The sequence below is a fragment of the Poeciliopsis prolifica genome, unplaced genomic scaffold (assembly GCF_027474105.1).
Source record: "Poeciliopsis prolifica strain line A6 unplaced genomic scaffold, Auburn_PproV2 SCAFFOLD111, whole genome shotgun sequence".
NCBI lineage: Eukaryota > Metazoa > Chordata > Actinopteri > Cyprinodontiformes > Poeciliidae > Poeciliopsis > Poeciliopsis prolifica.
Window position 1 is genome coordinate 541,028 of NW_026562486.1, and position 144,179 is coordinate 685,206.

At 39.9% G+C, this 144,179-nt stretch overlaps 4 protein-coding genes across 10 annotated transcripts in view; 1 reads left to right on the forward strand and 3 right to left on the reverse strand.

The window, feature by feature from the left end:
* Positions 1-10,413: 10,413 nt before the first annotated feature.
* Positions 10,414-74,120, reverse strand: adgrg6 (adhesion G protein-coupled receptor G6). Of its 4 annotated transcripts, XM_055023948.1 has the most exons (34): positions 73,983-74,120; positions 65,579-65,667; positions 54,246-54,599; positions 53,774-53,913; positions 52,852-53,131; positions 51,928-52,107; positions 49,171-49,218; positions 43,433-43,480; positions 41,557-41,628; positions 41,223-41,339; positions 40,263-40,340; positions 39,997-40,074; positions 38,125-38,232; positions 32,681-32,760; positions 32,549-32,595; positions 31,968-31,994; positions 31,760-31,893; positions 31,360-31,471; positions 30,540-30,610; positions 30,028-30,092; positions 29,826-29,950; positions 29,567-29,732; positions 29,313-29,456; positions 29,119-29,235; positions 28,417-28,462; positions 28,128-28,234; positions 27,465-27,592; positions 27,120-27,391; positions 25,830-25,920; positions 25,487-25,637; positions 25,250-25,382; positions 22,626-22,727; positions 20,704-20,859; positions 10,414-13,540 (listed from the first exon to the last, which is right to left on the reverse strand). In XM_055023948.1, coding segments are annotated over exons 1-34 (4,083 nt in total). In that variant the 5' UTR covers positions 73,985-74,120; the 3' UTR covers positions 10,414-13,325. The 4 variants fall into 4 exon arrangements, with proteins under 4 accessions (XP_054879923.1, XP_054879919.1, XP_054879920.1 ...); XM_055023944.1 differs by lacking the exons at positions 39,997-40,074; positions 49,171-49,218; XM_055023945.1 differs by lacking the exons at positions 38,125-38,232; positions 39,997-40,074; positions 40,263-40,340; positions 41,223-41,339; positions 41,557-41,628.
* Positions 74,121-78,486: 4,366 nt separating this feature from the next.
* On the reverse strand, positions 78,487-112,174 carry vta1 (vesicle (multivesicular body) trafficking 1). The gene is made up of 8 exons (XM_055023971.1): positions 111,976-112,174; positions 106,392-106,486; positions 103,206-103,333; positions 98,981-99,056; positions 95,681-95,795; positions 91,247-91,471; positions 88,547-88,624; positions 78,487-79,864 (listed from the first exon to the last, which is right to left on the reverse strand). Exons 1-8 carry the CDS (start codon positions 112,064-112,066, stop codon positions 79,719-79,721), a joined length of 954 nt encoding a protein of 317 aa, XP_054879946.1. The 5' UTR covers positions 112,067-112,174; the 3' UTR covers positions 78,487-79,718.
* A 2,185-nt stretch (positions 112,175-114,359) lies between these two features.
* On the reverse strand, positions 114,360-119,683 carry gje1a (gap junction protein epsilon 1a). Of its 3 annotated transcripts, none has more exons than XM_055023974.1 (4): positions 119,600-119,683; positions 117,051-117,233; positions 116,707-116,904; positions 114,360-116,514 (listed from the first exon to the last, which is right to left on the reverse strand). In XM_055023974.1, the coding sequence occupies exons 1-4, from the start codon at positions 119,627-119,629 to the stop codon at positions 116,317-116,319; spliced, it is 609 nt and encodes a 202-aa protein (XP_054879949.1). In that variant the 5' UTR covers positions 119,630-119,683; the 3' UTR covers positions 114,360-116,316. The 3 variants fall into 3 exon arrangements, with proteins under 3 accessions (XP_054879949.1, XP_054879950.1, XP_054879947.1); XM_055023975.1 differs by lacking the exon at positions 119,600-119,683 and adding an exon at positions 119,504-119,585; XM_055023972.1 differs by lacking the exon at positions 119,600-119,683 and adding an exon at positions 118,976-119,291.
* A 2,175-nt stretch (positions 119,684-121,858) lies between these two features.
* Positions 121,859-144,179, forward strand: part of nmbr (neuromedin B receptor) — a 41,256-nt gene continuing 18,935 nt past the window's right edge. The window contains exons 1-4 of one of the 2 annotated variants that reach the window (XM_055024013.1): positions 121,859-121,926; positions 122,079-122,571; positions 141,571-141,712; positions 142,739-142,954. In XM_055024013.1, coding sequence (XP_054879988.1) covers positions 122,144-122,571; positions 141,571-141,712; positions 142,739-142,954 — 786 coding nt within the window. In that variant the 5' untranslated portion in view covers positions 121,859-121,926; positions 122,079-122,143. Of the gene's footprint in view, positions 121,927-121,989; positions 122,572-141,570; positions 141,713-142,738; positions 142,955-144,179 lie in introns of those variants that run through there. The other variant, XM_055024012.1, reaches the window with a different exon arrangement.

Here is a 144,179-nt window from a genome sequence, read left to right on the forward strand (position 1 = left end):
ATATGTGGGCAGCTTGTGGAGTGAAACATGTGAATAAACTCCACATGTTGATAAGGAAGCACCAGCAGGTTCAACATGGACTCAAACAGGAAGACGCCGTCGGCCCAAAAGGGCAGTTTGACGTGTCCTGCTGTCAGTGAGGAACCTCCTTTACTGCAGAGGCAGCTGAAACAGACCGGACCAGAAGAAAATTAAATTTATTTCTCCTTCATGCTGAACAAACTGAAGCCACCAGAAATCAAGATGAAAAAAGCAAACTGAAACCTGCAACAGAACCAGAACCTACCTTCACTAAAATCCCATAAATGTTAACATCTGGCTGCCGGTGCGTGCAGGTCACTCAGCACCTGTGGAAAAGCTGTGGAAACTCCCTACTGGGACAACTGGGACTGCTGGGGAGGTTGATAAATTCTCTGGCAGCTGGAAAAGGAGAGAAAAATGGAGGTTAGAAAGACGAAGCCTACAAAGACAACACAAACTGATCTTTGAGGTAAAGATGGGCTGTGGTCTGCGTAGGCACCAGATTTCAAGTCCGAACTCTGAATGATCCATTTAGGTTCTTCATCCAGCTGAGCTTCACACTGTCAGGTTTGTCTGTTGGTATTTAATCACCCAGATTGTTAGAAAAGTCTTTAAAGATTCCAGACATTCCTGCAAATAATGAATTTGCTTCATAATCAACTGTGACCAGAAGCTGTGTGACCTGAATGTGAGCCATTAATCCCAACCTGCTTGGAAGAAATAACTGAACCACATGGATCTCATTTCTAAGGTTATTTACAGATTTCTGGAACATCTTAATGTGCTTAAAAATTAATAGAAGAAAGCAAAAAAAGCCCTCTGGGTGTTGCTAAATTGAATTATGCTTCCTAAAACTCAGAGAGAACAAAGTCCTTGATTTCTGCCAAACAGAAATGAAGCAGAACGGATGAAATGCTGCGGCGACTTTACCTCCCGAATGAAAGATCCGGATTCATGGCTAAACCAAATCCTGCAGGATTCAACCACCAGGAGTCATTCAGCTCCAACCCGGCCTTTGACTCACTTCACCAGATTCTGGGAACGCTGTCGAAGGAATACTTCCCATCGACGCTCTTCTCCTTTACTGCTGGGTGCTTTGGTACCTGCCTGATCACTTTCCGATAGCTGATCGATTCGTTTCTGTTCCATTATCCATGTGCTTGGTCTTCCTGGGACCTGATCTGCTTTTGTATGTTCAGTTTTAATCTTAAAAGAAGAATTGGAGAAGGCTTCAACCAAGCATGAAATAATGAAAAAACAAAAGTCGTCAAAAGAGAGATTTTTTATTTTTTCACAGGTTAAGACCTTAATAGATTTGTTTTTCTATGGCGGCTTTAATCAGCCTGGTTCTGTTGATGCTTCATATTCCAGCTGTTCGGATCCTGCATGGTGTAATCTCCAACCTAATAATTTTTTATATTCAAATTGTTGAGTTTAAACCTTTTAAAGTTAATTTTTAAAATACAAAAGCCAGTTTGTTAAAAGTCCTGTGAGAGTCTTTGAAAATAAACCATAAGCAACGATGAGAATCAATATTTGCATTAACTATTGGCTGAAGTAATTATTCATAATTAGGGTTCATTAATTCCAGTGTTTCTGAAATCATAAGTGAATCATGTCAGGTTTATTTGTTCACTTTAGAGTCATTTCAAGCCAAAAGAACCACAACAGGAATGCTTAAATTCAGCTTAAATTGAAAACTGGACTGAATAACAGAACCTGAGGCAGAAGATTAAACAAGGCTTGTTGGAATTCATAAGTTACTGCAATCATAAAGTTTGATGGTCTAAAGCAAAGGAAAGGGCAGCTGGATGAACAGCAGAGCAGGTTGGGTAGAAAAACAGACATTTGTACTCCTTTAAAAACACTTTGGGTTTATTTAGGACATGGATACATACATTGGCATCGCGACAGTTCACTGAAACAATACTTCCCTGACCCTGAAACGTAAATCCATCGAAGCAGAAATGTATCTGCATGGCTGCAGAACCAGAGGCTTTTCCCTCTGCAGACTTTACAGTTCAGAGGCTCAATAATGAAACATCAAGAACAGATAAGAAACAAACATCACAAATCCATAAGAAACAAGATGGTGATCGTCATCACCGCAAAAATAAAACATGCATAGAATAGCCCATAAAATGAACAGAAATATGTGCAACACTACAGGTTAATGTGCACAAGGTTTGTTGGAAAACACAAACCAGTAAAGTTACCAACAGAGACAGATTTTATTTATCTGATTTCAAACCATAAGCAACCATTATCTGATTTCAGTCTTTAAACCCATAAACTAATAAATTATCACTTGTAGAAACTTAACTAGACATTTTTTAGTGGTTCTTGTTTTCACATAAATCAGACAAATACATGCAGTTATATTCACAAAAGTGCATCATTTAAATATTCCTCACCAATAATTAAAGGTTTATGAGTCATATTAAAACCTCAGTGAAATGTTGACCTGTGCTACCATCAGCTGCAAATGCCAGCAAAACCAGTTAGCATTAGCAACAAACAATAGCATGCTAAAACACACACACATTATATTCACAGTTCACTGCAGGACAAACTTCACTGGCAGTTCAGATCCAACGCAGATCTGAGCCTCAAAGGCAAACAGGAGCAGAAAGGAAGGAAAGGAGAAGTTTGGCAGCACAAACCTGCAGCAGCTTCAGCTCTCACAGCTGACTGGGTGAAGCTCAATCAATCAATGCATCAATACTTCAATCCATCAACCAATCAGGACAATTTACCAAAATAAAGTGATTGATTGATTGAGTTCAGTTAAATTGACTTCTGCTGCAGGAGATCAGAATAAAATCTGAATGTAGAAAAATCAAAAACAAGAGAGAAAATGTTTTTTTTTATCTCCATAAACTAAATCCGATCGTAGCTGAGGCCGTTCATCGGATGACATCACATTTTACAGGCGTTAGGTAAAGTCTGGAATAACATGCAGGGAGGCTTTGGCTATATTATGACACCTGAAGCTCTGTTTGTTCAGTTTGCTGAACTGAAGAACTGTTTGATTTAGCTTTGGGCTTTTATTGTGCAGCGATCAAAATTCCCTACTGCAGCTCTTGTCCATTTATCACTTCATTTATCAGAGTCCAGATAAACTCTCCATGTTGTTTTCACCTCACGCTCCCATCTGTCCACAGCATGAAACTGCAGAGCACTGACTGATTGACTGGTTGTTCTTTTCTTCTGAAGCACGTTTTCAAACCTCAACATCATCTATTTATGCTGCAGCTTACAGTAAATTTTCTCCCATTTCTAAAATATTGCATAAATAAAGGCCGTTCCTTAACAATGTGCAGTTTGTGGTTTTAACTTTGACCATTGAAAAGCAACAGGGGTTAACAGGAATGGAAGCTGCAGAGAAAACCTCCCATTCCAGCATCCATGTTGGTTTGGGCAAAGATATTTTTATGATAGATATGACTTATCGATGTGTCTGAGAACAAAATATAATTGCACAGTTCAGAAATGTTCTGTCAGTCAGTAAAAAGTGGGATCAACAATAAAGCAGGATCAACTCAGTAGAACATTTACTGATCAATCATCAAAAACATAAATTTTATTGAAACTGTTCTTTTCATGATTCGTTTGAACAGTTCTCTCCATAGTGGGAGCAGGACTAAAAGAAAACACTGAAAAACTAAATAATTCCTGAGATATGAAATGAAAAATGAACAGAAACCAGAGACTCAACCTTGAGGAACCCCTCAGGTTACCTCAGCTGTGACCCGACAGAGTTCCCTCTGTTTAAAACTTGTGTTTTAAAAGCAGAGGAAACAGAAATATGAAACGTTTTCTATGATCAGATCCTGGATGAGGTGAGGTAGCATACGCAGCGTTAGCATTTAAACCTGCAATGCTTTGTGGATGAACCTTTCTGTTTTTCTCCCCTCAGAGTTTGTTGTCTGTTTTCTCTCTTTTTCTTATTTTCTTTCATCATAAAAAACACAAGCATATGGTCCAGATCAGGGGGAAGTACTGGAGGGATAAATTACTGCTAATTTTTCTTCTCTGATGAATGTCCTGTCTCCATGATGGACTACAGGGAGTTCTCCTTGGAGGCTCGAACAGATGGCTTACTTTGGAATAAAAATAAGTTGTTCTCAGCCACTGAACAGTTTGTGGCGCTCATAAATTCATTTGAATAATTGGAAACACATATTCCTGTGAAGAAACATGTGCCACTGAACGGATCTGTGGTCGTCTGGCCAGGTTGGCTGCTCCTTTTTGACTCATAATTATCCCTCGGTGTTTTTCGCTTTGCTTCACTTCAGGAAGTGTTTTTGCATCTCAAACATGCAGCGGCAGCATTCTGCAGACACCACATCATACGCCCTGAGGCCTGGATGCAGACACTTCTGCTCCAAGTGTCACATGTCCTGACTGGGATGCCAAACAGCCACCAACTCTGCAACCACAAGTTCCCCAGAACCCCATCTGAGTAATTCCCAGGGCAAACCCAGGATTAGCTCCAAAAAATCCCACCAGACTACAAGATCACAGAAAATGTTTTTAAATCTAGTAAATCAGTTACACTGAAGCTCAACACTTCAAAAGGATGACTGTAAATCTAGTCTAAATAATAATTTAATTAACATCATGGCTGTTCCCAGAGAAGGAAGGAAAACTTCCAGTCGGCTCAACAGCTGGGAAATCCTGGGAAAAGCAAGAACAAAGATGAAAAATACATTAGAATAAATTCGGTGTAAACTCCATCAACCAAGAATCAAACCTTTTCCCCTGAAGACTTCCAACAAATGCATTAAACATGCTGCAGTCACCTAATAATGACTCTATTCCTCCTTTATTTCAGATTCCTTGAAGCCTCGTCGTGCAGAAAGAGTTTTTTTTCTTCCTGAGAGCAAAACATTTTGCAGCTTGCAAATAAATGAGCATCCCAGTAAATTCATCCAAAGATCAGAGCGTGCAAAGCTCAGATAAATGACAACAAATCTAAAACTTAAAGATGATTCAGTAGAATCCGCCATGCAGACGATCATCAAACATTTCTAAAGTTTAGGGTCTGAATATCAGTTCACTTCATGCTATTTCTGAGATGAAAAACTTTGACCTGACTTTGTCCTAATTATATGCAGAGAACAGAGATTTGTTAATGTTTTTTATTTGCAAATTGAGGCCTGGTCCACATGCAGATATCGTGAAGATATTTGTTTCCATAAAATAATCTCATTCACGCCTGATTGGCTTCAGAAAAGTTTTCATCCACACTAATCAGCTGCATTACATCACTGAGTGTTGTTGTTTTAAACATGCCAGACCCACAGGGGGCAGTGTAGCGCTGAGCTAACACCTGTCAGCCTATCACAATCCTTCAAAACAACAAACTTCCTGTTAGGGATTAAACACGGCGCCAGATTCAGACAGACGAGTCCAATCACTTTAAATGTCGTTTAATAATCCAATGTTTTGGGAATCATGTTGAAGTGGTGTGGAGGTTAAAGGGCATCGAGCCTCCATAGCTTCAGGCGCTCTCTCCTTTAGTTTCATCATGAATCATTTTTAGTGATATGAAACTGATGGGAGTTTCTGCTGAGTGAAATGAAGGAACCTTCATCCAGGAAGAAAACATCTCCTTCACCGAGTGGCGACAGTCTTCATGGTTTTCTCTTTTCTGTAAATATTCTCATACGTTTTCTTCCACCCATACATGCAGCTCTGGTTTCACAGCATCACTGCACTAACAGTAAAGACAGTTTTATTTTCAGCGGGATTCCTGCCGACTCCAACTGTTCCAGGAAATTAACTGCATGGATGTGCTGATGAAAAAAATCCTCATCCCGTTCTCATACCCATTCTGATGTTTTTGTGATGAAACAGTGAGTAGCCAAACAAAAACAAGGCAAAGTCGTCCATTGGCCATGAAGCTCAGTAAAGAAAAGGAATCAAAGCTCTGCAGAGCAAACCGAGCAGCTTCCTGTAAAACCGGGATGAAGGCAGAGAGGGAGGATGAGGAGGAGGATGAGGTTGACCGAGCGTCAGGCCTCGTAAACTTGTCTATGCCCTTTATATAAATGTGGTCGGAAGAAAGGGGCGACGGCGGATTTTAACCTTTTTCTTAAATGCAACAAATAATCTCAGTTGGAGAAGAAGCAGGAAGCGTTTAATGCTGAGATATTTTATTTTGAAATCCGCTTGTATGAAAATCCTTCAAAAAAGGGACAAACAGAAAAGTCGAGTTTATCTTTGGATGAACTTCATTTTTATGGGTTCAGTTTAAAAGGCGAGAGGTTGATGTCTTTCCTCCTGACCGTTTCTCTCAGCAGCATCAACTGAATCAATAAACCAAAACCTTTTTCTCCTGTGGCTCAACCAGAAAGTTTACATTAATTACGTTCTGCCACCTGCCCCAGAAAAACCAGCAGCTCGTTCCCACAAAACCCAGCTGGAAGCAGCGTTACATCAGAGACACATTAATAAGACAAATTATGTTTTTAAGGCTTTTTCTTCTCTGGCGAAACAGTTCATCCTCTTATCCCGTAGCTTATAAAATAGTCAACAGATCATTCATGTTTGAGAACTGCTGCACTTTGAGTGCATAAAGTTGATCCAAAAGTCCAGTTTGCGTTGATATTTCTGTTCTAGTGTCAGAGGAAACCGGGTCAGAGCCACCGATGCCACCTGCCAGCGACTGTCACATTTCATTGAACGTGTCATTTCCTTTCTGCTCAGTGATGCTGCATGGTTGGTTGTTATACATTAATGACTTAGTAACATCTGCATAGCAAGTTCCTGACTCCAAACATTGGAAAATAAAACTTGGCAGGAAAGTGATGAGCTGTAACATTGCTTCATGGAAGAAAAAGAAATAACAATCAGATTAACCCTGATCTTCTCTGTGGATCAACGCCCTGCTGTCCTGAAAGCGCAGTCTCTTTGGGGAAACATCCAAATCCACTCTTATTTTTCAACTTTATGCTTCACTGTCTTGTCTCGTCGTTCCACTGTCCTCCAGTGGATTGATCACAGTAAAACGTAGAGATGAATGTCTCAAATGCACCGAGAAGAACCAGAACAAGAACTCGCATGTGTGATCAATACCTTTGAGATGGGATTTCTGCGTATTTCTTGATGTATAAATCATAATCACTGCGGTGGGAAGGAACATTCACTTAGTTTTAGTTAAGATGTTGAAAGATTGATGAGCTTCAGGGTCATGTTGTTGCCAGATGAAGGTCATATCAGGCCTGACATGATGAACAAACTAGAAACTTTCCTTTTCCAATAAAAGAATCCTTCACCTGATTACTGGAGGAAAATCTCACCATCCTGCTGATGGAAATTGCAGTTTTCTGGTCGATTACATGCTTATATTAGTGCTTATTTGTTGAATATTTGCAAATTGTTCAATAAATTCACTTTTCAAACTGAAACTTTCTTTAAAAGTGGCTCTAAGTTCTGAGGAAATGGAGATGCCATAAAAAAACATAAATCTTCAAAATAAGAGCATGAATATTAATACTTATCTAAAACTTTAATGCAGAAAATAGTCAACTAAACATTGGCTATAAAGCAACAAAAATTTGCATTGGTGTTTATGTGGAAATTTATTGGAAGCTCAATGTTTCCAGCAGCAGCGCTAAACAAATGATCATCTCTGCTAATGCGTTAGCTAATGCGTTAGCATATTAGCATAGCTGGATCCTGTTGTCAGGCTCCACATTGTTCCTTGTTTTACTGCATTTCTTCATCCTGACGGATTAAAGTTCAGCTGCAGATCAATTTCCCATTTCTGGGTTTTATTTTTCTGGACGGTCCACAAGTTCAACTCACTTCAACACATTCCTCAGGTTTTTCCCAAAGTGTAGAACAATAAGCCTGAGTGAACCTCAGGTCACTCAGGTAGCAAAATCCCTGCTACTTAAATATAAGACAGATGGACTTATTTATAGTGTTTGAAGAATTTTGCATTACTCTGATCTGGAGAGCAGACATTCTTGCAATGACAACTTTTCCTTTTCACCTGTGAGTTATTATTGCACGATAATAAATCTAACATTATAATCGTTAGATCTCAGAGATTTCAAGAACACACTGAAAATCCTCGTCCGGCCTCAGGAACAAGTCCGCTCGTCGTTTCCAAACCACACACTTTAATCTGCATTCTGTGGCAGCAGAATCCCTGTCAGCAGTGAAGAGAGCGAAACCAATGAAACCTGAGCGTTCCTGGGTTTGTACTCGCTGAGTGGGTGTCAACCACCTCATCTCCATACACCGTATGATAAATGATCTCTGCGCTCTTGTGTTTTCCCTCCTTCGACTTCTGGCACATGGAGCAGCGACAGGGTTCACACATTTTTTGCATTTGTGACCTGACCGCATGTTTGATAAATCCCAGCGCTGAGAGTTAGCAAAGAGGTGAACACAAGGTGGAAAGAAAACAGAAAATGTTACCGAACACACGAGTCTGGGGATGTTTGTCTCGTTTGCTGCTGAGGATGGAGGCTGCAGCTGATCAGCCTGATCAATAACAGAAATTATTTCCTCTTTTAAACCTGACTGAAGTGGCTTTCTGGAATCTTTTAAGGTTTTTTTCAATTGCAGTATCAATTGGTTGATTTTTGAAGATTGTGCCACAGATTGTCCATCGTAGGGTGTGATGGCGTTTAATAAATGCTCAGTTCAAGTTAAACATCACTGTAGCAACCAGTGACTTGGCGTTAGATTATATGCACGATCATGAAGAGAGTTTTAATTTCTTTTATCTAATTACTATCATAAAAAATCTTTTAAAAGTTTTATGTTTTAAGGATCTTTTAGGATTTAAGATTTATTAGATTGCTTTAAATAAATGTCTTTAAATTCTATTACAGAATTATTTGAATTAACTATTTTGCTGATACTGAATATTAACATGAATCATTAAAAGCATTTCAGGTTCTATGCACCACAAATCTGGAACAATCTTCAGAAAACTGCAAAACAGCTGAAACGCCGAGTTCCTTTAAAAACTCACCTGCTTTTGAACTTTAATAAATGAAACATTGACAATTGATGATGTCACTGATCAAAATGTTCTGATTTTGTCATGGTGTTGCCTGTATGTTTTTTTATGTTTGTGTTTTATGATGCGAAGCACTTTGAGCTGCTGAAATGTGCATTATAAATAAACTTGACTGATTGATAAACCATAAATAAAATTCCTCATTTTGATTGGCTGAAGATGAGCTCTACAGAACACCACTTATGGTTTTATAAACCCTATTTTTAAAAGATGATCAATTAAGTTTCCTTTAACACACATTTATATTTTGAATTAGAAGGTAATATTTAAACCTCACTTATTCGTAATGAAGTGTTTTGGCCCCCAGTCTAACAGGACGGCCAGCCCAAGTCTCTCTGGCTTTTATTTTGTGAGCTGATGAATAAATTCCTTCACCATGCTGGGAAAAAGAAAGAAAGAGCGACCCGTGGTTTCTGATGGTCGGTGAAACGATTCCATGACCTCATGGTGAACTCTGCTGTTGCCAGAACCGGTGGGTCAAGATCCAAAGACGATTGTGTGGTTAACCATGAGAGACCAACTGTGTATTCAACAAAAAGTATTGAGAAAGTTCAAAAAGCATCACAGAAGAAACACCAAGGTCCAAAATCAGGTGAAATAAAGACAGAAATAAGGAGAACTGAGTGAGTCAGACGTTAAGGTTAGAGTTAAGGTTAGGTTAGGGTTAGGTTAGGGTTAGGGTTAGGCAGGCTGGGATCAGGACCATCAGATGCCACCGTTCACAATCACAGCTGCTTTCTGAAACAAACATAACAAACATCTTTCAGAGCTGTTTTCTTCAGGGTTTTACTGCAAGATTATTCTTCATTGTAGGAAAATAAATTAGGCCTCTTGATTGGCTGGCTTTCAAAGGTGAAGCATTGTGCCAAGCTAATTTTAGTTCAGAATATAAAATGATCAGTGAATAGAAGAAAACTGAACCTGAAATAGTCGGGGGTCTCCATAGCGAAATTAAATATCCATAACCATTATTTTTAATGCTGTTTTTGCGGCCAAAGCTGCAGGGCGATGTTATTCTGTTCCCAGTTATCAGACTTCAGGAAAAGGTTTCAATGTGAATATTTGGCTTATTTGGTAAAAGTCATAGAAAAGCAGAACATGACCCTGTTTAAGGTACCACTAGCTAAAACCGCTGCCAACACACAGAGGCACCTGGATGGGATTTCACTTGTGGTGCTGAAACTTTTACAATTTTCCCCAAAAACAATGTTCTTGGGTTTCCCAGCCCTTGTGTAAAACCTCTTCCAGTGGGAAATAGCAGAAAATGTGGCCCTCTGAGAAGGGCGAAATGAACCTTTAATTCTCAGGGACTGCGGTCAATGTTTAAGCCAAAGACATAAAACAGGTTCCTGATTAATTGAGTTTATTTATTCCTTCTGCCTCATAGACACTGAAAATGACAAGAAAAAGAGCTTTTATGTGCAGCTCTGTGGAAAACTCCCCATTGATAACTCATTTTTTAGACTTTAGAGCAGAGACATCACCGTTTTTCACCCTAAAATGTTTCTTTCCATGTTCAAGCTGCCAGACTTAAAACTAACCTGGCAGGAAAAACTGATTGAGCCTCCATCTGCGGTTGGTCGAGTTTCTTTTTGCATTTCTCAAATGTAAAATGAAGCAGCATTAAGGTGAAAAAAGTCTGCTTATGTAACAAGGAAGTGTGTTTATTTAATCTTCTCCCAAACAGCTGCAGAGAGAAATCAAAGATGCAAAACACAGATCAGTTTCCTAAAAACACAAAAATCTAATCTGAACCAAACGTGATGCTAAGCTTTATGATGCAGAGAAAATCTGTTTGGTCTTTCCCGTCTCATCCGCTCTCCTGTGCGCTCGGAGCTTCACAACGATCCGGCCTGCAGCGTTTCTGCATCCACAGATCTCATGGCCACAGAAAGAGGCACATCGAACAGAGAGATAACTATTTACAGAGGACATGGCTCCACAAACATCACAGTATTAAAAAAGACAACAGAACATAACAGCCCATTTTTCTCCGACCCGACTCCGACTCTTTCCCTTTTTTTACAGTCCGGCGGTTATATGATACAGTAGAATCGCATCAGCGTCTCTGACCACCGTGTAGCTCCAAACTGAAGCACCTCATCATCCTGGAGACGCGTGGATGTGAAAAACTGGGTGGTTTTATGGGTCATTTTTAACCTAAGGTTTGTTCCTGTGACTTGACATGTCTCAAACTGATTCCAGAAGGGATTTTGTGTTCTGCAGAGTCTGCAAAATATTATTTGGTTCTAATTCAGTAAGCAAGATTGATCCAAAGTATTCTGTGCAATTGGAGCTGCATGCTGCAGGCAGAAGCTAAATCAAACTGTTGCAATGTTTTGCTCTTTATAGCTTATTCTGTGTGTAGAAACAGATGATTAAAGTGATGAGTAGCATTTAATTGGAAAAGGATTTTGTCTGCTTGAGCAGCAGCAGAGCCTCAATGCTGAATGAATTCAGTTTCATGACATCCAGGAGGCATTGTGTGGTCACTGCCAGATGTTTCCATAACACTTGAAAACAGAAAATAATTTATACAATACGTAAATATGTCACCATATTAACCACTGCTTAGCTCTCAACCACTCAGGAAATACAGAAAAGTTTTTTGTATTATAGCTGCAATAGTAAAACACATGCAGTCAAAAATGACCAGCAATATTTTGGGTTATTTAGTCAATAAATAATTTCATCATGTTATGCATTCATTTATAAATGTCACAGCTTCAAATCAAATATACCGAGTTAGATATTCAGTTTACCATCAACATATTTAAAGTCACACTAAATATTTAGCTCACAGGTGGTTTAATATTTAGCCTTCTCTCTATTAGCTAGTTGTTTACATGCTATCTGGTTAGCACAGCTAAATATTCAGCTGATATATGGAATATCAAAATAAAAGCTGGGTCTTGTGAACCTCTAGAACAATCAGTGAACTTAATGTGGCTTATTTGTTTTAAGGTGAAATGTTGAATAAGAACAAGAAGAAAACATAATAAAGTGACATGAAGGCTTGTGAAATTATTAGTCCACTTCTACTCATCACTCAGTCTAACGAAGCTTTTACCTCCAAAACTAAATGCTTAGTCTGAAGTTAAATACTTAATCAGCAAGATACATATTTATTTAGAAGCTAACTACTTAGCCTGTTTAGTAAATACTTAAAGCTAAATACTTAGCTTGCTGAACATTTTGTTGGGATTTACATATTTAGTTGTTTGACTAAATATTTAGTGTTCTAATTAAATGTTTAGTTTTAAACAGTGAACATGTGAATGAAATCATTTTTTTCTCCAGTTTTATAAACCAAATTGTTGCTGTTCGTTTTTGACAGTGTTGCTTTACAAACGACACCATAACAAAATATCTTACATGTTCAGAATGTGGTTTAAATCAGTGAAGCTGCTGCAGGATTGTTGTTTCTTCTGACAATATGATTTATAATCTTTTATTGATAATGTAAGTGAAGAATGTCTAAATGGACATGACTAATTGAGGTCTAGATATATTTTCATAATTCATGTTCTCAGTCTCATCTCAGTTAGATTTATGTAAATATATATTAAGTTTGAAGTCCACCACCAATAACCACCAGGAAAGACCCTCCATGCAAAACCACTGAGCATTTTGAAAAACTTTATTTTTGTTTCTTAGGGTTTGCAGTTGTGTGCAAAGTTATAATTTTTAATAATCTATTTTGCAACAACCAGTCGTTTCTCTGCCCATGAGACATTTTGTTCTGCTCATCAGAAAATCTTCTGGGTTGCAGTGAAGCTGGAATTATTGATTATTGATCAGTACTGATTCTGTTATAATTTATAGAAATCTTGAGGACAGGACTAGATTTTAATGTCACTGATTTTGTTTTAATGAGTTGAGCTTGAACAAATTTCTCGACCTAAATGATTTCCACACTGTAAAACTCCAACTACTTATACAATACCAAAGTAACACATATAACACAAGAAAACAATAAAATAAAACATGTTCCTTAAGACTGTAGGAGCGTTACAGGACGGCGGAAAGACTGATCCATTTTCCCGGGTGGAAAAGGAAACGTTCCAGAAGACGTTCTCGGTCAGATCTGCAAAGATTCCCCAAGCTCCATGAAACTGAAAACAATCTCCTCTGGGTGGCAACAACAGAAAAACCTTAAACGCCTGAAGATGTTCCAGAATGAGACGCATCCCAGGCTGAAAGCGGGTCGTGAATATTTACAAAGAGAAAAGGTCTTCCAGAACCTGGAGATGCAGCTCTAGAGCCGGGTGCAGTTGGCAAAACTGTCGGACATGATGATGTTTTTGTAGAAGTTGTCGGTGCGAGTGGAGCAGTAATCTCTCACCTTGTCAATCATCTGACTGACAGGGAGGATGGAGGAGGAGGAGGAGGAAGAGGAGTTGGGCTCCACATCTGAGGAGGAAGAGGAAGAGGAGACGCACTTGGGGCTGGTCTGGTTGGAGAAACATTTGTCTGCAGAAAAAGATGGAAACAAGACAGTAAGAAGGCAAATGTAAAACCAGAGCAGCGAGAACCACAAACCTCAAATAAATGTTGAATTTAAAGAGTTACTACACTAAAAAAAACACATCACGCTCTAAACTACAATAAATTCAAAATCAACCCCCCGACCACCCATGAAGAGCTTCCAGCAGGAAATAACTTTCCCACTGGGATTCACTGTTATTCAAGAAAACTACAGCCAATCAAATCTCATCTAGGAGGCAGATAACCTTTGTTTTTCACATGCATCATGTTTCTGCCTGCTTTCTGCTGGTTAGCGTCCCAGACTCATGCAATTCCTCAGACCACCAGGTAAAGAGAGAAACACGTAAAAACCACCAGTTAGTCTGAATACTAACCAGAAACCAGAGAAAACTGCTAACATGCTGGTCTTTAAGTGAAACACTGTGGATCAGACTCAGACACAAGAGGCAGAGAAAAAACGTTCAGCAATATCAGATCTGCATGTTGAACGTGACATAATCTGTCGAGCATCTTTCAACCCATCGGACTAAAAACAAGCTCATGTATCTTGAAGACACACGTTAGTTACTTTTGAGTCATTTCAAGTGAGATATTTGCACTAAAAACTAAATCAAAATACTTAGTAAGACTTTGTGTTTTTGCAGCACATCCTTCCTTCATTTTCTTAATTTCTTCCATAAAAGTGTCAGTAAATAACGACAAGTTTGTGGAGCTGATTGTGTTTTTTTATGTTGATCATAACTCAAACCTCAAATCTGACATGTTGCATAAGGGGCGTTGTTGGTTTAACCCACATAAACCACATTAGAAAGCAAACCTGTACGTCTCGCTTGAAAGTTTGATTTGTTTGTCCATCAGGATAAATGGATAAATGGCGACTGGCATTTGACAACTGGCCAAGTAAAAGCTGACCAGCTTAGCGCACACCAGTTTGGTTTCTGCCGTTCTTTGGAAAACATTCCTTCTGAATGTGGCTTGTTGGTTTGAAACCTTTATTTTTCCAGAAAGGTTCAATCCTGAAAGGTTTTGGGGGCAGCAGATGAAACAACCGAGCCAAGGGAAGCAGGCCTGTGTCATGTCAAAGCTCATATTTGCTTTTCATTCTCCAGCTCCCAGAGCCTGTGCTGTACAGAGACAGAGGGATTACACCTCGGCCCCTCCAGGCAGGATGGGAAGCAGAGGACGGGTGTACATCATCAACCTGGAGTGTCAGAGGAATAAATCACTCTGCTGAACAGTTCTGATCAAACCGCCAGTAAAAACATGAGGAAACTGTTTTGAAACAGAATCTTTAATTCTTGTGAAAACCTTCAGAGCTTCTTTTTGTCTGAAGGAATGTTTTCAGCTCCACACAACACAGCTGGGATGAGAGTTCATTTCTGAAGCTAACAGACCGTTTCTACCATCAGACAGACATGGAAATATTCTGAATATTTGCAATCACTTCTACAGAGTTTGATTAGAAACACAGAAATGGAAATTATGTGGGGGGTTCGTCCGGTAACCTGCAGGTTGAGACACTTCATCTGCTGTCTGAACCTTCACTGCAGTCACAATCGTGACCAAGAGAACTGGATTTCTGATACAGCTGATAGGAATTGGCTTAAAACGAATTTGAGGATCTTATAGTTCTTGTAGTCTGAGTCCATCAAAAACATCCTGTAGGAAACTGTGAAGTCAATCAAGATATGTTGGTTGGATACATGCATAAATAGGAATCTGTGTGCCAAAGTCAATATGATTATTGGGTGAATTTCAGCAGAAAACTGTTTGCTAGACATGTCAGTGTGAATTCTGAATTCGTGCTAATAATGCTAAGTGAATGCAAACCGGATCAACACCAGCTGCCTTTAGAGGTTTACATTTCTTGGGAATGTGTTGTTCAACAGGTGCCAAAGCAGTCATGCTTATCGTACACATCTCCAGCCAAATCAAGCACATGTTGCGTTGTTGGGCCTCTTCTATTGCCAGCGTGATGCAGGCAGGAGTCCAGCAGAGTCCTGCTGTGCAGAGAAACACTCGGTTGGCATTGGAGAAGGACATCTGCTGAACTAAGTCCTCCACATTTACCTCAGAGGTCCGAATGCTGCGTCCAGTTCAACTGGGTCAGAGGCTTGAATCAGAAAATTATGACTTGTTAAAAAATAGTCTGATACTGAAAAATAAAAGTATATTTTCTCCAATTAGGAAGGCCGAATAAACACTGTGTTTATGTGAATTTTTACTGAGAAAAGGAAAGAAATAATAAAATATGAGGTACAAATACAGGTAAACCGACTCAAAGGCCCTTTGCTGCAGTTTCCACAAACTGGATTAAAAATGTGACCAACAGAATTTGACAAACATGAAAACCTGAATCCATCCTGTTCATCAGAACACTTTTAAATAAAACTGAGCTTTATTTAACATCTCCAGTTTAACAGTGTTTTTGTAGACAACCGTCTGTTCATCCGTTTCCCCTTCAAAGCATTTTGAAGCACTTTAAACCCAAAGAAACGTCTTGACTTGATCACAGTGTACCGGGTTTGTCACAACATCAACATTCACTGGACACTGAACACATCTTCAGCTTGTGGTTGAAGCTCCTCACATATAACAGGAAAAACAGGGCCTCCATGTGTGCAGATCTCTGATGATGCAACAGAACGTGTTTTTAATCAGAACCTTTTAGGACATCAGAACAGACTGTCCTTCATGCCTCAAATGTGACAAACTGCACGAAGACAGATGACCTGGTCCTGTTTTACTGTGGATCGGCCAAAAGGCTGACATGAGGCCACTGAACAGAAAGGCAGAACGCTAGAACATTTGATTAAAGTTAATTTTTAAAAATTAAAATGTTTTTCAGTCTGTGTCCCCTGACTGTTAATCTGCAAATCTTCTGCAGACATTTTTTCGTTCCCATCGCTGCCAACAAAACGACAGAGGCAGCGGTGGGAAGGTTTTCTGGCCATGGTTGGAAGTTAATCAGGTGTTACTTCCAAAATTGTTGAGTGTTTTTCCAGTGTGTTCATCTGTGGTTTATGAGGTTTAATATGAGGACCTCTGCGAAGGGGCTGAACGTTGACAGGACTCCCATCCATCTGGAAATGGTAACAGGCCTCTCTGAATGTCCGGCCATAGATCAGCCAACAGATCTATATGTCACAACTCTGGTCAAACGGGACCAGTGACTCCGTCATAAATGGGTATTAATGTGAGTATTTCCTCCCAGTTGACCCAAAATGAGACAAATAGCAGCTAATTTGGCTACAAGAGAAACAAGAAAAACCTCTTCCTCATGATTTGGATTAATCCAAGGATTCCCAACAAACTCATCCTTAGAGAGGCTCAGGATTTCAGACCAGATTTGGTATCTGCTCCATTTGGGAAATAGTTGAAAAATGTCTACAGATTACATACCTGAACTATGGTGATATTATTTATGTCAAAGTGCATTGAAATTCACAATAATACATATTTTCTGGTTTGGAAAAACCTTTGGATCCCCTAGAATGAGCTGCAGCGCATCGGTGTGGAGAGGAAAACCTGCAGGACCCAAACACCGAAACATTATCCTCCAAAGATAACAAGGTTCAAGGTGTGCTGGTTTCCTCCCAGTAACAGCCGTCAGGTCGATGGTTGTCTACCAAAGGGAGCAGCAGATGTGCTGGAAAAGAAGCTTTCTGAGACACTGACTTTGAGAAAACATCGTTTAGCTCCAGTGGATCAGCAAGGTGCTGACTCGGTCTCCATGTTCTTCTACTTCAGCCCAACTGTGTATTTGTGGAACGTGTTGGACAAACAAGCCTCTTCCAGCCCAACTGGTGATGAATATCAGATACTGGGACTCGGGTGTTAATCTGTTATTTCTGACTGTTGTGTGGCGTTACAGAGAAAAGGAAGCCCACCGTGTGAGCTGCCAAATCAGCGGCGAGCCGAGTTGGACTCGCTTCCTGTGCTGTAAAAATGCCAAACTAAAGACAAAATAGGAATTAAATCCTTTGCAGCTGTACAAACCGAAGAATTGTTCAAATCTGTCAGAAATTAAACCTTCTTACTTCACTCACGTCCGTGATTAGCCAATAAAAGTGTTAAGGCACAGAGAGCCAAATAAACTTTAGTGAAACGTATCACTGATAAATTACACTTATTGTAGGTAAAACAAGAGTTATATATTCATTTACACGAGGAAACCGTTTAGAGAAAATTAGATAATAAAAACAAAGAAATGCAGCCATCTGTGTTTACCTAAAATCCAGCTGAACTCATAAGTGGTGGCTAATTTCAGCTGTCAGAAATGAAGCTGGAAGGATTTTAGAACAGGTTAGAAAGCTCATTCACAGGTTTAATGGCCTGTAAAAACAGACGGACACATTAATTTCTGCTTGAAACATTTTGTTTCATGTCAATTGAGTGAATTTGGTGATTATTTATTAAGTTGTGCCAATAAAACCCAAAGTACTAAGAGGTGGTGCAAAGTGTACCAGAAAGGAACTCAAATAGCATCAAAATAACCTCAATTAAATCAATAAAAATCAGAATATTAGGAAATTACATGGCTTGGTTTTGGTCCTACTAATACCCCACAATAGTTACTCCAAATTAAATATCGTCAATGTCTAAATTAAAATTGACTGCAAGGTTTTAATAAACCCCCAAATCTTTGTTTCACTTCTGTAAAGGAAGGCAGTTTGCATCAGTTTGCAGACAAAAGGTTTATGTTTTGTTCTCATTGTTGGATTTTGTGCTGGTCCCTTATTCTGCCCTAAACTGGTCATGTAACATAATTGGTCCAAATGCAAAAAATTAAAAGTGATTACAGTTTTATGATGATAACTTACTGATTATATTCAATAAATCTGAATCTGTCTTTGTTTTAGGAGCATTTGTCAGATTAACAGCAACTTTTGAAAATTCTCAGTTGAAAGAAGTTTTGGGTCAAAACGTTTAAATTAAAAAGAAACATTTTAATTTAAATTGTCTGATTTTTGTTAGAAAATTAGTTGTGAGTGATTTTAGATTCTGTCTATTTTAAAGAAATGTTTACAGTTTTCTGTGTTTCTCATAAGAAAAGTTTTCTGTTGAATTAAGTGAAAAGTTTTGACCCATCTGAATGTTTGCTGTCCTACTTTCTGTAAAAAATAAAAGAATAAACCTATTGTAAAAAGATGTTTTTTAAACTTCAAAGTTAGAATTAAGTTGCCTACAATAACATTTTAGAGCTAAAGTTGAGCTTTTTGTCTGCATATTAAACTCATAAGCTGCATTTCGGTTTGGCGGCTCATGAAAGAGAAAAATGATTCAAATATTGCAGCTTTGGTGGAGTTTGGAAAACAGATGTTTCATGTGATTCCAACCAATGAAAGCCAGATTAATTCTCTCCCACTGGAGTTTATTTGATCCCAACATGTAAACAATATTTGACGTCTTTCACATTTGGTGTTAATTCTGTAAAGCAAACCCACGTGATCAGTGACTGATATGAAGCACACCATTAGGCTGTTATTAAGAATCCATAACGGCAAACTATTGAGAAAAAAACAAAAGCACACCACACATGTTAGCAGCGAGGCAGACCGGCGGTGGGCGTTTGTTTCTGCATCCCGGGACGCTCTGAGCGGGTGGAGTTTGGCTTTTCAAACCCTTCGGAGCGTCTCGGGTTGGAAACGGTGAGACATCACAGCGTGCAGCCAATCACAACACACTCAGCGGGAGGCGTTTTCCCAAAACGTCTGAATCAGGACTTTTCATCCTGTGAAAACGTGAATCTGAGGATTTGGATGATTCAATCACTCAGAGGTGTTTTGGGAAACCTGAAGCAGATCACATGACATCATCTTTACCTCTGCAGGTGGTTTCCTCCTGTTAATGCCTTGATGAGCTTTCTACACACCAGACACAGATACACACACATGAGAACTTGGAACAAAATGAACAGAACAATGACTGTTTTCACATAAAGTTTGGAAACAGGGAGTCAGACAAGCTGGTTCCGATTTGATTGCTTTTAACAATCATCTACTTACAAAAGAACAACTGCTGTGTTTTTCCACTAATTCTACAATGGTACAACAAACATATTAGAGGAAATAAAAGGCTTAATTTATCATTAACAAAGTTTACTAGTTAATCAACGTTAATTGATGTCCAAAGAGGCTGTTTGTCTCATAATTGATGGCTTACAACGATGAGATGTGTGTTGGTTTTCTGCCTCAGCAGACAAAAGACCTCTGATAGTTGGGACTTTCCAAAACAACGAGGATGGATATTTAAAGTGGAGATGCGCAAGGATGATGTACTGGATCAGACTAAACTGGACTGAGAACAAGACTGTGTGGAAATGGTTTTAATTGGTTTAATAATTCAATGTTGGTTGGCTGGAGTTAATAAATGGGACCAACGTAGGAAAGCAGACTGCTGAGGAAGATGAGTGGGATGAAACAGGTTGAGGAAACAATAATGAATACAGACCAGTAGAGAACAATAGAGGATGAGTGGGATGAAGCACTTTAAGGATAAGAAAGAGAACAAAATGTTGAGAAGAAAGAACAGAATGAATCCGAGTCCTTAAGGATGATGAAGAGGATGAAATGTGTTAGGAATGACAGGAAGAGTTTAAAAAATGACGAGGGGGATGAGCGCGGTCCAAAGGAAAGACAGAAAAAAGAGGATAAAAGGTGGAAAAACGGGCTGTATGTGGAAATCAATGATGAGAGAAAAGAGTGGATCAAGAGGTAATATAAAGAATGAGTGGGATCTCCTTCTGATGCGTCTCTGATCGACTTTGGTTGAACCGCCGATGCATTGTGTGTAATAAATTATTTATTTTCCTGTTTCTGACATTTTATTTTTGTAAAACACGATCGGTCATAAAGACTAGACAGAAAAGCATCAAACGAAGCAGAAATGTTCCCCAAAAGTAGAAAGACAGGTAAACTATTGTTCATTACAGCTTTAAAGACCAAAGTCCGACTGTGTGAACTTCGATTCCTTCCCTTGTTTACAGACCGAAAGGTTCAAGGAAAAACTCTTTATTTCTGACTCACTTTCTCACAGCAAGACGTTCATGTAGTAAACTACTGTGTTCACCGTTTTTCCAGGTTCTGTTTGATCTGTCAAGCATAAAAACACTTTCATGTGGGGTTCTCATTAGCGAGGCGTCTCACCTGTGTTCCTGTTTCGCTTGGAGAACGGTGTCAGCGTGGCTTTGGCCTTGGAGGTCCAGTTGCTGGTGCTGGAGCCGAAGGAACTGGAGGACAGCGACTTGGCCAGGTTGTCTGAGCTCACCTTCTTCGTGTTGTTGGTGGCCGTCTTACTCCAGTCTACAGGAGGGAAACAAAACCAGTGCCACACCATCACTTCCAGATTAGTCCTCATCAGATGATTACCTGGAGCAGAATATTTGGAAACACTTTGTCTGACGGCTTGTGAATAAAACACTGCTTGCTCCCTTTGTCTGCAGGTTTAATAACAATGTGGTCATATGGCACATGGAGCCAATTTATAGCATGATCAACTCTGTTTCCTTCAATTGCTATAAATATGATATGTATGTCAAATATGATTTCCTGATTTCACAAACTGAAATTGGGATCCTGTCTCTTTAAAAACTCTTGTTCTTCAGGAAGTCGTCACAACATGGCTTCTCTATTTACCCTAACAAAGGTTTAGCCAGTGTTTCACTGAGAATCAGCTCCTATAGGGAGCTGCAGTTCCACCAGGTGTTTGCTAATTGCTGCTGGCTAGTCTAAAGGAGCAGCTGCATCTCAAAGGCGGGGAAATGTCCACCCAGGCATTTTAGACAGGTTGCCATTGAGATTTAAAGATTTCTCAAACATGCACGAACAAAGTAGATTTTACGTGATACTGTCCCTTTAAGGTTGCCAAATTGAGACATTTCTGTGTAAATGTGACTGGTTCTTAGTGGTCCTCTTTGGGTCGAAGGGCGGATACTGCAACCAGATTTTCCAGTCGGTTTTAGTAGTTCAGGTTGGTTCTACGTCGCTCAGCTCCCGGATCAACACAACAAACATTGAGGCTCCGCCCACTTTAGTGGAAGCTCCAGTTTATCTTGGCTTTTTTTGTCAACCATCTAATTCTGTTAGTGTGCAGTAAAATGTTATTTGGTACCGAGAAGATCTGATTCTTCTTCCTGAGCACATTAATCATTAATTAGCCAGATCTCCATTTAAATGAGATCAGGATCCAGGTGGTTGGTGGGAGATCTGTGATGCTTCGGGTCGGTTTCTCCTCCAAAAGAAACAGACAGCAACTGCATATATTCAATAAAACCAGATGGAAAACATAAAGGAGAGCAGGACTCTCCAGAGAAGTTCTGAGAGTGTTCGTCCTGAAGTCGGTGGGTTGCTGGTTTGACCCCGGCTCCTTGGGCAAGGCGGTGAGCGGCAGCCAGGCTTCTGTCAGGCAGCTGTAGCCACTATCCAGTAGCTCACCCCCATCAGCGTGTGAATGAGACTGAATGTAGAGTGAAGTACTTTGGGGTCATGTTCAAGTACAGGCCATTTACCGGTTACCATGATCAACATCAAAGGTCCCTCGCTCTGTGTGATCCAATTTTGGGCAAATTGAGTCAATGAGTGGAAAGTTTAGGTAATGTGGAAAGTAGCTTTTGTTTTATGTCCAGCTGAGACGCCCAACAGGTCGTTGTTTACTTCGCTGTGTTCATCCCACACACAGGCAGGACAGGAAGACGACTGATCCTGGCTTAAGGAGAAATTCCTCATTTCTAAGGCGATGACACACAAACTTCATAAGGAATGTTTTGTGTTCGCATATTGGACGTTCACAGAGTGTTGTTGAGTACAGCGTCCTCAGATTGACTGCACCTGGAGGACATTCCTCTCCCTGAGAGACGGCTGCGTTTTATCTGCTTTTATTAGCTGCAGAGCCGAGGCGACTTAGGTTTTATTAAACTGTCCTTCCCTTTTCTGTCTCACAGCTCTGTGAACCTGGCAGCAGCCAGGCAGACAAATCCGAAGGGCTTCCTGTGGGGAAGGGAGGCAGGTAGACGGACGGACGGACGGACGGACGGACAGACGGACGGACAGACGGACGGTCGGATGGATACCTGAGTTCTCTGAGAGCCTGTAGGGGCCACAGCAGAGGTAACGTCTCCACTGCTTCTGCACGTTTTCCTTCAGAGCGCAATGGAAGATAAATATGAAGAGACCTGAGAGGAGAGGAGAAGCTCAGGTTGAAACTTTTATCATGTCTACTGAACATGAAGCAATTTTTAACCTGAATAAACGGAGCGAAAAATCTGAACAACCAGATTACAAAAATTAAAATAAGACATTTTTTCACATGAGACCCAAAAGATCTCGATGGATGAATGTTTAGATGGATGATCAAACTTGAACCACTGTCACCGAAATCCCCTCAGATTAAAAATGATTTTCCTTCCTCATTTGAACCCTGAATGTTTAGATGACGTCTAAAGTCAAGAGCCGTCGGTTCAGTTCAGTTCAGTTCGGTTCAGTTCGGTTCAGTTCAGTTCAGTTTGGTTCAGTTCGGTTCAGTTCAGTTCAGTTCAGTTTGGTTCAGTTCGGTTCAGTTCGGTTCAGTTCAGTTCAGTTCAGTTCGGTTCGGTTCAGTTCGTTTCAGGCCAGTTCTGTTCGGTTCAGTTCAGTTCAGTTTGGTTCGGTTCAGTTCAGTTCGGTTCGGTTCCGGTTGGTTCACTTCAGTTCAGTTTGGTTCGGTTCAGTTAGGTTCAGTTCAGTTCAGTTTGGTGCAGTTCAGTTTAGTTCAATTCAGTTCCGTTCGGTTTAGGTCGGTTTGGTTCAGTTCAGCTCGGTTCAGTTCGGTTCAGTTCAGTTTGGTTCAGTTCAGTTCGGTTTGGTTCAGTTCAGTTCGGTTCGGTTCAGTTCAGTTCGGTTCGGTTCAGTTCAGTTCAGTTCAGTTCGGTTCAGTTTGGTGCAGTTCAGTTCAGTTTGGTGCAGTTCGGTTCAGTTTGGTGCAGTTCAGTTCAGTTTGGTGCAGTTCAGTTAGGTTCAGTTCGGTTCAGTTCAGTTCGGTTTGGTTCAGTTCAGTTCGGTTCAGTTCAGTTCAGTTCGGTTCAGGTCGGTTTGGTTCAGTTCAGTTTGGTGCAGTTCAGTTAGGTTCAGTTCGGTTCAGTTTGGTGCAGTTCAGTTCAGTTCAATTCAGTTCAGTTCAGGTCGGTTTGGTTCAGTTCAGTTCGGTTCAGTTTGGTGCAGTTCAGTTCAGTTCAATTCAGTTCAGTTCAGTTCAGTTTGGTTCAGTTCAGTTCAGTTCAGTTCAGGTCGGTTTGGTTCAGTTCAGTTCAGTTCAGTTCAGTTTGGTTCAGTTCAGTTCAGTTCGGTTCGGTTCAGGTCGGTTCAGTTCAGTTTGGTTCAGTTCAGTTCAGTTCAGTTCAGTTCAGTTCAGTTCGGTTCAGTTTGGTTCAGTTCAGTTCGGTTCAGTTCAGTTCAGTTCAGTTCAGTTTGGTTCGGTTCAGTTCAGTTCAGTTCAGTTCAGTTCAGTTCGGTTTGGTTCAGTTCAGTTCGGTTCAGTTTGGTGCAGTTCAGTTCAGTTCAATTCAGTTCAGTTCAGTTCGGTTTGGTTCAGTTCAGTTTGGTGCAGTTCAGTTAGGTTCAGTTCGGTTCAGTTCAGTTCGGTTCAGTTTGGTTCAGTTCAGTTCAGTTCAGTTCAGTTCAGTTCAGGTCGGTTTGGTTCAGTTCAGTTCGGTTCAGTTTGGTTCAGTTCAGTTCAGTTCAGTTCAGTTCAGTTCAGGTCGGTTTGGTTCAGTTCAGTTCAGTTTGGTTCAGTTCAGTTCAGTTCAGTTCAGGTCGGTTCAGTTCAGTTTGGTGCAGTTCAGTTTGGTTCAGTTCAGTTCAGTTCGGTTCGGTTCAGTTCGGTTCAGTTCAGTTTGGTGCAGTTCAGTTCAGTTCAGTTCAGTTCAGTTCAGTTTGGTTCAGTTCAGTTCGGTTCAGTTCAGTTCAGTTCAGTTCAGTTTGGTTCGGTTCAGTTCAGTTCAGTTCAGTTCAGTTCAGTTCGGTTTGGTTCAGTTCAGTTCGGTTCAGTTTGGTGCAGTTCAGTTTAGTTCAATTCAATTCCGTTCGGTTTAGGTCGGTTTGGTTCAGTTCAGTTCGGTTCAGTTTGGTGCAGTTCAGTTCAGTTCAATTCAGTTCAGTTCAGTTCGGTTTGGTTCAGTTCAGTTCGGTTCAGTTTGGTTCAGTTCAGTTCAGTACAATTCAATTCAGTTCAGGTCGGTTTGGTTCAGTTCAGTTCAGTTTGGTTCAGTTCAGTTCAGTTCAGTTCAGTTCGGTTCAGTTCAGTTTGGTGCAGTTCAGTTTGGTTCAGTTCAGTTCAGTTCGGTTCGGTTCAGTTCGGTTCAGTTCAGTTTGGTGCAGTTCAGTTCAGTTCAATTCAGTTCAGTTCAGTTTGGTTCAGTTCAGTTCGGTTCAGTTCAGTTCAGTTCAGTTCAGTTCGGTTCAGTTCAGTTTGGTGCAGTTCAGTTTGGTTCAGTTCAGTTCAGTTCGGTTCGGTTCAGGTCGGTTCAGTTCAGTTTGGTGCAGTTCAGTTCAGTTCAGTTCAGTTCAGTTCAGTTTGGTTCAGTTCAGTTCGGTTCAGTTCAGTTCAGTTCAGTTCAGTTTGGTTCGGTTCAGGTCGGTTCAGGTCGGTTCAGTTCAGTTTGGTGCAGTTCGGTTAGGTTCAGGCCGGTTCTGTTCGGTTTAGCAGTAATGGCCGGCGGACCTTGCAGGGAGTTGAAGATGGTGAACAGGTAGGTGAAGGTCAGGTAGACGGGCCCCCAGGCGAACAGAGCGAAGCCCCATGTCATCCCGAGCAGGAAGGTGAGGCTCACAACGCTCCGCAGGTTCCGCAGAATCTGGATCGCAGTGGAGGATTTAACAATTTAAACATTTCAAATAAAATGTTCAAAGATTTGCCCTTAATCTCATCACCAACAGCTGTACGTCAGTGAGCGCGCACCTCTTCTCGCAGGGTGCGGTTGGTGCGTTTGCCGTTGCGGCCGCAGATCTGCATCATCACCACGATGAACATGGCCACGTTGAGTAGGAACATCAGGCAGAAATAACCAACACAGGTTGAGTAGAAAACACTCTTCTCCTTGATCCAACACCTGAGAGGAAACATGCAACGCAAGAAGCATCTGCTCAGTCTTTGGCGAAAGCCGCCGACCTCAGCTGCTGTACTTCACTTTAAATTCAACTTTAGAGGAAACAATCATTTCTACAGCAATAAAAACTTCATTTATATGTTCATTTAACACATTCTGGTTTTTACCAGACTGGTTACGATACGGTCGTCTTACATCGTTGCTGATTCGTCGGTGTGGTCCTTCAAGACGCCGTAATAGTTTTTATTCACCGTGACAACGATTCCCACCAGCACTGCAGGTAAACCTGGAAGAAACCGGAGAGGAAAACTGTTACTGTTCAGGATCTCTGGATGAGTTTCTGATACAGCGCCTCCATGCTCAAGTCTTCTGTCATCTTCTGGATGTTTTTGCAGTGGCTCAGCGTTTAATGGAATTATTGCTCACAATGCCAAGCTTTATACCTCACATTTTTAGATTTATCAATTAATTTTTAAAATGCAAAACAAAAGTTTTTCTACTTATGAACTTATAGGAGAACGTGGGAAATGAAAAACGCGGCTGGATATGATCAGTGATGTCTGAAGTTGGTCCTTAAAGGCAGGGATCCTGCATGTTTTGGGTCTTTTGCTGATTTAACACGATGAAATGGTTCAGAAACAGGCTGGGGAGGAGCCAGTGCTGGCGCTGAGCACTCATGGTTTAAATCATGGGTGTCAAACTCTCGTCCTCCAGGCCTGGAGTCCTGCGACTTTTAGATGTTTCTCTGCTGCACCACCACTGAACAGAATAATTAGGTCATTAGCAGAACTCTGGAGAAATTATCTACACAAGAAGGAGGTAATTAAGCCGTTTCATTCCAGTGATTTGTACCTGCAGAACATCTAAAAACTGTGGAACACCTGGAGGTCTGGAGTTTGTCACCTGTGGTTTAGATGAATGGATCAGTGTGAGGCTGAACTCGCCTCTTCATCCAAGATTTTTGAAACATGTTGCAGCCTGAAGCGAAGGAATGTGTGTTGGCTCAGCAATCGGCCCTTGGATTCGTTTTTTGCGGTTTAAATGGCACTAAAGCAAATGGAGTTTTGTGTTTTTCTTTGTAAAAAAAATGTCTCATTAGCCTGCGTTTTATTTGCTGTCATTTTAATGTCAGTAGGACATTATATCTTTACCGACTACTGAAAAACAGACTCAGTCATTAAAATGGAATAAATATAGTTCAATTTTTAAGGCAGTTCTGGAAAGAAACTAATAATAGCTGCATTTTCATTAATAACATAGTTGTACTAATATGAATTATAAAAATACATTTGGTTAACAAAAATACATCAATTCAGAAAACAAAGCATGTTTTTTGCGCTCGAATGAGGTGGTTATTTTTTTCTTACACGCTTTTGGACATCAACTGGCCTATGAAATAAAATATACGGTTCCAAGAATCAGCAACAATTCATATCTCGACTTTCACTGAGTTGTCAATTAATGATAATCCTACAAAGAGCTCACCCCATCCCACGATGCAGAACTTGAGGATGTATCTGCGTATGTAGGTGTTGAAGACTTTGACCAGAGCGATGTACATGTGCACCGACTCCAGGCCCATCCAGGTGAAGGACGTCAGCAGGAAGTAGTGCAACAGGACGGCTGCAGATATGCACAGTCCCTCGCTGTGGACCATACTGGCGAGCCAGCCGTCCAACAGGAACACGATGTTGAGGAACAACAGCGACGTGCTCAGGTTCATCAGGATCTTAGACGGATAATCCCGTCGCAGTTTCCTGGGAGGAGAGAAAAAGAAGGTTTAGTTGATTGTCCGATCGGTGGTTGTAATGGCAAATCAACCGGACTCACTCGAAGGCGATGTAGGTGAGCAACGTGGCGGCCGAGCAGATGGCCGAGATGCCGCAGCCAATGTAGGAAAGGAACGTCAGGACCTTCTTGTTCTCTGCATCGATTATAAAGGAAGTCTGGGAAATGTCCTGCAGGAATCAGAAACAGAAAACTCTTCAGGATTCGTTTTTTTCCAGACTCAAGTTGGAACACCAGCCTGTTTTTGCTTTTCTTTTCTGAGAAGTTGAATTTAGTTGTTTTGCTCATTATTTTTAGAAACATTTACACTTTCATGGCAGGTTTGGACTTTGAGATGTTTTTCCACCTCAGCTTGAACCAAAACTGAGTTCAAGAGTTTACACGACCTCAAGAATCCACTCGAATGTCCTCAAACATCATCACAAGCCAGAAAAATGAAAGATGTGATTTTGTTTTCAGAATGAAGCCTGAGGTGAGCCGAAGATAAGATTTATATGCTTACTGCCTTAACTAACTTCTGGCTGCAGGATTGCATACCAGCAGGACTGTTCAAAATTTATAACAATTTTAGTTTTGCTCTGAAAGATGTTATGTTTGTTTCAGAAAGCAGCTGTGATTGTGAACGGTGGCGTCTGATGGTCCTGATCCCAGCCTGCCTAACCCTAACCCTAATCCTAACCCTAATCCTAATCCTAACCCTCTCACCATCAGGATGCCGAAGTGGGTCAGGTGGTTGCAGAGGCAGACGGTTCTACTGGAGGTCGACTCTTTAGAAACGCTGCAGCCGCGTTTATTCCAGCCTCCGTCGCCCCCTGGTGGCAGTCAAACAGATTCATTTATCACTATCAATTGAAATTATGTACATTTGGGTTTACAGTTTTCTTAATATGATTTGTTCTGGAACTTTACAGCAAAAATTGAGAAGTAGAAATATTTGAATGTATCAGATCAACTTTGTGACCTGAAGGAGGAAATAAAGTGACCACAGACTCACTGTTCATGCTGAAGTCCCAGAAAACGCACTCCCTACGCGACGACGCCTGACAGGAAACAGAAAAAAAAACAGAATAACATTTTCATCTATACTCCAAGATGGAAAAATATATGAAAAACACACTGACAAAAAATACTGATAAAGAAAAACTACAAAAGGAGTTGAATTCAAATTAAGAGAGAGAAAAAAATCTTTTTAAAAATTAGATTAAAAACAAACCAAATAAATTACTGAAGAAACAAAAACAAAACAATAATCTCTTAGGAATTCAACTTGAAAATATTCATAATGATTAAATCAATCACACTTTTTAAAAATATAACCTTAAATATAAACAAAAAAATTCACACCAAAATTATACATTTTAGTGAATCAAATAAAAACAAAAACTGATCCATTAGTAATTAAAATAAACAATAAAATAGAAAATTAAGGACAAAAGGAATAAACATTTACCTCTAATAAAATAAAGAATAGAAAATAAAAACACAAACAATATTTAAGAAGAAAATAACTAGCATGAACATAATCCAAACATTGACAATGTAATAAAATACAAATTAAAATGAATTCTAATAACTCAAACTGGTTCAGAATAAAATATATTTTTTTAAAAATCTGAAGAAATATTTAAAATGAAAAAAGTATAGATAAGGTAGAAAATGAAGAAGCACAAAGTAAAAATAAATGTCAGAACTGCACCTGATCAGACAGGTGGGTGATCTCGATCTTCACCGGATCCTGCAGGTCCGTGATGGAAAGGTTCCCGACGCTGCTGGCCACCACATAACTGTTCAGAGACAAACCTTTCTGCTCTTTCTGGGGACAAAACACACAAACACGTCACCTGCCGTCCCCCTCATCCTCACTGATGAAGCTCAGCCCCGCCGTCCTACCATGAAGAGGCTCGGTCTGCTGAAGAACATGAAGTTGATCCTGGACAGAGACGACCGGCTGAAAGCGTCCGCAGAGACTCCGGACAGCAGGGAGGCGGGAAGCGTGACCTGAGCCAACGGGTTGGACGTCCGGTTGAACTCGATCTGACAGGAATCACTCAGTTCAGCTCATTGGTGTCATTTAAAAGGGACAGAGCATGATATAACAACACAGGATACAAACATTTATATCCTGTATCCTATATGACGGTTACCTGGGGGTCGGTGGAGTTAGGAGGGAAGAAGGCGCTGAATGACGTCCCGTTGAACAATCTGGAGCTGAGCGCCAGGACACCCAGGGCCAGGTTTCTGGAGTTGATGAGCACAGATTCCCCTTCAAACTCCACCTTCTGAGCCAGTTCATCCACGGCTTTCAGAGCTCTGGAGGAGAAAAACAGAAAAGACTCTGCTGAAATGTGAGCGTCCTCAGCAGCAGGCGTGTGGATCTGATGCTGCGACCAGAGGAAGACGTACATGTTGGAGGCTTTGTCCGAGCTGACCATGACGTTAGAGATAATGTGGATGACCGATCCGGCCACCGCCGTGTCGATCTTGGCAACGCTGACCAGTTCCTGGACCTTCGTCACAACCTGAGAGACCTGCAGACGGAAAGGACAGAAACAGTGGGTTCAGTTCATTCTGATTCTTATTCTGGGCTTTCAGTCTGAAGTCCCACCTCCTCCTTGGACAGAGTGTTCTTGGTGAAGTTTGCCAGCTGCTCTGCAACGCCAGCCGCATTTTCTACAAAAACACACAGCAGATTGAATTCAAGGCCTTTAATCTGGAAACTTATAGAAATGTAGGCAAACATGATTAAATCTAATGCTGTCTAATAATCTGCACTTAAGTTTAATTTATGATCAGATGCATGTCAAGTGCCAGATGAAGGTTTTTCTGTTTATTACTTTTGAGATAACTTTAATTAATGCATACATTAATACAATTATAATTTAGTCCTAAACACATTTTTTGTAATAAGAATTATTAATTCACACTTTTTTAACATAATGTTAAATTATTGTTACATCATAAACATTCTGTAAAATTTAAGTAAAAATTAAATTGAGATTCAATTAATATGCCGACATCATGTGGTCATGAACTGAGGGTTAATTTTAACCAACCAGGTTAAATAAACTCAGCTAAAGGAAGCTTCTGTTCATTTTGTTTTGCAGTGTTTTAAGTTACCTGCAGTGACGGAGCAGTTGGTGAGGTTTGCAGTCGACCAGAGAGACTGGAAGGTTTCTGGGTTTATCAAACTGGGAAAAGAGACAAACAGCTTAAATGTGATGGTTTATGTTCAAACATCAGATGAAAACATGTCCAACTCTAATAATTACAATTTATATAATCTGCTATGACTCATGTTCTTTAAAGTGAAATTATAACATAAAACAATTATATTTAGGTTCAGACATCAAATCAAGTGTTTGATGCATTAATTGCATATGCAGCACTATTAGCTGTGTATTATCACTGTGTTAGAATCAGTAATGAATAGAGTTAGTGCAGTTAAATCACTAAGAGTTTATCTATAAAGGCCTCATGAATTTTTAAGTGAAACTATTAATAATCAGAGCTGGGCGTCTTTGTTCAGCCAGCAGTTGTTAATGAAAGGTCTCAAAGCGAAAATAATCAGATTTAAAATGTTCTCCAGCAACCCGGATCCGGTCGGCCCTGCTAAAAAACACCGTTTAAAATTCAATTCACACTTCAGAGAAGATGAAATGATTTCCAGTTAATGAGATCAGGGTTCTTTGAGACTCACCAGGTCTCATGCTTTCTTGTGAAGTTTCTGAGTGATTAGATAAACTGTGACCAACAGAAGCTGATCAATAACTAGAGCAGAAATGATACCAAGAACTGGACATCACTCCAAAAGTGATTCAAAACATCCAAAAGGAAAACCACAGCAGTGATAAAAATGTCTTTATGGACTTTTAAACTTTAAAAATCTTTTAACTGTTTACTTTTACTTGGGCATAAGTGCAGTATTTATTTTGTTCACCAGGTTCTGGAGGCGCTCTGGTCCTTGTTGGGGAAGCAGGGCAGGAAGTGAGTGAGTCTGGGTTTGGTCTCGGGCCACAGGTAGTGAAGGTTGTTGTCCTCGGGGCAATTCTCTGTGACGACGGAGGCAAACAGACGATTCATCAGCAACGTGTTGCAGATACAGCAGAAAAGAAGGAGCAACAAAATCATAACAAAGAGAAGAGAAATGATGTAGTAATGTCATAAAATAAGGCTTCAAAATGTAACATCAAAATCACCATAATAATCTACACAGAATGGAAGAAAACCCCTGATTGTATTTTGAATTGTTTTGCCTAATTAAACAGCAAATGAGTTTGAAAACTCAAATAAATGAGTTTCCAGTTTGACAGTTCTCTGCAGCTGAACTGGTTTCTGACCGATCTGGTGAACGATGATGTTGTCAGCCTGGCCCAGCCGGCCGGTACCGGCCGGGTCGGCGATCAGCTGGGCCAACACGTCGGCTTCACCCAGACTCTCGTTGCTGATCATCAGCAGCACCTGGCAGGTGTAACTGAGACGAAACAGCAGCTCAGATTTAAACTGATCATCACCTGAAGACGAGTCTGAAGCTTCAGAAACATTTACCTGTTCAAGGCTGCGTTCGGCTCAACTCTGGAAAAACAGATAAAGAAACAACTGAAACAAATTGCTTCAAGGAACATGAGTCATGATGAGATGCAATAAAGTAGAGATAAAAATATTTAGTCTTTAGCAGAAATAACCGGTGTTTGTATCTAAACTGTTTTACAATGTTTCTCTCTCCAACATTTTTGGATTTGTTTTTAGATGTTTTTTAAGATCACTGTAATTATTCATCTGTAGTTTAGTGAACGTCCACTAGAGGGCAGCAGTGGTAACAGTCCTGGCTCAATTAGAAACAGAAGAATAGATTTTTATTATCCTTTTATTTGGGGTAATAAACACTTTTAGGGAAGCGTTCAGGTAACGTTAAAAACATTAAGATATGTCTAATGTGACGTCAACATAATGAAGTAAAAAGTTTTATTTAATGTCACTGGATGTTTCCATGGAGACAATAGTAAACCTGTGAATAAAATGTTTTGTTTTTTACTTTTATATGATCTTTTTAATAGAATAAAATACAAAACTGCATCAATAAAATCAGCTTGTATTGGATTGTAAGATAAAAAAGTTTGCAGAATTACCTGATATGATCCAAAGAATGTGTCCAGTTCTGAAAAGTTTGATTAATCTGCAAAAAGAAACACATTGATCATGATGAGATCTGACGTTCAGAAGAGAATTATGGTAAACTGTGGGAACATTTCCCATCTTACCCAGAGAGCGGCGGCTCGCTGCACCGCCTGCAGGTTGAGCTCAGTCTCCACCGCGAAGGAAACCCGGTAGAACAAACCGTCTGCAAAAAACCAGGAAACCATCCCACAGTCAGAGCTTTTCATTCCAGTGGAGACGTTTCTGTTTCTGCGCCTCACAGCAGGAGATGAATCAAGCACTCAGAGCCAGAAGAGGCATGTTAACCTCCAGAGAACTGGTGAGGAGGAAAGGTGCTGCTCAGCAGATAACAGCGAACAAACGCATGAATGGAGGGAGTTTAGTTCATTTTGGTGAATAAACTCACATAGAAAACCTTCTGATTGCCTTACAGATGATCTGTCTGCTGAAAGCAACAAGTTTTAACCAGAATCTGAGGTTCATCACCGTCCTTATTGTCATCTTCTCTGTAACATTGGAGGGATTTGACTGAGCTGCTGCAGCTGATCCCACATTTCCAGGTTTGAATGAATAAAACATGCAAATTTAGGCAAAAATCTGCTGGTTGATGGAATGGAAAATAATCTGATCAGCTAATTTGTGCAGCATTGTCACTGGAGGGAAATGTCCAATGAGAAGTTCAGCAGATTAAAATGGTGTTTGCAGACAGAATGAGCAGCAGTAGGTAGAGTTTGCAATCATTTCCTATTTTAACATTTTTATTCAAAAAAAAGACCTAAAACTGAGTTCTTTATTAATATTCTGCCTGCACATTTAAAAACTGAATAACTTATTTGGAACAAACTCAAGATGGATCAGTTAAAAAAACTAAAGAGTTCAGTGAATGTCCTTCAATCAAAGACATGCTTGCAGCAGTTACATTTGCTTTACTCTTTATATTTTTGAGTATTTCTGATTTCGGAAAAATTTGAAGGACTAAATTAAATATTTAGAGATATTCCATCTCATTAAGATAATTTCAGGTTGACCCTCAGAGCCTCAGTGCTTCCCTCCATCTCCTGCTATGCTGCACAGCAGCCACTAGGTGTCTCTCTTAGCTCTACAGTTGTTAGTTTGAGGCCCGAACAGAAGACATTATTTCTGGTTGGAGAGCCTGCAAACTGACAGGGATTTATTTTATTGATTTTGTTGCTTGTTCAAACAGCTGAAGTAGATTTCTGATAAGGACTCAGAATCCGAGCAGCTGAGCAGGAAGGTCTCCCCCAGAGAGACTTCGCTAAAAGACGAGGACTGTTGAGAAAAAGTGTCAGGAAAAAATTAAAGAAAAAAAAACATCTGATACTTGTGTTTAAACTAGAACTACCGATGCAGAAACCTGATTGGACAGGCCTGAGAATGGACCCAGAATCACAGCAGAACAATCAGCAGAGCTCCAAACGGTGCCGTTCGTTACACAGTCAAAAATTAACAGCAATAATTCAGATTATTTAGCTGTAAGGGACAAAACATTGTTAATTTATCAGTCATATTTTCACCATTTATAAATGTCAGTTTCAATATAAATAAAAAGCAAGCTGGGCTACAGACTAAATATTTATCTTTGAGGTAGATATTTTGTTACAAAGTGACTGTTTTACTCAAAACTAAATACTCCCAGCAGACTAAATACCTAGTTTATAAACTAAATATTTGTAGAATAAACAATGTTTAATCTAACAACTAAATATTTAGCTAAATATTTAATTAACTCTGGGCGAGTAAAAATATTTAGTTTATAAACTAAACATGTAGGTAAATGTTAGAACTAGGTAAATATTTAAATGACATAAGTAGCTAATTATTTCATCTGAAGTAAAATATTTTTGTCTGAACTGAATATTTAGTTTGCTAATAATTTAGTTTGAATCATTAATTCATTAAAAGATTTAATGATGGTGAAAATATGGCTGTAAAATTGACGTCTGTTGTTTTTTTTCATGATTTTTGATCGTGTATCTTTACTAACGGCATCCCGTCAAGGAACTGATTTATATGATTAATTAGTAAAAGGTTTTTGTTCTACAGAAAAGCCCGACCACCTAAAATCCCTTCAGTCAAATTGAGCGAAATCCCCCAGATTTAAGACTTCATACAATCAGAAGGAGGTTTCTATACTTGATTGCTTTCTCTGACGGTCTACAGCTACGGTTTGAACATACTGTTCCCTGATGACTCTCTGCACAGACATGAAAAATCAAAGGTCAGTTTGCAGTGGCAGGAATCGACGCTCAGAGCGGGACGCGGCGTCTTTGGACGCGGCGTCTTTGGACTCGGGTCTCTGAGTGGAGCAGCTGAGGAGGAGGAAGTAGTTGCAGCTGCAGATGGTTTTAGGAAAGCTCCATGGTTCCACAGGTGCGGATCTGAGGCTGGGTTCAGCTTTGCAACAGCTGGTTCTTCTAAAACGCTTGAATCTTCAGAGGCATTTTTGGCCTGTGCGGAGTTTGTCTCTTCAGCTGGCTCCAGAGGGGCGTCTTTGAGCATCAGAATGACGTCTTTATTCGTGCTGGAGACGTTTTTTGTGCCTACATTACCGGAAACAGAAAGCTCTGTGAGCCCAGACATGACGTCTTGATTTGGGGCATGGATGGCAGGGCGGGTGGGGGACCTGGAAGCTGCTGGCAGGGGCTCTGGGGTAACAGCAGAAGTGATTTGCTGAGATGCATCCATCATGCTTGGTTTGTTTGTGTGTTTAGAAGCAGCAATCAAACGACCTGTTGCAGCTTCCTGCATCCCGTCTCTCCCGCTCTCAGCTGTTGAATTCACTCCGACTTCAGACACTCGCTCTTCAGCAGGAAACATCTTCGGAGCGACATCTGCAAGATCAAACATGGAATCAATTCTGGAGGCGTCTGCTTTCAGGGAGCCGTTTGCAGGATGAGAGTCGACTCCATCACTGACGGCGTCTCTGGCAGGAAGCGGAGGCTGCGAGGGAACGGCTTCCCATTCATCTCCAGAGAGTGTGGAAGACTGAGAGAGGGAGAAAAAGAGCTCAAAAGGCTGCTTGTCGGCTCGGTGTGGGGTCTGGAAGTGTTTGTTCAGGAACGCTGCTGTGGGTCGAGTGGGTGACAGAAAGCCAATTTCTGCTTCTGTCACGCTGACGGTTGCTGATGTCGCCCTGCTGGAGGCGAGAGTGGAGGAAGAGGGAAAAGATGCAGGAGGAGGAGGAATGTGGAGAGCAGCGGGAGGAGGAGGCTGATGTGTGTGTGCTAAGTTTGGGATCCGGTGTGAGATACTTGGCAGAGGAGCCGGGATTCCCAGCTGTGCTCCGGCGGTTCTGCGATGTGTTGTCGGTGGAACGGCAGGCGGGTGTAAAGAAGACTGAATAAATGGGTCATCATGATCCACCCGAGAAAGAGCTGCTGATGTTTGGGCCAGAAAAAAAGCAGGATTCCCTATGACTTGTTTTGAGTTCCCTACAGAGGGAGGAGACGTCTTGGATGACGTCCTGAGGCTGTCGCTTAAGACAGGAGGGAAAATATCTGAAAGCAAAGAGGACAAGGAAGCAGGAAGCCGAGCTGGGGTGGATTGGCGACCCAGATGAGACTGATCTGGAAACAGATCCACATCCTTTAAATCTTTTAGATCAGACTGGAGTGAGAAAAGACTCAGCGACGGAGTGATTGGCCTCAAAACCTCAGACAAATTCTCCGTCGGTGAACTCAAAGAAACTGGATTATTCCCACTTAAGAATTCATTGGATGGAGAGCCATCTGAGACACTTAATGGGTCTGATTGAGAATCAATGTCTGATACGTTGGCTAATCGTTCCTCAGAAGACAGGGACGACTCAGGGAAGAATGCACCAACACCGGACGGGATCTGGGATTCAGAGATGGAATCAGAAAGGAGAGGATGTGAGAACACAGATGGATTTCTGGGGTCAAAAAGGGTTGAGATCGGAGATGGAAGTGGGACAGAAGGATGGGAGCTTCCTGACCCCCGAGGAGAGGCATGAAGCTGGAGAAGACGAGGAAAACCGTTGGAGGAGACAGAGGGTGGCTCAGTGGGACCCAAAAGGGACGGAGGAGAAGATGGAGGATGAAGAGAGGCGCGGAGGAGGGAGAGAAAATGTTGGTGAAAAACAGGGGAGAGGTGAATTTCTGCAGATGGAGATGTTTGAAGAGAGGAATCAGGACTGCGGCTGGGTTTCTGCTGTGAGACAGAAACAGCAACAAGTCGTTTCAGAGGAACCTCCAGAGAAACACCAGCAGAGGGTGAAGCTGCAATTTCAGTTAAAGACGAGGACGGTTGAACGATGAGACGCTCATCAAACTGTGGTTCAATCAGACTCGTGTTTTTTGGAGAGGTTTCTTTAGCGTCTCCTTCCTTCAGAGTGTCACTGACTCTTGTTATAGAGCTGGCAGGAAGTTCTTCCTGGGAGGAAACGGCATCGTACTCATACATGTCACCCAAATCATACATGAACATGTCAGACCCTGAAGAGTACTCCAGAGGATCCGTCCAGTTCCTCGTGAGGAATTCCACACCGCTGATGCTCAGAGGGAACCAAGGGGGCGCTACCGGTTTGCTCTTTCTGTTACTCAGCCCTGATGATGATGACACCTCACCTTTATGCTGCCGTGGAGACGAGGCCCGTGACGGTTCGGGTGCAAGAAGAGTTTCAGAGTCTCGACTGGTTGTGAGGGTCTTGACTGTTGTGGTGTTATGGGTGGAAGATGAAGACTTTGCTGGGGAAATCAAACTGTTTAGCTGACTTCCCAACATGGGAGAGGTGTTCCTGGAGGAAGGCCTGGCTGTCGACTTCAGTCCGGGTTTTAGGGGGGAAGGTTTTGTCACACGAGCCTCCACCCTGCTGGGGGTGGCTCGGGTGGCAGCTGGTCGCCTTCCTCCGCTCGGCCTTTTCCTCAGAGGGGTAGAGATGAACCCCAGGGAGTGTTTGGGGCTGTGGTAGAAAGCTGAACCCCGGAAGGCAGCGGGGGGTCGTGGGTGTGACGGATCCACTGGTGAGGCTGGACCCGGGGCTGCAGCAATAATTCTGGGTTGATGTTGTGACTTTGGAGGTCTGGAGTCTTGACCTGTAGGACTGAACTGACTGGACGTTAGAGGACGGGGGTTGAACGATAACGCACGCCGGGTTCTTCTGATCGTTCCAAAAAGTCCAAAGTTTCTTCCAGGAGTTTTATGAAGGTCAACCACCAGATGTTTGGGCCTTGGAGAATTGGGGAACTTTGCAGGACTCCTCTCCACTGTTGGGTTGCAGCATCAAAGGAGGAAGCATTGCAGTGAAAAAGCAGGTTAGATCAAATACATAAATGCATTTCCAAGCAAAAGAAATACCTGCAAAGTACATTAACGACATAATGACATAAACCAAGACCACCTGAAACCAGAAATTTTGCCAGTTGATCCATGAATCACATGCATGATTTAAAGTTTATTAAACCGTAGAGCAATAAAGAACACAGAAGGTATGAAAAGGTTGGATAGAAACTCAGAACCCAAGGAGTTTATTCAAGAAGCTAAACAGGACATGCAGTCGGTTTGTTACCCAGAGGAGAAACATCGGCTTCGTTAGTCGATTGTTGGTTGGTGGTTAGAAACGGCAGCTGGAGAGTCGTTCCTGGAAGAGGTTCAGGTGAAGAAACGAAGGAAGGAACTACAGAAAAGAGGGTGGTTAAAAGATAAAGAAGTGCAGGAAGATGAAATTATTAAATATGTGATGTGATTGAAAATGAAGTCAGTAAATTTACAGAAACGAGGCAGCATGTCTGAAAAACAATGTTCCTCCAGAACCTGGAGGAATTTGAAAGCTGCTCAGGTTTCAGTTATTATGGAAACAAAGTTTTGATTTAATGTGTTTCTCTAATGAATCTTCAACATAATAAAATGATCAAATTTCTCAAAAATAAATCTATAAAAGATTTATATTTTATCTTGTTAGTTGATGAAAACGATTGGAAATAGTTGCTTCATCCATCATTCAGTTCATCCATCTCTACAAAAATCCACTGAGCAGAAAAATGTGTTTTAATATGAAAACAGGAACTGAGTTTTATAGAAAAGATTTCATTACCTGCTGCTAAATGTTTGAAGGATTAAATATTGAATCAAAATAAGTAAAAATGAAGTTTGACATCATTTTAGGTGCAATTAAAACATGCAGGATGTTAGTGGAATTAAACAAGTTTTGCTAAAGTACTAAGAAGTAAAAGTAACATTATGCATAAATGTTATTGTTTCCAGTGCAAACTGGACAGTAATAATAATGTTTTTTAGAGTAGAAACTGAAAAGTGTCTTCACAGGATGTGGAAACTTTCATGGTTCAGGTCAGAATAATCTTCATATCAGACAAAGAAAACACAAAATGCATGTTTAGAAATGAAGTAATTGTCTGTCTGGACCAACCTGGTCGATCATCAACAGGTTTGGAAACAGGAAATGAGTTTGCCACATTACTGTGCAGGGATTTTGGATGACATTTGAGAAATTCTGGCTCCGAACTTTGATTAAGCCACTTTTGAAACTATTGAAATGGATCATTGCAATGATACAAAATATAAGTTTAGGGCCACAATGTGATACACAGAGATCATCCTTCAGGGTTTTCTGCTAAAGATCAAAATTCATGATTCCATTAATTAAAGGCAGCAGTTCATCCCCAGACCACCATGCCTCTACCGCCGTGTTTTACTGTTAGCATGATCTTTATCTGGTAGACAAACTGTTAGTTTTCTGTTGTATTGAACCAGCTGCTGATGTTTTAGGTGAATGTCAGACGGGTTTCAAGTCGACCGGGTGTGACGACTGCAGAAAAGCCAAATGTAGCTCAGCTTTTCAACAGGCAGCCTTTCCTCTCGAAGGTTTTACAAAATGGAACAAACTCCCAGAAAGTCTTAAACTTTCCACTAACCTGAAACACTTTTCTTGTAAAGTCAGGAAATGACTGTTAGAAAACCAGCAGGTTTCGTGACATTAATGATCACAGAGCAGAAATCTGGCATTTAGCAATATTTATAATGAAATTTGATGACCTCATACAGTGATCGTATGGAGGGAATATAGAGACTCAATGTATGTTTTATGGTATTTTACTGTTTTATTGACTCACCAAATGGAAACTGGCTTTAGCTAAATCTGGTGAAAAGAATCATTCATTCATGTTTTGTTGCACAATTTCCCTGTTTAAAATAAACTAATACAATTAAAATAACATTTTATCATTGTCCCTGCAGTCAGAAAGGTTATATTTATTGATTTGTTGATTCAGGCAGTTTTCTGATCAGATTGTGAAAACAGATTATAATTAAATCCATTTTCTCAAAGGTCCAGGTTTGAGAAAGTTTTAAATCCCAGAACCTGTTCACAGGACTTTATTGTGCATTATTTGTGCAGACAGTTTGGTGCTAATGTTGCTCTTACCAAGCGCTGTGCGGTTAGTTTCTGCATGGTTAGTGCTAGCAGGTGAAACGGCTGCAGTGATGCTGGTTGTCTGTTCAGCTACAGGGAAGTAAAACGATCACAGCAGGTTAGTCTCCTCCACTCACACTACAGTGTTGGTGCTGCTATGAAACTGTGAGAAAACTATTTATTTGTTCATGTCAGTGAGGTTTTAATGTTTTCATGTTGCAGTCAGTCAGTGACGTTATATTGATGGATGCTGCTGCTGATGAGGCCATCTACCTTACCAGGTGTGCTGCTGGCTGAAGCAATGGGAGCAGTGGTGGATGAAGGTGAAGTAGCGGTGGTGGTGATGGAGACAGAAGCTGATTAGCAACAACATGGAGGCATGTGAGTGACAGAAATCACAGAACCAGCAAACTGGGTTAAAGCAGCAGGAGTCTTTCTGAACTCTGATGAAAGAAACCAATCAGTTCTTTTAGTTTTTGCACCAGGACATAAAATGATTTGATTTTTAGGAAGAACATTTTGAAATTAAACATACATTAAGTGAAAAGAAAACGATGTGTTTTGGTTTTCTCCAGATCATTTCAGATGAGGCAAAGCTAAGTTTAGTTTCTGTAGTCCAGACTAAATGGTATGGGGAGGAAAACTAAACTAATAATTTGGGTTATTTAGCCTGCAAAGAAAAAGATGTGGGCTCAGTTTTTATTATTTTTTCACCATGTTGTTAATTTATTTATATTACAGTCTGGAATAAATAAAAGCTTCAAAAATATTTAATTAGCAAGAAAAATACTTAGATGTTAGTTGGTTAGCAGTTAGCTTGAGGTTGAATATTCAGCCAGTGAGCTAAATATAAAACATATAGTTCGACTAAATATTTAGACTGTGAGCTAAATGAAGGACAATATTAGGCTAAATATTCAGTTTGAAGTTGAGTGTTTCACAGCAGGTTAATATTTTTAGCTTCAACTAAATATTTACTTTCAGTTAGCAAGCTTGCTTCATAAATATTTAGTTCATAAATGAAACGCATTATATTTAAAAATGAATAAACAATATGGTGAAAATATAACTGAGCAATGAACCTTTTTTTTATGTTGATAAAGGCAGAGTAATTTTTAACTGTGCAGCTTTAAAAACGATTCCACATAAATGAGAATAATTATGTCCTGATCCAAAACATCCAATAAGCAAAAACTGACCTGGCAAACAATGAGGCAGCCAAGCAGATGAAGGCTTACCAGAGGATGAGGAGGAGCTGGAAGAGCTGCTGGTGCTAAAGCTGCTGGTGCTAAAGCTGCTGGTGCTGATGGTTGGGGTTAGAGGCATGCTAGGGGTGGAGATGGGAGGAGGGAAGGCTGGAGATGACAAATGATGCTGGTTAACACATTTTCACTAAAGGGTTAGAAAGAGACCGTTTCTCTAAATCAACTGAAGGAGAACGACAGAAACTGGGTCTAAAACTGAGAAGACACCAAGAATATAAAAAACAAGAATGAAAGGATAGGAACGAATGAGTAGGAAGGTAGAAAGAAGAAGAGGAAGGCAGAATGAGGGAGGATGAGGTTTGCTTACCGTGGAAGATGGCGTTAGTATCATGGCTGGTGTTAGTGGAGTCAGTGGATGAGGTGGTGGGAGAGGAAGCAGCTGGTGGAAGTACAGACGTTTGGATGAAACAGAGAAAGATGCAGTGGATGATAAACGTGATGCAAAAGGAGATTGACAATGTCCCAAAACGGAGCAAGTCGTTACCGTCCTCAGAAGTCAAATCCTCCTGAAACTAACAAAAAGTTTCTTTAAATGCTCTTAACTGCTCTGCTGTTTCCATGAAACTACTGGAACCAGAAGAAGACAGCAGAAAGAAAAGAGGAGCAGTCAGCAGTGTGACACTGCACTGATGGTGGCGCCATTTCCCAACTGAAAACATCAAAATGCAACAACCAGAACTGCAAAGGTACAAAATGATGAAGAGGCAAAAAAAACAAAAAAAAAAAAACAAGCGACTGCAGTGAAAACAGCAGCAGAAACGTCATGAGATATAAACCCCTGCAGACCCCATCCATCCACACACACACACACACACACACACACACACACACACACAACACACACACACACACACACACACACACACACACACACACACACACACACACACGCACACCACCACCACACACACACCCACCCACCCACACACACACTTTTAATTCCTTTGTATGTTACTGAATTGATTTAAAGACATCAACCTAACCGCCTTATTTTTTGGATCCTGACAGAATCAACAAATGCACAGGGAGAAAATAAAAACTTATTGATTTCTACAAAATGCTTGTTTTTTTTTTAAAGCAAATATTAGAAGTGAAAGTTCAGTTCAGCTCAAATGTTTTAATTCCTCCAGGTAGGCTGAGGTTTACAGTCAAAATTCTCAACACTTTTACATGTTTTTACTATTTTTTGACAGACTTGTGATTCTTTTACGATAAGAAACAAACTTCAAGATCAGCAGGGCTCTGGATATTTTGGGCTGAACTGCATTTCCTCCCATTAAGAGAGGCATTAATGCCTTTCCAAAGGTCAGAGGTCAGAAAAAGTTTGTGATTTGGGAAAAGTAGGAGCTCAACATGAAAGTCGAGCTTAGAAAGTTTTTCTAAAGACGTCCAGTCAGCAGTTTCCTGGACGATCGCATTCCTGACAGTAAGGTTCATCTGAGGTTTTTGTTCCAGTTTATGTTCCAGGGACTTTCTTAAGCATAGACAATGGAAAGTTGAGCAAATTTGAAGCTGCTTGGGTTGAGGGTTTGAATCCCTCTGATTCCACCTTTACAGATGAACATGATACCAAAGACATTCTCAAAAATACAGGATCCACTTCCTGTGTGATTCCCAAAAATAGACACAGCTATAGTAAAATCTGAACAAACGGTGAACTCTTAAAAACTTTAAAACTCCTTTAATATTTAAAAAAAATATATAAATAAATCTAGATAAAATTAATATTTGTCGTCTTCATAACCTGAAATTTCAATGAAAGACTCATGGAAACATGTCGCCTTGTGTTGCACATGTGAAACACAGGAAACTTGGCAACGTGGGTAAATATGTGAAAAGTTTTCTTTTTCTATTTCACGTGACACACACAGTGTTTGACGTTCTTAGATAATAAAAGATGCCAAATGAATACTGTTGACCATGATGGTTATTAAATATTTGCCACATTGATTAATTTATCGAGCCATTTATTTATTTTTATTTATTTTGGACAAGTTGTGAAAAGGAAAACGGTTCTAATTAAGTCAGAATCTATTCTGCATTTTTAATGAAACCCTTCTGATTAAACAAACAAACAAATGAATAAATACATTTCCCATATAAAATAAAATGATAAAAAAAATGTCAAGATTTAAGGTTCTTAATTCCAGCAGAAGCATTGGAGGTGCGTTTGGTTTTCCTACCTGAACAGCCCAGTGCGCCCGAGTCGCAGCCTGTAGCCGGGTTGGAACCTGAAGGAAACAAACGGTTCAGAGTAACTTGGTGATTGATCCAACAAGGAAAGGAGGCGTTCACCTGGACTGAAGTGAAAGAATGAACAAATAAAGTTCATATAAGAAATTTACAAAGAGCTGTTAACCTTTAACTGAGCAACTCCATTGAAGAACAAACAACGCTAAGCTAAAGCAAAACACAAATGACAAAAAAATGAAAAAAAATCTTGGTTGTTCACATCAGTCCAGTTTCACTTTTTGACCTGGTATGTAAAAAACAAAACAAAAACAACAAAACAAGCGATGATTAAATGTCAGTATTGATTTTATTATGTATCAATCCCTTTTACACACCGTCTGCCAATAAGAAGCCACCATATTGATGGGAGGTTGGGAAAGTCATGCAGACAGATCAGTTTGGATCAGAGCTTATTGTCAAGTTTATCTGAACCTGCAGGAGGCAGAACAGGGAACATCTGAGCAAATGCTGTGAAACTCTTCACTGCTTTTAAAGTTTGTGGTGAAGAACAAACTCTAACTTTTTTCTTTTCTCACAGGAGCATCATGGAGACCAAACTCTGGGCTCCTCTTGTTCTTTAGCTTTCTGAATTTTAATGCAGCTGCAGCCCACACATCGGGCGCTTCATCCACAGAAACGTCAGAGGGAGGACAGGCAGCCGCTCAGAGTGGAGACTGTTCCACACGTAGACAGTTTCATCATTGGATGGTTGTCAAAGCAAGTTGCTGTGAGCACAAAACTATCCTGCCTGCCTGCCTGCTGATTTTCTAAATAAAAAAAGAGACAAGATCCGTTTTCTTGGAATTACAGTTGTATATAAAATGATCCAACAAACAACCAATTATGCCAGTCTTACAGAAATCAGATTTATACAAACTGTAAAGCTGAGGCACATTTCAATGAAATCCCATCCAATAAGCAACACTACAGCGTTGAATGTCAGAAAAAATGTGAAAAACTATTAAAGGTTCTTATTCAGTTACTCTTTAGTTCCTGGTTCTGTCAAAAACAAACCAGAGGAGACAGAAAAGTTGTTTACACATGTGACAGTCCTGCAGACCCAGTTTGACTGGGAGCCAAAGTTTCAGTATTTGTTACATTTGCATTGTGGTGTGTTTCACTGTACCACTGCTCTGAGTCAAACCAACCAAACCAGAACCAGAACCTGTTCACTTTCTCTCCTGTGGTGGCGCTGCACCAACAACCACTGCAGAAAACGACGTGAAAACCTCTGAAGAAGACACATATGGAAACAAATGGAGTCGCCCGGCACTGTAGTCTGCTTCCTGCTTTCTCCGGTCCGCTTGGCGTTCACATTCAAACCGCACCAGAGTTCACTTCAACCAAACCAACTCCTAGATTTATAGGCAGACCAGAGGTTTTGCTTTCCGGTCCTCTTTTGGTTATGCATTCACACTCTTGCAAAAATAGTTTGGCTGCCTGGGATACAAGTTCTAGGCAACTCTAGTTCTAGTCTCGATCTAGAACTAGAGTTGCCTAGAACTTGAATTCAAAGTACAGTTTGATTAAAGCAGACTAAACATATCTGGTGGAAATGAACCGTAAAACACTCAACCTGGAACAAAATAAGATGATCAGGATTTTAATGGTCATAATAGATGCTTACAGAGTCATACCTGACTTACCGCAGACGTTCAAATGAAAACAGTTTTGACATTTTCTAGTAAAATGTTAATATTATTGCATTTCCAGTGCCCATATTGACATTTAAATACATCTTAGTGAAACTATTTAGATGTTATTTGGGAAGTCCTGGATACAATTTTGGTGACGATACCAAATATACATTTATTTTAACGTTGCAGTGGATCCTTGCATATTCATGCAGTTTTCTGTTGAATGCAACTACAAATGATTTGCAGAACATTTATACATTGCAGATTCCTTCAGAGAGCAAAACACCCAAAAGAAAAATCTAATTGGGAAACTGAATTGCCAATGCAACCTGATGCTATAGGCTGGCATTTGGAAAGCAGTCGATCCTACAGTGCATTTTATCTTCCTGATTGGAGAAGACAGGGGAGATGTTGATATGGTGTTGGTTTCCACAGAGTGTATTAAAGTGCATTTAGTTTCTGAACTACTAAAAAAAGCAGTTTTAAGTGTTTTCAGAAGGAATATCAAGTATTCGCAGTATTGTGGTCCATAAACCCTGGAATACTGGGGGCCACTGTATTTCAATATAGATAATTGGGAGTACAATTAGATTTAAATGCACCATGAAGTTGAAACAGCCATAAAAATCTGTGTACAAGTGTGAGCAGGGAGGAAAAGCATCTTTATGGGACCCCATGTTGAACACAAGCCATGAAAATTGGTTCTGATTGGACCCGGCCATTTCTAATAAGCTCCACAGTCCAGAACTGAAGGCCAAAAAAGTCAAAATTCCTCAACCATGCGACTGCAGCGGCCATTAAAAGTGGCATTTTGTGTAGAGAATCACTCAAAATGTTTGTTAGGTCGAAGTAATTAATAACAATAATTGATAAACTTGTCATTTATCCTTGTTTTGTGTTAATATTGAGGTCTGGCGGGTTTGAGGTTTGTTAAAGCAACAACACCAACAGAGAGTCACAGCTGCTTTTATTTAATACGGTTGATGACCTCAGAGCTCAGAGTTGGAGAAAAACGGTGCAGAGGAGGCCGGCCAACAGCAGCAGCTATAAAACCTCCATCACAGTCAAACTGAAAATGACAGAGTTATAAAGTCTGGGAGATTACCTGACTAACACCCCCGGCTTCAAACCGGACCGTAACTCTCTGCTCTGATCCCATCTGAGACGTTCAAACAATCCAGATGAAAACAGAGGATTTCACTTTGGTTTTCACAAACTCTCCTTGTCCAGAGAGCCGTTTCACAGCTCAAAGCTGCAGAGTCTCTGCAGGAGATGATTTAGCCCAGAAATATCAGAGGAATAAAAGCAGAGGCTTAAAAACGGGGACAGAATGCAAGCAGGATGAAACTGCCATCATTTTGGGGATTTTGAGCATCTATACAAAGTGTTCTAATTATGAATTTATTTATTTTCTAAATGTTTTAACGACAGTAACAGCTGTCATCTGCTTTGGTTCTGGTCAGTTAGGACATGAACAAATATTCACATTCATCAAATGAAATTAAAGCACTAAAGACTTTTTAGGGCTTTTCTTTCCTCGTTCATATTCAAATTATTCCACATAGATATTTAAATTATTCCATATAGATCCACAGTATAGCTTAGACTTGCTTTCTTAAACCAACGATTAATTTTCTCTTTTCATGCTTTAACTAACTTTGAAAGCATTAAGCACCTTTAGCTTCCCCTAATTATTCTCTGCTTAAAGTGCTAATTCACTTGGCTGTAAACTATTAGTTGTGTTGAAGTTTTGATTATCGAGTGAAGACAAAGTTTTATTTCCTCTCCTCCCATCCTGAAGTGAAATTGTACAGGTAGGTAATTAATGACAAATATGTAGCTCTTATTGCGTTATTGACATGGTTAGGGTTAGTGCTTTAGAATTAGCTTCTGCTAAATACCATGTTGGTTTAGCATTAGGGGAACCAATGTTTATAATTAGTGCTTTAGCTTTAGCACTGCTAACATTTTTAGCAAATGTTTGCACAAGATTTCTGTAATTTTGTCTCAGTCGCCACATTTACAGGACAAGTTTCACTGCCACAAAAATACCACAAAAATAAAATAGTTTTACAAATAAGTGTCAAATTATAGCAATTATGAAACTAATAAGTAAAAGATTTTATAAATACAAAAATAATCAGTAAATCTTGAAATAAATGAAATGTAAAAAAAATAATCTTCCCATCAAATGAGTATTTTGGATCTATTTTGTTTTTATTTCATGTGGACATTTATTGAATATTCATAAATGTAATAATTTATTGAATTATCACATTATGAATGACATGGCTCTGCATGCCAGTTACTCTAAGATTGTCTTATTCATTAGGATTTCTGTTGGGATTTATGATATAATTCCTGGAGCTCATCCTCTCATTATAGTTTCATATAATTGTGGAGTTTTTCATCTAAACTGTGTCAAAGTCCAGGGTGTTCCAGTGAAACTCAGGATTTAAATGATTTAAGTCAGTCGAATGTTGATGGAAGGAAGCAAAGAGCATGAAGCTGATTGTATCTTTGTAAAAAATCAAAATGTGAACTAGAGGCTCCTTCTGTGGCCACCTCATAAATATCCAATGAGCTCAGCTCCACCTTTGCTCAGAGACGACCTTCAGATTTCCGTCAGACACGGAGATCAGGAACCGTCTTGAAGTGGCTGACAGCAGCGGAGCGGCTGACTGACAGCCCCCTGGTGCTGCCCTGACAACCGCAGGGTGGATGTACCGAAGCTGTGCGTCAGCCTGACGCTCTGACTGACACTGTAAACAGGGAGCTGCAGCAAACACAGTCTGACAGGCGCTCGTCAAATCAGGTGAAGCCTGGAGAGAAGCTGTTCAGAGGAGGCTTTTCTGCTGCTGAGCCTAAAGGAGAATGTGTATCAAAAAGGCAGGCAGTCCTCTGAAGACGCAGAGTCCACTGACTGTGACTGTCCCACTGTCCACTGACTGACTGACTGTCCACTCACTCTGTCCACTGACTGACTGACTGTCCACTCACTCTGTCCACTGACTGACTGACTGTCACTCACTGTGTCCACTGACTGACTGTCCACTCACTCTGTCCACTGACTGACTGTCCACTCACTCTGTCCACTGACTGACTGTCCACTCACTCTGTCCACTGACTGACTGACTGTCCACTCACTCTGTCCACTGACTGACTGACTGTCCACTCAGTCAGTGGACTCAGTGGACAGTCAGTCCACTGAGTGAACGGAAAAGTCTGTTTTAAGATGACTGCTTCCAATAATAATCTGTCCAAAGCAACCTGTGAAACGATAAATCACGAGGCTTTATGTTTCTCTGCACTGTAAAAACTTACTATGTGTGTTTGGTTTAGTTTCTAGTGCAAATATCTTATCATTCTTGAAATGAGACAAATCTAACTCACAAGTGACTATTCAGCAAAATATCGGAGTTTGTTTTAAGCAAATAATTCCTTAATACTGAAAAGTAAGAATTCTACTGGAAGTTTATGTCACTAATAAAATATTTTCTCCATGTCTTTTTTTAACGAAGGTGGTAAATTCAGTCTCTATACATTCAATACAGAGAGACATGCAGATTCTCCAGGAACTGAATAGTGACAATAAAAACATTTAATGTTATTTATCATTCCACCTTCCCGTTATTGTGACAATTTATGAAATTAAAACTCAGTGCATGATGCACCGAGTTAATGGCAGAACATCTGTTAGTGATTTTGCCTGTTTCTTCTCTTCTCAGTGATCTGAACCCAGATTTATGGCTCATACGGTTCTGGAGCTGCTCTCACTTTGACCTTGATTTGACCTGCATCTTAACGCCGTTCCCCCCCAGCAGCTCAAAGACGTCTCCATCATACAGATTTATTCATTTACGTAATCAGACTCACACGGCTAAAAGCGAAAGGTTTAATCTCAGCACATGATGTTAGTGAATGAGTTTTGTGCTCTTGCTGATAGGCATTTTCAGACTGACATCACATTTTCAGATTCCTCCATTTTCTCCATGCTTTAAAGCTCTGTTAGCACAAGCTATGCATATTAGAAGCATGTTAGCATCACTCACCACTAGTGGGCGCAGCAGCAGTTAAATGAATGCAATGAGGGTAGCAGACTGTGAAAAGAAGAAAAGGTTAGTGAGCAACAGGTAAAACAAGAATTATTCAACATCATAATATGTTTAGTAATAAACCTTCATTTAAAGAGTATAAATATTTATTTTCATTCTAAACCCAAAGCAGAATTTCCCACAATATCAGTTTTTTCTAGACTTTTTTCCAGAAATTTACAGCAGATCTATGTTATATATATTTACAGTAATCAACATGTTTTTATATCTATGCTGGAAAGATTTGAAAAACCACCAGAACAAACTGGGATCAAACTATCGTCCATTTCAGCAATTAGTTGATGGTTTAAAACCACAGGGTTCAATGTGTTGTAGTGGTTGGAGTCTTCAGTTAATCCTGCATCCAAAGGCTCATTAAGTCCTTAATAACTGGTGCAAAAATCGCTGCATGTTTCAAATGCAAAGGGCAGAACTTTGCTTAGGCAGCAGAACTGAAGGACCCGGTTCTGCTGCAGTAGTTTTAGGGACAAACCTAGAAAAACATTTAACTCAATCGCCGTAATTTATTCCCATAAGAAGCAAATACTGTTACTTTGATATGGAATTAAAAAAGCAAGCAAGAAAGGAAGAAAATAATGAACAAAGCAGAGAAATAAGAAATATAAAATGGGAAGAAAAATGGGAAACGAGGACAAAAGGAAAAAAATAGGCAATTAGTGTTAACAGCAATGAGGTAAGAAAAATATGTGCAGAAAGAAATAAAGAAGAAAGTCAGAAATGAGCAAAGCAGAGAAGAAAGGAAGGAAGAAAGAAACAGAATGAAAACTAGGAAGAAAGGCAAGAAGGAAGCAGGGAAGGAAGGAAAACTAGAAAATGACAGAAGAATTGAAGGAGGGAGGGAAGGAAAGAATCAATCAGAACAATCGATTGTAGCAAATTTTAAGACTGATATGATGTGAGGAGTCAAGATCAGAGGCGTGTCCTCAAGTAAAAAAAAACTTGCCTGGTGGATCCATGCAGGGACTGGGTTCCCCATTAATTAACAGCATGGACTGGTCAAACATGAAGTGTTACATCAAATGCTAGCAGATTTTAACAGTTCAAACAAGCTCATCAGGGTGGAGGGAACAGAAAATCTCAGTTAGAGGAAACCCAAAACAAGCAGAGGCTGATTTGGGAACCCCAGGAATTAAGCTCTGTCAGCACCTTGTAAAATTACAAACATGTGGAAGTTAGGAGAAAATTACCTTCAAGTTTGCTTGTATTTTCCTGTATTTAAATGAAAGTTAAAGTGTGTGCAGGACAATTTAGAATCTCACGATGGAGACATCCAAAACTGCTCCATAAACATAGACCTCCATTCTTTCCTGCATGCACAGCTGGCCGGAGAAAAAGCCCACTGTGGCTCCACACTCATTCACAGTTCTCTATAAACCCACACCTTGGCTTGTACATCTCTGGATGTGTCTGTGTGCATAATGCATTTTACTGCTACTGTGGGTACAGCATACAGTGAAAGAGTGAATAAATCAGCACACCGTGTCCCTCTTGAGCTGCTCCACAGTTCATGTTGGGAACTGTGGAAGAACTTCTCCAACTGAGCCAAACAAACCCAGACTCAAAGTGAAGTCTGGTCCTGAGCCAGCCAGCTTACTGGAAACCATTAACTCACCATGTGAAGGCAGAATCTTGCAGGATTTGGCAGAAATCTGCAACAGCCTGAATAGTTTAACACTTTGAGTTCCTGTTTGATACAATCCAATGTTCTGCATTTGGACCTGATGATACCAGCGATGTGATCTGATGCCACACCACCTTCCATGTTGTCTCCTGTTTGGCTAATAGTCCATTTTCTCTTGCTTATTATTGTATAAGACATTCAGGATGATTTTGTTTACAAGTTGCTCACAAGGCAGAGTTGGACTTTGCCTTCATCAATTGACATTTGAATCCTTCAGCTGTTTATTTTTGATCAAGGAAACCAAAAATAGTGCAATAGCAGCTCTGGAGGACCAAACTTGGGCAGCCATATTCTACATAAAAAACAACAGATACACAAAATTATACATATGAAGCCATCAGAAGGTTGTGTCAGTCAAAGTTGAATATTTATTTACAGCTCTGTGTGATGATGGGCTTCCACAGAAAAGTGGAGAATCACCAGAGACGCTTGCAAGTCATTTTTTCCAAAGTACCAAGTACAAGTCAAAACACAATTCTTTCAGGGTCCAGTTCAGATCAAGTTCAAATCAAGTCTCAAGTCTTTGAAGAGCAAATTCCAGTCAAGCCTCAAGTTTTTAAAGGACTAGTTCAAGTCAAGACGAGAGTCTCCGAGGGGGAAGTCCAAGTTGAGTCTACAGGGCACAAGACTGAGTCGAGTCTGAAGTCATTTAATTTTTGTGACTCAAGTCTCAAACTCAAGTCAGCATCTTTGGAGCCGATTACAGCAATCAGTGACCAGATTCATTCAAGACAAACATCTGGCACCTTCTGCTACAGGTGAGCTGATTACCTTATGTAATCCACCTTCATAACTTTTACCTTTTGTTGCACAAGTCCACTTTAACAGTTTAGCTGCAGTTACATTGAGCAATGCCTTCTACTTATTTTTCATATTTATATTTAAAAAAGAATTTGATTTATTTCAAACCTAACACTCAGCTCTTCACATTCATCTTTAGCTACTTGGACCCTACTTTTCAGAGTTCTCATGCCCAGCACCAAAACCAGATAAAGATGATAAAGTTTACTCACTGCAGCTAAGTGTGTTGTCAGTCTGAGCAAGAGAGGACGAGATGCTCCACTGGCTGTTGTCCCAGTCGATGGTGTTTCCCACCATGTCGCAGGTCAAGCTGCTGAGCTCCTGGACCGTCATGGCACGATTCCACAGGCGCAGGTTGTAAATATTCCCTTTGAAACTCTGCTGCCCTAAGCCTGAACAAAAATGCAAAGAGTTCATAGTGAACATCATGTTTAACATCATTTAACATTTTTAAATGAGCCTGGATGTCATCACACTCCAGAAAGTCTCCAAAACGATAAGGAGAGCATTCCACTCCAAAGGACCAGGAATGTGTTCACCCTATGAAATAACAAAATGGATTCAAAATAGCTGCTTGTTTCAGGGCTGTGGCAGGAAAGCTTTTTCTGCCCTACCATCACAAACATGGACAACAGGGTTTCCCAACATGTTATATTAGAAATTGTTGAAATTAAACTAAGATTAAGCTTTTCGTTAGCAAGATTCAAGGAGTGAACTAAAGGATGAATAGTCGTTAAGGCACTTCATGATTAATTACAGAGGGAAATCTGTCCTGTGGGCTGGTTTCTCTTTCTAGGGATCAAGTGTCAGACATCATTATCAGGACATAAGTGAAAATGCTGGATCTTAGCCAGTAATGATCCAACAAATTACAGCAAAAATGGTTCATTGACACAAAGTTTGTGTGTAATTACCTAAAATACCTTCATGTGGGGAATTCAGAGGACTTGATGCATGAAGCTAGTTTATCAATCTTTTATAATTGAATTGTTTGGAATCTTTTACAATGATTTTTATTTTATTAACTCTCATCAGATTTATAGGGTGTTACTACAGACTCTGTCATTTTGACCAAGAAGTCCTCAATGGTCATCACTGCATATAGACTGTTAGATTAATAAGTAGGGGCCCCTTACCTCCCAATTTGAAGACTCCTCCCGCTGGCACAGAGTGGCCACTAGATGGCGAGCAGGTTTTCCCATAGTAGCGCCTGTTGAAGTAAACAGCCACACGGCTGTTTGAGGACATCCAGAGGACACAGAAGAACTTCATGGAAGAGGTGAACTCAGCAGCAGGGATGATTGACTCCACCGGGCAGACCACGCCGTCAATAACCATCTCCATGCCCGTCTGATTGTTGCCAAAGCTCAACGCCACATTGTTGTTGATGTCGAAGTAGGTGAAGAGCCACTCTTTCTGTTCAGGAACCAGAAGAACTGGGAGTAAGTTGAAAGCAACACTGGAACAAGACAGTTTAAAAGCACAAATTGACAAAAGTCTTCTTTCATGACATCTTGCCCAGTTTAATCAGCCGATGATGAATAATGGTTCCTAAGAAAGAACAATCTCAGGGATTCTGCAGTAGTACTGGATGCCTTGGTTGTTAAAACCACAGCAAGTGGTTTGAATGGACAAACCATTGGATACTAGATGTAGCTGAGCCACATCTTCCCTAAATGTCTGACATTATCTACCTATAAGGCAAGAAATGAATGAGTAAGACTCTGTCATCCTTCATCTGAAGAGTCAAAATTATCTTTCATTGATGTGGACAAATGACAAAATACTTTATCATCTTGGTAAAAGAGGAATTACACACATTCGTGTAATTCTTTGCCAAACATGCACCAATTTTGTTAAATAGCTAAAACGACTGGATGGAAATGAAAGTTGTTGTCCAAGCAGGAGCCTGTCTGCAAAGAGGCGTGGCGCTCTCTTCCTGAAATCTGGTTACAGCAAAGCAGGAGACGCAGGGATGGAGGTTTGGTGTTGATGTATTCTCACACACTTAAAACATCAAAATGGTGGACATGCAGGGAAAAACTTTTAAACCAGCACCTGACCGGAGCCTGTTCTTTCCACCTCAAAGCAAATGGTCAATTCATTGAGCGCCGGTATGGAAACGGAGTTGATGACTTCAGCGATTTGTCCGTTACCGTTTGGGATTTTCACCTTTTGGTTCCTCAAAGCCACGGCGACTGAAGGGACGAAGCAGAGAAACAAACCAAAAACAGTGAAACAGGAGTAAAGAAAACGGTGATTTTTTTTTTCTTATCCAAATATGCAAAAAAATAGGATGAATAAAGAACAAAAGTTTTTTTAGACTTAACACATCAACATCTTTGGGTTTTATCTCATTGACTTGAAAAGGAACTAAAAAAAAGTCCATCATAAACTGGCCAAATCAGCTGACAAACCTCAAATGAGGCATCTTAAAGAAATCAGCATTTCAACCAGTCCTAAAGCTCCTGTCTGATACATGTGGCGCATTTCCACCTGGATTAGTTTGCAAGTCATAGCGAGAACCTACCGTGTTGGAAGCTAACCATGAAGCCCTTCTTCTGTATGGTGAAGTCAGAGATGAAAGAAACCTCCATCACGTTCCTCGTCGAGTTTAGTGTCAAACCACCGGCCGTCAGACCACAAAACGGTAATTCAGAGCTACCGGTTTTCACCACGACTCGGTCATACATGCAGTTCCGTGCCTCTTCCAATTCAAAGTCCAAGAAGGAGAGTTGGATGATGAAGCCGGTCGGCGCTTGCATGGTCCACTTACAGGTCTGAGAGTTGGGGTAGTTCCCAGGGTAGCAGGGTGACGTGAACTCGCCCTGGGCCTCAGTCAGCACCATGTTACAGTTTATGGAGCTGCAGCCCAGAACTGGAGCTGATGGTGGGATAAAGCCAGTGAGTCAAACCTCCAGTTACATAACTGATGACATTAGGACAGGACAAAGGAAGACGGGACGGAGAGGAGACCAGAACAAAAACGAGAGACGAGGCAAACATCAACTTCAGTTAGGTAAAGTTATCAAGGCTGGATCAGCAGTAAAGAGTGAATGAGGAAAAGTTTCCAAGAAGGACTTCAGAGATCCATGCAACAAACGAAGGATTCTTTCAAGAGTTGAGCAAGAAACCCAAGAAAGATTGTGTAGAAGTCCTGAAATGAGGAGAAAACACGCCCACACTGGGAGATGTTGTTCTGTTAAAGAAAAGTTCAGCAGCCCAAAGAAAATCAATAGGAGATTGATTGATCAACAGCCAGAGAATTGTCTGGGATTTTTCAATTGTTTTAGGGAAATTTTGATGTGCCAAAAATCACATTGGCTGTGCTCCAACTTTCTGAACGATGGAGCAACATGAGCATCAAAATGCAGGACTTGTTCTCACATTGGATCCGTTTCCATCAGGACAGAAAAGAGATGGAGGATTTTTCACAATGAAGTCGTAATGTTCAAGTCACATGTTCTTACCTTTAACAGTGTTTTTACAGAAATAACATTTAATTAATACAGTTTGTTAGAAAACATTTTTATTTCCCCTAAAGCCTTTTTTAGATGAGAAATATTAACGGAAATGAATTGATAATGTTACCAAAATGTAATAAATTTACTCAGAAGATTGGATTTCTCTAAATAAAACTAGAATAAAAACTTGAGCTGACTGAGAAAAATGGATGTCATTTTTGGATTCAGATAGAAAAACAGACAACTTCCAAAAATCCTTTTTTGTGACCCATTGTTATAATCTCTGAGCATGAATAATCCCGGGATTTGGGATGGAAGCAGAAATCATTTCCATTGGCCATAACGCCACATATTTACTGCAGCTAATAGACATGCAGGAGTTTCTCAGGGAAAAGACTGAGATGGTTTCCACTGTGTGCATAAAGGTAAATGTGTAATATTAAAAGCTGTTGTATTTTACTATTGCTATCTATTCAGCTAGAAAACTCATTATTTAGGTAATATACAAATTCACATGCGGATAAATGAACAACCAAAACAAAAACTTCCCTTTCCCACGGTGCGGCGTCTCAACAGCTGCACTTTGATGATGCTCACAGGTACATCTGGTAACTTTACTAATCAACAGATCCTGATCAATATGTTCAATTTAAATATAACGATGTTTATTCTGACCATCCATTGGCTTCACCCACTGACCCCCATTAATTAAGGAAAATGAATCCAGTTAGTTTAGTTTTATAGTGTCAATTGTTAATTTATTGAAGTGAACCAAACCCTGATTTTTATGTTAGGCTACACCCCTATAATTGACAATAATGTAGCAATAGCTTTAGTCGTTAATCAAAAATAACAGCTACTTCTCTCGGATGTTTAGTGCTCTCTAAACAGTGGAGTTTTACTCCCAGTGAAACCAACACCAACCCACCAGTGGCTGCTTTCTCAAGAACACTAATGAAAAACATGTTGGCCTTTATGGTTTTCTGAAACGGCTGGAAAAAAGGGGAGAGCTCCCCAACATGAAACAAAAAAATAGAGACACGAGCTGAAATGGAAAGTGGAAAGAATGGTTTGCCTTTCTCATGGGGAGCAACAATGGAGTCTGTTCATCGGAGGCCCGACTCTGGATGCAGCCAAACCACAGCCAACGCACTGAAAACGTCAGAAACGGCACTGAGTGTGTGTCATTTCTCTCTCTGCATGTCTGAACCCACAACCAACCTCGTACAAGACAATCTGTCTGGGGCCACATGTTCAGAAACATCCACACTGTGCAGCTTCACTTCAGGAGACTGCATTCATATCCTGCTGACAGAAGCTCCGCTGGAGAGCTTCACATGTTCACATCTTCACATGTCCACAGCTTCACATGTTCACATCTTCACATGTTCACAGCTTCACATGTCCACAGCTTCACAGCTGCTGTTTCTCACAGTGAGGCATGTTGGGCTCATCTGGACAATCAGTCACCATCAAACTTTCACAATTATGGGGCTGAACATCCAGGTAAAGGTGCAACAAACTGCATCAGTTAACTAACAACAGAAAGTTGAGTGGAAGGAAGAGCATTGAAAGGAACTAAAGATTCACAATGTGCCATCTGTGGGTTGAGTTGGTGCTTTAGGCTCCATCAAAACATGAACTCCGACTGTCAAGACGTGCATGATGCAACCATCACCGCTGCAGTCATGTGTGGGTAGTTCATGGTAATTTGCCATGATATTGTGTGGATTTTTTAATCGCTTTAACTGTGTGGTTTCTGTGGAAACAAAATGTTCCCGTGGAGGGTTTGGTTTAATAACTGGTTTTATGTTTTGTGTAGATAGTGAAGGGGGCGGGGCAAAAGCAGATGCTCCCAGTTTAACAACACATCCAGAGGAGAAGCGTCTGAATCACTAAATCACTCGGTAGAGCTATGAAGCGGAGAACTAACTTTAAACATCCGACTCACTGATGTTTGAGCACCTGATACCTGCAGAGCGACAATCAGAGCCTTCAGCTCACCTGAAACTGATTCCCTCTTTTCTTACAGTGAAAAAACTCAAAGGGGCAACATGATTCACATCCCTGTTCCCAGTTCAGCTCTCTCTCCGGCTGAACTGGGTTTGTTCAGAAGCAACACGATTCACCCAGACTGGACTCTAAAAGCTGCTTCTCTCGTTTCCTCCTGGACAACCTGACTGCCAGCGTCCAGACGAGGAGAACTGCTTTCATTCCCACAAGAACACTTTCAGGACTGACTTCTTTTATTTTCAATGCAAACACCAAAATTAGAAATATAACCGCAAAGTGATACAGAAATGTGCTCCAATAATTCGCCTCTTGATTTCAGGCCCATGCAGAGAAAGTTGAACGATGATGTGATCTCTGCATCAGATCTGGAAATCTGACCTGCTCTCCGTTTCCACTCTGTTCTTCTGACAGCCATGACATTTTTCTTTCCACAGCTGATAAAACCTGACAGACAAACCTGAGCCGCTGCACAGGTGTGGGCCTGTCGACCAATCAGGGAGTAGTACCTGCACAGAGGAAGTCCATCCATGCAAACATGGCGACTGATAAGCAAATGCTGGAATCAGTGAGAGAAGTGGTTCCCGATGAAGAATTACTCATTCTGAATGAAGTGAGGAGGTAAAAACAGGTTGACTTTATGCTGCAGCATCTTGGCTTTGCTCTCTTGTTCACTGAAACAAACAGCAGTTCAGCGACGCCTGGTCATCAGTCTGTTTGTCCTCAATATGTCAGCAATTAGCAAAATGCCTTAAACCTGAAAACCTCCATATCAAGACTCTCATCTGAAACAAACTGAACTGATGATTTCCTGATTTCATTCGTTTCTTTTTTCAGGAGAATTGCTGTCGCCTGCTAATCTGTGTGAAGCAGTTTGCTTCACAATCTTGTCAAGGGTCCAGTTGTCCCTTCTGCATCTGTGTCCTTCCACCCAACGTTAAGCAACGTCTTTTTGTGGCTGATGCTCCTTGAAGGTCATTAAAGAATCTGTAGGACACAACATGACCAGAACAACTGCAGGCTGCAGACTGGATGCTTCTGATTCAGGAATGACTAGAAACACGAAGGATGCAACAGTTGGACTTTCTTCTTCCACTTCACTTTCCTTCAGTTCGTTCTGACATTGGTTTGATGTGTCATCTTAAAATGAAACAGGAATAAATTATTTAATTAGCTCCCTTTGTAATTAATCCTCAACTCAATGCAAAGAAACGACTCCTCTTATCTGCTCATCTTCCTACGAAGCAGGACGATCCCCTTCATTTCTGAATAAATTGAATGAAGCGACACTTTTTGGACCGTTTCTCGCCTGGAGGAACATGCTGTTACCTTGACAACAGCACATCGTCAGCGCCAGCCTCGGTTCAGTGGGTCAGAAGCAGCTGGATCTTTGCAGCGCTGCTCTGTCCTCAGCTGTCAGCACTGAGGGAACGTAATGGCTGCTGGATTACAAATTTACATTTAGATGTGTGGCTGTTTCTGGCAGCTCACCCAATAATTCAATTAAATAATAATTGGGCTTTACGGTCCTCACAGTGAGTGTGATGTAAGTGGATTATGTTAAAAATACCAGGATACAAATAGATCGGCTTTATTATCAGAAAATGGGGCGAAGCCTCCAATCACCAGCAGATTGGATAATTACTTCTGTGAGGATATTTATACTCTAAAGGCCACATTCTGGGTCAGAGAAGAGGAGGGAAAATACAAGATAATAGGAATAAAACGTCAAAAAGAGCAGATGAATTTGACAGGAAAAACAGAACAGATTAGAAAATGTTGACTCAGCTTTATTTTGACAGAGACAGACTCTTATTTTGAAGTTGTTTCCTAATCAGATGCTGGAAACAGTTTATGAAGGCGGCCATTATGGAGCTTTGTTCCTGAATAGAAGAGGCAGAAAATGCCAGGATCAGGGGAACCACAGAGCGTCTTTAACCCCAGAAGAGTTTTGGGTCTTTATGATTGGGAGGCTGGTTGAGTGATTCCTGCTCTTTGAGCCGATTGGACAACAAACTGAAAAGTCAGACTGAGTCACAAAAACCAACAAACTGATGGAGGAGATCAAACTGTGGATGTTAAAGGCAAAAAAATAAAAAATGTTTCTCAATGCTGCAACATCATCACTATCAGCTGAAGCTCCTGAAGGAAAATGTCAGGAAACCATGAAGTTAATCTACGACTGGTTGAAATACAAGCAGACGGACGGATCTGGACAGGATTTGTGTTTTCAGGTCGTTTTTGCTGTTTTCACCCAAAGCAGCCGAGTAAAAATGTAGAAACTAACGGATCCGACAGACGCGACTCCTCAGAGCTCAGATGTTAGCGCCTCATTCAGCATCTCCACCTGCATCTCCGCCTGCAGCTCCACCCGCAGCTCAACCTGCATCTCCGCCTGCATCTCCACCTGCAGCTCCGCTTGCAGCTCCACCTGCATCTCCACCTGCATCTCCGCTTGCAGCTCCACCTGCAGCTCCACCTGCATCTCCACCTGCATCTCCACCTGCATCTCCACCTGCATCTCCACCTGCAGCTCCACCTGCAGCTCCACCTGCAGCTCCTCCTGCAGCTCCATCTGCATCTCAACCTGCAGCTCCACCTGCAGCTCCACCTGCAGCTCCACCTGCAGCTCCATCTGCATCTCAACCTGCAGCTCCACCTGCAGTTCCATCTGCAGCTCCTCCTGCATCTCAACCTGCATCTCAACCTGCAGCTCAGACGCTTCCTTCAACCTGACCTTCTCCGTTTTCACCTCTCTGTCCTCTCAAGCATTTCTCTCACATTCCTTTCCTCCAGCAACATTCCTCTCCTCCTCTCTTTTTTCCAGTCCTACAAAAATGTCTGTGGAAACAACAAATCAATTCTGTTTTCAAATTTTTATTGACTTTTAAATTTCTTTGTTCACCTTCAAAACTTGAAGCAGATAAAACATAAACTGATGGAAATCTAAACACTAATAATCAACCACAGTTTTCTTACATTTAACTTCTCTGGATTCCCCCGATGTGGGAGAGCAGCACGTATTTCTAATGATATAAAAGCAGCATTTATAGTTTCAGTAGAGGAAAAATATTAAAATAAATAACCCAGAAAGAAGGAGAAAATAAAAATCTAATCCAGAAAAACCCCAAGCTGGGATTTGAGCCGAAGACTTTCATCCTGGAAATCAGCAACGTTGAAAATCTCAGCTGAACATCTGCAGTTTAATGCAAATCAATTAATTCATCAAAGGTATTTAAAATCCACTGCATAAATACATCACTATGTTTTCTGATCACATAATCAAATTCAGATCCAATTAAACGTTTCAATCCATTATCTGAGGAATCTCAGACAAATTGAAGTTTTTTGATGTAAAACCTCATCACTGACAGAAACTTTAAGTTTCTTTTCTTAAACAGAAATCAGTGCATCATCAGAAAAAAAAAAACTGTAAAAATGTCTTAACCTGCTGCAGGACATGAGCTTCTAACAAATGACCAGGATAAAGATGAATTAGTCTGTAGTTACAGAGTGAAAGGTGAAGAAAGACCAAGAAGACCAGAACCTTCCAACCAGAACCTTCAATGATCCTGAATCTGATTAAAAACAGCAGAAAACAGCAGACATGATAATCCCTGATATACAAAACAAAGATCAGGTCAAACTAAGAATCATGTTGCTGATCTGGACAACAACATTTCCCATCAATCTGCAGTGAAGCTTCAATCAGACACTCAGAAATGTGACAGAAATGCAAATTATGCCATAAAAACGCTTTAAAAAACGTTTCCGTCATAACATGGGAGAAACGTCTGATCATCAGAAATAATCTGCCAGTGGAACTCATATTGTTTTGATAAATAAAGAGAAACTGGTTTTGTCTCATGTCAAGTACAAAGATAAAGACAAAAACAACAAAATTGATCAGAACTACTTGGTAAGATTCTGTTTGCTGATCTGTGATAAACTGCAGCTCTTCAGCGTCTGGGAATAATGCAACAAATCTCATAAACTGTTTATGAAATGTTAATTTAAGAAGCGATTCCGTCGTCTTAAAGAGAAACCGGTCCAATTCCTCCAGGTTCTGACCGGCCCAGCAGCAGCAGCGCGTCACGGTTCAGTTCTGATGGGAACTTTACGAGGCGAGTGAAGCAGCTCGGTTTGGCCCGAGGCTGCAGCAGCAGCAGCAGCAGCTGCTGCAGCTCTGGTTCTGCAAAACGCATTAAGCGCAGCGTGGTTCTGCTCTCTGGCTCATCGGCTCCCCGGTTTTGAGCGAGAGCTTTTAGTTTCTCCTCTAAAGAGAGAAACTGGCACAAACAATCCGCCGGAGATCCTGATGCCTCCAACATGTTTGGGAAAATGTGACGCAGGAATCACAAAGTCACTCATCGAATCTCTGCAGCAGCAGCTCCAGTGTTTTCATTCCTGCAGCTACATGATTGTGTTAGTCACCAGAGAGTTTTACCAACAAGGTGCATCCCCCACCTGTTGCTGCCAACTGGGTGAAGAACTTTTATAAACAGTTTGTGCTTCAAATCTACAAACGTTTATAATCGTAGAAAGAGCTGCTCTGGGAACTAAAGCAGCTCCAACCATCAACTCTGTTGGGATAAAACTGGTGACAGAAGCTCTGACTGCAGAGCGGCTACCTGAGCAGATAGCCTGACTAGTTACCAAACTTCTGATAAATACTGGCTTAGTACTGGCAGAGCTAATGTTTATGACGCCTACAGATATGGTTAAGACTGACAATACAACGCTATGACTTAAACAATCATATTGATCAAGTAATTTAGTAATCAATTAATCACTAAGTGGAGCAAACAGACTGATAAAAAGACCAAATTCTGAAACATCAGCATCCTCAAAGCAGTTTTAGGCTAAAACTGTACAAAAATAAAAACATTTTACATTCAAGATGCAAAAAAACACTTTATATTTTCTTATTTAACAAAATAATTGAATATTTTACTTACATACTTAAAGTATTTCTAATTGTGTATAAAACAGTTTAGGAGATCAGATAAAAATCTACAGAATTTGCCACATTGTTCATCTGATCAAGATCATTGATAGATTGACCAATTCCTAAAATGATCAATAGTTGCATCCCTGTACAACATAATAATGTCAAACAAAGAAAGATGGTCACTTCATATTGATTGTAATTTTCAGAATTAATGTTTCAAACCAAAAGAAACAATGAGATTTAAGTACGTCGTGTTTTTCTGCTTTCAACAGAAAGTTGGAATAAATGAAACTGGAATCATAACCCAAAACACATCTCAACAAATCTAGTTCAAATTTGGTTTATTCTCCTAAATCTCACTTTGTCTGCAAATCTAAACCCCAACCAGGAAAAAAGATCCATTTCTGGCTGAACGTGCGATGAATGAATCAAAGCGCGGCTCCGGCGGTGGAGACCTGCATGGGCTGCAGAACTGCAGACGGTTCCAGAATGAAAAGCTGTAGGCTGTGATCAAAGTATCAGCCAGATGGAAAAGAGATCCATCCGCAGGTTTCATGAAGGAGAGCGTCTCTGATGCATGAGAAGTGGGTTTTGTTAATGGAGCTGTGAGGGAAAACGCGGCATGCTGGAGCACAGAGGGACGGAAAATATGAGGAAACAACAGCGTGGGATGAAGCGTGGCAGAAACAAGCGGGATGAAGGAAACATGGCAGGACACAGATCAATTAAAACCGCTGCTGTCAGAATAAAGGCTGCATCTCTGAGGAAACGCTCAGGGTGGTTCGCTTTTCTCAATGGATCATTTTCATGCTGCCAAATATTTCATTTATCCTCAAGTCAAGTATGCAGCATTTTTCCCACAGCAGAAAAAACATAAATGAGATGAAGAGAAACTCATAAAACAACAATGAGAAGGTAAAATGTGCAGCGGTGGCGACTGCTTTCTGGAGCAGATTAAAACCCATCACGAAGGAAACAGTTTGCTGAAATCTGAAATAATGTGATGCTAATTATAATTTCAAACCATAAATGTAACATTTTGTTTTATAATAACCATCATCTACGCTTGGATCCTTTTTAGAGTTAAAAGCCATAAAACTAAGCCATAAAGTTTAGAACTGAGTGTACTATCAAAATATTTGGTATTTTAGAAACATAATTCTGTCAAAATATGGAAGAACGTTAATAAAACTGCTTAATGCTGTTTGCAGACCCTTTAAACTGGTATTTCTTGCATTAAACGGTGCTGATATATGTGGGCCGGCTTGGTGTCCAACACTGACCACAGGTAGAACGAGTCACTTTGTTTCAAATTTGGAATAATCTTTGTGAAACTGAACAATGTGTCCCAGATTTTTACATCCACTGTGAGACAATCGTTCTGCCCGGCATTAAATGACAACAGAGATTTTATGATCCAGGATTAAACAAGTTATTTCTATTTGCTGGATTTCAGAATAATGACAGAAAACTTTCAGTTCAGATGTTTCCATCCGTCTCCTCAGGATTTAGTTATGTTGTCTTTGAACTGGATGACTCGGGTCAAACCTTGTGGTTTTCCTTCCACAGGCTTTTCCAACTGGTAAAACTGACAGAGCTGGTAGAAGAAGGTTGTTGTTCTTCAGCCTCTTCACATGTAGCTGTCGGTCGGTTTCAGGTCGTTTTGAAAACCCTTTTGAGCTTCAACTTCCCAGCAGATGTTTTCTTCTCTTCATGTTGTGAAGCGCACCGGTCCCTCCTGCAGCAAAGCAACTCAACAACAAGAAGCTGCTGATACCTTGAAGGTGACCTATTGCGTTTCCTGGAACAAGTCAGGATGGATTAATGGGCTACACTGAACATGTTCATTTCATTTCAGGGCTCTTCATTTCAGGGCTCTGTCACTTTAAATCTCAGTGAGCTCCTGGTGGCCACGCCCCACAACTCAACATTTGCACTCACACATGAAAATGGCTGCAAACAGATTCGCAATTATACAACCATACATCTTTGACAAGCAGAAGAGTAGCCTCCTGCACAACCAACAAGAACACAGTAAGCGGTTTCTGCAACAAAACATTTGTCCTTTCCAGCAGCCATTGTACAGCCTGCAGCGGTGAAACCATCTTACCAAACGTGTTGACAATCAGCTCGGATTGCCAGGTAACAACGCAGCGCATGTCCAATGTGACTCAACATCTGGGAGGTTTTGTCTGATTTCCAGGCACTAAAAACATGAACTGTTGCCAAAACCGGCTGAGTTGATTCTTTTAAGTGCTTGGGCTGTTTTTGGAAGCAGTGCAAACACAAGTTGAAGTTTAAAAACTTTTAAATACATTTAGCATAACAGGCCTTTGGACCCTGAGTGCATTTTCAGGCTGAATTGTTGCTTTTTCGTGCTGATGGTGGAGAAACAGCCTCTTCCTGTCAGCCCATGTCGGTCCAGGACTCTGTTCTCTTCAGGAGCCTCGTTTAAAGATCATCTGCTTTGGTTCTGGTTCTCACACATTTAATATCCAAACCAGAGAGTCTCCTTCCTGACTCGTCCATCTGGCTCGCAGGGCGTCTCCATGTGGACCTGTTTGAGCAGATGGTACCTCCAGGCACCGGAACCAACAACCAACCAAACCAGCGGCGGCCATCGCTTCCTTAAGCCTTTCCATGGCATCGCACAAGCATGTTCATGGAGTTTCTTTAAAATACTGTGCAGAACAAACTTATGCATCATTCTGCTGCTCAGCAAATAGAAATAATAATCCTCATTTTCAATTTTACATATAATACAATAAAACTGTAGGATCAGTACTGGCCCAGTTCTAGTTGGTGACCTAAAATATTAATTAAGCCCATTTGAAATATTCTCTGCAGTTCTGCATGGAGAAACTGTTTGTATTCCGGTGGATTTGCTCTCAGCTGATTTCACAACATCTGAATAAATTCTGATTAATTTCTGTGGTTTTGGTGGTTTGTAGCTCTGAGTCCACAGGGTGGTAATTACTGAGGAAGATGATGGTTTCTGTGTGTTGTGGCTTGTTTTTCTCTCCGTAGCGTCCCGCCCTTCATCTTACGCAACAACTCTCCTCTGCACACATGCAGGGTGATTTTATGTCAAGAGGAAAACTAAACTCTTTGCTTTTGTTTGGATGTCTAAACTTTCCTCTGATTTATAATGAAGGCTGACCTTATTGTTATACAGACATCACATTTTGTTAGTGTAAAATCCATTAAAACATTGATTTTTCTCTTTTTTTTCTTCTCCAAATCAATTTAGTTTTCAGCAAAAGAAAATCTCTAGAACCGTTTAGAAATATCGACCGGTCGGTTCAGTAACCTATGAGACCAACGCCACTTTCATTTTCCATCCCGAATGCAGCCAAGAAAAGACGATCAACTTTGGCACTTTATAAACAAACAGGATGAAAACCCGGAGTGAACGTGAGAGGGCGAGTCGGGTCCTACCGGTCCAGTGCAGAAACATCCACAGCAAAACAAACAGGACGACGTGTCGGATCCTCCACCTTCCGCCTCCCCGCCGAGGCAAAAACCCCCTGAGGAAGAAAAACATCATCAGTCAGCAGCAACGTTTCATCACAGAGTGTTTGGTTTTGAACAAAAAGCATCGCCCTGAAATACGGGAACACAAAAATGTCGTTTCGAAAAACAGTTTCAATATTTTGAGGTGATGAAATCATCATTTTCTGGGAGCCAGAATCAAAACGAAATGCTTTTATGGTGAAATCATGAGGAGAAAGGACCAATTTTCCTCCCTGATTTCACTTAAATTACTTTAGAAAGAGAAGAAATATGAAAATATGTCTCTTAATGCACTTTTGGAGGAATAGCTGTGTGGTAAAGTCAGATGGCAGCAGTTAGTCAGTTTAATGGCAGCAAAGACTCTGACTCCAGGTTTGTCTTTTAGCTCAACATACGCCGTGAAACGCAGGGAAGCAAAAAATTACAAGCAGAAATTTATTACAAAAATGTGTTGTACTTGTACAGATAGTTCTCTAGCAAATAAAATGCCTGATTGAAATCAGAATTCAACACTTTATGTAGATTTGTGACTTTTCCAAAAGCTAAATTGCATCACGTCATGTTCCTGAGCGAACATGAAGTTGAAATAGAAACTCTTTTTCTGTTTAGGCTTAAAATTCAAAACACTTTAAAATGCAAAAAAAATAACTTTATTCTTAGATTCTGATGTGAATTCTGGGTGAAGGAGTGGAAAGTTGACCAGATAAGACACTGGATTAACTTGTGTTTTATTATTTCTTAAATCTTCTTGAAGTCTGGTTTGGTTTTACGATTATGTTCTTCTTAAACTCCTGCATGTTACAGAAAAACATGGACAAATTATTCTGATAACAGAGAATATGAGAAACCAGGGTTTGTGTCACAACAGCTTGTGTTGAGCTGTTTTCCAATAATATGTGCATTCCTGATCTGCAGAAAGGAAACATTTTACTCTCTGGCGAGACGTTCGCTGGAAATTAAAACTAAAGTGGCTTGACAGAAATAGGAGTTTTCAGAACTTGAATTAAACTAAATTTATTTTAATCTAGAGTAAACACACACACACACACACACACACACACACACACACACACACACACACACACACACACACACACACACACACACACAAATATGCAATCACACAAATCAGAAGTAAAAGTGGAATTTGCTGCAAAAAGCAAAAACAGCAGCATGTGTAAAATGCTGCAAACTCTCTCCACAGAGCGGAGGTCCTCCAGGCCACCAGGGGGAGTCGAACACTAAACCACAGATGAGCAAACTGTGGGTAAAGACTCATGATTTAATGGGATATCCAGAAGAAAGATGTGTGATGGACTTTAACCCTTTTTCAAACATGTTTTTTTCCCCCCATTTTTACGTAACTTCAGAATATTTACACATTCTGAAGTAATATTATCTGCCCCTGACTCCCCCTAGTGGTCTGGAGCACTTCTGTTGCGTGCAGAGAAATTGCAGTGTTTTATACTTGTTGCTGTTGCAGCATTTTCCCTTTTGCATCATTCATGTTGCAAGAACGACTGAAACCTGACATTTTCCTCAACCAACTCAAACAGTCACTGACAGCAGAGATAAGCAGCATGAATCCCGCTGCAGATAAAAACATTTCCTCTCTACACAGATGTTCCCATATTCAAACGTTGTTTGTTTTGTCCACCGATCACTGAATAAACGAGCGACCAGGGATCTCAGAGAACCACTATGGCTTCATGTAACGTATACTTGTTCCTCATGGCCCCAGGGAGCCAATCAAAACGCTCCCACAGGCCATCATAATGTTTCAGGCCGACGGCTGTTCCAGCTGCTAATGAGACGAACTGAGTGGAACATTTTTATGCTTCAACTCAGGGGAAAACAAAACTACAAAAAAAACACCTTTAAAATACATTTTTCTTATTTTTTCAAATTTAAATGTTCATGTCTGAATCAAAAGGAGAGACGAAGGAAATAAAACCGTGATGAACATCAGTAAATGTTCAAAGGTAAAGGTGAAAACTTTAACTAGTCATTATGGTTTAACAGAAGCCTGAACTTTCATTTTTTATGTCAGAAGTAGGTATATTTCAAAATAAGAGCATGAATACGAAACATAACCTCTTCACAGATGTTGAATTTTATTCAACTTAAAGTTTACAAAACATTAAAATCCAAAGAACTTGATTTAGGGGAAGCTAAAAGCGCTAAGTGTTTTCAAAATTTGGAAAAATGCTAAAGCACTAAATGATCACCAATATTAGATCATGATTGAGCAAATCAAACAGTTTGTTATAAGTTAGACCTTAATGTTCAGTGGTTTCTGTGTTTAACCTCAGAAACCAGGAGAGTTTCGTATCGAAATGCATGGAAATATATGGATTTAATATTTCACGTGTCAGAAAGACTGAAATAAAAAAAACAAAAAGAAAACAAAAGAAAAAAAACAGACCTTTTGATTCAGCCTTGACTTTTATTCTACATTAAAAGATCCGGTCACTGTCTGAAACATCAGAGCTAAAAACAACCAAGACTCGCTCTCATCCATTCACAGCAAAAATGAAAACATCTCATTTGTCTGAACCTCAAGATGATTTCAGCTTTTTGAGGATTTGAGCAACAATCTGAATTTTGCTTTTAAATGTTTTCAATGTTAGTTTTTTCCATCTAACTGGACAAAATGATCTAGAATATTTACTATTTAAAAATCATAGAAAGTCCAGAGATCTATGATCTTTCCATCTCAGCTCACAAGTTTTCTGATTTTGTACTGAGAAAATGAACAAAGATCAACTTTGTATCTGGGTGAAAATGTCCAAGTTGATTTGATGTTTTGGATCTTTATTCTGTACAAAGATTAAATGATGAGCCATCATTTCATAGTTAACATGTAAAGTGAACTTAAAAGTTTCCCGGCGTTCTGATGAACCTCTTGTCATTATAAAGAGTTCAACCATGCAGAGAACAACCAATGAGAAACCCACAGCATCACAGACTGTCCACCATGCTTCACACAGTGTAATGAGCTTTCCATAGATTCATTCTTCATTTAAATCCCCTGAAGATTTTCTAGTGAAAATCTAAATCCTCTTAGCTTTTCATGTCTGGATGATTCACAGGTCAGAATTTAGTGGCTTAAAGAAAAATCCTCTGAAAACATTCAGGTTCTGGAGCAAAACGAGGAGAAAATTGCCACTGTGTTGCTCAGGAACACACCAAATGGATCATTAATATTTACAACACAGCGAACAGGCTCCAGTTTTAATTCCAGCATCCACTTCTGAAAATTCATGCAGCTGCTGACATTAAAGAAAACTCGCCTCTTTGTCAAGTCATGCGTCTCGTCTCCCCGCCTCCTCCGGTATGGAAATGACGAGCGGAGCGAGGTCAGCGAACAAGGCTGCATACAGACGGAGGTTTTTGTGTGTGCAGGGCTGGATGGCAGCCGGCAAACCCTCCGCCTCCAGGCAGACATTTTGGGGCCCACGGCTCCTGGTTTCACACCAGGAGAGAAATTAAACGGTTGTGAATTTAAACGTTTCCAGAGCAGATCATCTTCAGTGTTTATAACGTGTCTGGTATCCGTCGCTTGTAAAAGTTTGAATGTTGCTCTTTTCAGAATGACCCCTGATACTTTATGGTTGAATTAAAGCCCCACTCTGCTCTGAGTAAGGCTGTGAAATTTATTGTGTCAAGATGATCATCCTACATCGTGTCAAACAGTCAAAGTGACTTATTTCATATATATATATATATATATATATATATATATATTTTTTTTTTTTAAATATTTTTTTTTATTGTCAATTTAAATCTGACAAACTGAAGCAAAACAAAATATAGTATTTTGAAACGACAATATTTGTTTGTTACGCAGAAATTATCAAACTATTGCAACCAAATGAAAAATACTCTGATCTAAAAACATAACTGGTATGTTTACAGTCATAATATGACGTCACACATATTTTCCATACGCATTTCAGATGACCGTGAAGCTGCATGTTCAGCCGCCTCACTGCATTTTCATGCTGTAGATTTTACAGCCATTTTTTTACAGTGTGCAGACTGAGAGTCTGAGACTCAGAAAATGCCGAGTCAGCGGTTGCTAATATGAGAATTTAAGCTTCACACAAAACAGTCAATTTGTGAAAATGATCAAATATAGCCAGGGAAATCAAAACACGTCCGTTCTCATACGTCTGCGCCGTTTCATGCTGGAGATACGATTCGTCTGTCCGGGTTTGGACATCGATAAGATGGGGGGAAAGAGGGAGACGACAGTCCTCAAGTTAATAAAAAAATTCAAGTGTAAATTTATCCCTCTGCTAACTTAAATATTTAGCAAAACGAGCTTGTGAGGTTATGTTTGCATATACTTGAAAACTAAGATTTCTGGAGAAAGATTGAGAAGCTCAGTGAAAGTTCAGAGAAACATTTCCAGATTCAGAAACTCTGCAAACTGCAGATCAAGACAAATTTCAGAGATTAGAACAAGATCTGGCATCTTGACAGCAAAACACGACAAACTGAGACCAAATGAATAGATGTGTTGACAGCGTCGCTGCTGCAGGAATCAGCACCAAGCAGCAGAAACTTTGTGTCAAACAAAACCGATGATGGACCCGAGATGTTTCCAATGGTGTCAGCAAAACCGGAGCGTGGAGCCGGGCCAAGCAAAGTACTGGTACCAACAGAATCGGTAAGAGCTGCATCCGTCTGCTATCCGTCCATCCATCCGTCCAGTCAGCATCACCGTGAAGGTGGCTTTCAGGCTCCTCCATTTCCAAACAGCTGAGATTTCCCCCTGAGCTGCATATTCATTTCATTACCCAGATGTTATGCAACTGGAATGCTTGTTGGTTAAACTCCCACACAAACAGACAAACAGGCAAACCTGATCCGACGCAGGCAAAGCAGGACATGTGATAATCTCACATCGTGATGAGAACATTTACATTTTCAGAAAACATTTTGGGCTTTTATGTGATGCAGATTATGTAATGGGAAAAGTATCTGGATATGAACGACATTATGGCAAACTCTGTTTCTTCATTAAATCTGTAAGAACTGGACTTTCCAAATAAAATCTAACGACAAAGACAGAGCCAAGTTTCAATCAGCTGCACTTGAGCCTCATTTGTTGGTAAATGAAGAACAAGGAGGTTTAACTTATGAAAATAAATGATATTTATGACTCATGAAAATAATGTGTTATTTTCATGTATTTTATAACTATTTCATGTCATAAAATAGCCTCATAAATGCAGGTTGGACAAATTGGTGCTAATTTTAGCATTAAACGAGCACACGGTGAACCTCCTGTTAAACAACTGATTCATCAATTTGGTACTTTAATAATCTTGTTCAGATTTCAGTGAGGTGTTTATATTAATTGATAAAACATTACGAGAGTGTGGCCATGTTCAGCTGGAAAACATCCAATTACACAGAATACAAAAATAAGGAGAAATATTTACGAGTCACTGTTTGATTTTAAGAGACAAAATGCAGCTGGTCATGTCTAAAAATACCACACGATGTTTTTAAAGGATCTAGTCAACCGATTCTCCAGGAATCGTTTGATCAATCCGCTTATCAATCAACAATTAACCTGATCTTCATTCATTCATTAGGTTAATACCAGAGCAGGTGTTTTATTTACTGAACCATGTTCAAGCATCAGGAAACAGAAAAGACGATGCAATCAGAGCAATAAATACAAAACGTAAGAAAATCCAAATCCTGTTGAACGGCAAAACAATCAAACGCACAGCGAGCGTTTTGACTCTGAGACACAGCCGGTTTAAAACCAGAAAACGGTTTTTTCTCGGTGCTGAAGCTTCATTTAAACCACCAACATGTAAACCAGCAGTCAGGATGGAGTTTCATCTGAAACTTCTTCTTCTTCTGCTCTGAATGTCAGCAGGATCAAAGTGAAGCTGCAGGTGCAGAGATCAGATTTTCCCCCTGCAGTTTAATTAAATCACATTCCAGCTCCGTCTTCCAGGAACGGATCAGCTGTGTGTCCACCTGGACCCGTCAGCGGGTTGTTATTCAACGCCGCGTGAAGGAAACTTCAGGCCGCTTCACCTTCACAGGTTGAGCAACAATCACTGGAGAACCTCGACTCTTCCAGCTTCCCTGAAGTCACATTTTATACTAAATCACTAATGTGGATCTTCAGTTGGGAAAATCCTTCTAGAAGAATCTCAACATAAATTAACATTCCTCCTCAGATTAAAGGAAATTGTTTGAGGTTTTTAAACTGAGGAACGATCCGGTAAAAGTTTGATATTTTATTTTGGAGACAGAAACTCAGCGACTTGAATCTGCAGCCGAACCAAAATGGACGACCCAGATTGGTTCTGGACGAAAAGATGTTTGGACTCACTGATCCGCTAAAAGCAAAACTCATTTTTGTTTCGTACTTCATGGCTTTTTCTAACTTTAAAACCTTTAGAGCACTTAGAATCCCCTAAATCAACTCCGTTGAATAAATTTAAACGTCTGTGCTGAAGGTTTGGTCAGACTTTCAAATCCATGCTCTTATTTTGAAGAGGCTGAAGACTGTTTGGTTCCAGTTTTCTCCATTTTCTCCATGATGTCTTTATTCCATACCAGAAACATAAAGAAACAAAGTTTTAAACTTCCTTCATGTCACAGGTGAGACGATGAATCATCAGCAGAACCGGCTGAAAAACCCAGCAGAACATTTAAAGCTGCTTCACATGCTGAGTCGACGTCCCACCATCATCCAACCGCCACGGAAAGAAACTGAAAACTTTCACAGAACATCCAGGACTTTCTGAATTTATGAGCTGAAATCCGATCAGTCACCTGAGTTTCATGTCTAAACAACAGAACCGGAGACGGTTCTCAGCTTTTACATTTCCAGAAACTGAATTTCAGGCCAGCAGAACCCAAAATGTTTTTGGATAAACAATAAAACTCAGACAAAAGTGTCTCTTTATTTTTAAAACATGGAAAGACAGAAACAGTTTTTTTGTTTCAGTTTTGAAGCTGAACATTTGATTCAGCTGATGAAAAACAATCAACGTCCCTCGAAGCTATTTTCCATTTGGTCACCAGAAAGACCAACACAAAGAAGAGCAAAGAAGAAGAATCACTTTCATTCTACCTCTACATAAAATCCAAAAAGCTTTTTTAGGCCTAAACTAATCAGCAAATAGAGTCCAGATGTTTCTATTTTAATCTCTGGTCTCAGACAGAAAAAAAGAGCGTTTTGAAGAAGTGACTAAAAGCTACATGTGGCAGGAAAATAATCTTCACACAGCGTCCCTATGGGGAAACACGGTGGTGGCCGCATCATGCTGTGGGGAAGACAGTCAGGGCGGATGGGAGATGAATGGAGCTCAATCAATCAGCTCCTTCTGTTATGCATTACAAACATTTTCATTTATTGAAATCATAATGAATCTTCATTATTTTAACGAGACAAAATGAAATTAGAATCCCGAGCCGTCGATCCGGGCCTTTTCTTTAGATAAATCGTTTTTCATAAATTTGATAGCCGAGTAATTGAAGTTCAAATAAGTGACATGAGAAAAGCTTCATCAAACATTCAGAGTTGAGGGAAAATGTGAATTTTTCTGGTGACTGATGGATTGTTGAAGTTCAGCTTTTAATATTTTTTATTTACTTACAACATAATGAGACTTAAAATATTCTTAACTTCACTGGAGATCATTTCCTCAAGTTGTTGACAAGCAAGTCTTTTAATTTAAGTCTGAAATTAAAAATGAAGCGAGTTTCAGATGGAATTTATTTCTATTTACTTTCCAATAAGTGACTAAAATAAATGAAAGAATAAAAGAATCTTCCAGGCTTTGTTTACTTTCAGCTCCTCTGAGTTAAAACCACAGAAGGATCCTGATTGGTTTTCTGTTTCAGTCCTTTAAAAAACATCAGAGGTTTGTTTCCAGATTAAAGTAGAGAAATAAAACTGCATTTTAACAGGATTTCAACCACAGGAAATAAAAGTTACAGCTCAGTGATTATCTAGTTTCACTGCTCATAGTGACTATATATGAAACTGAGTGAAACTGGATGCAGTTTGCATCAAAGACTTTAGTAAAAACTGAATTCATTTAGTAGATTACTTTAAACTCGATCTGTCCTGATTCTAATTGTGCAGATGTCAGCAGATCCGTGGAAAACATCAGAGGAGGAAAAATTTTCTGCTCCGCGCATCACGACTGAGGATCAGCAGCAGCTGGAAGTTTGCATTCAATCAAGGAGCTGAAACTCCGAACAATCCCAGAACCAGGAGCCGAACCCAGGAGCCGAACCCAGGAGCATCTCCAGCTCCAAAAGCAAAGTTTCAAACACTCACATGTTGTCAGTGCAGCGGCGGCTGATCCCCCCGCAGGATCATTCTGTCTGTCCGCAAACTTTCAGGAAAAAGGAAAAAGAAATTCACAAAGACTCCAAACCAGCAAGATCCCAAACGCGTCTCCGCAGAGCGAGGCGCAAAAAGTCTCCAAAGTTTGAGGAGGAGGAGGAGGAGGAGGAGGAAGATAGGGGGGCGGTGTGCGTTCGCTTCTTTGACCCGGATTCACAGGCGGGGGGGCGGGGTTACAGGGAAACTTGTAATAAATGACTTTAAAAAATGATTTTCTTTCTTCATATGATTTTACTGGATTTTATATTACGTCACTTTTCATCCGATATTTTTGGGTGACTGATTAAAATATTATTCTAATATGAAAACATCTCACCAGGTTATCTCATAGCCTATTGTAAAAATAAAACATATTAAAACAGAATTCACTAAAGTTATATTTGCATTGAATTTCCAGAAATAATGACTGAAATAAAAGCACCAGAAACGGTTTTAGATCTGATTTTATTGTCTGGAGGGGAAAACAGAAAAACATCCATCCATGTTTATCTGAAAATAGAAAATTAAAAATGCATTTTGCTGCTGCAGACAGCTGATTGTGAAGAAACTGAAATGTTATTGAAATGCTGTAATTGGTTTGATTTCTTTATTTTTTGTGTCGAAATGTTTATGAAAAGGTTTTAAGTTGTTTGTTCATAATTCTCATCTAAATAGTTCAAAATAAAAGAGTGGGATTTTTATTTTGTAGCATAATAATGCTGCACATGTTCATATTCCAGAAGCAAAAATCTCACATGTATTTCCTTAAACATTCATGTTTGAGATTTCTTAGCATTTTAGATGAACAGAGAATCTGCAGTTGGTGATGAACAGTTAGATAATAACAGTTTCACCCTCCAGGAGAAAATAAAACCTAAAGAGGTTCATTTCTCTCATTTTGATAACTCTGATCATGCAGCAGGTTTCTGGTCAGAATCAGCAGGTTTGGATCATGATGTCATCAGTTCGGCCTCATCCAGACACAAAGTGACGTCAGAGCAGATGGATGTGCAGCCTGGGGTCAGCCGCTCATGCGCCTCATTTGCCTCTGAACGTCGGAGCTTCCTGCCCGATAAGAGCTTCAGGATGCTGCACGGATTTGCATGGCTGTGAAAGGCGCCTCAGAGAAACTGTCAGCTGCAGCAGAATCAGCATGTGGAGGGGAAGACACTGCTGACGTCACAGAGAGAAAAAACCTGAGCAGGAAACAGATAAACTCAAAGAGAAGCATGCAGGCCGGACTGGATGCTTCTCCTCTCAGTCTTTGATTGTCCAAAAATGAATAAAACCTGCCAACTGAAAATAAAAGCAAAATTATTTCCTGCCTGATGAATTTAGGTATTAAAATAACAACAGAGGAAATTCAGCACTGGTTGTTTCCAAACAGCAAAATGTTACAAATATGGAACAAAAACAATAAACTTCTCTCCAACGTACAGGAGATTATTACCAAAAATAATTCAACCATCCAGTTCAAATACTTTAAAAGGAAAAACTCACTAATATATACCAGTAAGAAAAGAGCCAGAAAAACAGAAACGGTGATGTCACAAGCTGCAGCTTCATTGTCCAAAACCTAAACAGTCCACTAATGCTGAAAAAATAAAAACTATTTCACAAATGCATCGTTTTCATTAAATAAGAAACAATTAAAATCCCATGAATACGTTTGTTAAAGTGATAAGTTATTAAAATTGATGCAGGGCCAAAAGCCTCTACCACTTCCTGTTTCTTCTTCTTTGTGGTTTGTGCCTGAAGCAACATGTGATGTAAAAATGTTTCTAAATAAACCAGAGCTTTTCCACATTTACAGTAAGAGAATTTATTTTCAAAATGCCAAATTGCACAATAGCATGGTCAATAGAAACCAGGTTTATTCAAGAGGACAAATTAATTATTTCCAAATAACTCAGATTAGTTTACAGCAAAATATACTGTGAATTGTCATTGCAACACTAAAATATGTGAAGCTAAAACTATAAATAATTATGAATAGTGGAGCCACAAATCATTTTGAACATTTAAAGATGAAGGTTTGACCTGCAGACCTTTGGAAATAAGAACAATTCAGCCTTAAAACACATATTTGTGACATCTTTGACTTGACCCAGGTTCACTGTGAGCTCAACGTCGGAAAAGAAAAACATGACGGATGAAAGGATAGAAGAGCAACTCAGACTGGAGCTGAGGTTTTGGAAATCCTAATCCTGAAGTAGAAATGCTGCAAACTGATGCTTATTTAAAAAAAATATTTGTGTGTGGTTGCTATGGTGCTATTGATTAACTTTGGGGATTTGTTTAAAATCGGAGGATCAGTTGTGCTTCAAGCATTTCAGGTCACGCATACTAAATTTTCCATGACATCCCCCAACGCGGAGCAGCTACCTTTAATGACCTGAACATGACATCATGCGTTTCCTGTAACTCTGCTTACTTTGGTCTCCTGGAGGTTTTATACGTGAGCAGAACTGAAGGCGTCAGTTTCTGCTTCAGGCTGCAGTTTAGCCTTCAATCAGGAGCAAAACAAGGTGAGAAGAGTCTGTAAGAACAAACAGATGGAGAGAAAACGCTTCAGGAGGCCAAAGTGGACGAAAAGAGAATGAAAAATGGAAAGTAAAACTATTTTATCCCACCTGGAAATATATAAAAGGAGAAAGCAGCTCTAATTATTATCTTATATTCTTGTTTTTAGACTGAAGGAAACCAGACGCTTCAGATAATTCACTCAGAATCATGTGAAGAAAACATTTTTTTTTTAATTACCCAAAACTGAAACCAGTTCAGATTCACCTGAACATAAATGACTCAAGAAGTTACAGACAGTTTGGTGAAATTTCAGGCTGCACCAAAAACATTTTTATGGGTGGACATAATGAGAACTTTTGTCTAAAATCTTTTCTGCCTTTTTAATGTTTCTGAACCAACTTTCTGTTCTCAACGAGAAGCTTAAGAACAAAATTCAAAAATCAACCATTAAATGACCGGGTTTAATCAAAATCAGTGTTTGAACATCGTTTTTATCCTGATCAACACGACCTCGTCATGATGAGGCAACAGACATTCCTCACATTTGTTTTATTTACCCAGAATGCCGTGCGCTGTAGTCCGGTTCCTGCTTTTGGAGCGCTCTCCGGTCTGAATTCACGTCAGACCAGAGACACACCAGACCTTCTAGACACATGAACCAGTTTGATTAGAAGAACCAAACTGGGCTGGAGAGAAACATCCCAGCTCCGCCTGCAGAGACTTTACTGTCAAATATAAACGATATTCAAAATCAGACGATGCGTTACTGAGAAACTGATCTTTTTTGTTGTAGCATAACCCTTTGGCTGAGACGACATCAGCATTGCTGCTCCCACTTTAATGCCCGTTTCATAACATAATATTGCAGTGTGAACTTTTTACTATTTCCATAAAATTCAGCCGAAAGCCAATTATCCGTAAGGTTTTGTGAGTGTTGTGTAAAAAGCTCAGAGCAGTTTCTGAAACCCCGACAGATTCAGATCTGACCACAGCTCTCCTCTGACCAGGCTGAGGTCATGGCTGCAGAGTCCCTGACCAAACTGAAACCACACGCCTCCTCTTTAAATACATGAATCACATTATGAGCTGAATGTGCATTCCTCCTTCATTAACGCAAAGAGAGGAAAAACTCACACCAATCTGAAACAATTCTGTTAGGTAAACTGGTTTGGAGTTTATTTTATAGTTTAGTGAAGTTTAAGAACGGACGGTTTACCTGATCTCAGATCTGTTCTGGTTCAGACCGGATCCGGGAGAGGAGGCTGAATGCTGGAGGAACATCTGGGTCGCATCATTCTGCAGCTTTTATGATTCTACTGGTATCTTAAAGCCGTGACCTTCAGCCTGCGCTGTAGACGTCTATACGATGAGGGTCAGAGGTCACAGATTTCACCTGCAGATGAAGCAGGATCCGGCTTCATGGGCAGTTCTTTGCCTGGTATTTATGCAGGTCTTCCAGTTTTCCAGCACTTTGTAGTGACTTCTGGTTCAAACGTTACAAACTTCCTGCAATGAAAAAACTTCTCAAGATTCTCAAATCCGACATCGCTGTCAGAAGATGACAAAACTCATTTAAAGCTCATTTAAGCATTTAAACTTCATTCCATCAACCTCAGTACTTTACTGTTACTGGATCAAATCATTCATTTCTAGTGCACTTTGGAATAAATGAGTGAATATTACAAACAAAACTGTGGATAAACTTCATAATTAGAATTTCCTACTGTAGTATAAAATGACTAAAAATCACGTTGGCATGTCTGTAAGTAGCAACAGCTTTCTGCAGCTACTTTTAGCAGGCTGAAATAATTCCCAAATGATTCAAACAGCCTCTGAACCTTTATTGTACAAATTTCTAGTGATGAATGAGACATTTGGAGCGAAGCTGAGGAAGTTTTCATTCTCATATTAACAGATTGTGAAGATCAGATAAGATCTACCAAGATGTTTATTAGCAGGTAAAGACTAATGTTACAGTAGCATGTTAAATCAACATACAGGTGTAAAAACCAAACAAAAAACAAACTATTAGTACCTGTGAGCTAACATTCAACAACGAGGCCATTATCAGGTGCTGAAAGGCTTCAGTTCAGCAGTGAATATTCAAATAAGACTGGAAAGATTTCTTAAAACCTGAGAAACATTGGCTGCACAGCTGAGCTTAAAAAGTTTTGTTTTGTTGTCACTGCATCAGTTTGCAACCATAAGCTCCGAGTCTCGGCTTTCATACTGAGAAATCAAGCAAACAGTGATGCTAATAGTCAGCAGGGTGAAGGTTCCCGAAAAGGAAACTAGCATAAAATGAACAGCACTAAGAGAAAAATGTCTTTAAATTAATTTAATGTGCCAAACATTCCAGGTAAAGTATTCCAGCAGTAAAAGGATTATCCTCAGTTTTTACAATCAAATCCCATCACCTGTTAAACTGTGAATTACTGTGAAAATAAACAGGAATATAAAACTAACTTTAAGTCACAATGAAGCGTTGAAAGTCGTTTGATTAAATTCAGATAAGTAACTTCAGCCAAAATAAGGGTTTTGTTTATGCTGATATTGAATAATTTGAGTTTGGACCAAATGATCCAGCTGTGGAACGATTTATTGACAGGAATTACAGGATTTATTCATCCAAACTGATATTTGTAGGTTTATAAAAAATAAAAGAGCTTCATGGATCAAACCTAAGCTCTAAAACACAAAGTCCATCATCAGTGAGTTCATTCCTATGTTTCTGGGGAGATTGACTGACATCACTTCTGGTGACAAAAAGCCTGAGTTGATAAAATGACACAAACTCAAGTTGGAGTTTTGGACCTACAGATGTTGTTTTCGGTCTTCTTTATTTTGAACCAGCTGAGATCGATACGAAGCACAGCGAGGAGGATGAGCTCGTTACCAGCTGGAGGGAGTCACTAACGAGGCTTTGAGTCCACAGGTCCTGCAGTCGGTTGGTCAGTTGTCCCGTCAGTTGCAGCGGCGGTGGACACAGGCCACCATTGTTCCGTCTGATTTCCATCGCGTCCTCGCCTGACGCTCGAGAGTGGCCATCGGCTCACTTTGGACCAGATTGGAGACAGATAGAGGGGAGGAAAAGTGGTGGGGGTTGAGATGGAAGAAAAGGAGTGGAGGAAGGAGGAGTCAGACTGGAGACAGACAAAGAGTTCATTCTTTGCCGGTGGTGAGGAGTTTCAGGGCTTTCTGGAGGTTCTGGATGGCTGTGCCGACATCCTCGTACTGCAGAGCGCTGCCGGCGTACTTGCAGTACTTCTGCGCCTTGGTGAAGTCTTCAGGGGAGAGCTGAACGCCACCTGAGGAAGGAAGGGAAGGAATGATCAGAGGAGGAAGTCAGGGGGATCAGACGTTAATGTGAGCCAATTAGAGGTGAAAAGAGGAGCAATCAGTCCTGATTACAGACATAAAGGCTGCAGATGGAAATACAAAGTGGACCAGGATCACTTTACAGTCAATACATGGCAGGCAGAGAGGAGGAGACAAATCTACTTCTAGCTAACAGCCAAGAATCAACAAAACACAATAAGAAAGGGAAAATATTCAACTGTGTTTTTAAATTTAAATGGTAATTCATTCAGTTAATGTTAAATCAACTTGGACATTTTCATTTGAACAGAACCAGAGTTCACTTCAACCGAACAGGGATCTAAGTTTGTAGGCGAATCAGTTCGATTACAAACCAAAGTTCAGTTCCCCAAATGAACTGAACTAGAGTTCAATTAAAGCGAACAGTGCTGGTGTGAATGCACCCTCACTTTAAATTGCCTAGTTAAGGATAAATTCACCCATTTTCTGCTTAAATATGATTATGTCTTCATGGTTAGTCTGGTAATCTGTTTAGATGTTCCCGCATCAGATGAAGGTGAATCCTTCTGGATCTCCTGTCTTTGGGTTTTCTCCCCTTAAGATGAGATGAGAAAATGAGATCTCATTGTCTGAACTATCCCAGTGAACTGCAAGAGACCGCGCAGCAGATCTGGAGTCTTAAACTGGACGCAAAAGGAGAAGCGGAAATGTACCGGAAAAATGAGACCTTTAAACCTGAATCTATTCACAAGATGTTTGGAGGAGAAAAAGCAAAACCAACCTGGAGAGATGCCAAGGTCTTTCACTCCTCATTAGTCCTTGTAGCAGACATTGTATTTGCAAACCTACCCAACTCCCTCTTCTGAATCATTTGGTGATAAAAGTTTCTAAATCGCTTGATAAGAGGAACACAGAACGTGTGAGAGATCAAAGAGTTTTAATAGGCAGTTTCAGTAAATACTGTAACCAGCCGTAACATTACCGTGCTTATCTTTCCTCCACAACAACCCGTCTAATCGGAGAGACCTGAATTATTTCATAACAAAGTCAGCATGGAGCGAATTCAGACTCTGAACGTTCCGTTTTATTTTACAGCTGCCTGCAGCCTTCAGATGCATCCCTGCTATAAGATACCCAATGAGTCGCTGGCAGGCCTTTGCTGAACTCCATGCTGAAGAGTAAGACTCTTAAGTCTTAAGCAAGATTTAAGAGTCTTACTTTTTGTATATGTTGTGTATCTGTGTCTTATTAAGCTGCTCTCCCTCCACCCTGCAGGTTCCCTCGAGGTTTGCGGCTCAGCCTGAAGGAGGGCGGAACGCCATGCAGCACAAACTGCCTCCTTCCCAACGCAGGAATCCAGAAAAAGTTGGAAAACTAGGCAGTAAAGATTTGTCTAAATTTTGCAGTAATAACTGAAATGCACTGAGAAACTCCTTGGACAATAAAATGAGTTACAGATTATTTAGATAACCAACTTTGTATCAGTTACTGCATCCCAACTTTGATTTACAGTGTGTGACTAAATGACACATTATGCAGGAAACGGTGCTGTGTGAGCACAGGGAGTAAATGCAGCATATTTATATTTGTATTAGTCATATTTGATATAGAAGTTGTCATTAAAATCATTATGGACTCATCTATAAAAAGTGAGACAGAAGTTAATTTAATTGCTTAGTGAAATGCCTCCAGGTCCTAAAATCTGTTTGTTTAATGATCAGGACATTCTCAGCCGTAACAAACTGTCTCCTCATCCATTTTTATGACGTTTCAGCAACAGCTAAATACAGAATAATGCCCAAGTACTAAGTAACTTATGTTTAATGGCAAATGTAAAAATCCGGCTTTAGGACTAATCCAATATCCTTCTCAACCTTGTCATATTTTCTGTCTACTGGTTTCTCTAAGTGTGTTCATGCAGTCGAACTCTGGGTTCGAAAAATATGTTCCAGCCAAGTATTGAAAACAAAAGCTAAACCCAGGAAATTAAAACTCTGGATGAAATACGTGCTGCACATTTTATCAGGTCTATTCAGATGTTTCCTGGGGATTTACAAGAAATGTTTTACAAAACCTTAATTCCTCCAGTACATTTCTGGTGTCCCTTCCTCAATCTGTCTTTTCCTCCCCAGAGGAAACTCCTGACTCGACCCGTGGCTCAGCGGGCCTCGGCGCGGTGCCGTCCAAACAGAACCCGAGACGCCGCGTGGGACGGCTCTCGCTCCGCATATCCAACACAACCATCTGCACAGCTGCACGTCTCCAAGCCATAAAACGAGTGACACGCAAAATGATAACATACTAATGCGTCGTGAGGAATAACGTTTAATAAGCCAGCCTGGCGCTTTGCGAAACGGAGGGAGAAACTTCTGAGTGTTAAAGTGCTGAGTCTGAGAAAAACTCAGTTTAAGTTGCTGCGCAGATTAATGTGTTACTTTGTAATCCTTTCATTGATTCAGAAAAGAAAATGAGATTCCTATTAAAATGTGATTCCTGTTTGTAATGTTTAAATAACAAAAATCCTCAATGAACCTGTATTTCAAGCTTTTAAGATTCTCTCCCTTCACTTTATCCAGAGTATCTTAACTTTACAGAAACACTCGGTTAAAACGTTATTTAGTCTGTAGTTCTCTTTAAACATTTATTAAAAAAACAACTAAATCTTAAGCCTTGGATCCTGAGAGTGATTTTCCTGAAAACAGAAAAGTTGGTTTCTTCAAGTTAATCACAGAGATCCAAGAATAACAAAGTTTCATGAAAATAACCTTTGAACTTTCAGACAGGAACCTGCAAGGTTGCAGAAGGAATCCAGGTCTAACCTCAGATACTCAGGCAGGTAACTTCAGTTTGAGTAAAGTAACCTATTAGTTTCTAGAAAGTAACTAAATGAACAACAAATGATTAATTTGTGCTAAATTGACATCTGAAGTTCAAAACAGTGACTCAAAGGGAACCTGTGTGATAATAAAATAACCTGAATGTGAGAAAGTAACCAGGTAATTCCAGACCTGTAGGTTGAAAAAGTAAAGTGATTTCCTGGAAAGTCTGTAAATTCTGGGAAAGTGAACCGTAAGGCATGAGAAGGTAATGTTAAAGTGATGTCAGAGAATATTCTGTACGTTCTGGGAAAGAACAAGCTCCAGGTTGCCATTCATCTCTGCCTCTGATAATCATCGTCTGTTTTGTTGGGAAGCGAAAGGCTCTGATTTTTTGTAACCTGACAGGAAGTTGGACGTGACGGTTTGTGCATACGCTGGGAAGAAAGCGACAGAAGGGTTGTGGGTGTGCGCTTGGAGAATGGACAAGAGCAAAGCCTCACTGAGGCACAAACATGAATACATTAAAAGTCTGAGTAGAGAAGTTCAGAGCTGAAAACTGGCATACTGACGAAGAGGATGCAGGACAAGGCGTCTTCATCACGTCTGTGTTCGCCTTGTGGGGCGGTTTAATGTCTGCAACCCATGATTTATGTTCCCATAGTGTGCCTCACTTTATTTAAATTAAATCAACTTTAAATGGAAACAGAGACGTGCAGCCAGTGATGGTTTACATGGTTTTGATGAAATGACATTTTGTCCTCTACGGTTAAAAATGGTTTTAGTTTCCATTTAAACCTGAAAATCGAGACATAAATGAGTGAAGCATTGTTTCCTGTTGCAGTGGTTTCTAAGGTAGAAAGAAAGCATGAAGTTCAGGGGGTTCAGTAGCTTTAAGTGTAGTGATTATGAGCTCAGGTTTGCTGGTTTAAAAACTGAGCTCAGCAGTATGTAATGGGGTGTAGAAACCACAGCAAGCAGTAACTTCAACACTTTATTTAAATCCACAGATGGGAACAATTTCTCACCCAGAGTTAATATGCATTAAATAAAATAATATCACCAAATGATTCTTCTACTTAAAGGTGAGATTAGTGGGAGCCGTTAGAGACCAAGGAGAAGGTCTCTGGGTGATATTTCTAAAACGCAGAGCAAGCTGAACAAGCAGAGCGACAGATTATATCTCTTGGTTAAACGGCGCTCAGAAAATATGCTCTTTTGCTCTCTTACAACGTTAACGAGGGAAATCACATTGAACCATAAGTCTCTAATCCCTCGTCTGATTATCCGACAAAATGTGCTGACTGTGTATTCCCAAGGATGGGAATCGCTTGAGACAGAGAAGGAAAAAAAATGGAAAAGTTAATAGAAAAAGTCTGCAAAGCAATGAGCCAGAAACCAGAGATCACGAGGAGGAGAGGATTTCAGGGAATAATGAATCAGCAGAAGGAATAAAAGGGATGGATGATAAAACCAAGATGCAGTTTATTGTGGCAACTCGGCTGTCTAAATGTTGGATTTCTTACAAAATTGTTTATCATTTCAGTTCATCGTTACATTAATTCCCATGAGCTAAAACTATGTGGTATATATTTTCAAGTTGAATTTCAGAAGGGAAAACCAGAAATATTAGAAAGATAAAAACAAAAATGTATCAAACTTCAAATTAGGGAATTTTTCACCAACTTTTCTCCCCAGAAGGAGCAGTTTGCATCACCGACCACATTTTAATTTTGCTGTTAAATTATGTGAATCAATGTTCCTACCAGCCTTAAAAGATGCTGATTTAAACACCGGTGGGATTTGAAGAACCTCCAGCATGACCATTACAACATCTCCAACCAAAACTATAGCTGCTTAATCTCAGCGTTATGGGATTTCTCTTTTTTGTTAGAGAAAGATCATGAGCCATTTCTCCAGCTAGCTCGAGACTAGTGCCCTTCTTTTGATTGTATTTACCCAGAATGCCCTCCGCTGCAGTCCACTTCCTGCTTTTGGTCTGCGTGGTGTTCACATGTACGCCAGAGTTCACTTCAACCGAACAGAGACCGAGAAAACCAGAGTTCGGTTCACCTCCCAAAATGAACCGGACTTCCTAAGATAACAAACTAGAATTTGATTAAATGGGGCTCAGAAATAAAAAAGTATTTAAAACTGTCCTATCAAATATGAAAGCTCAGTTTCTTTGAATCACCAACGATCAGTAACGTGTTCAGGCGTCCTTGGTAATGGAAGGCATAACATTAAAGAAAAGAGTTACTGAAGGAAGCAAGTTTAACATAATTTAAAGTTTTGTTGAACAGAGCAGAAGCAACAAAAGTCACTTTAAGAAAAAGCTTCTAATTAAATAAAAGTTTTTGTTTTCCTGCCGTAAAGAGCCCCTGCAGAGAGTCCACACTGGGCAGCTGAACAGAAAACACATCCTTACAGCGTAATTGGCTTCTTCTCCCCAGTCTGTTACACACATTTAAATTAGATTCAATGAGACCCATTTTTCTTCATTTAAAAATCTTGGACCGGAGCTTAATGTGCTCCTCAAACAGGTGGATTCTTTTTAATTGTACCAGCAGTCAGGCTAAAGGGCAGCGGCCTGGATCATTCACGCCTAAAGTCACTCTGCAAGGAAAAAGTTTCTTCAGCTTTTCAGCAGGTAACTCTGGATTTCATCCAAACTGTGTAAATTAATCCTAGCACCTCTCTATGCAGGTAATGATTCTGCTGAGCAGGTGAAACAAATCTACAGAGAAATACATTGTCATTAAGACGACTTCAAACTGTCATTTCAGGCTATTTTAGGCTGAAAAGTGAGCGAGACTAACCTTCAAACGGCTCAGCAAGGAGCAGAACTACGAGTTTGGCACCAGAAAACCAAACTTTCTTTAGCGCCAAACATTCAAACATTTGAGAAAAATTGGATTTCTATAGAATTTTACAAAAAGTGAATCTGGTGCAACAAAAATTAAAAGCTGGAATGATCATGTTAGTTATATATATATTTTTACAATATATTTTTGTAAAAAAAAAAACAAGAATTGAATTAATTGCTTAATAAAAAAACAAAAAAAGTTTTACGAGCTGGTGTTTAGGACAATCACGGTTGCTAGGTGACAGGACATAAACCAAAGTGTGGACGGGAATAAATATAAAACCATTTAATTTCTTAGGCGATCACTTCCGAATTTGGACACAACCACAGAAAATATTGGCATGAAATGAAGAAAAAGTGAGATTTCCTGGTTCTCATGGTGACTTTCCTTCTCTTCAGAAAAACGTTGGACACAACGACGGATGCAGACTGGAAGCTGAGCCTGAAAAGGCTGCAGTGAAAACTGTGAGTTTAATCCAAAAAACTATTAAACCGTGAATGTGGGAACCTTCTATTGGCCACACAAGTAAAGCTTTATGGGTTAAAGAGACACTTCAACTCCACTTTGAAAACGTCACAGACTAAATATAATGGGAATAAATATGTTTGGTGTGTGTGCTCTGGTGTGATTTGACAGAAAAATGTTGACTCAGTCATGTAAATGAGATTTTTCTGGAAGCAGTTTAAACTGATTGGTGCGTCTGCTTCACATTCTGCCTCCTCACCAACAGGCTGCAACATTTCCGACGATCCTGAGCCAGTTTTGTAAACATGCTGTTATCCTGTTGTTCCTGATCAAACCGCATGTCTTAAAGTACTTTACGTCTGACTTTTTCCAACTCTTTTGGAAGAACAGAAAACCACAAATTGTGCAGGAAACTAAAGATTAATGAGGCGATTTAAAACTTCTGTGCTGGGATCATTAGTTATATTCAGGGTTACTTCTCAACAATGACTAAAACTGTTATTGTAAATGATTCCCAGTGACAGGAGTTTCCTCTTCTGCATGGAGCAGAGTGACAGACTCCCCCTCTCCCACCTGTTGCTTAACGCTGCATTAACATTTTTAAGACTATATTCTTATTCAGTTAAACTGTTTTAACCTTCCTCTGAACAACTTTGAATGTTTTATTGCAATAATTTTGCTGTGGTTATGAATTTTGGGGTGAATTTTTCATCCATTATGTCTTTTCTGATTTCTCTTAAACCAAATAAAATGATCTATGCCTGTTCATAGATTTTTATTAAAAAGCATTTGGTAGAAAGTCTTTGTTTATAGAAAAGGGAAACCTTTTCTATAAATATGGAAAATAAAGTAAACTAGGAAGCAAAGTTTAAAGCTCCTTTTGCTTTTAAATCAATGTTGCAGACGTTACATGCAGATTTTGCAGAAGAGCTTACAGAAAATCTAAAACGATCTTTTCTTATTGGGTTCATTGAAGAAACCATTTTCTTTTGGTTTTGTAAAAGTGGACTGGCCAAAGAGCCTCAGGGTGCAGACCGCTGCTCTATAAGGAGCCGAGTGGCAAGAAATATTTTAAAAAGCCTCAAATCTTTAATAACCACCAGTTTTAAAAACTATCAACTTCTGAAAGGTTGAACAAATATCTGACTGGAGCCAAACTGGAATCTGATTCGTTTTCATGTGGTCACATTTCATAAAGGCTTAAGAAAAAAGTTTGCTTTTATACAGATGTAAAAACAAACACTGGTAAATTAGCACCTTTTGAAAGAGCTCAGCTCTACAGCCTGTAAATTACAGAAAACCTATGGCTGGTGTTCAGAGCAGCAGCTAGTGGTTAGCGTTTCCACGCTAACCACTAGCCCTCAGTGAGGCTCGCCACCAGCTGCTGGTCAGTCAAAACGACAAAGGGGCGGATGGCAGAAATAATTTTGAGTTGAGAGCGTTGAGAAGTGATAATTATGAATTTTTACGTTCGAAGTGAATTACAAGAATAAAAGTCATCAGTACGAGAAAAGGTCAGCATTTTGAGATTTAATTTTAAGATTTTAATTTCAAGTCGTTATAAGTATCAAGGTAATAATTTAGAGATTTAGTCATAATTACGAGAATAAGACAGTTACGTTGTAATTTCAAATTGTGCCGCTGCATTACGTAAAACTTCATAATGACTTCATTACTGACTTTCTGTAAGACTTTTATCTTTTCTTTTTTGGCAGAAATAGCCTTCCATACTTTCCTATGTTTTGTTTCAAAAAGCAGTTAAACAGAAAACTACATTATAAATGATTATTGATTTTTTAAAACTGTTTTTATGTGGCCCATTTTTGGCATTTCAGGCTTTCCATATGGATATGATTCTCTTCATGTTTCAGGGCAGATTTGCTGAATAAAATGGATGATTATCGAATGTAAAGTCAGTGACTGGGCCAGCAAAGAGTCCAACTATGACACGGTTTGTATGAACTGCATTATTCAGTTTCTCTCAAATTCCCACTTTGACTTTATTTCTGAGGTCAGATTTAAAATACAGAACATCTTAAAATCAAACTCCTGTCAGGAGGCACTGATGGATGGTTACACTCTAGTCTCTACTTCCTGTGCAGCAGTTTAAAAATGATTTAGTCAATGAAACTAAATCCCTCAACTAAGACTCTGATGCTGCAGCTGTTACAGGTCAAATCTTAATCCTTTGAGGTTAAGGTGAAACTTTAAAGCCACTAAATGTCATCTAAAAATGAGTCTGACGTTAAAGGTTCTCCTGCTGTCTGACCAAGTTCCTGTTCCAGGCACAAACTTGCAATCAAATTAACCTCAGATCAACTATTTCTGCGTTTTAGTTTGCTATGTTTGTTTCCTGTTCGGCTGAAGGTCACGTCCTCCATGTGAATAAAAGCCTTTTCCAGTTTGAAACGGAAATGTTTCAAGGCCACAGTTGTTATAACATGAATTGAATCATTCAGGACAGACAGTTGACGTAACAAACCTTTTTTAAACCAACTGCAGTATCAGTGTGTTTTATCCTTACCCTGCTGCTGGGCGTTGAGCAGTGACGGGTCAACAGCAGGAACCGACCGGGCAGCAGCGACTGGTTTACCAGCTTCTCCTGGACAACAAAGACAAACACTAAACCATCACCAAGTAACCAGTTAAAAAGGTTTTCAAACAGTTGGGTGAAAACACTGCTCCTGCTAAATAACATTAGAAGCTGAGCTCCCACTCCAGTCTCAGGTTTTTTGCAGGCCCAACAAGTTTTCTGCCAACTTTGACCCTCCTGCTCCTGCTGAAGAAACCCCACAGCATGATGGTGCCACCACCAGGGTTCACCAAAAACTAAACTGCATGTTTAGTTTTCCATGTCAGCCAAACAGTTTCGTGTTGGTCTTATTTGCTGTGTTTCTTGGTTCTCATATTGTTCTCTAATGAAACTCTGAAAGTCATTAGCTAGTTTATTAACTAGTCATTAGCTAGCTTACTAACAAGTCATTAGCTAGTTTACTAACGAGTCATTAGCTAGTTTACTAACGAGTCATTAGCTAGCTTACTAAGAAGTAAACTAGCTCGTTAGTAAACGAGCTAGTTTACTAACTAGTCATTAGCTAGTTTACTAACTAGTCATTAGCTAGTTTACTAACGAGTCATTAGCTAGTTTTACTAACATGTCATTAGCTAGTTTACTAACTAGTCAATGACTAGAGGAATGAAAATAAACAGGACTGAAACAAAAACAGGCTATTTCTTTTGGTAAACATCCCAAAATCTCTCATTTTTCTTTCACTTCAAAACTTCTGGAACAATTGGTCTCGCATATAAAATCACAAGAAATTAAGTTTGTTGTTATTCAAACTTAAAAACTCTAAAAGGTGTGAAAGCTTTTAGGCTCTGTGCGGTTTCCTGTGCCTGTCGGTTGGTCAGAGGTGATTTTTGGAGCTAATATGCCCTAAATACATCCCCGCTTTGATCTTATCAGTCTAAATAACATTTTTCCTCAAGTTTTGTTGCTGTTTAGGATACAATTTTGCCATATTTTGCTGGGAGAGAATACACGTTCTCCTTTAACACTTCCAAACAAGCTACACTTGTTTCACTTTTAACTTACCAACAGCTGAAATCCAGGAAAACTTTAGAAGTTAAAACCATTTAACTGCCTATTTTCTTTAGAACATTTTAGATATGCATTATAACAAAAATAAACAATTTCCATGAATAACTAAAAGTCACATTCCACAGAAAATCAGCAAATAGGCAGTAATTCACTGCAATTAAAAATATACTTAAATCCCTGTCGGTGATTCCTTTCCCTCCTGTGCTTCTGTAAACCTGAATGCTGTGAAAAACAACAAATCTATGAAAAACCTGGATAATCCTTTTCTGGAACTGCATTTTCTAAATTAATGCACAAAAAGACACCTTGTCCTTTTTGAGGGCCTCAAGGGACACAAAACAGTTCATCATCCATCTCATTTTCAGAAACACCTTGTCTGTCAGCACTTAGTGATTGGACGAGCTCCACGTTTACCTTTGACCCTCTTTAATCTTAATCAACAATTTGTCTCTGCAGACATGTTTGACGAGATGCCAGCCAGACAATAACTCAGCAAAGTGAGTGTTTGCATTTCTTGTGCCAGCTCACTGTGCAGAAAGCTGTTCTCTTTAGCTAAAGCGGATGTCAAATGTTGCCTGATGGGAAGATAAATTAAGCTTCTTTCACATGTGTGTTGCAGGAGTTCTTCAGGAATCTTTTTGTCTTCAGAAACCAAACTGCATCTTCTGTCACCCAATGACTGGAAATAATGCAATGAATATTTAGCAAACAACTTTCACTGCAGAGCCACCTCTTCAACTTCATAAAAACACACACTTGTTTGCTGAAGAGTCTCTGTGGAGGGAATATTAACTCTAATGCCAGAAAACTGAAAACAGATTAAACTCATTAATTTACAATGCAGTTTCTTTTGCTGGTACATGAAAAACAGGAAAAACCTGGAAATACTGCCTCACGATCCTTCTTTTATTCCTTGGTCGAGTGAATCAATTCCAGCTTGGGATGAGGCAATACCTGACATGTGAACTCACATAAACACTGAAGTCAGAGTAATCAAAATATTATAAAATCTGCACACATAAGTATGATGAGCAGACCCTAAAAAAACCAGGAAACAGATCAAATTGAAGATAAAAGATGAGTCAAAGGTAAAAGAAAACCTCACCTGAACATCCTGTCTCTAAGAAACCGAAACAATAAAGAGACACAGGACTCTCAAAAATATTCAGTAACCCAAGGAGAGAACCTGCAGGATCTCTAATAAATCTGATTCATCAACTTAGAATAAACCAAACAGCCCCAGCTTTCCAACTAAGACTTGATTCACTCGAAAAGGAGTAAAACCGCCTAATATTATTACGTTTCTTTTAAAATCTCAAGGACGAATGAATTTCCAGGAAAACAACCTCTGGTATTCACAGAGGTTAGGGGTCACAGCCGCCTGCTCATCGCTGAAATTCATAAATAGTCAAGTATTTTCTAAATACACTCGTTAATACCGATGCAAACGCCAGCCAGGTATTATTCCGTCTCTGTATTTTCAGCTTCAGTCTGTATTCAGATATCAAGATAATAGGAAGGAAATGTTGTGCATAATTTTGTAGTAGAATAGAGAAACATAACTGGATATGATTCATTGGTGGGAGTGTAAACCTTCAGCAGGTGTTGGGGTGTTTAGTGTACCTGCAGGAGGTGGCAGCTCTGCCGGAGTGTTGGCTGGTGCGTGGGCCCCTGGTGGGATCTGGATGTTGTTGTAGTTCGATGCAGGGGGGCCTGTTGGACCCGATCCCGGATCCTGTGCGAAGCCGATACCTGGAGCTGGACCTTGATCTTGATTCTGGTTTTGATCTGCCCTGAAGGAGCCTCCATGTGAGAAACTCTGTCCTGAGAAACCTTCCGCTCCAAACTCTGAGGCAGAAAGAAAACACGTTTGGCTTGTTTAAACAGTCTTCATAATTTATACCAAGTTTGTAGATTTCCCCATCTTTGCCAGTAGCTCTAATATTAATCTGCTTTGACTTTTCACTGCTCACAATTGCTTCTTTTACTTTTTCTCAGCTACAGCGGCTCTGTGCATTTTCAAGCAGGAACTGAGCCCTGCTTCTATAGGATTCAGTGTAAGTGGGTTAATTAACCTCTGGAGAGCAGTACACTGTGTTTAACACACATTCTGGCTCCCACTCCCTCCACCACACAAATATACCAGTGGTGGTTACAGAAAGACCATTGTCTCCCCACAGCTCCGCTCGGACTTTCCATTGGCTGGGAAAGGGACGTGTTGAGCAAGAGGAAAGGAATGGATGGAGGGTGGAGGTAGGGGGACCGAAGAAAGGAAACAACTTCCACCGCCGGGCTGCAGAAACAGAAACGAGGTGTTGTTGGTTCTGGTTACCACAGGAACATTTGTGTTCGAGCAACATGTTGCATTTCCAGCAGTCTGTCTACAAGTTTCCTTTTGGCTCTCCAGCAGATAAACGATGTCGTCATGATGCTATTTTTGGTGAGGAGTCATCATATGGTGAGCAGCATGGGAACATATATACAGCATTCGTCCCCAACCAGAAATAAACTGGGGAAAAGGATTTAAAAACTAAAAAGTCTCCATGCATTTATTGCATTGTTTATCAATTATGGTGATACAATGTGATTTATTGTTGTCACAAGAAATTAAGTTCCAGGTAATTAAGATTAAAATTGCTAAAAAACTGTCAAACAAGTGATTCCAAGTGTGTAGGATGATTTAAAAGCACCTTTTGATAAGATTGTTTGATCATAAACGTCACTGCCAGTTTCCCAGAGAGCCTGAAAACTAAGACGAGTCACTGAGTCAAAGAAATGAACGGACCTCCTACAGAGCCTGTCTGTCTGCAGAGGGAGTGAAAGTCCTCATCCTCACTCCATCCAAACACAGATTATTTATTTTCCAAAAACCCATCAGGAGGCAGAAAGTAAAAAATGAAATAGTTTGAATATATGGAATTCAATGAAACTGTTTAAATTCTATTCATGGCAATTTAACCAGAAATATATTTCAGAAGAGGAAGAATCGCTGATGAGATGAGAAATCAGCTTGAGAATTTCTGACATTCATCATTATTCTCAAAACACCTCACTTTGGGTTAAAATATCTCCATTTTAAAGCTGTAAGTGAAACCTAGTTAGGACTTTAAAGAACCATTCCCTCAGGTAAAATTTTCCCAATGTAATAAAGAACTGTACTATAAAAAATGTGCGCGTAAGAAAGACCATAATGGTGATGACTAAAATATTTGAAGACATTTTATGAGGTATATTCTGCTTTTTGAAGAAGGTTGAGAATTGAGCAAAAAAATGATTTGGGTCACATTACTGTGTGAAAGTAATTTTTTTTATTAATATGTATATTTTCCTCAACAAATACAAACATATTTGGTGTTTTAACTACTAAAATTAGGTTCAAGTGTTTTAAGAGGAATTCTGAACTATTTCAACTATGCATGGACAGCTGTTGACACTATCCAATGAAATTATATGAAACCTTCAGTGAAATACTCAGACCAGGGCGAGGCAGACAACAACATCAGCTATATGTTAGTGGGAATAAACTACCATGATGTCATCAGTGTCAGAGAGACAGCAGAGCATTCTGGGAAGAGAAAAACACAGGCTGTTAAAGTGAGACGCTAACACCAGCAGACATTGGGGTGTTTTCTGACAAGTTGATGTCATTGTAAACCGGCCATGTTTTGGGGTCAAACAAACCCAAACGTATGCGGGCTGAGAGGGCGTGGCCCAGCAGATGGGCTTTGTTTCTTAATTTCACCGAGTTGAGAAGCATGTTGCAAGTTTTCTCTTCCAAGGAGGGAAACAGGTTTCAGTCCAAACTTGCTTATGTCAAAACAAATGTCTGGTTCTGTTCCCAAGAGGCTTTTTATAGAATATCAAACTTTTATAATTAACTAAGAAAGTCAGAACAGATGTTGCAGATTCCCGAGTGTTGAAGGAAAAGCTCAACATAAGGTTGAAGTCATCAGGGCCTGGGATGATTCAGTGATTACAATGCTTCACAGTCACAATGAAAACACAGAATACTAATCCATTCACACTTAACCCGTCCCAGAAGATTTACACTCCTGAATCACTCTGATCCATCTAGACCTCTAACATCCAAAGCCAAACAATCTGCTGTGCTCCTCGATACAATCGCAACTCTGACATGTTTTCTGTGATAACATAAAACCATCTGGGCTGTTTTAAAGGAGTCTGTTACAGTCATCAAAGAAACACACGACTAATCCAAAAAAAAAGGTATCAGGGATTTCCATCAAGTAATAAAACAGCAGTGGAAGAATCCAGGATAACAGAAGAAACCCAAACTGGACCAAGGGGGTCAGAAACATGTTGGTCTTTTTAGTTTGACAAACAGAAAGAAAGTTGCAGGAGATTCATGCAATGATAACAAAGTTAGTCTCTTTTTGGTTTGGGTTTAGTTTGTTAGGTTTGGTTGGAGCTGCGTTAGTGATGATGGCTGGCTTGGTTGGGTCAAGCTGCTCACTGGATCTCTGGGTTTGTGGGTCGATTACTGGATTGGGTTGCTTGCTTAGTTTGTGTTGGGTTCTCTGATTGGATCCAGAAAGTTCTTAGAGCTTAAAATGTGATGCTGTTTCCTTACATGATCTGTCTGCTGAAAGAACAATGATACTGATGTGCATTTCTGTGGCTATATGTGATTAAAAAAGGCTCACAGTGGGCCATTTGCCTTGCAGCAAAAGCTGAAACGACCTCTGATTAACCCCAATAAAGTTCAGCAACTTTTTACTGACATTTTACCATGAAATGCCTCAGAGGGATCTGATTGGTAAAAGGTAACAGTCAGAATAAGGATACAAAAAAGAAAAACACCAAGGAATAAACTGAGGACAGTCATCAGCAAGGGATGAGTATATAATGCAACAGCGACCTTACCAGACTTAAAAGTTTTTCCAATGTTTATAAAAAATGCAAGATTAAATTTTGTTTTTTAAAAAAAAAATCAAGAAAATCTTGAGATTTTGTCTCATATCTGTGCTGCGGTGCAGGACGGTAAAACAAACCTTTTGGGAAATTGTACTGTGGTCAAAACAAAGACAGGTGAAATATTAAGACACCAGAAAACCAGTTTATACCAGTAAAAACTCGACAAAAACAAAGTTACTGTAAGAGCAACGTCTTTATTCAGCACAACAACGACTCAAAGCAACTGAGAATCTGCTGGTAGGTGTGAACGCAGGTGTGCACATGAGAAGTCCAACAGGTGGCTAACCCAAAACACTCAGCGCTGTAAGGAAAATAAAAAAGCGCTTTGACAAAGTAACACATTAAGGGTGATTTTGTGCCTTTTCGGACACATTAATGTCAGAAAAAGTCCTGAAATTATATTTTTAAAATCCTCTGATTCTTCAACTGGGTGTTAAAGTAGCTTCTTTTGTCTTTTTAACAAGAAAAATAGTCCAGTGTTTGTGGGTAGAGGTCACAATGAGTCTCTGGTAAATGCTTCTTATCTTTTGAATTACTTTCTGCAGAATCGGGAACAATCAACCACAGTCTCCAGTCCATTTTCCCCCAACAAAAAGTTGCCCAAACAGTAGCTTTAAAGGTTGTTACTGGGCATATCTTGTCGTATGAGCTCAAACAAAGGGGTTTTCCAAGGCTTTCTTTCGTTAAAAGGTTAAGTTTTATGGTGTAAACCTGCATAAAAGTTCATTGATTTTCAGAGCAGCAAAGGTCAGAGCCTTTAAGTTGATCTGAAGCAGATAGTCTTTTTTCTTTTAAGTCATAGCTTATTCATAAAATAAAAAATAAAAAAATATTTCCAAAAAATATTTCTAAGGCTAAATTCTAAAAAAACAAAACAGAGTTGATTATATAAAAAGCAGAAACTTGTTGGCTGTGAGAACGTATTACATGACTAATCTCTCCTAATCTTTCAGAGGCTACACCTTTGACTGCAGGCCTTTCCAGCTCCTGAGAGCCGATAACCAGAACAATGCCGTGCGAGACTGAACACACACCATCACACACTCTAAGGAAGTGTTCCTTAAAGAAATGAGACTGGGTGTTTGTCTTGTGGAGGAACACGACTGTATCAGAGGATCTCACCTGCTTCCTCATCCTCATCCATGCCGATGGGGCCGGACTGCGGGGTCTCGCCGTTCTTCAGACAGTTGTGGATGTAGGTGGCCTTCCAGCGGGCGTACTTCCGGTGCTGGATGTTCTGGAAAAGATTAAAATGTTCAAAATTTTACAAGCAGGAGTCCAGTTTTGGGACAACGTGTAAAGAAGGAATACATATTAATTGCTGAATCTTGAATTTGGTTCAAACTTTATCACACTTCTTACTCTTATTTACTATGAATGAAAGGCTTAAAGTCAGTTTCAGAACCCTTCACTACCAAACTCAGCCTAAACTTCAACCCTGAGGATATTTTAAGGACAGTGTCTGGGTGTTTGGTCGATCATTGTAAGTATTTACCAACTCTTCAGGTCTTTGAGTTACACTGGACCTTTCACTATGCTAAGACGGGTCTTAATGCAAGTCTGTCTTCCATCATACAAACTTTGAGGCAAATTTTCATCATAAAAAGCCTAAATAGTTACTTTATGTGTCACTCCTATAAGAAAATTAATTTTCTGGATCACAGCTGTGGCCTAATTACTGGAGACCTGCAGGTACCACAAAAAAACATCACATCTTTTTCAGTGTTGGTGGCAGGATGTTTGGAATGTGGGAAAAAAGAGCAGAAGGGGTAAAAAGACCAAGACGGACACATTCACACAGACATGATGCTGATAAGAGCGACTGTAGAAAGACCTGCTTCTTCCAGATAAGTGCCATGTTTTACAGAAACAATGGAGTTTCGGACAAGAGCTGTTTGTTTGGCCTTGGCATGTCTAAAGGTTGAAGTTGGTCATTTCCATCAGGGAAAGAAACACTGATGTGATATGAAACGGGAAAGAGAGGGACTTTTCATGTGAACATTTCAAGTAACAGGTGACTAATGGAGAAGATATTCCTAAGAAAAGAAGTCTCTCCTGCTTGGGAAAGGGGCAGAGAAATGTCCAAAACTCTCTGCTTCTCTCTCTTCTTAGCCACCAGCGAAGCTAGCACCTAGCTTAAACTCCCCAAATACTTGAGGGCATCTCTAAAATGCTTTCAGCTGCCTACTTTAACAATTTAAAACACCAAATCTACCTTAAACGTTAGAAACTGTTTCACTACATTAATATCTTGTCTTCCTCATAGTGTAAAACAAATCAGCAACAAGAGAAATGAATGCCACTCCTGGATTGGCAGTTTTGCAAATACCAGCCAATAATATTAAGTAACATTATGCCCCTCACAGCTTTCCAAGCTGAGAAACATTTTCTTAAAATATAAATGCAGTTTGGATAGCCTGGTGTAGCCTAAAGCTACATATGCTCTATGAAGAAATATGCAAATTTTCCACAAATAATGTGGACATTTTGCTGGTGGTGAGACAGAAGCGAATACAATTATTTTAACATAACTGTTAAGAATCCTTTTTTTGCATCAAACAAACCCATTAAAATTCCAATTTCCATGCTGGAAGAGTATCTCCACAGAAAGGAAGAGAATCACTATCCAAACCGGCTGCTCCATAATTTTATGACAAAAACAATAAAAGCATAAATAGCACCTGAATCTTCATACATAAAAGCTCATAATTGTTGCATTTATTAACCAATTATTTTAGTCCTGATCCAGGTGGAGACATGCTAACAGTAACTCACACACCACGCCTAATTTCACACTGTACAGGATGAAATCTGTGCAACATGAAGGCTGCAGCTTCAGGACTAGAACCAGAAAATCATCGGAGACGTGGAGCTCTGCTGAAAAAGCAGAACCAGAACCAGAACATCAGCAGTGTGAAAGCAGAAATCAGCGCCTGCCGGTCCAGTCACAGCGCGTTCCTGTCTGAGTCAAACGGTGTGAACAAAACAAGTTCAGCTGATGTTTTCATGACTCAGGAGGAGAGAGTCCAGCTTTGTTTCCTTCAACCACACACAGTATTAACGGACTGATCCATCCGTTAAGTCACTGACCAACGGACAATTTGAATATGAATGTAATCGAGGAGTTTTCATTTTGTTTTACCTCAAATAAAACTACCATTATAACAGCCTGCAGGCCTCTTGAAGACAGAAGCACATAATTATTGGAAACATTTTTAAAAATATTCCCCCCATTTCGCATCGAATTACAAAAAACAACAAAAACAGCACTGAGACCCCATTTGTGACCCCAAAGTCTCCAAAACATCAGAATTTGCACAATATTTATTTTGTTTCTATCAGGTTACATCATTCTTTTAAATATTCCACCAGACATTACCAATACACTGTACTTCATTCACATTTTTTCAAATGTCAGCTGATGCAATATTTGCTTCACTAGAGTTTATAATAATGTCATTGTGGTTGTTCCAAGTTTCATCTGAAATATTCAGCAGGAAGACGAGGAATGGAAAAACATTTTGGATTCAAACGTGAGCTTTAGAGTTCAGGTTGAATAGGGAGAATTGTAATTCCTCATCTGCACTTTTTAACCGGATCGATTCAGTTTTGAAATCATGCTAAAGCTAAGGCGACGTGAAAGATTGTTTGACTTTGCACTCTCTATTTAGGATTATTGCTACTTTAAATGTAATTAGAAGCTATTCTAGATAAAGTTTAAAATATGTAAAGTTAACCTGCAGAAATCCATTCAATCCTTTGATAAATCTGTCGGAAAGTGAAGAAATGACTCATTTGTTCTTCTTTAGCCATCAAACATTAGCAGAACAAAGATGTTAACGTTTCTGAAGTTGCTGTTGCTCCTGACATGAATGAGGACAGAACAGCACTTCCTGTTGCAAACACTCCAACAGTTCCCCATTAATCAGCCTCTCTGTGGTTTGTGATGATTGCTCCTTTTGATTTAATGTCCAGGTCTTTGCCCACCATTTATCCCAGAATTCAGCAGGACATGTCAGGATCTTTGAACATGTTTGGCTCTGATTACGTCAGGAAGTTTGGCTGAGCAGCAGGAGTTTGGTAATTGCTTGCCACTCTGCACAGATTAATGGGAGGATGAATGAAAATGATTCTGGGAAGTTAGTTTTTCAACAAACGAGTCAAAGCTTTCGCTGAGATAGCATCGCCTACCAGCTGCAGATAATGTGTTTACCATCCAATGCAACAATGATGATAATATTGCACAGTCTGAGAGTGTTTTAAGTGATAAACAGAGCGGGGTTTTGTTTGTGCTTTTACTCTATTTGATCCATAATTGTATTCTAAATCTAACAAGAATGAGGGGAAATTCTTTTGATAACTTAAAGCAGAATGAAACGACGCAGGTTGTTTTGTTTTTTGCTGCTGTCTCTTCTCACCCACCTCGTCTGAAAGTTCCCCAAAAACAGACAGAACGTCCATCAGCAAGCTGGAGGTGTAGAAGGACTTGATCATGTTCCTGCAGAAAGAAAACGATGACAGATCAATCATTTTATTTATGCTTCTTCTGGTGTTTTACTGATTCAGATACTAATGTTTACAGTTTATAAGGCCTCCGTTCCATCACCCTAATCTTTTAACTCCTATCACATACAATACATGGATACCAAATGTGTCACATTTGGTATCCATGTATTAACTATTTTAAAATGAACAATTTAAAAATAGTTCATTTGTTTTCTACTGCACTGGAAGAATGAGAAATCCAAAAATGTGGAAGACCTAAAAAAAGCAATGTTGTATATTGTCCTTCAGTGTGTTTGTTTGAGAAGCTGTTAAACTGGCCGATGTGTTTATTGGATAAATAAATTCTTTATTTAGAAGCTCCTTTGAAAAGAAACATCTGCTAAATGATGTGGAAATACAGACAAATGACTCTGGCCGAGCAGCAGACGCCACAGCTGGAACTGAAATAGTTTTGAGGGTTTTAAATTAAAAAAGACAAACAAAAAAGAAAGCCCTCAAAGATTGCTCTTCCCACTTCAGAAAAAGCAGACAAATGCCTAAAATGCAACATTTTGGCTCAAAAACATTGTCTTCAGAATGAAGATGCTTCAGGTTTGGACTTTGCAGCATCATTTTGTGATGCAACATGTTGATCTGAGCCTCAGAAATCTGTGGACAGAGATGTTGCATTTCAAATGATCCACAGATCAGTACAGAAACTTTTAGTTTTATCAGCATCTCATATCCCATTAATAATAAAAAATGGCTTCATAAACTGGAAGCTAATCGAAATCTCTTGTCAAACTTCTCAAGCTTTTAACTTTCGACCCATTTCAGTCAGTTTTTCAGTCAGGCTTTCAGCCGTTCAACGCCAAGAGGTTTTCTGGGTTTCAGTGGAAAACTGCTTCTCATTTACATGAGTTCAAAGTGTTGGTCGGGGGTTCAATGTGACGGATGCTCCGACTTCAGGCTGCAGGGAGACATTCAGACATGATGATCCCATTATCCACGCTGGGTGCCAAGACCCAACAAAGTGCAGAAGGATGCATAAAAATGTTGGAGACGTTTTTGGGTAGATATTTTACCGTTTATATAAAGCTTTTTTATGTCCTTCTGAAGAGTAAAAAAGCTTTATGTGACTGATAAAGATCTTATTGTGAGACTAGTTGGTGAGAGATGACCTGCATAAAGTGCATAAATTTCATAAATTTTAAGTTAAACTTTTAATGCATCATTGTTTCGTGTTAACTTTGAGCTTGCACATCTCTTAGCAGGTTGATGGGAAACTGGAAACTTTTTGCTACCAGCTATTAACTTCTGCCATCACTCTGATTCAATGAACGCTCAATTTTCTGAATTTCACTAAAACGCCTCAGTATCAGAATGATTTCCAGTCCTCACGGTTTCACTGAGGAAAAGCTTCCCGTTGGCCGACTTTACTGATTCCTGAGCCAATTTGGATTTGTTTGCCCCCATTGTCTTGTTGAAACAAGAGCAATAAAACAGACCCACCATGCTGCCACCACCGTGCTTTACAGTTGGTACACTTGTCATTCAAACATGCCTCCTCACATGTGGCCAATTTCCTTTACAGCTTGACATAAACATCAAATGTGCAGCTGCAAAAATTTATAAAAAGACACAAAAAACATGAATTCAGCATAAAATATATACATGGATGAGCTGAATAATTTCTTTGACTTTAGCAGAACACAGTGGGTTTGTTAGACACATTTCAGTCTCCAACAGGACAATGATGCCAATAAAAGAGACCAACATTAAGTTTTTGGATACTTTACCATGTCTCTTCCACGGAACAAACTCTGCCAACAAGAGCGATCATATATTCACCTAAAATTATGCCAGAAGCTTGGAGGTTCTTTTTAATTATCATCTCTAGCTGGGAAAAAGACCAGCGCAAATCAAACATTGAAATGTTGCCACATAAATGATGTTCATGGCGTTAAAAGTGGATATAAACGTCCGAGTTTCTCCGATCATGGAAGCAGAATGAAGGAGAGAAGAATGAATAAACTCCATCAGAGGTTGGTTGGGTTTCTACAACTCACCTCTGAGATTCAGATTGAATATAATTCTGCTTATTTATGGCTGATTATTTGTGCCTTTGTGTAAACACACTGCAGACGCCTGCTGCTTCTCATTAAACTGCAGGCTGTTTGCGTTCAGCGGAGCAGAAATGTGACTCGATCTTGTTAAACACAGCTGCAGGAAACAGAACTGTCTGACTGCTTGTTTACACAGAGAACATCTCTGCTGCTATTCACCCTTTACAACTTGCTTCTCACACCTACTGCTACCGTTAGGAGGGAAATCCAGCCCACCGGGCCCGGCTTTCATTAATGTTTCAGTTGTGTTGGTAAGTAGAGAGAGGCTGATCTGTTTTAGGGATGGACATACCAATCTATAAGATCTTATAGAGGTTTGACTGAAGCTTTCATAAACAATTTTTCTTTTATTCAAGAGCTGAAATGTAAATTAAGCTGCACACTTTAAACAGAAAAGCTTTATTGGAGAGTGACCACAGAATTAATTCATAAAAAATAAAAAAAAATCAGTAAAGCACATTTGGAGGTAGCAACCTGGACTCCTGATTGGTAATAAATGAAAGCATGGTGGCGGCAGTATTATAATGTGGAAATAGTTGTGATCTCAGAGGGCCACTGGATGCCTTCGGTCCATACTGGGGGACCTGCACAGCGTCCTGGTTGGATTTAGAAGGTTAAAACCAACATAAATGGCATCTCTCACTCTGGACACCCGACCTTTGACCTGCTCCTGGTAGGAAAATGGAATAAACTGGTTTTATTCCACAGCATTCACCCACTTAACTTTGCAAATACGCAATAATTTTTACGGTAGGTGCAGTAATGATCACCAAAATCCTTGTATATATACGTAGTAATTTTTTAGGACCTTATTCACCAACCTAAAGACTGATGGACCTTATGAGGAGCAAAGCCCGGTCCTGATGTGATGAGTCTCTCTTTTAGGGTTAGGGGTCATGTTTAAAGGTATAGAGTGAAGTTTAAACCTATGGTTAGCGATATACTGGCTATGGTAGCGGTTAATGTTTGGGTTGGGCATAAATGCAGTTACTAAAATGAATGGAAGTCGATAAAAAGTCCTAATATGAGTAGAAACACAAGTTTGTGTGTTTTTGTATTCCATTTTCTATGCTTCATTTTCCTCTTTTGCCTTTTTTACTCTAAAAAAGGTGATTATTTGTTTTTGCATCATGATTACAAATCATTTATAAGAGGCGTTAGTGTGGATAAGCTCAATTTAATGTGGCCACAATCTTCTTTCTTTTGGCATCATCTGTCCCAAAGGACATTCGCTGCGTTTTCATTATAAATGCCCGTAAAATTTTGTCTATATTATGATTGTGTTTTCCAATAGGTGTTTTCACTAAGTAAGAAAGTCAATTAAAATCACATGAATAAGTTTGTTCATATGGTAAGTAATCATTAAATGTCCACTTCCTGTTGTTGTCTTCGTCTCTTCTGCCAGTAGCAACGTCTGGTTGTTGATCATGACTCGTGTGAAAAGGCGTTTCCCAGTGCAAAAACCTTTTAGTGAAAAATGTGACTTTTCTTTTTTCAAAATTGCTGCATTTCCATTCAACGAATTTATTTTTTTGTAATTTGCACAAAAACCCAATCAATGGACACACAGCTACAGTCCTGGTGGTATTGTAATAGAGCTGCTAAAGGCGCCCTGTAATCAAGTGTTTTGTTTTGAGACGGTGAAAGGAAGTAACAGTCTCCAAACTGCTGCAATGAAGCTCACGTATAAACTAAGTAACCCAACACGGCTGTTTACATGTAGACCTGAACATGTGGTCTGAAGTGAAACGTCTTTGCATGAGTCACTGCCTGTTGCTAGGACACAAAAGGTTCAAAAGACGTAAAACATGAAGTCACGCTGCGCGAGAGCGTGTTGTGTCTGAAAGCCGTGAGCATAAAGCGCAGCCAGATGTGGCGGTGGTTGGTGGAGTAAACAGCTGGTCAACAAACAGGCATCGGATTCAGAAACAAACTGCTGATCTGACAGGGCAAACGCATCACAATCAAAGAGTTGACATCGAGGAGCGGCCCGACCGGCCTGCGCCGCCTCGTATCAACTCCTGTCATTTCCTTACTTGTGGAACCGTCCCGCTCTGTCCTCGTTGTCGGAGTACAGGAACAGCTTTAAGGCGTAGTTTTCGATGTGAGCGTTGCCGACCACCTCCTGAGTGATGGAATCGTTTTCGCTCAGCTCCTTCTTCATCTGCAAAACAAACGTCACACAGTCAGAAACTCTGATCTTAGCTTCCTGTTAGCTGATTTGTTGTAATCTGGTGTTTAACTGTTTAGTGCCAAAAAGGAATTCAGAACGTAATCAGTTTGGAGGATGGAAGTTTTTATATATTATAGTGAAGAGTAAAAGAAAGTAATCCAGAACCTTTAAGAACTGCTTTCTCCAAAGTGAGCGCCATCTAGTGTGACGTCAGACTCATGTTTTCTCCAGTCCTTTCAGCTCCATTCTTTCTGTCTGTTACTGAGTCCAACAGGGCTTCAGGTTTCTAGTAAAAGCACAACAGAAACCACTCTGGTTTCCCCCGGTAGGTGGACCCTGAGAGGCCTGAATAGATACTCTGTTCTCTGGTTTGATCAGTGGATGTGTTAAGCAGCACAGGAATGTAAAACCATGGAGGACAACTGGTCAGGGAACATAAAGAACCTGGGATCAAAGGAATCTCTTCATGTTAGTGTTAAGCTAATGTTTCATCGGAAAAAAACACCTTCACTTTGGAAATGCAACGATAGTCAGATATTTTTAAAGGTTTTTTTAGGATGCCTATTTCAATAAACATGTGAAGTGGTGGAAGGTGAACAAAGACTGGTTCTGAATCACAGAACCATCAAACATCAATTAGCTACTCAGACATGTCCACTCTTTCTTGTTTTTTGTTTTTGATATTTTTATATTTCAGGTCAACAAAACAAATTAGAAGTGGATGTTTTGAACAAAAAAAAAGGCTGTTAAAGAGACATTTTGACAGTATACTGTGCAGTGGTAGTTTTCAGGTCATTGTGGTGACTTGATAATATATATACAATGAATACATATTATATACATTGTGCTTTTATATGCACAATTAGTTGATTTCTTAATCAACTAACTTGATCACCAAATTAGTTGTTGATTATTTAAATAAGAAAATATTGAAAAATAACATTAACAGTAATGAACTCTGGTCATGTGCTGACAATGATATAAAGTTGTGTGAGATGAATATTCGTGGACTGAGAATGGAGCCTTGAGGAACTCCACAAGTCACATATTGTAGCTCATATTAACACAAATGACAGAATGTACTTCCTTTAGTAATGTACCCAAAGCATCTCTAAATACAACATAAAATGAGACAGAATTTATTTCATGAATGTATTGAGATGAATTTACCTGTTAGTCAGAATCAAACAGCTCAGTGGCTGACAGCAGTCTGGGCTTTGGAGTGAAACCGGCTTTTAAACAAATGATTTCTACCTCCCTAGAGAGAGCAAAACCTCTGAGACCAGATCCGACGATGACGCAGCAAAACAGATTTAATGAGTCCAGCTGAGCCGGTCAGCAGGGAGAAAGCTGTGATGGCTAATGCGCTGATTCATTTATTCTCTAGGAAGATCCCAGCAGACAGCTGGTATTTGTAAAACTATTTTAATGGCAGGAAAAAGACAAAAAGTCAACTTCAACTTTGATGACATGGAAACAGTCGAATGTGTCCCACTTCTTCTATTCAACCCAGATGTTCTTTGTCCTAATTTAAAAAGGAATCCATCATAGCTTGGTGATTCATTATCAGCTGAGGACGGTTAATGAATCTGAATACTGAAGAAGTGCATCAAAGCTGAGGATGTGACTCTGCATCCAGACTGTGACGTTGTTAAGCTCTCCAGTGCTTCTGTAAAAGCTGTCTCCTGGGTAAACTGTGTCTGCTTTAATTGACTCTGAGTGATTAATAAGGAAACACTTGTTTTCTCTTCTGCTGCTGCACAGACCAGGTTTATGTACAGTTTAAAGATCTGCCAAAAGTTGCTGCACAGAAACTCTACAAATGTGGAAACTTTTGAGTCGACGCTTGTTAAGGTGATGAAATTCTTCTTCCTGTCAACCACTGTCACCGTTTGTCCAAATACCTTTTATAAAAACTCTGAACAAGCATGTTAAATAATCATAATTACTTAAAACAAGAAGTTTGGAACTATGATCCATTTATTGCATGATGTGACTTAAAAAGAAAATAATAACAGCATACTTTACCTGAAATCTTAAAATAACATTTTATTCAAATGAAGTCAACAATCTCTCTTTAAATGTGAAACCTCAATGACTTCTGAAAGGCTGGTTTTATAATCATGTCATTACTCAGATGTATCTGTATGATGGTTTACAGGTTATGCATGACTGTTGTGTGGTTTACCTCAACTACTCGCAAATTATTTTCCAAGTCTGGATGTTAGGAAAACAGGTGATAAAATTATTGAATGTGATAAATAATAAAAGTGTTTCATAGCAAACATAAACCTCAAATACAATTCATTCATCTCTTGGAAAATGCAATTGTCTCAATTGTCCATGGTTTTAGTGACATCAGTACTTCTTTATGTGTTACATTTTCTTATTCTTTGTGTGAAAACAAACAACAAACTGTATTTCAGGCACAGAGAACCTGAATGTACTCAAATAATCAGGTAACATTTACGGTCATCTATGTCGTTCTTTGCAAAATGCATATTGCAAACAAATTGTTTTAATTTTTAATTTTATTTGTCCTGTTTCTCATTTTTTGTTTCTCTTACTCATTTATTTTTTTTCTCTTTATTTATTGTTTTCATTTTCCTCTTTTCCTCATCCTTTCTTTCTTCTTTGAAAAGAAAACATTTCTCCTAAATTCAGTGGTCTCGCTGCAGATCCTGTGTTTTTTATTTTTTATTTTTTGAACAGGTTGCAGAGTGAAATGTACTTTCTGTGGCCTTTCTGAAAAAGCTGACAGTCTGACTCCAGTCCTGAGTCTGTTTCATTCTGATCAAACCAGCGCCCTGACTCCATGACTTGCCAATGGAAGAAACTTAAGATTTTTAATTGAAATAATCAGAAAAAGGCATAACATACTGGAAGACGCAGCCTCCTGCAGAGCATAATGCATCCCAGCATGAATCTCTGATCTTCAGTTAGAGTCCAGCTAATGGCAGGAATTACCTGCACTTTGCCAAACTACCCGTCCCTGGCAGCCAAGATGGGATCGCACACAGAGAGGAGGAAGAGGAGGAGGACGACTCACCAACTCCAGCTGGTCCATCAGCTTCACCAGGAACTTCCTGCACTCCGGAGTCTTGCTGTCCAGCTTCATGCCGGTCTGCATGGCGTAGAGCCGACCTGCAGCAGGAGGACGGACATGAAACTCGGGTTTGTCCTTCATTAGTGGCTTTAGAAGCCAGGAGAGAGAATTACAACTTAATGTGTTTTAAATGCAATGTATTTAACCATTTTATTTCAAAACCAAACAATCATTTCAGATAAATCATCTTCAAAAGGTGAATGATTATCTACTTTCTGAAGTACAACTAATTCATTTGAAAGGTTTTTTTTTACTATTTTTGTTTAATTCCTGGAAACCACTCCACAACTGGAGTGGTTTCCTCAGAAAATCATTATTCCTCAATAATGATTTTTAAAAATAATTATTACAAAAGTAAACTATATTTTTGAAGAGTATTTTGTTATTTCAATGTCTTTTAAAAATGTAGATTTTGTAATAAATTTTGTTTCTCTGAAACATAATAAGTTTTCAGAGAAAATTTGTTTTCTTAAGCATAATTATTTATTTCACCAAATAAATAAGACAAATTATTTTCTTTTTAAGTCACATCTATTATAAGACTTTCTAGACAAATATCGTTAAAATTCCTTAGTTTTTTTTATGTGAAATGTTATCACCTTTATTTTTTGAAAACCATTTACTTTCCATTGTTTTCTTCAAGAAAAACTATTTAAAATGCAATTTTTTTAAAAAGTACATTATAATTTTAGGTCCTTATATTTTTTCCTTTCATTTCTAAATCTGCATTACTTTATTTTCAGTAACATTTTTCAAGGTAAAAGCAAGAATTTCAGTAATTTTTCTTTTTTTTATTTATAAAATACAGATTTTCTTACTTATTTCAAATAAATAAGAAAATCTCTTCCCTTCTTAAAGAGGAGTTGATTTGAATGATCAGTTACTAACAATTGTTAGTAGTTTACTTTTCTAAATCCAAAAATTCTCAAGACTTTTTATTGTGCCATAATTATTAATTTTAGAGAATTTGTCCTTTTTTGCTGCATTAATCTATTCACTGGAATTTTTAATTTCACACCAGAAGATCCATTTACACAGAAATAAAATGTATTTTCCTAACAGTAAAGTGCTTTAATTTTTTACTGAAAAATATTTTGACAAACCTTCCCTCCTTCCCCGGAGATTTTTATTTCCAAAAGTCCCATTACTGTCACAGACCTCCTATTTGCTGCTGCTCTGGGTCAGAGGGCATTCACTGCTTTTAGGCCTCAGTTCTGCATTTATTATATCCATTAGTTTTTCCTGCCTGCAGGTTGGGTTAGTTATCAGTGTTGTTAACCAGATGCAGTTTGGTGGACAGAGACATTTGACTGGTCAGTTAAATGTCTCTTGTGTTTCGGGTCGTCCCGTTGCTGTCGGCAGCGCTTTGTTTTCAGCGTCATCGTCCCGCAACCAGCAGAACAAAAGTCCCGTTTCACAGAGGCAGCGTGGAGACGGGCCGGTCTGTGTGGCAGCAGCAGGACCTGCGCTACTCACAGCTTCCAGAACATGGATGCTGCCCTGCAGCGCAGGAAGCCACGCACAAACAAAGGCTTCTTCTGTAGCAGCAGCTGGACGGCCTCCCACTCGGCCCATTCCTCCCAGTCTGCCCAGTTCAGCCCTCTGCTGGTCAGCACACCCAACTAGTCAGCTTACAGCTGATAGTTGGGTTTCCTGGTTTTCTCTGAGATGATGGCGTCTCAGCATCATTTCTTCCTGTCCTGCTGTTTGCTACTTCCTGTTCAGGACGATGAAGACTTCCTGCTGCTGCTGACTCCAGCTCAGATAAAAATGGAAACCTCTCTAAAGTTGTGTAAGAAACGCTAAAGACTTTTTTTTTTCCCCCACAGCAGGTGTGAGACTGCAGAGGCAGGACAGAACCTGTCTTCATTCTGAGAAACATCCAGCCAGAAATAGAAACTATCTGCTGATCATCTCTGGTGACTTCAGCCTCTTTCTGCAGCCGTTTCCTCCTCACTGACGTCCAAATGTTCTAAAGGAGCTCAGAACATTTTGATGTCAAAACTATAAACTTCTCCAGGAAACATTTTTCATTTCTTTACCCAGTTTTGAAACTTGAATAAAAAAGCTTAATCTTTTGAATTTATCACAAACATTTCTGCAAAGATCAGACTCAGAATAACTAATTTTAGATGGATGGATGTTTAAATGTATGGATGGTGACTGGATGGATGAACAAACAAAAGGACAGACAGATGGATGAAATGATGGACTGAAGGAGGGAAAGAGATAAACAGATGACAGACTGATTGATGAAACAGGAAAGAAAGTTTTGGTTTCCATTTCTCTTTTTCTTTCTCTTCCTTTCACATGGAAAAAACTTCAACAATATTTCGGAGTTTTCAAGGACGTTTCAAGATTCTGTTGATGTTCTTGTTAAAAGATTGATATAAGGAAACAGATCAAGTTCTTCCTGACTCTGGAACGCTTTCCAGAGGTCCATTAGCTCTAAAGAACAGCCTGGACGGTTCTGACCCGCATCTTTAAACCCAGCAACGTCACCATGGTCACACCATGAAAGCTCATAGACTGCACATTAAATCAACCCACAAGCTGCTTCCACAAGCATGCAGTCGCTTTAAATGGGGCTAATATTTGCAGAGTAGTAAAATATTTACATTAATGCTGCCAAGGTAAAACCTGACCAGAAATCACACTAATAGAGGATCAGATCGAGTCATGATTCTCAAACACTGGCAGCGAAATCAGAGCTGGAGTCATTAACAACGTCAGCGACCCAATCAGTGTGAAACGATGTTTGTAACGCAGCCAAACAGCCGAGCTGCAGGTGAGTTTGCAGAATCATTACAGCTGAATGAATCATGGTTCTGACTGCCGTTGAAAGCGATCGGACCGTTCTGAGCATCAGCAGGGTCATCTACAGGCTGACACTTTGATTAAAGGGACGGTTAAAAGCTTCAGGACTCTGATGAGAGTTTTGATCAAACACATTCCAGTCGGACGGGGTTTTTTTCTGCGTTTATGAAAATGTCTCAATCACTTCTCCAGTTCTTCCTGAACCAGATACAGCTGCCTCATCTTTAACTGGTGCTGCATTTACTGTCTGGAAAATGTCGGAGATCCAAATTGCTTGCACATCTTGAGCAGATCTGACTGGAAACTGGACTGGAGCTCATTCCTGAAGCTGCTTCTGTCATAAATCCTGACCATCTGCAGAGAGGCGGCTGAAAACCTAACGAGTCCCCGCTGGGCCAGCGGCCCAAACACGTGGTGCTGCTGACCTCCAGTGGCCTGGCGCCATCACTGGGCCACATCTGACCCGCATCCAACCCAAACCCACATCCTCTACTGGACAACATGGTGGCGCAGGAAGGGAATTTAATTTTGGTTTTCAGAGTAACAGATCAAAATGTAAATATGTAACCTTTACAGGAAACACATAAACAACATAACAGCTGCATGTATTTTAATAAAGACCGAAAAACAAGGTTTCATGTGACAGAGCAGAGTCACTGTCTCTGCAGCGCCACCTGAAGGTAAAAGTGTAAACAGTTTGTGTCCAGCATGTGTGGGATCTGCAGAGAATGTCCTTCCTAATTTTTTGACTTTTAGCAAATAGAAAAAATTCTAGTATTTGTGGCCCAGTTTAAACTGATTTAACTTCAGACAGCGAAGAAAATGTGTGCATATTTTTTCTGTGCCCATATAAAGTGAACTTGGGATTTCCACACCTGAAGAGCTTGGACTTGATGAAAGATGATGTACATGAAGATCGAGCTCTTGCATCAAAAACACCTCTGAATTAAATTTAGCCTTTACTGGTTTCTTTTCTTGTAAAATATGGATAAATATACTATCTTCGTGTGTCGTAAACAACTGGGCATAGAAAAGGCCGACTGAAAAATAAATTAGATGGTTTTAGAAAATTATGAATCAAACTCAAAAGTTTTTCTGTTTCTGAGAAACAGCTTTTCCAATGATGACAACAATCACCAACCATTTCCATGACTTCAAAGCTTCAACCGCATCTGCTCAAGAGTGGAGCATCAAACACTGAGTCCTCTGTCTGAAAGCATTCACAAAAATTATTAAATTAATTTCCTTTTGATCCCAGGATGGAGATGGGTGAATCAGAACCAAAGGAAGTGGAAACAAATGCTGCTGATTCAGGGAGTTCAACGCAGAGTGACTCGATGTTCGGAGAAATCTAAAGGTTTCCACAAATATTACAAAAAGCATGAAGCATCTCTTGTTTATTATTTTAATTATGTTTAAAGGGAAGTTTAAATTCACCAGATTTTAAACTTCGATCATTCATTCGAACTTGTTTCTTTTGCAGGTCGTTAGTCGGATCAGCTTTGATAATATTCCAATTAAATCTGGACAACATTTCTATTCAGTAACGTCCTGCAATGTTTCATCTGTGCAAACAGCACATAGCCTTTAAACTAACTGCTGCACATCAGGTTGACGTTACTCAGTTACAGGGTGTGTCCATACTCAGTCACTGCATCTTTCAAAGGACCTGGCCAACCAGATCCTTCAAAAGATGCAGCCTCTGAATTTAAACACACCTTTACTGGAGCGGGCAGTCATTAATGCCCATCAATAATATCTACGAAGTCACTAGAGGTTATTGCAGGATGCTACATACGTCTGAGTCAAAGTTTTTAAACCCCTTTATCCATGAACCAACAAGGTATTTTTTTCTGCCACATCTTTATTGTCGTTTCATTCGCATTATAAAGTAAGATAATAATTGAGCTGATTTTTTTTTTAAATTTATTTTGTTTTTTCAACCTAAAGAAGTTATTTTTGAACATCTGGAGTAAATAATATTTGTCAACATTCATTTTATGAGTCTTTATTTTGGATGAATTCAGATTCGGAGGTAATTTTCTATAACCTAATCATAGTTTATTTCAAGTAAATGTTGTTTTGTGACTTAAGTAGTTATTATAAAACAGCAGGACGTTAACCTAAAGTTATGTTTTGATCAGGGTTCTGTCCCGCCTCCTTTAGAGATCCATTAAATACAAGCTGTAAGCAGTTTCTGTACCGTTTTGTTGAGGTTTTAAAGCAACACCGTGGAGGGGTTCGGTACATTCCTGCAGGTTGAGCCATCTGTCATCCGGTGGACAACCTGAACCTGCTGGACAGGAACTTTAACCTGCTGCGTCATTCTGACACAATGATCACCAGTCAGACAGTTTAAGGTAAAACATGTCTGACAGACTTACAGACACTTGCACATGCTAACAGAAACTTCACAGAACGTACTGTCATTTATAAAAGTTAGAATCCAGCCTAAAGTTAAGAATATTATGAGAAACCTTCCACCTTAAACAGTAGTCAGGCTACGTAAGTGTTAGCTTTCTCCTAAAGTTTGAACTGCCCAAACGACAACCTGTCACTAACAATTAACTATTTATATCCCGCCGGATAAAAATCACTAAGGATATTTCGCTCTGAAACACTTTGAATAAAAGTTGAAGCCAAAGCAGCCGGCCTGTTTCCAAGTAAACAAAGCCGAGGCGCTAACTGCTAGCGTTAGCTGAGGACTTACAGTAATAAGTCACCACCGGGTCCCGTTTCTCATGCTCCTGAGCAGTCCGTAGATGGTGCTGGATGGCTCTGAGTTGGGCTGGCAAAGCCATGAGGGTCCAAAAACTCCTCCACAAGACACAAACTCAGTGCAAATGGTCAGTGTTGTTGTTAGCAGAGTGTTTGTGTCGCTTCCGCCTCTCCGTCCAATAAGAGGCGGCCATCCCATCGGCTGGGATGACGTAACCCCGTAAAGCGGGGGAAGATCACGTGACCAATTCACACGGGCCACAAAGTTGTAAATTTACTTCTTAAAACTTAAATTTTAAATGATTACCTCAATTGATCGATTTTTTTTTACTTTTTCAGCTTTTTCAAATGTTTACGTTAAAGATGCAAAAAATAAAAAACAACAACAAAAACAAACAAAAATAAGCAAATAGATAAAGTACCAATGCAGAGATAAAACTGTTGATTCCCAAACGTGTTCACTTCCTAAGTTTCAAATGCAGCCTTCGAATGATGCTGCCTCTCAATTCAAACACACCTATAGAGCACAGGTTTCCATCACTGAAAAGTATGGGTAAGTCTAGAATTTAATTTATGTTTTTATGGACAATACATCAATTATTTCTTTTCTTGTTTTTTTTTCTTCTTTGAAATTTTCCTTGTTTTTCCAACCTAAAGAAGTTTTTTGTCCAATTAGTTTTCATTTATTTTACTAACTTGGGGAAGACTTGATCGTCTGTCTTTCATAATGTCCTGTGGTTTCGGTTCTCACTAAGGATCATTCATTCCCTGAAAACAAATTTGATTTCACTAATTAGATTCATTTTATTTTTCGTTGTTTTTTCTGTGTCTGATTCTGTTTGCCTCTTGTCTACCTTTAAGTGTGATTGTTTGTTTGCCTTTTTCTTTGTGTTTCACTGTACTGAAACAAATTTTGTTCAAAGTCTGATTCTGATTTGGATCCATGCCTTTTTCAGAATTCCAGGTCAACCAACCAAGAAGTCTGATTGTTTTCAGTTCAAGAGTTTTCTAATTTCATCTCTGCTTTTTGCAGATCCTGGAGTCCACTTAGGCCCAGTTCACATAACAAAACCAGGATAGTGAAACAGAAATATTTTGTGGGTTTTGTGCCTCGCATTTCAAAACCTATTGTTGGTTACAGGTAGCATAAAGACACTTCAAGATCCACAAATCCTGCTTTGAACTTTTAAAATCTAGTATCAGTTTCAGACTCAGATGTGAGCAAGTAAAGCAAAATTCAATTAACTTCTGAGCCAATAAAATGTTTTATTCAACAGATTCTGTAGTCTGTGGAAACCAATATATATTTACCAACAAGATACACTGAAGAAAACAAATCCAATCAAGCATTGAAAAACTCAAAAAAAATTAGATTTCAAAGACAGCAGAAGGATTTGGAGCAGGGAGTTTGTCTGTCACAGCTAAATGACTTTCTGGTCAGTGGGAGAAAAGAAAACATTGATTTAATCGGTCTGGTTTGTGATTGGATGAACCTGTAACCTGATGTTCTTCATAAATCCCATCCTACTGCTTTTAGTAATAAATATTCGTCTGATGCCAGTTTTCTTTGGAAGGGAATGCTGTTTTTATGTGTTCCAACTACAGATTTGGAAATAAAAGTGAAATGAGATTTGGAGAGTGGCCATGACCAGAGGTGATTCAGCAAAGTCCAGGCCTTCATGTTCACTTTTATAATTCATTTTTACACTCATTGTCTTCAGCCTCAGATCTGATCTTTGTTTCCCTGACAAGATCAGGAGGCTGAATTGGTTTGGGGTACTGAGAACTGTTACAGGTACAAACACAATTGGATCGTGAAGAGGGACAAGTACATGAGGATAAACTGCCTGAGGTGCATACAATGTTCCATCAACAATTAATTGGCTGATTTTATCCTTTGAATGCAGGTGATTAAACTATGGTCCCATTTCTTAAATAGCTAAGTGATTTTTATGGTCCTGCATTAACATAAAAGTCAAAGATTCCTCTCTCCTTTACAGCCTTATTTATAGCTTCCACAGCAATCGATGCCTCTTTAAAAGATACATAAGAGAAAAACATGTCCTTGGTTCCACTGAATGCTGAAAATCATCAACCTCCTTTTGCATCTTGACCAGAAAAAATGGGTCCTTATCCATCCTTGTTTCAATATTCTGATATGTCTCCAAAGATGCTGACAAGTTTAGAATAGTGTCTGTTTTTAATTAGCCATATATGTTTGCTCTGTGTAAAATAAAACTACCAACAGCATCACCAGAATTTAAAATATTAACAAGGGTTGGTATGAAAGCTGCCAAACAAAATTGTTTCAATAAAATAAAATAAATAAAAACAAAGCTAATTGGAGAACATTTTCTTTAATAATCTCATAACAAAACAAATATGACAATTACAGATAATATGCAATATCAGTCAAACAAACAGTTTTAATATGAAGTGTACCTTACTGTAGCTAAGTGACTGAAAACATGTTTGGGGTGAAATTATGTCAGTACAAAGACAGATGTGGGAAACAGAAGTAGAAAGCATTTACCGTTTCTTTACACTTAGCAATACAAAATGAGTACAAACTAGAGTATGAATAGATATTAAAGCAGAGAACATGCTGTAGTGGAAACGTGATACACACAATCACATGCAGCTGTGTCTAAACCTTTAACTTGTGCCATATGAGAAAACATCCCCTGATTTTTACACTTTTAAATCTGCTGCAACTGTTGCTGGTTAGCATGCTAGCAACCACCCACAGTTAGCATGCTAATCTGGACTAGCTACTATCAGTTAACCTTATAAAAAATCAGACTTGAAAGTATGCAATGGATATATAAATGCTTAGGGGTGTAAAATCAAATAGTGGTAGCATGCAGCCTGGGTCATGACTGAAGCCCGGAAGATGAACTGTACAGTGATTATTTTACTCTACAGACTTCTGGAACAGCCAGCAGGCATTAGGTGCTCTGAAGGACTGATGCTTCTCTAGTTGCAGGAACAAAACCATTGGTGAAATTTAGAGGGATAGAAATATAACTAATAAGTTCTGGAAATCTGTCGGAGTGCGAAATACAAGGTTTTAAAGGTTCTGAAAAGATGGTGTGATCCACTTTTGTCTTGTTATACAATCCTGTACCTGAGATGATAAACAGATTGCTAAAAACTTCATAACAAAAGTTGGATGGATGTCTGAGTAAAAAAGAATAAAACAGGACAGAAGAGAAGATTAAATTATTTTTCCAAGGACAGACACTGACTTTAAAAGGAAAATGCATGAAGTAGCTTAAATTAACTAAATGGGTATGGATGTAGAGGACATTATGCTAAATTCAGTGGTTAAGGAGTAAAAAACCAGACATGAACAAAGCTGAAGGGCAGCTGCTGCAAACAAACTCTGAGGATTATCATTGCAGAACCAACTTTATATGTGTCAAAATTTCCATCCAATTTTGTTCACATCCATTAAAAATGATTAAAAACTGATTATTGTACCGGGTGGGCAGCATGTAATTGTGCTCACTGAAAAATATTCTCAATGATCATAACCAAATTTTCTATTGCTTCTTTTTCTTACTTCATTTTACTAAAGTTACACTGAGCTTGCATCTCTTTTAATGATGAGGTCAAGACATTTTGACATCCAGCCTTTGATTTTAATGGAGATTAATTCAATCTGTTGGCCTTTCTTCTGCACAGGATTGGTGGGAGACTTTTGGCTTCTTTCAGGACCATCAACCTTTTGTTTCAGTTTGATCAAACAGTAACTGGAAATCAGTCATCTGAGTTCAAGAGCAAACCTGATTTTAGGTTGCTCAAAAATCAGGGTATCATATAATGTGTATTATACAGAACAAACAAATGTTTGTTCTGTATAATATTAGATCTGAGGTTCATCTCCAAGAAATGTTCATATCTCAGTGAACCTTCAGTTTATAAAAATCTTCAAGATTGGGTCAAAATGAGTTTTCCTTCTCCACTAATCAAAAGAAATGCCTGGGATCTTATCAGCTTTGAGAAGCTGACACTTTCTGGCCATCCAGTCCAATCATTCAACACTTTTCGACCAAGCCAGTACAGAACCGTCTTCTGAAATACACCAATGGATGGTCATTCAATACGTAAGGGCAGCCAACACCAAAAGAACCGCTGGTTCTGGCCAGCCCTGACATGACTGCACCTTCCCAAATTTCTTGGTGCTGCTTACTGACGTACCACAGGTGAAGTCTGACTCTAGCACCGACTTTCTGCTTCATGAAAGTCCCAATGACAATGAGCCCAACATGAACAGTTTGAAAATATGACAGATATTTTCACTCATTGTGTTTCTGCATGAACCTTTCTGTCATTGATTGCTGAGATAGCCAAGTCTCCGGCAGAGTATTTCAAATATCTCAGCAATGCAGAGAAGAATGGTGATCACAGTGAAAGTGTACATGGCACTGAGGAAGATGGTTTTTTCAAAGTGTTCAGGTACCATGCACTTCGTCACATTGAAGGCCTTCTCCAAGGAGCTGGCATCACAGACGTACACCGGGTGAACCTGAGGACAGTAGAGGGTATGTTGGCTTTTGTTTATTCCACAAGGACCTGCAGTTCATTCGGACACAACCTTCGAAATCTAAGTCAAGCTGTTGCATTGAAGAGAAGCAACTTTCTGCAGCAACTCTACAAAACAAGCCATACTTCTTCATGTATTGAACTTTGAGCTGAAAATTGTCAGAAATGGACAAACCTGGAAACCAAAGAGGTGGCTTTGTAGCCAGAAGGCGATGATTTCAAGAATGATGCGGAGCAGAACGGAGATGATGTAGAAGACGGTGTAGACGGGCCGGTCAAGAATTTCCTCTTGCTCTATATTCTTACAGGCGGCGTACAGGTGAAACCAAGCTCCAGGAACCAGGACAGTTACCAGCTGTAGGGCCCAGAAGACCTGCAGAGAGCAGAAACATAAATATGTACACACCGATAAACAGAAAGCACTGGGTGAGTGAGTTGAAACATCAGACCAATGCTGTGTTTGAGGTTCGTGTTGAGATGTTTCCTCTGGTTCTGACTCATAGTGTTACTTGATCCCACCTGAGGTGTTATGGGTCTGAACTGGTTGTAGCAGAACAGGTTGAGCTCTCGTCGATCCGGGTCGCAGCTGAAGTGCAGAGCTTCATTCCCGTAGACCGCGAAGCCAAGAACACCCAGGAAGAACATCCGAACCGAGCCGAAGAACAGCGTGTGGAACTGGCCGATGACAGTAGGAGGCCTGAGCTGGAACACGATCATAGACAGACACACAAAGATCACTCAGAGAGGCAGAGAAAGCATTACGATTGGTCTGAATGGGAAGGGACCAGTTACTCTCTCTCTCTCTTTTTCTTTACAAGGTTCTGGTTACAAAACTGTAGAGATTATCTTCCATATGTTTCCTCTGGGTTGTAGAGTAATCTCCCTCCAGGAATAATGCTTGTGTTCTGCAACTCAGCTTGCCAAAAGAGAGCCTTGCTTTCCCAGAAAGAAAGAAAAATAAATGAACTCCATGAAAGTTAGCAAGTGACTAAAATGACTACTTTATCCACAACCAGCCAACTCAGTCTCTGTTTCTGACAGACTAAAGAGTGATCCGTAACAATCAAGATGATCAAAGCTGAGTATACATTTATGAGACAATATTTACTTTCACTGTGAGTTTTTCCATTTTGCATACAAAACATCTGCTGATTTGCACAGATCACCTTTCAAGCAATAACCTCTCTTCAGTTGACAAACCTGCCTGTGAAACCACAACAATTCAAGGAAGTTGCATCACTTTCTTTCTCAGTAACTCAAAATAACTTTCTTAATTTCCCAAAAATTAAGAACGTTTTTTATGGTTGCTTGAGGTGTTTTCTTTAGATTTTATAGAAAAAGAGTTAATGCGCTAAAGGGGAAATGGAAACACATTTATTCTCTGCCTTACCAGAGGTATGAGTTCCGGAAAAATTTTAAATTTAAGCCTCAGGCTCGATGGGGAGGACACTTTCCATTTTTTGCTTAGATGTGCACTTTATGCTAGCTTGCAACTTCTACATCCTGTTTATTACAGCCATGTGTCATGTCAGCAATTGTCAAAATTAGGCTAGCCCGATTGATTCACTGCAAAACAGTAGATAGAAAAATGCATAATTAGCATTTTTCATTTTTGTAACAGTTTAAAAGTTAACTCAAAATTCCAACGACAATTGGATGGAAACATGACCAACATCAGATCTGACCCAGCTGTAATCTGACTCTATGTCTGAACTTTAACTTCACTTTAATCCGCCATGTGATGAATTCATTTGCAGAAATTCAAAAAAAAACATAATGTGACGAAATTTGAATAAGGTTTTGGCATCTATAACAAGCTAAACCTGACGCATGTTGTCATGTTATAGTGAAAGTGACGGTCAGAACAAGAACAGAAATTTTAACATGAGCTTGAAATTTTGTGTTTATGACATAACATTTCACTGTGATGATTTATAGACAGACTGCGAACACCAAAGTGTGCTTCAAAGTCCCTCTGGAGGGTGCTGGTTTGCTGGGTCTCCAAACTGCTATTCTTACATATTATTAACGTGAATTTCTCCTCCTCACTAGATAAAATGGCTTATAAACCTTTTTGAAGTCAGCTGCTATGGTGTTTGATACCTGAGTTTATGGGGATGTGTCCTATAACTTCGAACTTTTAGTACCTGGTTACATATTTTTCTGTTTTAGTCATGCAGTTGGGTGAGAGCTGCAGATAAAAGCACTTGGATCATGGTCTGATTAACATTGCGGCATTTTTACTCAGCTGTTAGAAAGAAGGAGAACCTGCTTTTGTCTGCCAGATAATCAAAGTCCCTGAGCTCTGACAGCTGAAAACAAAAAGCCATTCAGAGGAAACATTTCTCATCTCTTCAGCTGCTCCGCTCTGATGCGACTACCATCTACCAGAAAACAGCAAACATGATGTCAACACACTGATGGCTCCTGTCTCATCTACTCACACATCCTTCGTAGAAGTTCTTGATGTAATTTAAAGACATGACTTGCTCTCTGTCGTCCCTTGTGTGAGTCCGAGTGGCTCCAGGCCCTCGTGGCCAGGACTCCACAAACCTGCAGCTGAACTCGTCCACTTCTCTTTCTCTCTACTGAAATCATGTAGCCTTTTATCTCCCCCTAAACATACCGACCCACGCAGTGGAAAAAACACAACAGGGACCAGGGGGCCAACAAAGAGCCAGGGGTGGGGGCCCTGGGCCGCCCCAGTTTTAATCCCTACTGGACTCTGTCAGCAAAAAAACCCTCCTGTGGAGCACAATGCAGAGGAAACACCTGGTTAGGTGGAACAACTGATGGGTTTATTCTTTATTTCTGTTAATTTGGAGCTTCACTCACTGAAAACAAGTTCAGATTTTAATAAATGATCTAAAAACTAAAAGCTTCCTGCACTTTATTTCAGAGGTTCTGTTGAAGTGGAAACATGAGTCCATCAGCATCAGCAGTCAAACACACACAGGCTCTTACGCACACACCTACTGCACACACATCTGAGGTTCCAGAGATAGAGAGAAGAACCAGAACCAGACCAGAACCAGACCAGAACCAGAAGAAGAAGTTAGTCCACACACCAACCGGAATCCTGGCGGCGTGCTGTTCATTCCCTCTCTGTTTCCCCAAACTCAGATCCCAGTTTCATCCCAGCTGTTGGACAGTACAGGTCAGACAAGCCACAGTCAAGTGACCTGGGGTGAGGAGAGCCACTTCCTGGCAGGACTTTCAAAATAAAACAGTGGCTCAGAACTCTGCAGCTGCTAAAGTGAGTCGTTCTGCTCTGTTTAAGCAGGAAGCAAGAGCTAAAACTGTGGGAGTCGCTGCTGTGTGAGGCAGAAACTCGGTAGCCTACAAACTGCAGCTCAGAGGAGGAGCTGCGCCTCGAAGGCGGGGCTAGGTCCAACCAGATGTTTTGCACACCTGTATGGTTACCATGGAGATTAAAGGATTTTTCAAACATGCTAGAAAGAATCAGTGCAATGCTACACCAATGAGGGAATCACATTATAAGACAATGTACAACTCAAAAAAGTTGAGTTTACGTATTACTGCCCCTTTAAGCAACTTCTTGGGTGTCACACTTGAAGCTTCCTGAACTGACAGATTGGATCTTTAATCAGTAAGAACATTCAGCAGAGATCCAACTCATCCCACCTCTGACTTTAACCATCTGTGACAGAATCAGACCCACTCGGTCGGTTAAAGTCTCATTAAAGCAGCAAACAGAAAGCTCCCAGATGGAGTCCTTCATCTCCAAGAAAACTTGGACGAAGGTGAGAAATAAAAGACATTTTCTCTGTTCTCAAGTTCTCCTGATCAAATCCTGCAGATGTCATAAGGCTGGAGAATTATTTCTGAACACCAAACAGATTCTTGGTCATGGCTCAGAGCTTCTCTTCTACATGCATGCGATAAAAACCATGCTGCACATTTAATCCCACGGTGAATTATTGCAGACAGAGAACCTGCTGAATTTGAAAACACACACAGGCTCTTCATACAGACGCATGAAGGCGTAATAAATCACAGCTATTGCCTATTTGCACATTTTTATGTCTAAAGGTACCAGATTCAACAAAAACATCCCAACATCCACATTAATATAAAAGTCAGCAGCAGAAAAATCACATCTTCAGGGAAACAGACTTTCCTGCTTTTACATCTGTTTCTGTGATGTAAAAGCAGGACACACTTCAAGATCCATCAGACAATCCAAAGGGAGAAATGGAGCAGGACGCAAACAAAGGAGCTGGGCAGACAAAAGGTACTGCTGAACCACAGCAGAGTCTTTTGTACCTGAATCAAACCTAATCTGTCTACTACAGGTCTGGATCCAAACAGTCAGCAGCAGGTTCACTTACTCAATGCTGCCCCTACTGGCTCCATTTCTGTCACCTCTGAGCTGCAGCCGCTTTAGAACCCAGAGAAAACAACAATCACAGCGGCCATGTTTAAAACCAAAACGACAATTTTAAAAATACAAAACCTTGAGGAGAAAAAAACCCGAACATCTTGATGTCACACAGTGGTGGCAGCAGCATGCAGTTGGAACAGAAAGATGGATGGAGCCTTTTCAAGGCTGAGCTGGAGGACAACCAATCTAAACATCTACGGTTTAGATCAGAGCAGATTCACGGGTTAGAATGGCCTAGTCAAAGTCCAGACCTACATCCAACCGAGAATGCCTGGAAAGAATTAAAAATTGATCTTCACGAATATTTTTTTTTCAAAATGAAAAAAACAAAACAAAAAACAAAACAAGAAAACCAGAACTTGGTTTATTTTTAAAAGAATGGGGGAAACATTTTAATCTTTTGTTTTTGAGATTCATTTAAAAAAATGCCAGCAACGGGAGAATCTCTAACGGCTCTGCAGCGATTAAACCCAACCGTGTGGTTATCATTGTTATGTAACATTCATCACAAGAATGTTAGGGGGAAAAAAAGTTGTTTCAGTCATAAAAGTGCTCGGATAAAATGACTTCAGAAGAATAATGATCATGTTTTTATCACTGGAACCTCAAGAAGGAATTCAGATTCCAACTGAAATGTTCCAGCTGCGCGATTCCTGGAAACGTTCATAGAACAACAGCAAGAAGCAGGCCAAGAAAGTGAACTACACACACACACACACACACACACACACACACACACACACACACACACACACACACACACACACACACACACACACACACACACACACACACACAGCAGACAGCTGGGTTCCAGTATAAACACGCGGAACATGCAGCAAATAATGATTGTGTGATTTGATTTAGTTTTGGCACTTTTTTCGCTCCCATCATGACAGCAGAGATTCTCCTGATTTATTGAGACGATCGTGGAAAACGGGCTGAATGAAGCGCGCGCACTCAGCAGAGAGGGAGGCTGCTCTCCAACAGGTGCATCCTCCTCTCCCTCCTCTCCCTCCTCTCCCTCCTCCTCCTGCCGCTGCTCCTCTTTACGCGCTCTGCTCCCTCCGCTGCTCACTCTGCGGCTCAGACCTGCAGCCCTCAGATCAAGTGTTGCTTCAAACTTTTCTCTCCGCTCTCAGGCTGATCCAGCTGCACCACCGCGCTGGTTTTACGCGCAGCAGCTGGAGATCCCGTCCTCCCCAGCATGGATGACGAGTTCCTCTCCAACCTCTCCCCGGGTCCCCCCGGAGACCCCGAGGCGTTGACCCCCAACTCCACCATGGAGCCCGGCTGGTGGGGGGCCTCCGACGGCGGGGAGACGGTGCATTTCGTGGTGCGCTGCGTCATGACCTCTGTCTACATCCTCATCATCACCGTGGGTCTGCTGGGGAACATCATGCTGGTGAAGATCTTCATCACCAACAGCGCCATGCGCAGCGTGCCCAACATCTTCATCTCCAGCCTGGCCGCGGGCGACCTGCTCCTGCTGGTCACCTGCGTGCCCGTGGACGCGTTCCGGTACTTCTCGGAGGAGTGGGTGTTCGGCGAGGCGGCATGCAAGCTCATCCCCGCCATCCAGCTCACCTCAGTCGGCGTGTCGGTGTTCACGCTCACGGTTCTCAGCGCGGACAGGTAGGAGAACCCGGTGAACTCCGGAACAAGTTTTATCTGCTGGAGGGAAAAGCTGCAGGAGTTCTGATGGTGAACAGACAAAATCCACAGAAACATGACATTTTTCTCCCCTCTTTGAGACCCTTTGGTTGCATGCAATTTCCCTAAAAATAGAAAATAATGGAATCAACTTTTAATTAAGAACTGAAAAAATATTATTGCTATGTTTACAGTCTGGATTAAATGAATAATTTGATCCTGTCTGGATAGAAAAATAAATCCAGAATAAATTCAAACCTTCATGATTTTAGTTCCTTTTGTTTTTGATTTATTTTTAAATCAAAAAAACAAAACTCCAGTTACATTCCTCTTGATCGCTGGTTTCTAGTTTAACATCAGACACATTTTTATAACCATCAACCAACTGCAGCTGAACAGTCAGTAAAAGTTTTCACCCCTTTTATCGAATCATCAACAATAAAATCTGGCTTTCTCCCACAAAAACATTGAAAAAAAAACTTTTAATATCAAAATAAAGTGATTTCTTCAAAATAACAATTACATAAAAGTATGTAAGACAAAAGCAGTGATTGCACAAATATTCATTTCTACCAAGTCAGCATTTATTTGCAGTCGCTCTCAGTCAGGCTCATCTGCTCATTCTTCCTGCTGAACTGTTAAACCTCTGTCAGGTTGATTTGAATAAGCTGAGAACAGGTCTGGACTTTGACTGGGCCACTTTGGAACCTTCACCTCATTGTCTATACGTTGTTTGCGGGATGCTTTGTGTTGTCGTTTTCTGAAGCCGTCCTGCAGATGGAAACAACCCCAGGATTTCCTGACATCTTGATGCTTGCTGCATGTTGGCACCTGTGGGCCACCGTAGCATTGTGCAGCACCAGTTCCACCAGTGGTGAAACAGTCAACAGCATGATGCTACCTCCGCCATGCTTGTTTTTAGGTTTGAAAGTCTCACCTTGACTCTTCCAAACTTCAATTTAAACCCAATCAGCCACGCAGAACCATTTCTTCTTCTTCTTTACTTCACAGACATTTCTCAAAGGTTTGTGTTTATTTTTGGAGCAGCAATTCCTGGTGGATCCATCTTGAATCCATTATCTGGTGCTTTTCCGGCAGCTCCTTCCTTGTTCTCCTGCAGAGTTTTCCTTCATTGATCTGTTGCTCTTTCAATCTGTGCTGACCAAAAAAAATTGAAAAAGAATTTCAAACTTTAGTTTATTATGTTTTGCTGAATTTAATGAATGAAACGGCCCTGTGACAGACTGACAACCTGTCCAGGATGCATCCTGCACCAGCGCCTCCCGACCCCGAAAGGGACCAGAGTTTTAGGAAATGAATGAATGAATGGAACAGGACAGATGATGATCAAGTGACTCAGCTTTTTATGTTTTAATGTTCTGGGATCGTTCACAGGTTGCTAATCAGATTAATGAAGGACGTTTGTTTTCCGGTCTGGATTTCAGCAGCATGATGAAGTCATCAGAATCAGTTCAGGCTCTGTTGGTTTTCATCCTCCTGGTTTTCTGCAGCGCCTCCTTCTGTTGCTCAGACGGATTCTGGTCTCTCTCCAGATGAGACGAGTTTACACCAGAAACTGTTTGTTTTCACTCAGCAGTGATTTAGAAACTTTTGCTCCTGTAGTTTAATCTGCAGCTGGAAGAAACACAACCTGCAGACTGATTTTCATGCAGCTGCTGCGTCTTCCTCACATAGTTCACTAGTTTTTTTAGTCTAAGTACATCTGATACATTCCTGGGAGATTTTATTATATTGTACATTTAAATAAAAATCTAAATCAGTGGCGTCAAAGTCTAACATAAATTAAAAACTTGGATAAAACTTGGCTTTTAAATACAAAAATTTTGTATTTCAAAACTTTTAACCATTTGATGCTCAACATAAACATGCATAACACTGCTGACTAAAGTGTTGTCAATATCAATGCAAAGTTGAGTGGAAGGAAAAAGTCTGACAGAAACATTGCATATTTATTGCACACCATTAAGAGAATCCTTATTTTACATTATAGTAACATTTGGATTTTTTGTTTTCGTCAAATGTAAGCCAGAATCATTAAAATATATAGAGCTATAATGCATGAATGAATGTAATGATTTTATGTAATGTATTAGTTTGTATGTATTTTATTTTAGCAAAAACAAACAAACAAACAAAAAAGATAAGTGAAGTTGATCTAAATGCCAAACTGAACACTTCTGTTTTCTGTGGGCTTCCAGTCGGCCCTGAACGTTCAGGGAGGATCTGCAGAAGCTCAGAGCAGAAATAAGAAACAAAACTTCATTCTCAGGTTCAGTGTCAGGCATTTTACAGAAGATCTCTGCTGTAAGTGAAAAGAACTGTTTGTTCTGACTGAACTGAAAAAAATAAATCTGCATTCATCACATGAAATGTAATAATAAGGTTGCACTATAATCTGTTAGCATTAAAGATATTGTGTCAGAAAGACAGATTGGTTTGCTCAGGTCCATCATTCAGGACGCGTTATAAACAGCGGGATAATATAATAAGAATAATTGCAGATGTGAGATATGATGAGGAGAAAAATGGCAGGCTTAAAAGAAACAGTGAATGAGAGTGAAGCAGGTTTCAGGGGAGCTGCTGTTGTTCTGGTGTTTGTGATGCTGCAGCAGAACAAACACTGGGTCTGGGTCTGAGTCTGGGTCTGGGTCTGGGTCTGGGTCTGGGTCTGGGTCTGGGTCTGGGTCTGGGTCTGGGTCTGGGTCTGAGTCTGGGTCTGGGTCTGGGTCTGGGTCTGGGTCTGGGTCTGGGTCTGGGTCTGGGTCTGGGTCTGGGTCTGGGTCTGGTTCTGGGTCTGGGTCTGGGTCTGGGTCTGGGTCTGGGTCTGGTTCTGGGTCTGGGTCTGGGTCTGGGTCTGGGTCTGGGTCTGGGTCTGGGTCTGGGTCTGGGTCTGGGTCTGGGTCTGGGTCTGGGTCTGGGTCTGGGTCTGGGTCTGGGTCTGGTGCAGCAGAGCCACCAGACCCAGAGTTCAGTGCCGTGGTGATAAATCACCGGGAGGAGGCTCAGCTCCACGAAGAGGTGGTGCTCATGTTCCTCAGCTGGGAGCCGATCGGTCAGAGGACGAATTAATCAGCTCATTGCTTCTCCATACATCAGGGCGTCTCTAAGGTGGGACTTCATGTTTTAATGGGTCTGAAGGAAATAAGAGCAACGTCATTAAGGTTGGTTCAGCTCTCTTAAGGAGACACGTCTAAGACTTTGACTGGGACATTTCAGCTCAGGTTATTTTGTCATGTTGCTTCAGAGAAAACAAGCTTTGTCATTGAATCTTTCCAACCCAGGCTGGGTTAGGAGCACATTTAACATGTGCTCTCCTAATTAAACTCCAAATCAACTTTATTTTGCAGATAATAAAGTTGCAGATAAAGTATAAACTTGTCTTTGAAGGTGCAGTCTGTAGAGAAGAAATAGAAGATAGAGAAATATCCTTTGTTGTCCCACAATGGTAACATTTCAGAGAGGCAATAACAGCAAACAGACTCACACAAAGATGAAACATAAAATAGTTATAAAAGCAGAATAAAGAATGAAAAATATGTACAGTAAGGGCAAAATTAAACCATAAATATTGTGCAGTTATATAAGAAACTCCATTAAAAGTATTTATGTTTCTGTACAAACTGACACATTTAAACTTGTTCACTACTTGCTCTGAAAGTGTCTCAGTGCTGCCCTCTTTGGGTTGAAGACTGGCTACTGCAGTTGAATTTTCCTATTGGTTCCATCAGTGCAGCTTGGTTGATGTTTCCATAAAACCATCTCAGACAGACATACGCCCCCCGGTGGCGAGTCAGGAGCTGGAACAGTTGCCATCGATCTGTAGAGTGTTTTAGTTTTGAATGTTTTAGATTAATTTCCCCGACTCCAACATCTCTCTCCAACCGTACAGCCAAAGATGTGGAGGAATAGCAAAAGCAAATGAAGTGGATTAGTTACTTGGATGATACGAGTAATGACCACATTTAATTTTCCTTTGAGATAAGTCAAAAGACATGGTTTCTCAATTACTTTAATGTCTACCTACATCTGTAGGCCGAAGAGCATCAAACAGTTAAAACCTCTGATTCTCTATGGATGTTTGCTGTATATGTTGGTTTGTATTATAGACTGCATTGAAGGTAGCCACCTGGAATATCATTTTTTTCTCAGAGCACTGGCATCCCTACGGTGTCACCTCATATACTGCAGCAAAATGTAAAACAGAAAGAGCTCCAAGTTAAAACTTTCAGAATCAGAGCTAGCTGGAGCTCCTGGAGCCCCGAAGTCCTAAAGGAAGCTCAGAGGTTGTTTAAAAGTCATTTGGCAGAGTTACTAAAGACACAATGAAAATCTTGAAATAGATAGAAGAAAGGAGCCAATGAAAGCTGCAGGGAGTCGTCTCTTTTGTTTCATCAGCTCCTTTCTTTATCACATTTCCAAGGTTGATTGTTTTCTCCCCCAAAGTTTCCTTCTGACTCCATCTTACTGCAGATCTCTGTTGGATGCTGAAAACCTTTCGGCTCATTTATGGCTTAAAATCAATGGAAATTGTGCTGCATTCAAGGGCATCATGAAAAAGGCACACTGCAGCCATCCAACATGACATTTAAACCACAAAAACACAACAATGACACATAGAAATATCAGAATAATTAGTTTTAAATCATGTAATGAAGCATCAAGTAACAGTTTCGTCATGTCATCACCTTGTTCTGACCGAACGCTCCTCCCTGCATCAACGTCCGCTTCGCTAATGAATGACAGAGAAAATCTGGAATCAAACCAGCAGAGGCGTCTAATGAATCATATTATCTGAGTTCACGGTGTGTAAATCACATCCACAGTGACGTGAGGGTCACAGTTGCCAGGGTGGATTATTGTAACCGCTCCGGGATCGTTCGTCTGGAAAAAAGTCACGCATGGCTTTATATGAAGTATGGAAATGCTCTTTATTAAACATGTTTTTAAAAAAAATCTTCAACCAGAACAGCAATGACTTCAACATGTAAATAAATACAGAAATAAAACAGCAGCTGGAAATGTTAGACATTAAAATCACCAGATAGAAAGTTATGTTCATTTATGTGAATTTAATCTGCCAAAAAGATCAAAAACCAGTTATTTATATTTACTGCTGGTTCCACTAAACCGTTTATCTCTGATTTAAGAAACGAGACCAGAATAAAGCAAGAATCTGACATAATTTGTTTGTAAATGAGCAGGAAGTGTTTTCTGTCTGATCACTGAATGATCTGAGTGAAAGAAAAACTTGACATAAAATTTAAAACCACATCGTGTGGTTTTACGATGAAATGCTGCAGTTTTCATCCAGACCTGATCAGCAGGTCTGGAGTCTGATTTTCTGTGTGACTCTTGACCTTTGAGTGATGCAGAAACGGTTCTGTTGGTTTTACGCTTTGAGATTTTGTCCAGTTGTGGAAATCTGGAAGGAGAAGAGTGTACAGATATGTATTGTTCCAGATTTGATCCCCTATCAGCTTGTGAAGCTTTTCTTTTCGCGTCGGATGTTTCCCAAATTTGAAGCTGCAGAAACATGTGCAGTAAATTTCTGATGAATCTTTGAATTTATATTTAAGTTTAGGGTTTAATTAAAACTGGATCATGAAAACATTTCATTCTCAAATTACTAAAATAATTAATTTCCTGTACAGTTTTTTTTTTTTTCATATTTACTAAGTGGCATTTTGTTCCAGTCAACATGGGTCAGTTTTAATGGATGAGTTTGTTCTTTATTATATTTATGTTTGAATCATCAACAAGCCAAATGTTTCCATGCACTGATTTCTGATCTACCAGCAGGGATCCATCAGTGTGTTTCCCTCTGACGCCCTGCAGGGTCCCGACCTCAAACCCAGCAGGAAATCTGACTTTCACAGCAAGGAGCTGAAATGAGACAAAAGGCGTTCAGAGTTCAATATTTCACAGAGAATTAAGGCGTTAATTACTAATCAAGGCTTCATGCGTCAGAGCCTGTCATTGGTTATTGATGATCAGTCAGCGCTCAGACAGACTAATCAGTGATCAGCAGTGATGACGTGACGGTCAGACAGGAGATCACGTCTCTGACTGCACGCGGAGCACGTTCAGCGTCAACCTCTGTGCGTCGTAAATGTCCGTCAGGTGAATTGTTGAATGAGCCCAACAGCATCAGTTAAAGCTCTGACAGCAGAGAGGGACGGCGCACAGACAGCACAGGATTTACAGCCGGCCGGTTCCGATCCGATCATCAGAGGCAGTGAAATGATCCAGCCATGTGTGAAAATATCATAACTTCCTCCCAGGTTTAACTTCCTGCTCCTGGTCCATGAAGTCAGCTGGATTTATCCTCTGTGGAGGAAACGTCCTGCGTCTGCTGAGGTTTTAATTCCCCTCTTGATCAGACATTTCAGAAAAAGAAGCTGATTGAGATTAATTTAATCAGCTGAAGGAGAGTTATTACATTTCTTCTCTATCTATCTATCTATCTATCTATCTATCTATCTATCTATCTATCTATCTATCTATCTATCTATCTATCTATCTATCTATCTATCTATCTATCTATCTATCTATCTATCTCTATCTATCTATCTATCTATCTATCTATCTATCTATCTATCTATCTATCTATCTACTATCTATCTATCTATCTATCTATCTATCTATCTATCTATCTATCTATCTATCTATCTATCTATCTGGAGTTTTGCATGTCATTATTTAAACTCATGCGCACCAAGCTGGAGAGCAAACAGATTCCTTTCCATGTGATCCAGAGCTGCTGCCATGAAACCTGGAGATGATGATTCATTTAGTGCATTGAGCCACAGGAAAGGAGAAATGACGCAGAGATATTGTTCAAGAACAACTCAACTTGTGCTACATGCAGACCTGTTGCCATAGCAACTGGCAACAACGCCACTTTAGGTTTCCCAGTTCAACTTTAAACTCAAACATTTCCAACACAGAACATGCAGTCCATCACAGTTTACTGTTTTTACGAGCGGTGTTTATTTGGGATTATTAATATTCGCTGTGTTAGCTTAGCTAGCGCTACGCTAATAACAACTGCTAATCAACAACTGCTGTGTTAGCTTAGCCACTGATAAGCTAATAACAACTGCTAATCAACAACTGCTGTGTTAGCTTAGCACACAGCAGTTGTTTTAATTTTTAACTGAACCCAAACCCACAGGATTCCTCATCATGTTCAACATGCTACGGCTGTCAAAGTCAAGCTAACATAACTGAACTTCCCTCAAAGTTTTTTCCTCCAAATTTTCATTGACCTTGTTATTGTCTTAGTGTCGACAATTAGTAGCAAAGTACTGTGTTCCTTCTTTCCTTGATATGTCATGCACATGTTTAAGATTAGGGTGTTACATTAACAACTTATCAGCTGAAGCTAATGCTAGCCATTGTTAGCTAGTAGCTTTTTGCCCTCCAGCAGGGAGTTGGGGTGGCATGTTGACGACACGCTGCAAAGGGTCCAGTCCATGTAACATGCAGGAATACACCAGATTCAACCTTTCACATACTTTAATGTGTTAAACTCTCAGTTATAAATCTATTATTTTTTCACAGCATTTGTCGCTACCACAACTCCTGACTGTAAATATGAATCTGCAGCGACAGAGTGCAGCGCTTTCACTGCCACTTATGGCTTGTTCCCTCCAGTTTGTCCCAGCAGACTCCGCTGTGCATCAGGTTTAATACGCTGAGATGATTAATGCTGAGGGAGAGCAGTGAGTCAGTGCTGCTGACATACAATATTTATGTGCATCTCATTGGAAAACATTGAATATGTCAAATCTCTGAAGGCTGGTCTGAATTTTAATGATGTCACGGGGAAAAAGAAGAGCAGCTCAGGTTTCCAGGTGTGTTAATTATTCAAAACTCCAGCAGCTGTTTTAGGAAATTAACTACTATAATTTTTAAACTCTGACATTCACAGCTATGGAGGGTTTAAAAGAAAGAAATAAGTAAATTAGAATGGAGTTGCTGTTAGAAATATAATGCAAAGAAAGCTTGATTGGATTTTCTAGGACTGAACTTTTCACCTATTCGTTACATAAAGTCAACACTTTATAACCCATGGGAGGTAATTTGCAGCATGCTTTTATCAACTATTGGAAAAAATATAAAATATTAAACGATACATAGTAAATATTAACAAATAAAATGGTTCCAACAACAAAAAAAGAACAAAAAACATCAAAAAAATGATTCAACACATGAACAATTGACACAATCAGTGACAATCAATCATTATTTATTTTATTTTATTGACTTTTATTAATAAGTGCAGCTATAATAATAAACATTAGATTTTGTGCTCTAGGTTTTATACATGAAGAGAAATAAAATCTTCTGATGACTTAAATTTCAGATTGAATTAGAAAATAAAAACCACTCGGTTTGTTTTGGGACCTTCTGCATGTTTCTTGTTGGTGATTTTACCCATGAGTCTCGGATCTCCTGGGATGAAGAAAACAGGACCTGGCATATGTCTGCAGAAAAGGTCAGAGCATTAAGTGTCACTGGAAAGCAGATGAACACTTCAGACTCTTCATGAACAGAGTCTAGTTAAATCCTCCTCTTGACCTTCAAAGGAACATCTGCAGGTTTTACAATATCTGAAACATCCCTTTATTTGATTAAAATAAGCAGTTTTAAAGGCTTGTTTTGGTCGTTCATTTAAACTGGTTCATATTCTGACACCAACTTTTAATATCTGGTTGTTTCATCAGTTTCCAGATGCGTCTCAGCAACATCTCTTTACTTGCTCAGTGGGTTTTACACTCATTAGTCTGAATTCAGCTCATTGTGCACAGAAATGACAACTAATGCTCTCTGAACTGGATCTGTTTACCTGGCAAACAGATCCATTCATGTCCAAACAAACCCAGCGCCATGCAGAGCAGTTCATATATCCACTCCAATATGATCCCAGCTAAAATACAAAACAGTCTTATTGAGTTTATGACGCTAATATGGAAGAGATTGTAAATTAAACACAGTTGGGAGGATATATTATGCAGCTTGTCAGCACAAGATGACAAGTGTGAGTAGGAGATTTTGTGTGAAGCTAATTGGGTTTTAGAAAGCATTAAATTCAATATTTAGCCTCTGAAAGTTAGAATTACCCACTATAATGGCTTGATGAGAACCGATCACTAAATCAGATAATATGATAATTGATCTAAAAATTCAGAGCAAAGGCCTGATGATGATGCAGAAGCACTGATAAAATAATCTGTGGTTCTGTTAATATCATGATCAGCATAACTGAATAAGGCAAGAAATCAAGCTGCAGCAAAGAGTCTTAAACTTCAGCCTGGAAGCTGAATTTACTCATTTTCTGATATTCCTGGAATAAAGAGCTGATCCATTGCGTCTTATTTGCCAGTTTTCACATGATGCAATATGTATTTTTTCTTCATGTCAACCTGTAGCTGAATGAATAAATGCTGCTGAACATGTCAGATGCAGTTTTTATTGTTTTAATGTTTTCCTGAGGGAAGTCAATGCTTGGGAAGGAATGTGTTGCAGAGAAAGTTGAACCAGAAACTGTTTTAATGGCCAAAGTTGTCTGCAGAAGTGATTTGACAGTATGCAGAGATTAAGTAAAAATCTACAATCTTTAGAGAAATGTAAATGAAAGTGAGAAAGGTCAGGCAGTTTTAGTTAAAACAGGCAGGTTGTGGTTGTGCAAATACACTGATTGTGCTTCTCAGCAGAGTAGCTTGCAGGCTGGGAGACGTTCATTGTGTTCTTCAGAGAGCCTGGGGGGAAAAGTATCTCTGGAGGTTTTCCTTCAGGTCGGCTGCAGAGCTACAGTTTGTAAAATCCAAACAGTGTCGGTATGTGAGGACCAGCTCAGGTCCAGAGAAATGTTCTGTCCTTTTCTGGCTGGGAGCAGAACTTCTTCTTTATTACACACTAACAAGGTGGAGACACCAACTTTCCCAGTGATATACATTAAAGCAGAGCTGCAGGTCCAGCAGCAGCAGCACTGACTATGTAAATGTGAGTAAACCAACAGAGAGTTGTGTGAAAGCAGGAAAACTCAGGGACACTGAGCTACCAATCCGTCTCATTAATGGGCTTTCAGGACGCGGTTCTCTTGGCAGCTTTAACGTCCCGCTTCATTTTAAACATGAAATCCGTTCACATTGTGAACCAATTTCTACATGAAGCATAAAAGCTCAAGAGATGTAAAGAGGTGGGAATGACTATTTCACATCTTTACAAACTAAAACCTGAGAAAATAAATCCTCTGTTAGTGACTTCATCATCAACTACTCTTTCATATAGTTTATGAAACTATACGATCTTCTGCTAATAAAGATCCACTGTGGCTAATTGCTTAAATCATTTGTTTAAAGTTCTGCAAGGATAAGAGTTCCTTATCCTCTTCTTAAAGATGTCCAACTGAAACTTAAAGGTGACCTGTTTCGGTTCCTTGAACAGTTTGTTGGCTCTGTGGATCTGATGAAACACATCATTCTTTTAATCTTTTACTCAGTTATTTTCAGCTGTTTTAGGGTCTCTGTCACTTTGAAACAAATAAACTGCAGCAGGCCACGACCCCCAACTCAACATTTACAGTCATGTGAAAATGTGCAAATTTACAGTGATGTATCTTTGAAAAGCAAAAGTGGAGCCTCCTGCACAACCAACAAAATTATTTCAGTGGTTTCTGGCTGTTAAGTTGTCAGCCGTTATCTAGCGGTTACGGTGGTGAAACCAGCTGACCAAACATGCTGGAACTCAGTTTGGGTTGCTAGGTAACAGGCAGGGTTTTACTGGGGTTGCTGTGTAAGGGGGCAGTGCCTGCTGATTTGTGACTTTGCATTTAAAAAGCTCATTTTCCAGACACACACACAAAAAAAACCCATGAACCTATAAAAAACCAACAGAGTGATTTATTTAAGTACTTTTTTAGAAACCCAAATGGAAGTACAAAAATGAGCAAAAAGAATTTAGCATAAAACGTCCAGACTCACTGCTCCTGTAGGTGACCGGTCTCTTGTTTTAAATCACCATTTTCCAGTTTCCTCTTTGCAGTTGAGCCGCAGCTCCTCCTCCTCCTCCAAACCACTTCTGTTTGGCATCATCCATCTGAAAGCCCATGACATCAGTCTAACAGCAAACTCATTTCCAGATCTGCTACTCAGCCAGCTGTGTTTCTGACCCTGGTGGTCTCCAGTGGGCCCCTAACGAGGCTGAAGGCCACTAACGAGCTCTCAGCAGCTCCTGACTGCCTGAAGGTCCTTGATGAGGACACAAGCCTAATGGACATTTAGCACGGATTGGTCTGGCTAACTGAAGCTATCGATATCAGGGACAGTGATACTCTGTTGAGCTGAACTTTTCTCTGAACTGATTACGGCTGCAAGGCCAAAGCTTTTCTGTCACTTGCAGCCAGGAGAACAATTGGTTTTTATTCTTTGGTTTTTCTTGGTTTATGTTGGTGTTTGGTGTGAAATCTCATCAGTGACCTCACTAGAAAGTACTTCCTGAGAAAAGCTGATGTTTGGATATTTACTCAGCTTTTTTTCACAACTGTATCACATCTGAAAACAGATTATTCCTTCAGCAAAAAAAAAAAACAAAACAAAACAAAAAAAAATTAGCAGTCACACCAACCTGAGACAGAGAAATAAAAGTTATTGGTGTTGATGGATGATGGAGACCTGGCAGGAAAAAGGGAATCTGAGCAACAAAAAGAAAGAAGGAAAGGATTTCTTCCCACCTTTGTATGTGCCATCGATTTTTCTTCTGCTACTAAAGTGTCAACACAAAGAGTTGTGATAGAAGAACAAAGAAGACGGCTGCTACTTCGAGAGATGGGTTTTAATGGCAGGAAATGGCTTCTTGTGACAGATAAAAGAGGGTCAGGAGGGAGGATGATGAGGAGAGGAATGGAGCGGAGCGTGAAGAGGACAGGAAGTCTGCAGGTGTACGACTAAAGCAAACACTTTGTTTCAGCAGAGCCTGTCTGATGGGTGATGTTTTATTTTTGAAATGTTGGTTGATTTAAAATGTCTGAAGCCCTGGATGTCAGCAGAACTCATCTTACACGTTCCCAAAAGCTCGTTAGCGCAGACAGCCAATCACATGGCAGCATCTTGTGCGTTATGAGGATCTGCTAAAGATCTACATTTAGATACTGTATTTAGCGGGAGCTAATGCTAACTGAAAGGCTACAACCCTCAAGCACCAATTTAATGTAACATATGATTTACATGCTCTTTGGTACCATGTTTATATTTTTCTCTATTGTCTGTTTTATTTTTGTTCCTGTTTGTTTCTTGTTTGAAATAAATGTTTCAGAAAAGAAGAACCTGAGTACAGCAGAAATATTAACACAACTCCTTTAATTAACAATCGATAACCAATAATTCAACACAGATGATGAACATTATGTGACAGAAAGTTTACAAAACTGCCAAGAATTTGTGGTTTGGAAATCAATTTATGGGAAGTTAAGCATGCAGAATATTTCTGAGTTCAAAAGCAGATTAAAACGTTTCCTTTAGGGAAGAAATATCAGAAGATTATTATTGTCATGTCAGACCTGAAAATATGTAAAGTGATTCATTAAAGTCTGAAGTGGCTTGTCTTTTTTCAGACAGACTTCATTAAGTTGAAAATGACCTGTTAGGTTTCATATTCCAGCTAATCGATGGCTGTTCATTCATCTCAGTCACTTTATTCAAACGTTTTCCGGTTCCATTATGTTTCTACATTTCAAGTGCAATGATCTGGTTTACCCCAGGAAGCAGAGACACTTTCTTTTGTTTCTGAAAGCGAACCTGTAAAACCTTGAAACTCTGTAGTATTTATTGCAGAGAAACTCCACTGAGGCACTTTGGCATCTTTAATCATGTGTCTGAGGACTGATTAATTTATCACCAGAGTCTGTGGGGCTGCAAGGTTAACCCGTATTACATTCTCCTCATTCCAGAACCACAGCAATTATTCCCAACTGCAAATATGACAGTATCTGAAAAAGGACACAAACTTTGTAAGGTTTCACAGTGTGCACAGCTGAACTCCAGCTTCCGGTTAATGAAGGAGCCGCAGGTGATGCTCAGGAGCTGAGGACTCTGAGCGAAGCCAGACCACTCGGCTTTCAGACTGCGTCACAGCTGCTGCAGCAGCTCCAGGTTCCTCTGTGGAGTTTCAAAGAATTAATCTGATGCATTGAAGAGAACATTAAAACTTCAGAGTGCATTAAAAACCTCCAGGAACCCTTTTTCAAGTTGGGGGACATTAAATCCTTCAAAGTGGAAAGAAAACAGCCGTGGATGTAAAATGGGAAGTTTGTGCATGTTTTTCAGCTCTGCTTCATTTGGACAAAAAATATCTGCAGCTTATGGCAACCTGCTGATCCTTGGAAAACATGGAGCCGATTGAAAAACAAAACTGTTCAAAGAACGAATGATGGAGATTTTTTTTATCATCGACTGATTTGAGAAATTCAGATACAATCTGACGAAGCAGCTCAGCTGGACGGCCTGACCCGGCATCTGAATCTAACGGCTGATTTGATTTGTTGACGTCATTCTGCCTCGGTAACGAGACTTTTAATCGATTCAGGTGAACCGGAGCAGGGATCCATCTGACCCATCTCATTCTTTTCATCAACTTATTTTATTATTGTTTTGTGGAGCAATTTGGTGCAGTTTTAAACTTGTTTTTAAAGTTCTGTATAAATAAAATTGACATCTCTAAAAGTAATTTATTACACTGGAGAAACTGATTCACAGATTCTTTCATTTGCACTGAGTATTCAGCCATATCGTTCGCCTGCTAAGTGTTTCTGCACTTGGAGTCTGGACTAATCTACAACTCAGCGGAGAAACTCTGAGCTGAAACTGATCTGGTTCCAGTTTGGGAGGTTTTCACCAAGGGAAGCAGTCCCTGTTTAATTCTGAACAGTAAAAAAGATCAACGGCGCAGCATCCAGGCAGCAATAGATCCTGTGGGACTCGAGCACACAGCTGTGGGGAACTCCTGTAAGCCTTTGGTTTTTCTTGGACATTAATTTGGAGGTTTAGTTTTTTCTGCAGGAGCTCAGCTGTGATCTTATTCAGCTGCTGCACTCTGTCTCCTGGAGGAGCAGCTGACTCTCAGCTCCATTAACGACTCAAACAGCAGGGGGGCCGGCCCTAACTACAGGAGCAGAAACGGACCGGGTCTGGGTCCTGAGTGAGCAGGCTGTGTTCTGATTAGATGTGTGACATGGTCAGAGCCTGATGATGTCACGCCTGCATCAGGAAGACGGAGCGGCGCCGCGCGTCTCTGTAAACTCAGCGGCAGCAGCAGGAACGCTTCAGCCAGACTTCTCCATTTTCAGCCTTATTCTGGTTTTTGTCTCAGAATAAACGGACTGACAGAAACGTCAGACCTGATTAGTGACTCACACTATAGAAACCTGGACAAACATTATCCATCATATTCAGATCAAAACTCCAAATTAATACAAAACATTTCTGTTTAAATCAGCTTCAAGTCACAGAGTTTGAAGCAACAGATTATAATGTGATTTTTTTAATGATTAATAATTCCATAATTTTGTCAAAAATGACCCAATTTTTCAGTTTCTTAGAAGTTTTTCAAAACAAATCTTTGACATGTTGTTGCTCATTTATTTGCTCTCCTTTTAATGAATCTGGTCATCTGATTTTCATAACATTATAATTAAATGTTATAAATGTACAGACATCTGGATTAGTGGTTCTGCCACGTTTCACCAGCATCACATGTTCTGTAGAAAATAGCTACTAGATTGAGTAGTAGCTTATGAAATATTCATAAACTCTCTTAACTCCAAGTTTCAACATGTAAAATAAAAATTACCAATCTCTTGTTTTGTTAATAAAATCATATAAAGTTGTTAATAAACAATAAAAATGAGCAACTTGACAGGCTACCGGTGCAGCTGCGGCCCTGAAAAGCCAACATACATCAAGTTTCTTCAGTGAAATCATGAATTTACTTGATGGATGAAAATAAACAATAAGATGCCGCAGAGACTCAGAAAATCTTGAGTGGGAGGAGAAGAAGCTCAAAAGAATCACTCTTCATCAGAGAACAAACTCAGATAAACAAACTGTTGTCGTTGAAGAACTCAAGGTCATTTCTAAGAAATCCTTGAACTGTGAGAGTTGAAACTTTTCTGTTGAACAGCTGAGACATAACAGTTTAAAAGGAGCCTTTATTACCAGGTTGGAAAGACAAGAACTGAAATATGGTGGACGTGAATTAGAAGTTGCACTCTGCAAAAATATTGCCACTGCGACAGCAGTTAGGAAAGGGAAGATGGCAGGATATTTATGAAGTTGGTTGACAGATGCAAACATGCAGAAATCGCCGAACTGAGCTGCAAACGCATGAATGATGCAAACTCCAAAACAGAAACAGAAAACGGTACAAACACAAAATGCTGTGTCACTGAAAACAAAAGCAAAAGGGAAATTCAGTAAATAACAAAAACAGCAGCAAGAATGAAATGTTGCAAACTTGCGCCACAAACAAATGTCCTCCAGACCAGCAGGGGGAGTCGACCTCCAGACACTCAGTAAACAAGTGATTCAGTTCAGAGGAAAGTTAGAGGAATTAAGAAAAAGTGTCTTATGCTGCATATCTATTTCAAACATGCAGTATTTTTCAATAACTCAGCAGCATATTTACTGTTTTTGCATCGTGAGTTTGCAGTATTTCATCTTTTGCATCATTTTTCGCTTTGCCTCATTTTCCTGTGTTTGCAGGACTTTTAGATTTTGAAGCTCGGATCGTTTCTGTGTTTGCAGTGCATTTTGCCACCAGCTGCATGTTTGGACTTTTTGGCCACCATCATTTATGCTTTGAGCTATAAGACATACATGGAAATAAATAAATTAAATAAAATGAGCGTAAGAGCCGGAACATAAGATTATGAAACTTTCTCATTTTGTGGATCCACTTAGATTCGGTTCATGTTTCTGATTTTCTTTGCTGTTTTTAGGGTTGTTACAGATTTTAAAGTTACACTTTTCTATATTATTTCTCTTCCATATGGGAGACAGAGTATCTTTATCTGCTCTTGTATCAAACACACATCAGAAACTTCATGTTTTTACATTTTAAATTGATGTGAACATTTAAGGTTTTAAATCTTCTGAACGTCCAGTTTGGCATTTCTGTTTAAATTCAGTCTAACTTATGGAGCTTTCAGCTGCAGTGCATTAACAGAGGGCTGAGAGTCACAGGTCTGAATTAATCCTGCGCCGTGTAACTGTGCTGCTAAATCACGAAGATGCTTCGGCTCTCAGGAATTTAAAATGCACAAAGAATGATTAAAACGACAAAGTGCTCCGGCTTCCCCTTTGTCTTTTTGCAGCCTCAGCTGTCCAATTGCTGCTCGTTTTTCATCGTTTACGTCACTGTGAGAAAGACTACGCATTTATTTGCTGTTTGCATTTGGACCAGTAAACAAACGGACACTCTTTAATTATTAATTTGAGCTTTCTATTAGTTGGAACAGAGACAGAGGCAGGATTTTACATTCTGTTTCTTTTCTCCGGGAAACAGTTGAAACTTCTGAGGCGGAAGCAGAATAATAGCTGTTGTGATGGGGGCTTGTCGAGTCCCTCAGCAGCCCTGGCAGAAAACAAAGAAGCAACATCAGCCTGCTTGCTTTTCTCATCACGGCTGCAGGTAGAAGCTGATCGGTGCGGCAGACTGCAGCTTTGGATCATGCAGCTGACCCCAACAGTAGCCTGTAGCCTGCAGAGCTGCTGCAAGCTGCTTTTCATGGAAATGTTTATGTGGCATATTCTGAGTTTGTTGGAGATATGTGAACCTGGGAGAACTTTTAAGAACTGCTGGCTAAGGGGGAAGTTTTCATGCTTAAAGAAGTGAAGTGGAGGCAGACCTGAATGATGCTTCTGCTACTTTAACATGTCAACCCTCAGGGGATTTATGCTATATTGGATATTTTCTGCATCTTCCAAGTTTTTCTTTTTTATCAGCTGGATCTCAACCAGCCAACCTCACCTAATTTCCACTCTGCTGTGGAAACGTAGATTTAGCAGAAAATGATTTTCTATCCATCTGTATGTGATGGACTGGCCACCAGTCTGGGGTGAACTCTGACTCTCGTCCAATTACTGATGGAGACAGGAAGCAAAAAGCCCACAACTGTCACTGGAGTAACTTGAACATGATCAATAAATAAGAATGTATTGAAATCAACCAATGAAAAGCAGATTCCACTTTTCAGATCTGGTCTTCACACACACTGGCTGGATGGTAAAGTCAGGTCAGTTCTGGCTCCAGGAGGCATCAAGAATATAAAGTAATAGAGGATCTAAGTGGAGTTAAAGTTAGAGCTGCTAACCGTACGCTGAGGCCTGAGGCTCAATCCTCTTGCCTCTTCAACAGGATGTTTATCCTGAAGAGCAAATCTGCTCGTTTTCCTGACCCACTATGTAAAGGACGACTCTAATAGAGGTCATACAAAGTAAATGATGAACATTATTAATTAATATACTCTTTAATTAATGAATGCAATCAGATAAGGTCTTTTCAACGTTTAAGGGTCAGTAGATTTCATTCTCATGAGTCTGGTGGCCTGAGGAGGAACATCCGCTGAAGTTATGACCACCATCAGTCAGTGGACTGGAAACGCTGGAAGATTTATAGCCAAATTAAAACTCTGATGTTGACAAATGTGTTTGGGTTAAAAAGGCCAAGTTATTTTGTATACTCCTGCTTTGTGACCTCGTTAGACTTATTTTCTACCCTGGATGATGGACATGCTTGTTTTCTGTGGGACAGGACTAAATGAAGGCAGTGTGCATCATTTTTTCCAAAACAACTTTACTTAATTACAGCAATAAAAGAGCTGAAAAGCTGCCATCCTCTGACATAAATAACATTCGGTGATGTTTCACAGTCGGAGGCTCCAGGCGGTTCTGCCCGGCCCGGTTCAGGGCTGCAGCAGAGGTGAGTCGATGTGACTCTGAGTACCAAGGAATCAGCTGACCTAAGATGGACACCAGATGCTACAGTCATGACCCTGACGCTCGTTAACGGGGTCATAAGGTCAAAGACAACCAGGACTGGGCAACAGTGAGAGGCAATGTCATCACACAGCAATGGAAGACAGTGTGACTCATTGAGATTTTATCAAACTGATCAGATTTGTGGTTTTATGATCCGTGTTTGAACTTTAGCTTCCAGTTTCTCCTTCATCTTGTTGGATCGTCTTGTTTAATCAAACAGTTTTTGTCTTGGCAGCTGATGATATGAGACTTCTGCACATGAACAGGGAGGGCTTGTCTTCTTAATGTGAGCAAAATGTTTCATTTGAATTTATTCAGTGGGGAGAGATGCATCTGCTTGGTGCCACTGTTCAATGTTTAAATCCTTTACTGGTGCTCAGCGAGCTTAGTTTATGCAAAATCAACACTGGGTCTGTCTGACAGGAAATATTCTCTACCAAATATTTCTATTCATTCAATGGCCACAAAGAAATCTGATTCTGCAGTCAGACTGTCAAAGATCTGTCAAAGAACATAGCTGAGAGTTGAATCTGGTTGAAGTTGGGCTTGAGCCTCAACTCTGCAGTTTTCTGCGTCGTCTTCTTCACGCCGTCTGGGATTCGTCCCGTTGAGCTCGACTTCTCAGGATGCATTTCATCCTGGCCAACCAACGATTTTCTGCTCTGGTTTTGATTGTAAAGCCATTCAGTCCATGTTGGCCTTGTTTCCAATGCTGAGAGGTCCAATTACAAGCAGGAGGATGTTTAAGACATTTCCTGCTCCTGCTCCTCACGGGGTTTGGCGAAAGTCTAATTCTTCACATTGACAGTCCAAGTAATTATTTCTCCACAGCACAGAGGTTGGTTTTATCAAGTCATACTGTGAAGCTTCTTGCTACATTTTCTCTTTCAACCCGACTCTCCCACCATCTTTCTGTCTTCAGGTACAAGGCCATCGTGAACCCGATGGACATCCAGACCTCGAGCGCCGTCTTCTGGACTTGTCTGAAAGCCGTTTCCATCTGGCTGCTGTCCGTCCTGCTGGCCGTCCCTGAAGCCATTTTCTCTCAAGTGATTTCCATGCAGGTACAACAAAAACTGCATTTATCCTTTCAGATTTCCTTCCTACAATGTAATGTTTCAAGATGTTTTGGGAGCTTCTGGTTCTTGTTCTAGCACAGCGAAAACCAAAGGAGCCATTGACAAAATCACAGGAAATCTTGGTCCATTTGGGTTTGTTACCTCATTGATCCAACCTGAGATAAATTCAACAAACATGGAAGAGACAGAAGATCCTATGTGGAATAAACATAACTGGGTTTTTAACTGCTTTGATTTGGGACTTGAAATGGCAGTCATGGTTTTATAGATGAAACTTTTCACCTAAACATGTTTCTGTGACTTTCTCTCATATTACACGGTGCAGATCTGCTTGGTCCAAGTTTCTGACGAGCTCTGAAAAGTAGTGACTCGGTCAGGTGAAGCCTGTTGGAGATTAAATGTTGTTTCTGCTGCTGAGCCGTGCAGCTTTCCACTTGTTTCACAGTTTTGATTTTTCTGAATTTGGAATGCTCCATGCAGTGAATTCAAAGCGCTCTGGTCTCATCTCTGCTGCATGTCGAGGCATTTTTGCACAGGGTTCCTCAAAGACAGAGGAATGAAAAAGTCGAAGAATAACAAGAAGAAACACCGTCGACTGTTTCAACTGGTAACTTCACTAAAAGCAAAATGTTTTCTGTATGGTTTAACGCCCCCCTGCAGGCATCCAGGAGACATTTATGTGAGAAACATCAAACCAGAGCTGGAAATATTTAGGAGGATGATGGAGACATCAGCAGACATTGTTTCATGAGTCATTGCTTTGATTTGCCTATAATTCCAACATGTTCTGATGTTCTTTTCGATCAGACTCAATGTGTCTTTAAACAGCACACAATTGGCTCAGTGGGGTTTCCCATCAAACACTCATTCTCTTCCAGCTCAGTGCTCTCTTTTATAGTCTCCTAATAAATGACAGCTGTCTCTGGTTCCCTCCACTGCCAGGTTTATGATTGTCTCAGTCTATTTGCTGCTCTCTTCGTCACGTTCTCCTCGTGTTTCTCGCCTCCTCAGGGTCACAGGGACAACATGAACGTCACCTTCGTGAACTGCGTGCCCTACCCGCTGTCCAATCAGATGCATCCCAAAATCCACTCGGTGATGATCTTCCTGGTTTACTTCCTGATCCCTATGACCATCATCACAGTGTATTACTACCACATTGCCCAAACACTGATCAAGAGTGCCTACAACATGCCGGGGGAAGTCAGTGAACACACCAAGAGACAGGTACGCTTCTGTCGCCTTCAGCGTGAGGCGGTTCAGTGATACATTTAGCAGTAATGTCCAAGTTATGTTTCCTTTTTATGAGGTGATATTAATCCAAACCCTGAGTTACCTGGTTTGGTTGAGTACAAGATTGGGGTTCAAGGTCATATTAGTGGCAAGCAGAAAGTTTAAGGGCTTCAAACTCTCAAGAACAAGTCAGGCAGAAACCTGGAAGCTCCTGGAAGGTCCCAACCTGAAAGAGAGGGAAAAAAACAGAGCAAAATGGACGCCATTTTCCTCAGGGCTGGGATTGTTGCCTCAGTATGAACATGAGGACAGATACATAAAACTCACCGGTCTTTGTTAAAGAGACACATGAATCAGTTTGGTTAAAGCTGAACGTTTGTGCAAACTTGACATTCGAACATGGAATATAAGCAACGTGTGTAAAGTCAGACGGGAACGTTGAGCCTGATGGAGAACCTCAGCAGTCTGATCTCACTCTGCTGCAGGACTTAGTACCGGCCAACACTGTCAAAGGTACCAAAAGCTTCTTCAATGACCCCGGTGGTCCAAACTGTCCTGACCGGTCAACAGGAAGACAAACAAATCAACCTGAACTTCCTGAACACCTCAGCCTGATTACCTCCATCACACGTTGCATTGATGCACTAATTAATGCAAAGGAGCCTCAAACAAGGACTGTGTGAACAGACAGTGCAGGACCAGAACATCCATTTCAGTTGGCCAACATTTTTATATTGCAAATAGTTTTTTATTAGTTTGTTGTGACATTTAAATTGTCTGGGAATCAAGAATCAATACCAATAGAAATGAAAACTTAATATTTCTCAGTTTATGGAATAAATCCACCATTTCTTGGCTGGAAGAAATCGTCCATGTTCAGGATCCCACAACATCTCTGTTTTTACACAGTATGGCATGAATTATTGATGGCAAACTGCTAAAGACTGAGTGTTTTTGAGGTGCAAAAAGACTTTATAAGTGAAGTTTGTACAAAAAACTGAGGTCAACGAGAGACGTGTCATCGTTGTCGCTCACAGGAGAGAGACGGCGCTTCAGGGAAACGATATCTAGTTACTTTAGGTGCAAAAATCTGAATGTAGCACAACTTAATATTTACTTAAGGTATATTTGAAATAACTTCAAATAAATGATCCGTCATCATACGGGAACATTTTATTAAACTACAACGTTTTCCGTCTGTTAAGACTAACAGGGGAAG

Excerpts from the sequence above, each read along its gene's own strand:
- adgrg6 (XM_055023948.1), bottom strand. Across the intron at positions 53,132-53,773 it reads AAAGAACAGGCTCCGGTCAG|AAAGAGTGGCTCTTCACCTA; the intron begins GTGCTGGTTTAA and ends GTTCCTGAACAG. Across the intron at positions 20,860-22,625 it reads CAGGCTCTCAGAGAACTCAG|ACTGGAGTAAGACGGCCACC; the intron begins GTATCCATCCGA and ends TCCCTCCTGTAG.
- vta1 (XM_055023971.1), bottom strand. The coding sequence starts at position 112,066 with ATGGCTTTGCCAGCCCAACTCAGAGCCATCCAGCACCATCTACGGACT. Across the intron at positions 91,472-95,680 it reads GGATGAGGATGAGGAAGCAG|AGTTTGGAGCGGAAGGTTTC; the intron begins GTGAGATCCTCT and ends TTTCTGCCTCAG. Across the intron at positions 79,865-88,546 it reads GCTCAACGCCCAGCAGCAGG|GTGGCGTTCAGCTCTCCCCT; the intron begins GTAAGGATAAAA and ends TTCCTTCCTCAG.
- gje1a (XM_055023972.1), bottom strand. The coding sequence starts at position 119,014 with ATGTCTTTAAATTACATCAAGAACTTCTACGAAGGATGT. Across the intron at positions 117,234-118,975 it reads AGAACTTCTACGAAGGATGT|CTCAGGCCTCCTACTGTCAT; the intron begins GTGAGTAGATGA and ends ATCGTGTTCCAG. Across the intron at positions 116,905-117,050 it reads TCAGACCCATAACACCTCAG|GTCTTCTGGGCCCTACAGCT; the intron begins GTGGGATCAAGT and ends TGCTCTCTGCAG.